This window comes from Schistocerca nitens, chromosome 2 (genome assembly GCF_023898315.1).
Source record: "Schistocerca nitens isolate TAMUIC-IGC-003100 chromosome 2, iqSchNite1.1, whole genome shotgun sequence".
Lineage (NCBI taxonomy): Eukaryota > Metazoa > Arthropoda > Insecta > Orthoptera > Acrididae > Schistocerca > Schistocerca nitens.
The window spans coordinates 100676291-100820469 of record NC_064615.1 but is presented as its reverse complement, the minus strand read 5'-3'; the positions used below and the strand labels follow the sequence as shown (position 1 = coordinate 100820469).

The following is a 144179-nucleotide window of genomic DNA, read 5'->3' as shown; positions in this document are numbered from 1 at the left end:
TCTACGAGAGGTCAGGATTGAAACAAATCTTCAGTTTAGGAAAGAAATTAAACAGCACAATTCTAGCACATTGGATCACCAATCACAGCTATCAATTATAAATTTTCACCAATCACCAGAAATTTTATCTCCACCAAGTTGTATCTCAGTCCTAGGTAATTGCATTTATGAATTAAAGTCACCCAACCCAGTTGACATAATCTGCCTCTCTGAACACCGTGTGACCACTGGTATAGGAACTAGGCCTAAGCACAATGAGAAACTCAGACAGGAGAGTACTGCAAATGTTAGAATAAGGAAAGGTTCTCATAAAAGTATAATTAAAAATAATGTAAGTATATTTCATCAAAATATTGGGAGTTTAAAGAATAAAGTAGATGAGCTTCTGGTTTGTTTAGAAGATTTAGAAGCTGAGAATGAAATAGATGTACTATGCCTGTCTGAGCATCACATTGTTACTGATATGGATAAGGTAAATGTAAGTGGATATAAGCTCTCTGCACATGTAATGAGAGAAAATATGGAGAAAGGAGGAGTTGCCATATATGTCAAAAGTTATCATTGTGCAAAAAGTATAGAAACAAAAAAGTTTTGTGTAGAGAAACATATAGAAGCATGTGCCTGTGAGCTTAAATTAAATAAAGGCACATTTATAATTGTAACTGTATATAGGTCCCCATCAGGAAATTTTCATCTATTTCTGAAAAATTTGGACTCCTTGTTGTGCTATCTGTCAGACAGGGGGAAGCAAATTATTATTTGTGGGGACTTCAATGTAGATTCTCTGAAAGAGGGTAATAGGAAAAATGACCTTGAAGTATTACTCGGTTCTTTCAATTTGACACCCGTTATTGATTTTCCTACTCGGGTGGTAAAGGATAGCAGCTCACTGATAGATAACTTCTTTATAGACCAAGATAAGTTTAACCAGATAAATGCTCAGCCTGTTGAGAATGGTCTTTCTGATCATGGTGCACAGCTAGTTACAATATATGACATAGCTCCATTCAGCAATACTAAACAGTCCTCCAAAGTAGTACGTTCAGTCAACGATTTAACAATTGCAAATTTCAGGGAAAGCCTACAGCAGTTAGACTGGGATGAGGTGTACCGTGAACCTGATGCCAATTTAAAATATAATTTATTTCATGACATTTTTGTAAATGCATTTGAAAACTGCTTCCCCAAGAAAATAGTTAAATATACTCGTAAGAAACCTTGTAACAAACCATGGCTTACTAAGGGTATAAAAATATCTTGTAACCGGAAAAGGGAAATGTATCTGACAGCAAGAAAGAGTAGTGACCTAGAAACTATCAAAAATTATAAAAACTACTGTGTTATATTAAGAAAAGTTATTAAAAAATCCAGGAGTATGTGTATCATGTCTGAAATCAGCAACTCTGATAATAAAATTAAAACAATTTGGAATATTATTAAAAGAGAAACAGGTCAACCAAGAGCTGAGGAAGACAGTATTACCATCAAATTGAATGAAAACTTTACGAACAAAAAGTCAGAAGTTGAAAATATTTTTAATAATCATTTTCTAAATGTTGTGGATATAGTAGGATCCAGGTGTTCATTAGAAGATGCTAGGCTGTTAATGGAAGAGGCCATACCTATGCAATTTGATACAATTGAAATCTCACCCACTTCTCCCTCTGAAATTAGGAAAATAATAAACTTGCTTAAAAGCAAAAACTCACATGGAATTGATGGCATTTCCAGCAAAATACTAAAAGCTTGTTCTCAACAGATAAGTAAGATTCTCAGCCACCTGTGTAATAGCTCTCTGGAACAGGGCATTTTCCCTGATAGACTGAAATATGCTATTGTTATACCTTTGCATAAAAAGGGGGATAGATCTGATGTCAACAATTACCGTTCAATCTCCCTTCTAACAGCTTTATCCAAAATTTTTGAGAAAGTAATGTATTCAAGAGTAGCTTCACATATCTGTAAAAATGAAGTACTAACAAAATGTCAGTTTGGTTTCCAGAAAGGTTTTTCAACAGAAAATGCCATATATGCTTTCACCAGTCAAATTTTGAATGCTCTGAATAACCGAACACCACCCATTGGGATTTTTTGTGATCTCTCAAAGGCTTTTGACTGTGTAAATCATGAAATTCTGCTAGACAAGCTCAAGTATTGTGGCATGAGTGGGACAGTGCACAAATGGTTTAATTCGTACCTAACTGGAAGAGTGCAGAAAGTAGAAATAAGTAGTTCTCGTAACATGCGAAGATCAGCACATTCCTCAAACTGGGGAACTATCAAGAATGGGGTTCCACAAGGGTCAGTCTTGGGTCCTTTGTTGTTCTTATTATATATTAATGACTTGCCATTCTATATTCATGAAGAGGCAAAGTTAGTTCTCTTTGCTGATGATACAAGTATAGTAATCACACCTGACAAACAAGAATTAACCGATGAAATTGTCAATACTGTCTTTCAGAAAATTACTAAGTGGTTCCTTGTAAACGGACTCTCACTGAATTTTGATAAGACACAGTACATACAGTTCCATACAGTGAATGGTATGACGCCATTAATAAATATAGACCTTAATCAGAAGCATGTAGCTAAGGTAGAACATTGCAAATTTTTAGGTGTGTCCATTGATGAGAGATTAAATTGGAAGAAACACATTGATGATCTGCTGAAACGTTTGAGTTCAGCTACTTATGCAATAAGGGTCATTGCAAATTTTGGTGATAAACATCTTAGTAAATTAGCTTATTACGCCTATTTTCACTCATTGCTTTCATATGGCATCATATTTTGGGGTAATTCATCACTGAGGAATAAAGTATTTATTGCACATCCTGCAGACATTTATTTAAGGATATAGGGATATTCACAGTAGCTTCTCAGTATATATACTCTCTTATGAAATTTGTTATTAACAACCAAACCCAATTCAAAAGTAATAGCAGTGTGCATAACTACAATACTAGGAGAAAGGATGATCTTCACTATTCAAGATTAAATCTAACTTTGGCACAGAAAGGGGTTAATTATACTGGCACTAAAGTCTTTGGTCACTTACCAAATAGTATCAAAAGTCTGACAGATAACCAACAAGTATTTAAGAAGAAATTAAAAGAATTTCTGAATGACAACTCCTTCTACTCCATAGAGGAATTTTTAGATATAAATTAAGAAAAAAAACAAAAAAATATAAAAAAATTAAAAAAATAAAAATAAAAAATAAAGAAAACACAAAAACACAATAAAATAAAGTTGTTATATTAACTTAAGTATGTTGTTAAATTAACCTAATTATGTCATGTATTGGAAAATTCGACTCGTTCCACATCATTACGAAATATCGTATTCATGATCCATGGAACTAGTATTAATCTAATCTAATCTAAAAACGCAGCTATGTTGGTCTTATTAACACTCTTAGGATCATTTTAGAGCAAAGCAAAGAATTCCAAGCAACCATGTACCCGGCATTCGTTGATTTTCAAAAGGCCTTCGATTCCGTGAAACATAAAGTGCTCTGGCAGATGTTGCGGAAGTATGGCGTACCACAGAAGATGTTAAACATCATAAAAGATCTATATGATGGCTACGAATGCTGCGTACTCCACAAGGGAAATATGACAGAGCCCATAAAAGTAACAACTGGAGTCCGGCGGGGTTGCATTTTGTCACCAACACTTTTTCTACTTATTCTAGACTCTGTTATGAGAAGAGTCACAGCAGGCAGGAGACGAGGAATCCAGTGGGGGATCCACGAACGTCTGGAGGATTTGGATTTTGCAGACGACATAGTTTTATTAGCTCCAAGGCTGACTGATACGCAAGCTAAATTAAACTTGCTGAAAGAAGCAGAGACTGCTGGCCTCAAGATAAATACAGGCCAAACAAAGGAAATGAGAGTAAATTCAGGGAACATGGAGGTGCCCCTGTTAATAGGTGAGCAGCGAGTGGAGACCGTCAGCTCATTCCTGTATCTGGGTAGTATAGTGGCGGAAGATGGTGGAGCTGGAGATGACGTGAAAAACCGCACTAAAAAGGCAAATGCTGCCTTCATACAATTGTATCCAATATGAAAAAATACAAATATCACACACAAAACAAAAATCCGTATTTTTAATACAAATGTGAAGGCTGTCCTTCTGTACGCCAGTGAAAGCTGAAAATGGATAAAAAGATAACAAACCAGTTACAAAGCTTCATAAATAGATGTCTTCGACGCATCATGAATATCTGGTGGCCAGAAAAAATATGTAATGAGGAGCTCTGGCGAATAACAAACCAGATACCCATAGAAGACCAGATACGAGAGAGAAAGTAGGGCTGGTTGGGGCACACCTTGAGAAAACCAGATGGAGCCATCGAGAAAAAAGCTTTGGAATGGAATCCCCAGGGAACAAGGAAGAGAGGAAGACCAAGGGGCACATGGAAGAGGACAGTGGAAGGGGAAGCAAAAAGAGTTGGTAAGACCTGGGCAGAATTGAGGCAAATGGCTAAAGACAGAGACGGATGGCGAGTTCTCCTGGATGCCCTATGCCCCCATAGGGGCCAAAGGAATTAAGTCAATGCCCAGAAAGGCTAGTCAACTTTTTAACATCTCTTTTCCGCCATTCTCAAGTATTTAAGAGATTGTCTAATATGATTATTAAATTGTTTTTATGTGCGATGTGGATAAATATTCCATATTCTGTATAAGTTTTCGTGACTTCCTTACAATTGTGCGAAATGCTCATAGCTAGTCTGATTGAGCTGAGAAGGTTAGGGATCAGTTTCTTCCCGTAACCTGTCTCTCACGGCGATGATTTCGTTTTGTACATTAATATATTAAAAATTATCAAAAACCTGCGGATATTCCTCATAAAGTGCTACATACATTTGTGTAAAGGTTGGAGCATATGTAATTCAAAGTGAAGTTTTTTATTTATTCATGTTTGAAGAAGTTTGAATTTCTTTAAAAACTTTTCTTTATGTTCAAATTAATTATTTCTGGTAATTTTGTCAGTAACTCAATGTTATGTTGTATTCCTTTAACATCAGCGTAACTGCAATGAACAAACTGTTTTTGTTTAAATCATTTCATGTATAACACGTGTGCATGGTTAGTACATGTACGTAGTATGTATTTGGAACGTGTAACATTGTTCGTTAAATAAATGTTTTAAAAAAATCCCGCCACAGCTTAAATTTTTATTAATAATCAGCATTGGCGGCCGAAGACTTTCGGCATCAGAACTCACCCTCATTCTGCCAATGGCCTTGTCAAAGAGGATAGAGCAGCTGAGAGAAGTTCAGGGCATTCTCTCGCCCTTGGGGTCTGAAACTGCCCCTAAATGCGGAAAACTCAGCACTGATCAACGACTTGAAGATGCAGAAGGCGATGGAAGTCACTAACGCAAAGACACGTAACGTGTATCCGCAGGACATGCGGCCTGTAATTGAAAGGTGTCATGATGATCTCTCCATTGGCAAAAGATTCCAGAATAGTCCCCCATTTGGATCTCTGGGTGTAGACCACCGAGGGGGAGGAGACTTTGAGAAAAAGATTAATAATCAACGAAAGAATAACGTTCTGCGAGTCGGGACGTGGAATGTCAGAAGCTTGAACTTGCTATGGAAGCTAGAAAATCTGAAAATGGAAATGCACGTTCTCATTCTAGATATAGTAGGGGCCAGTAAAGTGAATTGGAAAGAAGACAAGGATTTCTGGTCAGATAAGTATAGGGTAATATCAACAGGAGTAAGAAATAGTATAAAATGACCGGAAGGTAGGGCAGAGAGTGTGTTACTTTGAACAGGTCAGTGATACGGTTGTTCTTATCAGAATCGACAGCAAACCAACACCTACAACGGTAGTTCAGGTATACATACCGACGTCGCAAGCTGAAGAAGAAGAGATAGAGAAAACGTATGAGGATTTTGAAAGAGTAATACTGTATCTAATGGGAGATGAAGAGACAGAGAAAGTGTATGAGGATATCGAAAGGGTAGTATTGTATGTAAAAAAAGCACTCCGTCTTCAGGCCACTAGTGGCCTCCCGGGACCATCCGACCGCCGTGTCATCCTCCGAGGAGGATGCGGATAGGAGGTGCGTGGGGTCAGTACACCTCTCTCCCAGTCGTTGGGATGGTATTTTTGACCGAAGCCGCTACTGTGCGGTCGAGTAGCTCGTCAATTGGCATCACGAGGCTGAGTGCATCCCGAAAAACGGCAACAGAGCATGGCGGCTGGATGGTCGCCCATCCAAGTGCCGGCCACGCCCAACAGCGCTTAACTTCGGTGATCTCACGGGAACTAGTGTATCCACTGCGGCAATGCCGCTGCCTCACGGTATGTAAAGAGAGATGAAAATGGGGACTGGAAAGCAGTTCTAGGGGAGGGAGTAGAAGAAAAGGTTACTGAAGAATATGGTCTTGGCACAAGGAAGGAGATACAGAAAGATTGAGTTCTGTAAGAAATTTCAGCGAGTAGTAGCGAATATTCTGTTCAAGAATGGGAAGAGGTATACTTAGAAAAGGCCGGGTGATATGGGAAGATTTCGGTTATTTTACATCATGCTTAGACAGAGATTCCGAAATCAGAAACTGGAGTGTAATGCATACCCAGGAGCAGATATGGACTCACATCACAATACAGCAATGATGAAGAGCAGGCTGAAGTTTGAGAGATTAGGCAGGAAACATCAATATGGAAAGAAGTGGGATACGGAAATACTAAGGAATGACAATACACGTGAAGTTCTCTAAGGCTATAGATACAGTAATAAGGAATGACTCAGTAGGAAGTACAGTTGAAGAGGAAACGGGTCATCATAGAAGTTGGGAAGAGAAACATAGGTACAAAGAAGGTAACTGCGAAGAAACCATGGGTAACAGAAGAAATACTTCAATTGATCGATGAAAGGAGGAAGAAGAAAAAGTTCTGGGAAACTCAGGAATACAGAAATACAAGTCTCTGAAGAATGAAGTAACAAGGAAGTGCAGGGTAGCTAAGACGAAATGGCTCCATGAAAAATGTGAAGAAATCGAAAAAGAAATGATTGTTGGAAGGACAAACTCAGAATACAGGAAAGTCAAAACAACCTTTGGTGACATTAAAATCAGGGGTGGTAACATTAAGAGGGTAACGGGAATTCCACTGATAAATGCAAGGAGAAAGCGGATAGGAGCAAAGAATACATTGAAAGCAACTATGAAAGGGAAGATTTTTCTGATGTGATAGAAGAGGAAACAGAAGTCAATTTAGAAGAGATAGGGAATCCAGCATAAGTATCAGAATTCAAGAGATTTGGAGAACTTAAAGATCAAATAAGGCAGAAGGAATAGATACCACTCCATCAAATTTTCTAAAATCATTGGGGGAAGTGGCAACAAAACGACTGTTCACGTTAGTATGTAGAACCTATGAGTCTGGAGACATTCGGATGAATATCAACAACGCAATTCCGAAGGCCGTAAAAGGTGACAAGTGCGAGAATTATCGCACAATCAGCTTAACAGCTCATGCATCCAAGTTGCTTACAAGAATAATATGCAGAAGAATGGAAAAGAAAATTGAGAGTGTTAGATAACGATCAATTTGTCTTTAGCAAAAGATGAAGGCATCAGAGAGGCAAATCTGACGTTCTGGCTGATAATGGAAGCAAGACTAAAGAAAAACCAAGATACGTTCATAGGATTTGTCGATCTGGAAAAAGCGTTCGGCAATGTAGAATGGTCAAGATGTTCGACATTCTGACAAATATAGGGGTACGCCACAGAAATAGACGGGTAATATGCAATATCTACAATAGCCAAGAGGGAATAAGAGTGGACGACTAAGAACGAAGTGCTCGGATTAAGAAGGGTTTGGACAGCAATGTAATCTTTCGCCCCTGCTGTTCAATCTGTACTTCGACGAAATAATGATGGAAATAAAAGAAAGATTCAGGAGTGGAATTAAAATTCAATGTGAAAGGATATCAATGATATGATTCGCTGTTGACATTGCTATCCTGTGTGAAAGTGAAGAAGAATTATATGATCTGCTGAACGGAATGAACAATCTAATGAGTACAGAACAGGGATTGAGAGCAAATCGAAGAAAGGTGAAAGTAATGAGAAGTAGCAGAGATGAGAACAGCGAGAAATTTAACATCAGGACTGATGGTCAAGAATTAGATGAAGTTAAGGAATTCTGCTACCTAGGCAGTAAAGTAACCAGTGACGGACGGAACAAGGACATCAAAAGCAGACTAGCACTGGCAAAAAATGCATTACTGGCCAAGAGAAGTCTACTAGTATCAAACATAGGCCTTAATTTGAAGAAGAAATTTCTGAGAATATACGTCTGGAGTACAGCGTTTTGTGGTAGTGAAACATGGACTATGGGAAAACCGGAACAGAAGAGAATCGAAGCATTTGAGACATGCTGCTACAGACGAATGTTGAAAATTAGGTGGACTGATAAGGTAAGGAATGAGGAGGTTCTGCGCAGAGTAGGAGAAAAAAGGAATATGTGGAAAACACTAATAAGGGGAAGTGACAGGATGATAGGACATCGGATAAGACATGGGGGAATGACTTCCATGGTACTAGAGGGAGCTGTAGAAGGCAAAAACTATAGAGAGAAGACAGAGACTGAAATATATCCAGCAAATAATTGAGGACGTAGGATGCAAGTATCTCTCTGAGATGAAGAGGTCGTCACGAGAGTGGGCCGCATCGAATCGTGTTCCCAGTGCACGAACTAATTATTCTCTTATGTCTTAGTCTGGAGATATCGGCGACTCGGCAACCAGATCATTCGCTCTATTTGCACAGAATGTTCTTCAAACCAATCGCGAGCAATTGTGGCACTGTCACGTGGCGCATTGTCACGCATAAGAATTGGGAACATGAATTCCATGAATGGCTGCAAATGGTCTTCAAGTAGCCAGACATAACAATTTCCCTTCAGAGAACACAACCCATTCCATGAAACCTTACCATCAACTGAAAGCCGGCCGGAGTGGCCGTGCGGTTCTGGGCGCTACAGTCTGGAACCGAGCGACCGCTACGGTCGCAGGTTCGAATCCTGCCTCGGACATGGATGTGTGTGATGTCCTTAGGTTAGTTAGGTTTAATTAGTTCTAAGTTCTAGGCGACTAATGACCTCAGAAGTTGAGTCGCATAGTGCTCAGAGCCATTTGAACCATCAACTGAAATAGGGACTCCTTTGACCAGTCCACAGTTTTCCAGTCGTCTGGGGTCTTAACCAATATGTTCACAGCCCCTGGAGAGGCGCTGCAGGCGAAGTCGTACTTTTACCAAGGCCACTCGCTTCGGTCTTCTGCTGTTGTAATCCATTACTGTCAAATTGATTTCTGCGGTTGATTCACGCGGTGTTGCTTGTCTGTTAGCACTGACAAATCTATGCAAACGCCACTATTCTCGGTCTTTAAGTTAAGGCAGTAGGCCCATATGTTTCCCGCGTTGAGAGGTAACGCCTGAAATTTGGTATTCTCGCTACACTGTTGACGCTGTGGACTTTTCTTAACGATGTTCGGAATGGAATATCCCATGTCTCTATCTCCAAGGACCATTCCGCGTTCAGATTCTGTTAATTTTCGTCGTGTGGCCGTAATCAAGTCGGACACCCATTTCACTTGAATCAAATCACTGAGTACAAATGACAGCTCTACCAATACGCAGCCGGCCGTTTGTATATGTGCACATTGCTATATCATGACTTTTGTCACCTCAGTGTATTTTACTCCTGTCACCTTCAGAATGTTAAAGAGTGAAATCCAGTCGGAATTGTCAAAAGATTTCGCTTTACCTACTGACTAGATTAACGTATGTTTGCATTTCTTAAGCCCATCTTCTAAGATACGTCGTAGAGTCGATATTATCTAGCATGTTCCTACTGTTTTCCAGAACCCGAAACAAGTCTTCTACGCGTTTTTTCATCCTTCTTAATGGGTAGTTCGCTGGGAAAGGCATCGACCTGGACGCAAAGAAAGGAAACTACTTTAAGGAGACTCCCCGTACTTTCCTGATAATAAACGATATCGCTCCAAAACGATTTGTCACCCCCCTCATTTCCGTCTCCAGCGGCAGTGTAACGGAATCTGGGATGCCAGATGGGGAGCTGTTAAATGGCAACGGACAGGAAATCCTTTTCATTCAATGTGACAAACGGCTCCAACGTCCAATGAACAAGACGGATATTTCATTCTGGGGTATTTAGGGGATTACGACTGGAGGACGACTGTTCAGAATAAAAAATGTGGGTGTACTAGGACATTTATAATCGTAAAGAACGAACCCGAAATTTATTGCTTTGAACTACGACGAACAGAGAAATATGGTAAAACGTAGACATTAATTGCTCAGTAATCGTTGAACTTTCGAATAAATTATAACGTAATATATGAATGCATGGTTTCACAGCAACATGTACTGATCGACCGACTTCATCAATCGAACTGAATGCCTGCGTCTTGGAGAAGGAGATATTATGGTCAGCTTTGATGCGATGTGATCATTCACACGCGTTCCCATGCAAGATTCCATATATCTGCTCTCCTTGTTATTTGACGCCACTATTGCCTATTTATTTAAGCACTCTCTGACGTCAACGTAATTTGTCTGTGATGGAGAATATTTTAATCAGATGGACGGCGTCGCGGTGGGGAGCCCATTAGCCTCAGTTATGTTTATGGAACACTTTGCAGACATCACTCTGGACACAGCTGCTGCAAAGTCTAGTTGCTCTTATCTTTACATCGACAACGCGTTAGTTGTCTGGTCTCATGGATGTGAAAAACTGAGAATTCTTGGACCTCATCAACATTACCATTAACAAAATCTTCACACTGGAGGTACAGACCAATGGTGCCTAGCCTTCTCTTGACATACTTGTCTGTCGTAAAGCAAATCTGTTTCTCAGTCACAGTGTTTACTAGAAAGCAACCCGAACAGACCACTATCTGCACACTAACTGCTATTCCCATTTTTTGTTCACCTTCAGTCATAAAAGCCAATTCAATAATTTTTTACAATATACTTTGTAAATAAGTTTTTTGGCTATTCCTGAAAAATCATTAATTTTTTTTGGAGGGTAATTATTTAATTCTTTTTTTATATTAATATAATTATTGAGTTGAGCTAAAATATTTGTATATTCAGATTATGTAACAATATTTGACAAAACTTTCTCCATATCTTTCTTAGATTAATTATTTTGAAACAAAGTCAACACATTTACATACCGCTGTTTAGGTTCTAAAAGTCTTGATTTCAAATATCTTTCACTAGCTCCATCCAAATCATTAAATGGATTGTTGATATTAACTATTCTTTTACTTTTAAAATAAATATAATATTTATCTACTTAGAAATGGTATTTAATTCTTTCTGAAATTGTTTATTAACAATTTTTGAGTCTACTGATGATTGACTATTTTTGCGTTTTGAAATCAATACTTTATTAATTTTTGTTCTAATGAATGAAAATCACTTATTTTTCCTAAATTGTTATTGAGATTATTTCCAAAAATGTACATTTAGTAAATTTAAAATATCATTAAACTTACAATTCATGCATAATAAACAAACCTACAAAAATGACCACAAATTACAAGGCATGTTTTTTAAGCAAGTACCATTTTGAAATTAAAAAAATGTGCTAAGATATCTCAATAATTATATTTTTACATCAAAGTCTGTACCTTAATCTAATTTTCTACATAATTTCCGTCAATATTGAGGCACTTGCCGTAACGTTGTACCAGTTTTTGAATACCTTCGTCATAGAAGTCTGCCTACTGACTTGTTAACCACTGCATCACCACTGTTTTGACTTCATCATCGTATGGAAGACGCTGACCGCCCAGGTGTTTCTTCAAATGCTGGAACAGATGGTAGTCATTGGGCGCATGATCTGGGCTGTACGTAGGATGATCTAGAGTTTCCCATCGAAAAGAGGTGATGAGATCTCTGGTCTGATTCGCCACATGTGTATGGGCACCATCTTGCAGCAAAACGACGCCCTTGCTCAACTTCCATGGACTGTTGCTTTGCTTCTATTGTGATGTAGGCCACCCATGTTTCATTACCCATAACAATCTGGCTTAAGAAAACATCACCGTCGTTGTGGTACCGCTCAATGAAATTCAATGAACTGTCTAAACGATTGGTTTTGTGCACACCCGTCAACATTTTCGGTACGCAACGAGCGCACATTTTCGGTAATTCAAGTGCTTGGTCACAATGCCATACAAAACACTACGAGAAACATTAGGAAAGTCATCCTGCAAGGAGTAAATCGTAAATCGTCTGTTTTCTCGCACGTTATTGTCCACTTCCTGCTCCAAACTTTCATTAACGTCGGAAGGACGTCCACTCTGTTGCTCATCATACGCATTTGTGCAGCCATCTTTAAATGCTCTCACCCACTTTCTTACCATTCTATCACCCATAATGTTTTCTCTGTAAACTGCACAGATCTCGTGATGAATATCGATCGCTTCTAGGCCTTTAAAACTAAGAAATCTTATAACAACCTGTAATTCACAGTCGGCGGGATTCACGGTTAACAGAGGCATTTTAAACATTCAGTACACAACCTAAAGAAGGAAGAATTAGACTGTAATGGCGTCAGTGCGTAGATTAAGGTACAGGCTTTCATGTAAAAATAAAATTATTGAGATATCTTAGCACGTCTTTTTTAAATTTCAAAACGGTACTTACTTAAAAAACACCCCTCATACTTCATCAAAGTTTCTTTCGATATTGTAGTATAAATTAGTTTTTACCATATATATAAGTAATTGTTTCAGAATATTTCCTTCATATGAATCAAAAACAGATCTTATATTTTAATTTTTAAAATAACAAATCCACTGAGTCCCAACATGATCAGAAGTATCTAAATTTATTATTCCACATTCGAAACTTTTTGATTCATTAAGTAATTCATCAGTCATAAAAACACCACATAATGGATTAATTTTTCATTATTTAACTAATTCTTCCATGTCATAATTAGACAAAAGGATTATCAAATTTTTTAACTGTTACTTTGAAATTTGTTACTGTTTTTCCTTTCTTTTCCATTTTTAAATCATATCTTTTTTGTACTTTTAATTATTTATCACGTTTTTCTTATTTGTAAAGGCATTTAAATTGTGCAGTTCAACCAGCAAGTGAACCAATTGTTGCTAAATGAGGTAATGCACCTAATAATAATGGTAAGCTTACAGATTCATGTTTCTGTTTTGCTCGTTAAATATTCAAGAATCTTATTCATAACAGGAATAGTTAATGAAACAAATAAATTTGAAGCAGTTTTTTCTCTTTGTTGATTTTTTGAACATGGGTCAATAATTTTTAATTACTCATTATTGAGTTTAAATTCTGATTTTGGTTTAGTTTGTCTCTTAGTAATAAAGCATAATCACTCAAAAGTTCTTCATTTATATAGATAAAAAATAATTAAAAAATTTATAAAACTAATTCAATTTTTACCAACATTTAAACCCATTCCTAATTTTTGTTTTTCATATGTATTTCCTCTAACTGCAGTTGCAGCCATTTTTTCACATAATGAAGAATCATTTGGATGCATTCTCTCTTTTCCATCTAACTGGAGCTTAATACCTAGCTTCTAAATCTTTATTATTTCCATAGGCATTATCATGTTTTTTACATGCTTCATCTAGAGGTCTGATTCCTTTATCTCTACATCCTAGTCTTTCTTCAAGTTTAGTGAACGGTCTGCAGTAATTAAATCCAGGAAGATTCATCTCTGGCACTGGGAACGTATTTAAAGCCTAATTTACTACTCCTTTACAATGTTTTTCGTTTTTACACAATGTTTTTGGTCAATTATTCAAAAATCTAATCAAATATGGAATTCCTTTGGGATTATTAATAATAAAATCACTAAATTCATTTGCTAACACTTGAGTTATTCCAACTCTTTCATTATGATAATTACTGTTTACAGCTAAGTCTTCACAATGAATTACTATCAATCTATCAATTAAATCTCTTAGCTCATTCATCAAAATATATTCAACTGGTTTTTCTGAATATGTTTCTACTAAACCTTTACACAAATGTTTCAAATAAGTCACCAAGATTTTTTTCCAAAAAGCTGGGAAAATATTCATTAACAATCGTTTTAATCAAATTATATGTGAGGGTAATCCCAAAAGTAAGGTCTCCTTCTTTTTTATAAGCACATAGAACTGTTCATTTCTACATTGGTTTACATCAGTTTACAACTTGAACAAATAGCTATTTTTCGACATAATCACCATTTCTGTCCTTAAATTTTTGTAGACACTGTGGCAGTTTTTGTATGGCATGTCACACCAGCTCGCCGCCATGCTGTTCAGAAAGTTATGAACCTCTTCTTTCACCTCGTCGTCGGAGCTGAATAGCATTCCTGCCAAATGTTCTTTTAACCAGTCCAGAAATGCCTTACTTTATTTCGTTGTTTTCCAGATTAATCGAAAAAATATTCTATTATTTGATTCTTTTTTATTTGACTATATTAAATTACAATATATCTATGTCAAAATGGAAGAATTGAAGCTTTTCAACATTAAGTATGGAATCTTGAACCACCACATAACTTCTTAAAACCTGATGATTGTTTTAGAGATTTTAAAAGAATAACACAATTAAATAATGATGCAAATGTAAGTCCATTCAATTTTATTCAAAGTTATTCTACTTATGTAATTAATATGTCCAGAAGAATGAATTTTGTAACTACTCAAAAACCAACAATGAAATTATGTGCGTTCTTTACAGAAAATATCCCAAATGATACAATTGCATGTTTTATGTATAGTAAAAAGAATTTAAATTATGATTCGTAACATAGAATATTTATTGAAAATTTTTAAGTAAACAAATGAATGAAAAATTGGAAAAATTAAAGAACTTTTAACTTTTCATTTTCTTTTGAATTATTTTCTGAAAACTAGAGAAAAAATGAAATTTTTCTTTTTCAATAATTAAAACTTTTCTATATAATTAAAAATGAACATGAAAGGTAGCACTGAAAATCTATTAACTGAATATAGTAATTATATAGTAATGGTTGTTCAGAAGTGTTCAATAAAATAATCATAGCTTAAAAATAGTAAATCTCATATAATTTCAAAAGCTGAAATATAACAACTGAATTTGACAAAAAAGTATTATTAACTTTATACAATAAACATAAAATTACTCTTCCAGATCAATATGCTAAAATCTTTACAAATGATGATGAATAAGATAAAATTGTAAATCTACATTTTGCTTATCATAGTAAAAAAAATAGAGACTGTCCTGTTGATGTTATTGTATTTCGATAAATTTTGAAAATTTTGTATTTTTCGTTTAATTAAATTAAAATTACCTTCACCATAATTTTCTAAGTCCTTAAATAGTTCAGCTTTGTTGGTCATTTTGTTTTCATGAAGACCCCATGTCCTTATACCTGCTGGCCACCATGTTAGGCCCAACTTTCCCTCGTCCTCAGCTGCTGGCGCTTTGAGTTGGCGAAAGTGGGCAGCAGCAGATGTATTGCAAAATACACCAATGAAAAACAAATCGCAACAGCAAAAAATAATGCGTGTAGAGTAATGAAACATCAGGAATACCTTTTTCTAGGTAACATATTTCAGTGATTAACATTTCAAGATCACAGCTTAATTTAAAGGTGACATAAGCCATTGAAAATGTAAAATTCTGGCACATTAATAACCAGTGTAACAGATAGAATGTTCAACAAGCACGCAGACGTGAATGCATTGTATAGTACAGGCGACGGACTACAGTTTGCGGGATGGAGTTACATGCTTGTTTGCTCGTAGCACTTGGTCGGGGAATACAGGGACAGTTAACGCTGTCTGTGGATGACCCTGGACTTGTCGTATGATTATGTCCCGTACGTTCATTCGTTATTGAGTGGGCCAAGGCAACATGTCAACACTTTGTAGAGCACGTTGGGTTACAACAGCTGTATGTGGGCGAGCGTTATCCTATTGGAAAGCACCCCTTGAAATGCTGTTAATGAATGGCAGCAAACAAGTCGAAACACCAGACTGACGTACAAGTTTCCAGTCAGGGTGCGTGGGATAACCACGAGGGTACTCCTGTAGCCATACATAATCGCACTCCAGATGGTAACTCCAGGGTGTCTAGCAGACAGGTTGGTTGAAGGTCTGGCCTCCTCCTAACCAACACTCGGCCGTCACTGGCACCAAGGCAGAAAAAGCTGTCATCAGAAAACACTACAGACCTCTGCCCTTCCCTTCTATGAGCTGTCGCCTGACACCAATGAAGTCACACATGGCGGTAGTTTCGGGTCAATGGAATACGCGCTAGAAGCAACCGATTTGTAACAGTTCGTTGTCACTATGGTCCCAACTGCAGCTCTGGTTGCTGTTGCAGATGGATTACGAACCGCTAGTCAGACCCCAAACACAATGGTCTTCACTCTCGGTAGTACCACGTAGCCGCCTGAAACCCGGGCTTCATCCTCGTGAACACTGCTGCCAGAAATCATGTACCGTGGCCACTCTCCTGCCAAGTATTCAGCGTCTCGTACCCCACTACATGACGTCGTTCAGACTCAGTAAGGTGTTGATAGTGGCGCCCTTGTCGCCTTAAAGGCGTTCTTGACTAACCAAGTGCACCAAGTGCAATCTCAAAGGTAACGAACGCTCACAGCGTGCGTTTATAGCAAACCTGATTTGCATCCTCAACGTGCCACTACTAGCGTCACTCTTATGCGACTGGCGCGAAATTTGGATAGAAATACACGTACAAATTTTAGTTGACGTCGCACAATTCGTTCTTCGTGTTGATTTGTTTAGTCCGTCAATTATACGCCCAAAAAAATTCGTGCAGAGGCCTACCCATGTTGATGACTTCATTCATCTACATCTACATCTACATTTATACTCAGCAAGCCACCCAACGGTGTGTGGCGGAGGGTACTTTACATGCCACTGTCATTACCTCCCTTTCCTGTTCCAGTCGCGTATGGTTCGCGGGAAGAACGACTGTCTGAAAGCCTCCGTGCGCGCTCTAATCTCTCTAATTTTACATTCGTGATCTCCTCGGGAGGTATAAGTAGGGGGAAGCAATATATTCGATACCTCATCCAGAAACGCACCCTCTCGAAACCTGGCGAGCAAGCTACACTGCGATGCAGAGCGCCCCTCTTGCAGAGTCTGCCACTTGAGTGTATTAAACATCTCAGTAACGCTATCACGGTTACCAAATAACCCTGTGACGAAACGCGCCGCTCTTCTTTGGATCTTCTCTATCTCCTCCGTCAACCCGATCTGGTACGGATCCCACACTGATGAGCAATACTCAAGTATAAGTCGAACGAGTGTTTTGTAAGCCACCTCCTTTGTTGATGGACTACTCTCCCAATGAATCTCAACCTGGTAACCGCCTTACCAACAATTAATTTTATATGATCATTCCACTTCAAATCGTTCTGCACGCATACTCCCAGATATTTTACAAAAGTAACTGCTACCAGTTTTTGTTCCGCTATCATATAATCATACAATAAAGGATCCTTCTTTCTATGTATTCGCAATACATTACATTTGTCTATGTTAAGGGCCAGTTGCCACTCCCTGCACCAAGTGCCTATCCGCTGCAGATCTTCCTGCATTTCGCTACAATTTTCTAACGCTGCAACTTCTCTGTATACTACAGCATCATCCGCGAAAAGCCGCATGGAACTTCCGACACTATCTACTAGGTCATTTATATACACTCCTGGAAATTGAAATAAGAACACCGTGAATTCATTGTCCCAGGAAGGGGAAACTTTATTGACACATTCCTGGGGTCAGATACATCACATGATCACACTGACAGAACCACAGGCACATAGACACAGGCAACAGAGCATGCACAATGTCGGCACTAGTACAGTGTATATCCACCTTTCGCAGCAATGCAGGCTGCTATTATCCCATGGAGACGATCGTAGAGATGCTGGATGTAGTCCTGTGGAACGGCTTGCCATGCCATTTCCACCTGGCGCCTCAGTTGGACCAGCGTTCGTACTGGACGTGCAGACCGCGTGAGACGACGCTTCATCCAGTCCCAAACATGCTCAATGGGGGACAGATCCGGCGATCTTGCTGGCCAGGGTAGTTGACTTACACCTTCTAGAGCACGTTGGGTGGCACGGGATACATGCGGACGTGCATTGTCCTGTTGGAACAGCAAGTTCCCTTGCCGGTCTAGGAATGGTAGAACGATGAGTTCGATGACGGTTTGGATGTACCGTGCACTATTCAGTGTCCCCTCGACGATCACCAGTGGTGTACGGCCAGTGTAGGAGACCGCTCCCCACACCATGATGCCGGGTGTTGGCCCTGTGTGCCTCGGTCGTATGCAGTCCTGATTGTGGCGCTCACCTGCACGGCGCCAAACACGCATACGACCATCATTGGCACCAAGGCAGAAGCGACTCTCATCGCTGAAGACGACACGTCTCCATTCGTCCCTCCATTCACGCCTGTCGCGACACCACTGGAGGCGGGCTGCACGATGTTGGGGCGTGAGCGGAAGACGGCCTAACGGTGTGCGGGACCGTAGCCCAGCTTCATGGAGACGGTTGCGAATGGTCCTCGCCGATACCCCAGGAGCAACAGTGTCCCTAATTTGCTGGGAAGTGGCGGTGCGGTCCCCTACAGCACTGCATAGGATCCTACGGTCTTGGCGTGCATCCGTGCGTCGCTGCGGTCCGGTCCCAGGTCGACGGGCACGTGCACCTTCCGCCGACCACTGGCGACAACATCGATGACTGTGGAGACCTCACGCCCCACGTGTTGAGCAATTCGGCGGTACGTCCACCCGGCCTCCCGCATGCCCACTATACGCCCTCGCTCAAAGTCCGTCAACTGCACATATGGTTCACGTCCACGCTGTCGCGGCATGCTACCAGTGTTAAAGACTGCGATGGAGCTCCGTATGCCACGGCAAACTGGCTGACACTGACGGCGGCGGTGCACAAATGCTGCGCAGCTAGCGCCATTCGACGGCGAACACCGCGGTTCCTGGTGTGTCCGCTGTGCCGTGCGTGTGATCATTGCTTGTACAGCCCTCTCGCAGTGTCCGGAGCAAGTATGGTGGGTCTGACACACCGGTGTCAATGTGTTCTTTTTTCCATTTCCAGGAGTGTATATTGTGAAAAGCAATGGTCCCATAACATTCCCCTGTGGCACGCCATAGATTACTTTAACGTCTGTAGACGTCTCTCCATTGATAACAACATGCTGTGTTCTGTTTGCTAAAAACTCTTCAATCCAGCCACACAGCTGGTCTGATATTCCGTAGGCTCTTACTTTGTTTATCAGGCGACAGTGCGGAACTGTATCGAACGCCTTCCGGAAGTCAAGAAAAATAGCATCTACGTGGGAGCCGGTATCTAATATTTTCTGGGGCTCGTGAACAAATAAAGCGAGTTGGGTCTCACACGATCGCTGTTTACGGAATCCATGTTGATTCCTACAGAGTAGAGTCCGGGTTTCCAAAAACGACATGATACTCGAGCAAAAAACATCTAAAATTCTACAACAGATCGACGTCTATAATTTTGCGCATCTGCTCGACGACCCTTCTTGAAGACTGGGACTACCTGTGCTCTTTTCCAATCGTTTGGAACCCTCCGTTCCTCCAGAGACTTGCGGTACACGGCTGTTAGAAGGGGGGCGAGCTCTTTCACGTACTCTGTGTAGAGTCGAATTGGTATCCCGTCAGGTCCAGTGGACTTTCCTCTGTTGAGTGATTCCAGTTGCTTTTCTATTCCTTGGACACTTATTTCGATGTCAGCCATTTTTTCGTTTGTGCGAGGATTTAGAGAAGAAACTGCAGTGCGGTCTTCCTCTGTGAAACAGCTTTGGAAAAAGGTATTTAGTATTTCAGCTTTACGCGTGTCATCCTCTGTTTCAATGCCATCATCATCCCGGAGTGTCTGGATATGCTGTTTCGAGCCATTTACTGATTTAACGTAAGACCAGAACTTCCTAGGATTTTCTGTCAAGTCGGTACATAGAATTTTACTTTCTAATTCACTGAACGCTTCACGCATAGCCCTCCTTACGCTAACTTTGACATCGTTTAGCTTCTGTTTGTCTGAGAGGTTTTGGCTGCGTTTAAACTTGGAGTGAAGCTCTCTTTGCTTTCGCACTAGTTTCCTAACTTTGTTGTTGAACAGCGGTGGGTTTTTCCCGTCCCTCACAGTTTTACTCGGCACGTACCTGCCTAAAACGCATTTTACGATTGCCTTGAACTTTTTCCACAAACACTCATCATTGTCAATGTCACTGCAATCTTACCTCATTCAAACAACAATGTTACAAACATCATCGTAGGAAAATGATAATAACATCAGGATAATGGTATAATGGGACAAATTACTCACGCTGGCGGTAACCATTAGTGTACACGTGAAGAAATCTGTGTTTTGGCATTATTCTTTGTATTATTCAACAAATTATTTATAACCATTTTTGTATTTGCTCAACTATATTAGAGAAATGATTATTCTGTAGTTGACATGAAGCTCTACCCAGCTCTGAGTCATTAGCATATACTGCATGTCTGTAACATTTGCTATTGATTCTATAATCAATTTTTAATACAAATATTAATAATGTTGCACTTAATGATTTTATATCTTTCTTTTCTTTCTTTCTTTTGCTTGTGCCGTTTGTCCCACAGATATGCAGAGTCGGCATGGTTAATCGGATGTGGCAATGTTAGTTGAAGGGGTGGCAAGATGCCCTTCCTGCCGCCACCCCGTACCCCCCGGGAAGGAATTAGTGTACCACAACTGTCTGCGACTAGTGTAATCCATGGAATAGTGCAAAAGTGTTCAGATGTCTGCGAGCCATGTAACTGAGGCGGGAGGTGGGGACCAGCCCATTATTCATCTAGGGGAATGTGGAAAACTGCCTAAAAACCACATCCAGGCTGGCCGGCACACCGGCCCTCGTCGTTTATCCGACAGGCGAATTCGATCCGGGGCCGGCGTGCCTACCTGAGTCCAGGAAGCCTCGCGTTAGCGTGTTCAGCTAACCTGGCGGGTCACTTAATGATTTTATATAGAAGGTAATAATTTTAGTACGCTCATCTGACAATCGTGAGTGTTAAGTTTTAGTAATGTGTCTGGAAGTAGTTTTACTGCTTTCAGTGAACGGCTTAACATCCATATGTTCACAATGGCACCCCTTCCCCTACCACTTTGGGATTTTCCAAATTGCTAGGCAGATTTGGTCAGCTAAGTGGCTCCCTATGTCCGTTCAGAGCTCACTGTATTAAAAAGGCTACACTGCTCAACGCTCTCTCAGATGTATTAACATGGTGTATTGATAATTTTCACTTATGGACCGTCTGACAGCAACTGAATAAAACACAATATTAGTGCCATACGCGTTTAGCCTTTATTTTCTGCAAGGCGTCATCAGTGGCCTGGAATATGTACATATGTTAGCAATTTTATTTACATTTTTGTCACTGTGCCTATAGGTTATAAACAGTTCTGGTGGTTGGTATTTCCTATTAGGTAGTAATGTTTTGAACTGTACTTACAGGTTGCGTAGACAGTTTCTTACATATTACGCTCCTGTTCCATTTTTGGTGTTGTTCTTCTTCCTATGAGCGCCAATTTGCTGTTTTTTCCCGCATTCCACAGCACTATGCACTGAGCGCTTGTTTTAATGCAATGTTTTGGTTTCTGTTGCCGACTGTCAGATGTTTTTGCCAAAGATCGAATATTACTGCCAAACTTATGAGTGTAACTATTGAAGTATCTGTGGTCTGTTCGTGTATGCATTTGTGTGTGTGTGTGTGTGTGTGTGTGTGAGTGAGTGTGTGAGTGTTTTTTGGTGTCGTATTAATTTAATTTAATTTTATTTTATTGTATTTATTTATTTATTTTTGTTTTTGTCCTGTGTATGTGTGTGTGTGTGTGTGTGTGTTTTGGTGTAATATATATTTTTTTGTGCTGTGTGTGTGTCTGTCTGTATTTTGGTGTTATGTATTTTTTTTTTTTGGGGGGGGGGGCTGTGCATGTGTGTGTGTGTGTGTGTGTGTGTGTGTGTGTATATATATATTACACCAAAACACACACACACACACACACATCCACAGGACAAAAACAAAAATAAATAAATAAATACAATAAAATTAAATTAAATTAATACGACACCAAAAAACACTCACACACTCACTCACTCACACACACACACACACACACACACACACACACACACACACACACACACACAAATGCATACACGAACAGACCACAGATACTTCAATAGTTACACTCATAAGTTTGGCAGTAATATTCGATCTTTGGCAAAAACATTTGACAGTCGGCAACAGAAACCAAAACATTGCATTAAAACAAGCGCTCAGTGCATAGTGCTGTGGAATGCGGGAAAAAACAGCAAATTGGCGCTCATAGGAAGAAGAACAACACCAAAAATGCAACAGGAGCGTAATATGTAAGAAACTGTCTACGCAACCTGTAAGTACAGTTCAAAACATTACTACTTAATAGGAAATACCAACCACCAGAACTGTTTATAACCTATAGGCACAGTGACAAAAATGTAAATAAAATTGCTAACATATGTACATATTCCAGGCCACTGATGATGCCTTGCAGAAAATAAAGGCTAAACGCGTATGGCACTAATATTGTGTTTTATTCAGTTGCTGTCAGACGGTCCATAAGTGAAAATTATCAATACACCGTAGTATTACGCGCAACTGAGGAGGACAGGACCACAAAAGTTGAAGATGTATTAACATGGCTACACTGCTCAACGCTCTCTCAAAGAATAAAATTGTGGCTACAGACTTTCGAAACATGCAGAGTGCTGATGGTTTATTTCGTCACCCACGCCGAGACTGACAGCAGTCGGCCCCTTGCTACATGGATTTCAAGAAGGATTCAGAGTACAAGACCGGGATATCTTTTGAAAGGTAGGCGCTTTCGTACGACAACCCTGGACGGCATACGGCTGTGTTTCGCGTGAGTTCGTCAGATGCTTCCGACGAAGTGTACTGGAGCTCGCCCTTCACAGTCCAGGTCAGGCACCAAGCTATTTCCGTCTCTCCAGAACGTTTTTTTTTTTTGCGGGTTTGGACGAATTAGTATACCCATGGAACAAATTCTTCGACAAACGTGGCGACTATGTGGAATAGCAACTTTGAATACAGCGTCTTCAGAAATATTGGTATTAGAAGTTGTCCTGAGAAACAAATCGAGGATAGCAACCTGTATCCAGAAACGTCATCCAACGACGCTACACAGCGTCAAAGTTATAGACGCTAGCGCCTACCGCTACGCCACACCTTCGACAGAAAACATGACTTTATACGCCGTCGGATCATAGGCGGAACGTCTCGCAAGTTTGCTTTATATGCAGGGATCCCGAGTAGTTGTCAGTATCACCAGTGGAGAAATGGGTCTAACCGCTGCTTAGGGAGGCCTTGTCTCCTATGAGTGCGATGATCTGTTGCTTCAGTGGATGACGGTTTCGGTAACCGGTTTGTATATGCAGTTAATTCTCATCCTGGAACCCTCTAAAATCTCCAGTGCTATTCGGTCTACTTTTCTGATCCACTCCCATATGTGCATAGAGCAAAATAAGTATTGAAACTCATACAGTAACTTACATTATTATATATTATCATTTTTTTTACTCTGCATCATTCGTCTGGTGCCAATACACAGCATGCTTTCGTCTCACTCTGTTAGCAAAAGCTGTGCGCTAGAAAGCACGTATGATAAATACTGAGGCTACAGTAAAACATGAATTGTAATCGAAACTAATGCAAGTATGTTAATAACGTTTCAATTTGTATGTAAATAAGCCTGTTGTGTACATCGAATATTGATGGTGCGGATTAAGAAACAGTTTTCAGTTGTTGAAATGCAGCGAACCGGCATACTGTACGACTGAATATTTCCAATAGTGACATGCACGCTGTTGAACGGCTCTGTATCATCGATGAAGAATGTAGCCTGCATATTTAATAAGTGGATAAATATTCAAAACTCCAGAACAGTAAAGAATGAAGAAGTAAAAACATGGGTATGATACAGAATAATCAGTAAACTAGAGTAGGACAGACGTAAATATGTATTAAAATTATAGAGTTGTTTTTGTCATTTAAAAAATGGTTCAAATGGCTCTGAGCACTATGGAACTCAACTGCTGAGGTCATAAGTCCCCTAGAACTTAGAACTACTTAAACCTAACTAACCTAAGGACAACACACACATCCATGCCCGAGGCAGGATTCGAACCTGCGACCGTAGCGGTCGCGCGGTTCCAGACTGTAGCGCCAGAACCGCTCGGCCACCAGCGGCCGGATTTTGTCATTAGCATGACGTTTCTCGGTTTCCATGTTGTAGCTATACAACACACCAATCCTGGCCCTGCCCTTTCGCAGAACATTTCGTAAGACAATTTGAAGCCGCAAATGAGAACTTAGTGATAGGTAGGTAAAAATGTTGCTATGAAATTAGAACCTATGTACTTGCAATCTTCGGCATAACTGTTCTGGTAATTCACTGAGAAAATAACTGTATTAGTATTAATGGAAAGAGATGGTGCTCATTGTAACAGCAACATATCATCGCCTCTCTCTCTTTCTCTGTGTGTGTGTGTGTGTATGTGTGTGTGTGTGTGTGTGTGTGTGTGTGAGTAACTTGGGAACAATGCTACTCCAAACTATTGTCTCTTAGACTGAAGCTGTTGTTACAAAAGTAGTTAGAAAAGTTAAGCAGTCTATGGAAGTTTCATGGATATTTACGCTGTGCAATTTACACAGATTACGTTATGATAAAGACAAGCTTATACATAAGTATATGCAGGGATTCAGAAAACGACTGCATAGACATACAGCAGAATGGCTCGCACCATTGGACAGAGCAGCACTCTAAGCTTAGATCCGTAATACACTGAGGTGCAAATAGTCATGGGATACCTCCTTATATCGTGTCGGACCTCCTTTTGGCCGGAGTAGTGCCGCAACTCGAAGTAGCATGGACTCAACAAGTGACTGGAAATCCCCTGTACAAATATTGAGCCATGGTGCCTCTACAGCCGTCCACAGTTGCGAATGTGTTGCCGCTGCACGATCTGACCTCTCGATTTCGTCCCATAAATGTTCGATGGGATTCAAGTCTGGCGAAGTGGATGGACTAATCCAGAACATTCTTCAAACTAATCTCATGGCCCATTGCAATCCATGAAAATTCCACCATTGTTTGGGATAATGAGGTCTATGACTGCCTACAAATGGGCAATGATCGATTCAGTTGTATCAGAGGACGTAGCCCATTCCATGTAAACAAAGCCCACGCCATTGTGGAGCCACACCAGCTTGCACAGTGCCTTGTTGACAGTCTATGTCTTCGTAGGGTCTGCGCCACACTCGATCCCTACCATCAATTTTTACCAACTGAAATACACTCCTGGAAAGTGAAATAAGATCACCGTGAATTCATTGTCCCAGGAAGGGGAAACTTTATTGACACATTCCTGGGGTCAGATACATCACATGATCACACTGACAGAACCACAGGCACATAGACACAGGCAACAGAGCATGCACAATGTCGGCACTAGTACAGTGTATATCCACCTTTCGCAGCAATGCAGGCTGCTATTCTCCCATGGAGACGATCGTAGAGATGCTGGATGTAGTCCTGTGGAACGGCTTGCCATGCCATTTCCACCTGGCGCCTCAGTTGGACCAGCGTTCGTGCTGGACGTGCAGACCGCGTGAGACGACGCTTCATCCAGTCCCAAACATGCTCAATGGGGGACAGATCCGGAGATCTTGCTGGCCAGGGTAGTTGACTTACACCTTCTAGAGCACGTTGGGTGGCACGGGAAACATGCGGACGTGCATTGTCCTGTTGGAACAGCAAGTTCCCTTGCCGGTCTAGGAATGGTAGAACGATGGGTTCGATGACGGTTTGGATGTACCGTGCACTATTCAGTGTCCCCTCGACGATCACCAGTGGTGTACGGCCAGTGTAGGAGATCGCTCCCCACACCATGATGCCGGGTGTTGGCCTGTGTGCCTCGGTCGTATGCAGTCCTGATTGTGGCGCTCACCTGCACGGCGCCAAACACGCGTACGACCATCATTGGCACCAAGCCAGAAGCGACTCTCATCGCTGAAGACGACACGTCTCCATTCGTCCCTCCATTCACGCCTGTCGCGACACCACTGGAGGCGGGCTGCACGATGTTGGGGCGTGAGCGGAAGACGGCCTAACGGTGTGCGGGACCGTAGCCCAGCTTCGTGGAGACGGTTGCGAATGGTCCTCGCCGATACCCCAGGAGCAACAGTGTCCCTAATTTGCTGGGAAGTGGCGGTGCGGTCCCCTACGGCACTGCGTAGGATCCTACGGTCTTGGCGTGCATCCGTGCGTCGCTGCGGTCCGGTCCCAGGTCGACGGGCACGTGCACCTTCCGCCGACCACTGGCGACAACATCGATGTACTGTGGAGACCTCACGCCCCACGTGTTGAGCAATTCGGCGGTACGTCCACCCGGCCTCCCGCATGCCCACTATACGCCCTCGCTCAAAGTCCGTCAACTGCACATACGGTTCACGTCCACGCTGTCGCGGCATGCTACCAGTGTTAAAGACTGCGATGGAGCTCCGTATGCCACGGCAAACTGGCTGACACTGACGGCGGCGGTGCACAAATGCTGCGCAGCTAGCGCCATTCGACGGCCAACACCGCGGTTCCTGGTGTGTCCGCTGTGCCGTGCGTGTGATCATTGCTTGTACAGCCCTCTCGCAGTGTCCGGAGCAAGTATGGTGGGTCTGACACACCGGTGTCAATGTGTTCTTTTTTCCATTTCCAGGAGTGTAGTTCAAATGGCTCTGAGCGCTATGGGACTTAACTTCTCAGGTCATCAGTCCCCTAGAACTTCGGACTACTTAAACCTAACTAACCTAAGGAAATCACACACATCCATGTGCGAGGCAGGATTCGAACCTGCGATCGTAGTGGTCTCGCGGTTCCAGACTGCAGCGCCTAGAACCCCTCTGCCACCCCGGCCGGCTTACCAACTGAAATCGGGAATCATGTGACCAGGCCACGGTTTCGCAGTCGTCTAGCTACCAACCGATATAGCCATGAGCCCAGGAGTGACCCTGCATACGAAGTAGTGGTCTTAGCAAAGGCACTGGCGCAGTCGTTTGCTGCCATAGCCCATCAACGCCAAATTTCATCGCACTGTCCTAACGGTTATGTTCGTCATACGTCCCACATTAATTTCTGCGGTTATTTCACGCAAGTTTACTCGTCTGTTAGCACTGGAAACTCTACGCAAACGCCGCTCACTGAACTGTTCGTGGTGAGAGGCAATGCTTGATTTATGGTATTCTCTCAGTGGACAGATTACCAAAGCAATCTGCTGTTGCATTTTACCGTGCAGTTCGTGCCAACTACCTCAGTGAATGCGCGTGTCTGTGGAAGTTTGCCGCATCGCAGACGGTGCCCATATCGAGCGCTTGGAAAGTGATTTGAAACCTTCGAGAGTTTCTCTGTCCACTGATACGTGTCTATTTTCTGTATGTCTTGCAGTTTTCATGTAATCATCTTCTGAAAGCCCGGAGCCACTTCAACCCGAGTACATAGCATTTCAGCGATGTAAAACAATAAGGTTTAATTACATCACCTCTGCCTCTTTTGGTTGGGGAGCAGTCCAGTTTTTAAAGTTGTATTGTCAATGTCGATGTTCCGTATTGGAAATATTGTAGCTACACAATTTTTCACAAACATTTAATTATTTCAATATGTACTCTGTGAACCAACGTGATATAAAGAAATTACAATGAAATGAATACCCCTAGCTGCATACAGGTGTTGATATAAGTCAACAGGGACAGTGGAAAATGTGTGACCGGGCCGGGACTCGAACCCAGGATCTCCTGTTTACATGGCAGATGCTCTATCCACCTGAGACATAGAGGACACAGAGGATAGTGCGGCTGCAGGTACTTATCTCTGGCACACTTCCCGTGAGACCCCCTGCTCATTATACTCATTACTCGCGGCTTTTTGCCGATTCCCGTAAGAGTTCGGGGACTGTCTGTGCATCCGCACAGAAGAAGATAGGCAAATGGCCGGTGAGCCTTAACTATATATGTATTGAAGATGGTATCTGTTCCTTCGGACATGTCCGAAAGAACAGAAAAACGTCTTCACACATATATATAGTTAAGGCTCACCGGCCATTTGCCATCTTCTTCTATGCGGATAAACAAACAGTGGCTACCGAGCGAGGTGGCGCAGTGGTTAGCACACTGGACTCGCATTCGGGAGGACGACGGTTCAATCCCGCCTCAAGCCGTCCTGATTTAGGTTATCCGTGATTTCCCTAAATCGTTTCAGGCAAATGCCGGGATGGTTCCTTTGAAAGGGCACGGCCGACTTCCTTCCCAATCCTTCCCTAACCCGAGCTTGCGCTCCGTCTCAAATGACCTCGTTGTCGACGGGACGTTAAACACTAACAACCATCACCACCACCACAAACAGTGGCCAAACTCTTACGGGAATCGGCAAAAAGCCGCGTGTAATGAGTATAATGGGCAGGGGCACTATGAATTTAGTGCGGGACAATAAGTTGAGAATGTGGGTCTCACGGGAGGCGTGCAAGAGATAAGTCCCTGCAGTCGCAGTATCCTCTCTGTTCTCGGTGGCTCAGATGGATAGAGCGTCTGCCATGTAAGCAGGAGAACCTGGGTTCGTGTACCGGTCCGGTCACACACTTTCAACTGTCCCCGTTGACTTATATCAACGCCTGTATGCAGCTAGGCGTATTCATTTTATTTTAATTTCATTCTAACGAGCTGCATAGTCACCATCGTCATATTCTCTATTCGAATCATGCTCCATTAGAAACAGCACTTAGCTGTGTAAGAGAGATTGGGGTACGTTTACACAGAGCACTCTTATCGGGAAACATTCTTGCTAGAGTGCTACCGACAATGGAAGATTAGTACTGCCGTCTACTGCTCTCACAAACTTCAAGGCACTACTTGTGTGAACATCTTAGTGCGAAGAAAATTGTTGCGCTTTTGTGCAAGGTGCGTCAATTTCGCTACCCAAATACCGACGTTATTCCTAGGGAGCACAGCTTTTAGATTTTAGAACAGCTAAATATACGTATAGAGATTATTCTGCTTTACAGGGTACATTTGTCTGATTTGAAAGCTTGAAAGTTACTACTGTAGTTTCAAAACTAGTTCAAACGTGACAATGGGGTACGTTTACGCACTATTTTGCATTGCCATCTTCACTGGTATCTCAGTCAAGAAGATAGCACTTCGAAACGCAATAATAATAATAATAATAATAAAAAGCTAAGGCACAGGACAATAAAAGGTTGAAATTACTGACGAATCTATTTGAACTCAATAAATCTCAAACAGAAAGAATTATTTCTATGAGAGCAAGGGCTGATAAGGGCAAGAAACTGCTGAAAGCAACAACAAGGAAAAAAGTGGAAACGTCATCTTCTGGTGTCATCATTAGTGTTCTGTCCAAAGGAGGTTTTCATATGGTAAAACGCCACTCTGTCCTGTCTTGTGCCATCCCTTCAGGGTCACCTAATTTTCGTTTCCCATTACGTCGCCTATTATATTGTATCTCCTCCTTGCTCACAATCTCCTCTCACAAAATAGTCCCTCCAAACTGCCCGTTAACAAGCACATCCAACTCAGAGAATGTCCCATCGAGTTCTTTTTCCTTTCTCTTGCAACGTACCCATGCTGATAAAGAGGATGAAAATTGACGTTGTATTTACTGCTTGAAACGATACAATCAATCAAAAAGGGTTGAAGAATGGGTCCAGTGCCTTACGTGTAAAAGGTGGGCTCACGACGATGTGCCAGAGGAAACAAATTTTTTGTATGCATAAAGTGCAACTCGTACAGTGATGCTGAATAAACTTTAATCAAAATTGAAAGTTCTATATGGCGATATTATGTTATCAAACGGAATTTGGCAAAAACATTGTTACTGGCTGCAAAATTTCCCTATTTTGCCATGTTAATTGGTAAAATTAGCCCTAGAATTTTTTTTTACTTCCAACAAAACATATTTGAAAATTTTAGTAGTGGGTTTAGCGTACTCATTGTTGTTTTCTGTGATATGCGTAAAGGTGACCCCACAGGTGCGTAAACTTGCCGAAACGTTGGGCGCCTTTACGCTCTCGACTTGAGCCTATGTAAAATTATTTTGCACTCTCAAATCCAATATTGATTTAAAAATGTATATAGCAAGTTGTATTTTATTAATCATGTTATGAGACTAAAAAATTTTGAACACTATAAATCTGACCAAAAAAAATTTACAAATTTCGAAAAGAAATCCGAATAAATGTGCCCCAGTCTCCCCTTCTTTTGTATTGCTGTAACAGTACCAATGTTTTACAGCTACGCAGCAGTCGAGAGATTTTAGAGATCGTTGTCAATCTCATGTAAAATTCTCATTCATCCTAATCTAATATAAATTCAGTAAGCCTTTGAAAGATACATAAATGTTCTCTACGCCCCCTGCTGTCGGATGAGAGCACCAGGCGTGCTTGTGAGGGATAGGTTAGCAGGCAGCACGCCTGCACGGGGCAGCAACGCTACAATATTGAGAAACTATTTACCCTTTTGATGGCCTAACACACATGGGTTCCTGTTGTTGTGGTTGTTGTAGATGATATCTTCAGTTAGAAGACTGGTTTGATGCAACTCTCTATGCTGCTCTATCCTGTGCAAACCGCTTCATCTCCGAATAACTAATGAAGTTACATCCTTCTGAATCTGGTTACTATATTCTTCTCTTGGTCTCCCTCTACAATACTAAATCAGCGAGCCCTTGATGTCTCAGAGCGTGTCTTCTCAACCAATCCCTTCTTCTAGTCAGGTTGTGCCACGAAGTTCTTTTCTTTTCTCCCCAGTTCTTTTCAGTACCTCTTCATTGGTTACGTGATCTACCCACCTAATCCTCAGCGTTCGTCTGTACCATCACATTTTAAAAGCTTCTGTTCTCTTCTTATCGATTAAAATCCGGCTCCGAAATCTCTGTCTTACCATTCAATCTGAAACCTTCCAGTTTCTTCAGGTCTTTTTTTCATGATTCGTAAACCAAATTCTGGCGATGATTAAATTATATTCTCTGCAAAATTCTACCGGGTGGCTTTCTCTTCCATTCGTTTGTACCAATTCATATTCACCTACTATTTTTCCTTCTCTTTCTTTTCCTAATATCGAATTGCAGTCACCCACCACAATTAAATATTTGTTCCCTTAAACAAATGAATAATTCCTTTTACCTCCTTATACATTTCTTCAATTTCTTCATCGTCTGCGAAACTAGTTGACACATAAGGTTGTACTACAGTGGTGTGTGTTGGCTTTGCGTCTGTCTTGGCTACGATAATGCGTTCACTATGCTGTTCATAGTAGCTTATCCACATACGAATATTCTTACTCAATATTAAACCTACATCTGCATTACCCCTACTTGATTTTGTATTTATGACCCTGCATTTACCTGACCAGAAGTGTTATGTTCCTCATGCCACTGAACTGAACTAATTCCCACTGTACCTGACTTCTATTCTACCTGCGCGATTAATGGATCTAACATTCCACACTCTGGTCTGTAGAATGCCAGTTATGTTTTTCCTGATGATGACATCCTCCTGAGTAGTGCCTGCCCAGAGATCCGAATGGGAGACTATATTACCTCCGGAATATTTTACCTAAGAAGATGCCATCATCATTTAACCACACAGTAGAGCTCTTGCGACAAATTGTGGCTGTAGTTTCTCCTTGGTTTCATCCTTTCGAAGCAGCAGCACTGCAACGATTGTTTGGTTAATGTTAAAAGTTCAGATCAGCTAGTCATCAAGATTATCACGTCTGCTACTACTGAGAAGGCTGCTGTCCCTCTTCAGGAGCTACACCTTTGGCCTCTTAGCCGATACCCCTCCACTGTGGTGGCACCAGTAGTGTGGCTGTCTGTATCTCTGAAGCATGCAGGGCACTCCACCAACGGCAAGATCCATTGTTCATGGAGGGGTTCCTAGTATGACTTTATTTCGAAAGGTAACATCTACAACTCCTTGACGTTTCTTTTATCGTTTCTTTTATGCTCATAATTACAAGGGTAATGGCTGAAGTCAAAAATTAGCTACCTGTAGTAAATGAAACCAATTTACTCGCGCCCTGCAAAAAATTTCTTAGCTGTCCAATATTCCACCTCAGTGCATCAGCCACCTACTCGTATAGCCTGTCTCAATTCAACCACTAATCCACTCTAGTTTAACCCATCCACATCTACATTCTACTCTCCCAGTATCAGTGACATGGTAACAGCGAACATATTCCTCTGATTAAAAACTAGGCTAGTCACCCATGCAACCAACTCATCATAGTACAAATATCCTTCACTCACCATCCCATACAATACAGGTTTCAATCCTCACTTCTACTCAGTACCCTGCCCACTCAATCCTAATTCCACTCTTCTTATACATACAAACCTCTCCATCAACCGCAGGCAGAATAGAGTACTTAAAACTGAACAATGAACTAAGGTGGTTAACTGATCCGAGTTGAGAGGACTGAATGAAGAAGCAATATTAGAAATTAGGAGAACTGGAAAAGAAAGGAACAATGAAATCTTTAACAAAAAGAGACATAATCAAAATAAGGAAACAACGAATGTTAAAAATGGGAAGAAGACATTATGTATAGAGGAGAAGAAGAAAGTTTGGTGCATTGTGTGGAAGATTTATTTAGTACTCTTATGGATAAGACCAGACTGGTTACCGAAGGTGAAGCGGAACAGAATGAAGAATACCGAAAACCTCAGGTACTGAAATGGGAGTTGGAGAAAGTAGTTATGGATTTCTTGGAAAAGAAAGCACTGGGCAGTGACATCACCTGGAACAGTGAACGTCACAGCTCCAACCTCAATAGCCAGGTTGACTGAGGTACTAAACAGAATTTATGACACAGAAATTTTACCTCAAGAGGTACCTAAGACCATGCTGGTACTCCTACCTGAAAAGTACAACGCAGAGGAATGAAAAGACTATTCGATAAGTAGTTTCATGATTCACGTTACAACGGCTGTAGCGATAGTCATACTGAGGAAAACTGAAAAGAAAAATGACGAGAATAATGGGGTGTATCAGTCTGGGTTCAGAAAGAATTATTGGTGGAAGACTGATAGAAATGAACAAAGAGTAGTATATTTGTTTCATCGACTAGGAGAACGCATTTGATAACTGTAGTGTACTGATGCGAATTTTGAAAGATCTTGGGACGGACTGGAAAGACAGAAGGTTAATAAAAAGATGCATAGAAAGGGAAAAGTGACTGTAAGGAAATGAGGTGAAAGAGTTGAGCACATGGAAGGGTGTAAGGCAAGGATGATCACAGTCACAAGGTTGTTCTACATGGAGAAGAATTTGTAGGTACGGTCATAGAGGATGCAAGAAGCATTATAATTGGAGAAAGCACAAAAGGATCTCCAGCAGATGCTGAAGATTAATGCAAGAAGGGGCTAGGAGTGTGAACTGATGATAAGTACAGGAAAGAGAAAGTGATGAGTATAAGCAAGAAGGAAGGGCCAATTTACATATTATTAGGTAGGAAGAAATACAGCGCAAGTAAACCTTTCTGTAACTGGGAAGTTTAGTGAAATGGAATGGAAGCTATACAGAAAAAGGAAGGAGGAGGATATCTATAGGAAAGAGAAAATTTGAAAAGGAGAAGCAGTTGCTAACTGGAAGAGATTTATTGGCGCTCAGGAATATATTTGCTACATGAATTTCTTCCTTGAGTGTAATGTTATACAATATTGGCTTATAGACAGTTAAAAGGAAAGAAGAAAGATGCAGTGGTTCACAGGCATTTCATCGGATAACGTTGTGAAAACTGCACAGTATTTCAACGTGTCAACTGCTCGTCATCTTCAGGTAAGCACATGAAAATGATGGGCAGCTGTCTCACCAAAACATTGTGCAACTTACCTATTATCCACAGGAGCAGCTATTAAATCAATAACATTTGAGAAGCACAAGAAGAAAGATATTTAGATAATTCTGAAATGTTGGTGTGGAAAAGGATGCTAAGATGAAACGGACTGATAGACTTAACAATGAAGAAGAGGTAAAGAAAACTGGGGTAGAAAGATTAATATAGGAAGTGATCAGGAAGAGCAACGAAACTTGACTGGGATATCCATTATGTACGAATGGTCTGTAAGAAAGAGTTATAGATGGAAAAGTGGAAGGATATAGAGGAAGAGTTAGGAAGATAATGGCAATGACTGATGACATTAGAAGATCACAAATATATAGATGATGGGAGATACTAGAACAGGACACATTGGTGAGCCTCCAGTTGAATCGCCCATGAGACAAATACACTAGAGATGAAAGAGAGCAGAACTATCATGTGGCCACACAACTTGTAATCCTACCTTGATCTTTAATTTTTTTCTGTTCCTCAAATGGTGGGCGAATGTGTGGTCAAATTTTAGAACACATGGCTTCACAATCCACGATGGCGGAATCTGCGACATCAGAATGCTATTAATTTTAAGGATCAGTAAAATACTGTGCTGTCAACTACTGTTACGTTTTGTTGGCTTGGATAACTCCGCCATGACGTCATGGATTCCACCATCTTGGATTGTGATGTCATATTGTCAAGGTCAGTGACCTGCATGTGACAATGATGGCGCCATAGTAAAGGGGCGTGGCCTCTGGCATAATGGATAGGATACTGAATAGTGTACGTGCTTCTGTGAATCAGGCTAAGTGATAGTTGGACCAATGTTTATTTACTAGTATTATTAAGTATCAGCTTTCTGACTAAATGCTTTTGATTGTTGGAACAAGTCCCAATTTGCTGAAACATGTCGCAACTTGCTTAGTCAGTGACATATGGGGCTATTCGTGGCAGTAATCTGTAAATGGTGACACTGAGGCAATTTTGCAGTACAATTGTGCTGTACGGTGATAAGTTGTTACAATTTTACTACAACAGTGGGTAGTTTGTTACATCATTGTGTAACAGTAGTGATGTATAGGTCAATTAGTCACAATTTTGCTGCAACATGTTGATGTGACTTGTACGAACTAATTGCAACAAGTTTGAAGTACTCAGGACTATTCGGAACTTCCTGAGTGACTTAAGGGAGACTATGCTAAGATGTATACATATGCGTATCTAGGGATAATGTAAATCGACTGTCATTGCCACAACCTGTAAGCTGACCATCACTGCCCCAACCAGTAGTATATGGGGTAATTGACCATCACTGTTCCACTCAGTAGCATTTAGGGGTAACAGTGGTCACTCTGTAAACTGACCATCATTGCCCCAAATTGTATATTGCCTCTTGTTGCTCCGACCTCTAAACTGACCAGCACTTGGGTTCGCTTGATGGCTACTGAGACTGTGCTGAGGATGAGTGGTGGGGGTTAGACGACTGCAGCGCCATAGAAACTGGAACAACTATTTTGGACAGTGTTCATATCCTCAGGTTAGCCGTATTGCATTCTGACGCCACTGAAGACCTTATTGATAGCCATCTTGGGAAATAAACTTAGAATGGTCGAGCTCGTACCTGAAGAATTATGTCATAGAAGTGGATTTATCCTGCTCAATGGTCTGTTGTATTGGATTGTCAGACGTGAAAAACATGCCAGAAATTCATAGCAGAGACTTTATTCTTGATGGGTAGTACGTTTCAATGCCACAGGTGACTAGTGGATGGAAATCTGTAGATGTCCTACGTACAACGTAAAACCCTTACGATTTATGTGAGGAATCAGTTAAAAATGCAGTGCCATCCCAGACATTAAATCACACTCTGTTTATAGCAAGCAACATTCGAGTTTAATGTTTCGACTACGTTGATATCAAATTTCCATCACGCCAAGGTGTGTCTTCAATGAAAATCGACGTTAGTTAAATCTGTGGTGCAGCTGGCTGAGAATGCTATAATTAGTTGCGAACGTATTGGAATCTGAATTTGTCATGGTGTCTACTGTTCGGATCTATTTAATCAACTACTACTACAACTACTATTGCTACTGAAAATGTTGGTATGGTACTACATGAACTGAGCCAAAGCGACCCACACATCTGTGTGAACTATTATAACATATTTTTCCTGTACAAGCACTCTTAAGATTCATTATAAAAGAGAGAAGTTTGTTGTGTTTAGTGTTAAAGACTTCAATGTTGCTTCTGCTAAGCCTCAAATCTTAGACAGACGACTATGAATATTCTGGAAGCCTGCATACAACACACTGCTAAAAAATTTATTATTGGTAATTGACACCTTTTGCTGTTACACCTGCTTATAAAGCAATATGAGAACGAATATGTCTCTGACAAATAATTATTTATTTATTTATTTATTTACACTTCTAGTTCAGTAGGACCAAACTGAGGAGCACATCTCCAAGGCCATGGAGCGTATCAGTACATGAAATTACAACATAAAGTAATGACAGATAAAATAAATTGTTTATGAACACACAAAAAGTGAAGCAAAAAGTTTAAGCAAACCCAATCAACAATAGAAAATAGGTATGAGCTTAATTTTTCAAGGAACTCTTCGACAGAATAGGAGTGACCCAAGAGGGAATGCAGCAGTTTGGATTTGAAAGCGTGTGGATTACTGCTAAGAAAGCCTTCTAGTGTGATGAGTTTGTATGACTTATACTCTGCAATATGGATCACTATGGAGAGACTGCCTATGGTGAACCTATCTTACCTGATCTTCGATTATGTTGTCGGGTATTTGCTGGCACAGAAATTTAGCGTTCCTAACTTCTGGTCGCTGGTAAATGCAGGGAGAGCTGTGGTTTAGCATTTGGCAGCCGTCTGTAAGACGGGATCGGCGGCCCTCCATCAGAATGGTGAATGCTCATCTTTTGCTTTTCTCAACATGCAGAGAGAGAGAGAGAGAGAGAGAGAACACTAGTCTGGCCCCCTTTGTAATTCCACTTGCACATGGAACAATGGGAGAACGAAAATGTGCCTCTGTCCAGAAACTTGAAGTATTCGGTTGTGATGAACCTGTGCGATTTGTATGGAGGTACTCAATCTGTGGTGGATATACCATAAACTATTCTTCAGTTACGTTGTCATGCATGTGTCGGAATATTAATTAGCATTCCTGACTTGCGGTTGGTGTTAGGAACATGGTGTGCTGTAGTCTGGGACTGACATTGGCGACTGTTTTTCGTGTTGAAATTCTCTGTGGTCCAGTCTCTGGCATTGGTGACTTTTTCGTGTTGAAATGCCAGGATTAGAAGAGAAGGGATTATTACTCTCGCGCGACGTCGCTATCCTGTCACATACGTTAACCATAGCTGACGATTACTTTATATGGGATGATGCGAACATACCGCAGTTTCCGAACCATAATTGGACATGAATTTCGTAAACAATTGCTGCTATACACCTGCAGGAGCCTATAAATAGTATTTTCAAAGTGATTTGGTGTCGTATTTTGGGCACAAGATAGTAATTTCACCCGCTACAGGACTGATGTGGACATACCATAATTTCTGAACCGTAATCTGACATGAAGTTAATAAAAGTTGGTGTTATACACCTCCGAAAAACCTGTTAATGGTTAGTTTCAGACAAAATCAATGTTTTTTGGCGTCCAAGGTTGTAACTTCACCCTCTGTAGGAATGTTGTGAACATACCATAATTTGTGAACCGTAATCGAACGGAATATCAACAACATGTATTGGATACTTTTATACGTATCAAGAGCTTGTCCAGGCAATTTAAAACACAGTTGTGACACTGTATTGTTTGCAAAAAGAGGTGCAGCAACACAGCAAAATTCACTGTTGTCGGTACAATACTCATTTTAAACTCCTAAGACTATATCTGGAAATGAGGTTAACATTCAGATGGAAACTTCATTGATTTCAGTACTTTATTCGTTGATTTCGCCATAAATCTGACGTGAAAATTCAATGACTTGCTTTATGTAGGTCACCTTCTGCCATTTAGAAATCCTTTGGAGACGTCTGATAGGTGTGCACTGTAAAACACAAATAGTGAGAGGGAGTCTGTCGTTAAAAAATTCGTTATAGCAACTACAAGACCACAGCGAGTATGTGGAAAACTGATTGTTTTGTAGTATATTCGCCGATTTCAATGTGGTACATTATGTTCCAAGATGTTAAAACATGAGAAAAATACAACAGGTTTATGTGGGAATTATGAATGAACTGATTAATTTCTAGCAAACAGCATGTTGTTCTTAATGGTGGGGGGTTCACTCTGTTCGTTCACAGCCCTGGGTAGCGCGATATTTCATCTATATCGATATCAAATATTCCATCACATCAAGGCATATCTAAAGCGAAAATCAGTGAGTTTAAAGTACATGTGAAATTATCGTGTTGCTTCAAGCTATAGACTTTCACACTGCTTCTGCTAAGCTATGATCCTTAGAAAAGCGATTATGGATAAATTTAAAGCCTTTATGCAGCGGCAACTCGTGAGTGGAGTCGGTGCGTGCGATTCCAATTGTGACAGCTCCCCCCCTCCCCCCCGGAAGGATGAAGTGGAGCAAGCGGTGCTTGCGTGCGTGAATCACATGCAACGCCATGCCGCTGCTAGAGCTTTCACATGTCATTCCCTGTAGCCCTTGCCCGCACTTTTGAGGAACAGCGTGAATATTCCTTCCACCAGATGGCTGTAGCTATCTTTGATGTGAAGCTGGGTAATGCTATGTTCATCTGCCGTCAGTTGGCTGCAGTCTGTTGTGAACGTAAATCAGGTTTTCTTCATATGGCGTGTGCAAGTAAGGTATTGACCAATATTCTTGTATAAAAGATCATACTTTCTCATAATATGCATTTTTCACGTATTTATGGATACGATTAGACTTGTGAATACGTGTAAGCACCTTTAATTCTCAAATGTTCCTGCTACTCACCCAGTACATATAAGTTTACGTGTTTGACAGGTCCAGGATGTAGGTTATCTTACTGACGTAAACAGTCAGCGTCCATTCCACATGCAATTTACTCCTGAGGTGAATCTTACAAGCATATCAACTTAAAATATTTTTGTTGGCTTCAAAGCGACGGTACTTACATGTGTCCACAGCGGAGTTAGGTTACTGAATCTGTGTTATGCGTGTGGTATTCCTCTCTGCCTAGACCTGTCACTGACAGGTAATGGGGTGACTACTGGCTGTCAGACTCATGTCTTAGGCGACAAAGTGATCCCGGAAGTTGACTGTGCTGCCCAACCCACTGGGGGGTGGTGGTGGGGGAGGGGTGGCAGTGGTGCGTGGTGCGTGGTGGTGGACCCCTCAACCGCTCAACAGTGGAAAGGGAGTTCTTCATGAAAAGGTATTCGTTTAAATAAAGACGCAAGTGTTTTTAATAGACAGCATACAGCATGGACTATAACTTAGGGAAATAAGGCAGGGTGGCATGTGCGGGAAGTCTGTCCCTCCCGGTGTTAGTTAAAATAAAGACACAAGTCAAGTCACTCAAACTTTGAGATAGGAGAAGCAGTGAGCACACACTTCTCAGTAAATAGTAGCTCTAAGGACGGGGACGGAGGAGGGGGTCATATCAAGTAGATCAGCAGACAGGCCTGGAACTGAACAAACGTTTTTTATGTCAGGCATCGTAGTGTCAGTATTCCAGAACTTGGATCCTGACGTCATAGAACCTGCGGATCGGTCTGAGCTGGATTTTGACATCATAGAGCTCCACCAGTGTGTCCCAGGCGCAATGTTCGATCGCCATCTTGTATTCTAGGTCAGCTGTCTTGGATTCTGATGTCATAGACTGATGCTCATATTTCAAGTCTCAAATTGTGACGTCATAGAGCCAATCCCGGTATTCCAAATCAGCCAGCATGACAATGCATCACCTTGGATTTACCGTCAATGTGTACTTAGGATAAGAGCCCTACTTCCAAAGGAATTTCCTGCCAAAATTTGAATTTCCCGGCATTTTACACACAGGAAAATTTACTTTCGTCAGAGGGGGCGGGATGGGGGTAAAATCCCGTGATTCATTGATCACGTCATCGATGACAACTTGGTGGCGTCATTGGGTAGCCTTGAGAAGCGGAACACAGGTTACCCTCTAAGAAAAGACACAGGATCAGAAAGTGCTTGGACTCTCCTAGAACACGGTAACCTACGTAATTCTCTGGCCATGCAAACTCTAGGGACCACGTGAACAATTACAACAAAAAACTGGCGAATGCCAGGCAGGCTTCCGCCACTGTCGTTCAATCACAGAGCAAATTTTCAGTATGAGAACAATACCTAAAGACACGGCCACCAGGAATTCTCTACACATTTGATTTTAAGAGGGGCTACGATTCTGTTGACTGACGATCCTTGTTCATCGTCACAGAAGTACAAGGACTCGTCGCGAAAACACTGCGACTCATCAACCACTAGATGACAACATCGAAAGTTAAGTTCACGTGAGAAATCTTCAATCTCTTCGTGATCCAAATTATCCCCGATGGTGTTCAACCCAGTCCTGGACAAAGAGTAATGAGGGAATAGGGAAAGAACTGAAAATCCGAGGACATGAGAAACCGACACGACCAGGACGATCCTAGGACCAGATAGAAATCTCAAACCTAGATTTTACAGATGACCTGGACACACTCTCAGATAACGAAGGAACGGAAGCGAAATAAATAGAAGAACACTTAGTAAAGTTGGCCTGCAGAAGTCTGATATTCTTCTGCGGAAAGTAAATATACAACCGTTAGTCACGAAAATACGGCAAGATAAACAGAGTTACACATTTCAAATGGTGATATCCTCGAACCTATAGGAGCAGAGAACATTTCACAGAAGACTTAACTCTAGAAAAATGAAGAAAGCGTATTAGAAGACACATGACATATATAATCAGATATGCACGTCCGTTTACACAAATATGCGACTGCCGGCCGATGTGGCAGAGTGGTTCTAGACGCTTCAGCCCGGAATCGCCCTGCTGCTACGGTTACATGTTCGAATCGTGCCTCGGGCATGGATGTGTATGATGTCCTCAGCTTAGTTAGCTTCAAGCAGTTCCACGTCTAAGGGACTGATGACCTCAGATGTTAAGTCCCATAGTGCTTAGAGCCATTTGAACCAAATATGAGACTGTAGAACTCAGTGATCAAGACACATACTGTATTCAAGCGAGTCACCAACACGCCATACGAAAAGTGAGATAGAAAGCGTAATGAAGGAAGAACGCAAAATCAGGAGAAAAATTCTCGTCCCAAAGCCTTGAGAAGCGGAACACAGGTTACCCTCTAAGAAAAGACACAGGATCAGAAAGTGCTTTCTTATGTTTAAGTGTGTCTACGTTATCGTGTGCCTAGTTGTGTTCCAGTTCCGACTGGTTTCTTATTATAGACTGCTTGATTTGGTGAAACTTGCAGCTTTAGTGTCACGTCGTTTCATTGTGGCAAGTGAGCATATTACAAGACGACATTCTTAGGACTTGTCTCTGACAAATTTGTGGAATTTATTTGGTGGTTGGAACGATGAGGGAGACTTCTTTAAAATTTTGTCCAATTATCTTTGCTGCCTCCTGTATCAGTAAGCGTGGAAAAATTAACGCTGAGGAGGTTCTATCACCGGGACTGGTTGCGTTCTGCTATCTCCACAAGCCTTGGTTTGGAACTGCGCTTCCCTCACGTTCTGGCCTGAGGTCTTCCCATTGTAGTAATGCACCAGTTACCAGAGAGTTAATTACAACTGTCCGAAGTTATTTCACTTCATCATACGTCTTTCTCGGTACGTAATGCAGCGCCTTCGAAGTTAATGGGAACTCTAGAAATGGTGCCCCGAAGCAGAAGCAGCAGTAGCTTCAGCAGTAGCAGTTACAATTGGGGCCCTGCCGGTGAGCTATCGCCCCCGTAGTTTTTGATTAAGGGCGAGTAACGGGAGGAGGAACTAATTCGCGCGACCTGGGGCGACAGTGCTTATCGCGGCTGTCGTGACTTATTTCTGGCCGAGAATTCACTGAGGCGCCCTCCACCCGCCGGCGGCTGCCACGCCTCGGGCGGCGGAGACGCGGCCGGGCTGCGATGCGGCGCACGTAGCCAATCTGCGCCGGCGCGGCGTGACGTCGGCGCCCCGCGGGACTCCCCCGGCCCGGAGCGGCGCTGCGCTTCTGCTTCTGCTTCTGCCGCTGACGGCGCGGCGCGGAACGCCGTCCCCCTCCGACCCTCCCCCTGCCACTTCACCCACACTTTCCGAGGGCCGTAATATCGCCCGCCAATGTTCTCAGAGTCAGCTTTCACCACTGTCGAGTCATCGGCTTCCGCCCACTGGCAGGGTTCGCGTGAAAATCGTATTCAAATGATGTCTTAACAGAAAGTCAGAGACCGCAGCGCTTGCCGGAGACAGGCTGGGAGCCTACACCAGGGTTCTCCAAATTACTAGACCATGAGCACCACATATCAAGTTTGAAACTCAGTTGGGTCCAGATAACACTTCCCTGAAATTAAAGTACAAATGTCTAATCAGTTTATTCCTGTTTACCAAAAACAAACATTCAGTGAAAACCTCACTTACACTATTACGCTTGAGTATACTTACGGGGAGAACACGGCAAGTGCCATAACCCGTTTTCCCAAAAACTTCGCTCAATGAAAGCGGGCTCAAAACAAACGAGCACGTATCTCGGATTATCAGTAGGTACTCGATCTTTCCTGAGAAATCTACAATCTTAGTTTTTGAGGTACTTTATGTGCATTTCAGTGACGAAGTACCAGGTGCTCAAAAAGTCAGTATAAATTTGAAAACTGAATAAATCACAGAATAATGTAGATAGAGAGGTACAAATTGACACACACGCTTGGAATGACCTAGGGTTTTATTAGAACCAAAAAAATACAAAAGTTCAAGAAATGTCAGACAAATGGCGCTTCATCTGATCAGAGTAGCAATAATGAGTATAACAAAAAAATGCTTCAAATGGCTCTGAGCACTATGCGACTTAACTTCTGAGGTCATGAGTCGCCTAGAACTTAGAACTACTTAAACCTAACTAACCAAAGGACATCACACACATCCATGCCCGAGGCAGGATTCGAACCTGCGACCGTAGTGGTCGCTCGGTTCCAGACTGCAGCGCCTAGAACCGCACGGCCACTCCGGCCGGCCAATGAGTATAACAAAGTAAGACAAAGCAAAGATGATGTTCTTTACAGGAAATGCTCAACATGTCCACCATCATTCCTCAACAATAGCTGTAGTCGAGGAATAATGTTGTGAACAGCACTGTAAAGCATGTCTGCAGTTATGGTGAGGCATTGCCGTCGGATGTTGTCTTTCAGCATCCCTAGAGGTGTCGGTCGATCACGATACACTTGCGACTTCAGGTAACCCCAAAGCCAGTAATCGCACGGACTGAGGTCTGGGGACCTGGGAGGCCAAGCATGACGAAAGTGGCGGCTGAGCACACGATCATCACCAAATGACGCGCGCAAGAGATCTTTCACGCGTCTAGCAATATGGGGTGGAGCGCCATCCTGCATAAACATCGTACGTTCCAGCAGGTGTTAATCAGCCAGGCTGTGGATGATGCGATTCTGTAACATATCGGCGTACATCTCACCCGTCACTGCAGCAGTTACAAAACCAGAATCACACATTTCGGAGAAAAAAGGCCCGATAATGGTAGATGTGGTAATCCAACCCATACCGTGACTTTCTCGTCGTGCAATGGAGTTTCCACGACAGTTCTAGGATTTTCGGTAGCCCAAATTCTGCAGCTGTGGGCGTTGACAGACCCTCGGAGCGTGAAATGAGCTTCGTCGGTCGACAACACGTTTCTCAAGCAATCGTCATCTTCCGCCATCTTTTGAAACGCCCACACCGCAAATGCCCTCCGCTTCACTAAATCGCCAGGTAACAGTTCACGATGCCGATGGATTTTTTACGGATAGCATCGGAGGTTACGCTTAAGTGCCAACCAACCAGTAGTGTATGGAATGCCGGTGCGACGTGCGACTGCACGAGCGCTGATTTCCACGTGCATAGACGAACCCACTACAGTCTCCATTTCGTCCTGAACTGTCTTAGCAGCATTACTCCTTGTGCTCGGTCGACCACTACGGGGCCTATCGTCGAAACAACCCGTGGCTTCGAACTTCGAAATCATCATCGCCACATCTGCATTTGTCAACGGATCTTTACCCGTTCGAATCCCCTTCCTATGGCGATAGGATCGTAACGCTGAACTAGCACATTCCCCATTCTGATAATACAGTTTCACTAAAAGCGCCTTTTCAGGTAACGTCAACATGCTGCGACTGCTGGCGCATCTGATTCTCTCTCTCATTACAGCTACTTTTATAATGATTGTCATGCGCAGTCACTGCCGTTTTGCTGTCCAGCGCCATCTGTCGGACACTTTGTGAACTTTGTTTTTTTTTTTTTTTGGTTCTAATAAAACCCCATTTCATTCGAAGCATGTGTGTCAATTTTTACCTCTCTATCTACATTATTCCGTGGTTTATTAAGTTTTCAGATTTATACTGACTTTTTGATCACCCTGTATATCATCAGAAGTGGTGGAGGCAGTGGTTAGCATTTTGGCTTCACACGTTTACGCCCCGTGTTCGAAACTATCACTGTTTTTATTTTTGTTTCTCATTTGTCTGCGCATGTCCATAGAGGATTACTACACGAATGTTCTCCTGTGTATCTTGAAATAAAATTGTGCGTACTGGTCTACTAGTTGTGTGTCTGAAGAGTGAATTTAGGAAAAAACAACAGAAGATGAATGAGAAAATTATTTTAAACGGTTTTCGATGAAAAACCTATTGTATATCTCGGTTCATAATCAATTGTAAGCGCCTGTTTCGTTCAAAGTGATCGGCTTCGGATTTTTTCTCACGAAATTATTGTCGACGCTTGAAATCTTCTTTATTGTTAACGACGTTTCTTTGGTGAGTGAGATTCGCACGAAGAAATGTGACTTTCGCATACCTGCCTTCGCGTCCGGAATAACTGTGTTTCGAATGTTTCTACGGTGTGTATCATCCTAGTGAATGCACCAAATGTCCCCGACGAATAAATGTAAGAATTAAGAATAAAGTATGAGAATTGGTATCAGATTGAAATATAAAAATATAAAAAGATTGTAACCCCTTTTCGAAACCCGATTATTGTTTTTGTTTCACTTGTTCGCTTATCTAGCCCTGTCTGTTGATGGTTACTACACGAATGTTTCTCATCAAGTTAGGGAAAACAAGGACGTTATTTAAACTGTAAAATTGCAATTGGGTCTCGCAGTAAGTGCCATATATAAATATATAGCGAATATTCTGGGAAACTGGGTTGTGGAACTTGCCACGATCTCCTCCTTAGTAAGATGTATAAAATTTTTCTTCTGAATCGAAACTTATACTGTTGTATGAGTAAAATATCTCGTTAACGTTCATCCTCCAAGTTACTTCTGCATTTAAATTCTGAAAATTTCAGCAAAAAATATTTATTCATATCTGTAGGAAGTGCCAAACACAGATAACAAACGTAATGAAACTGAAACTTCGTCTCAGATTAAAACTGTGTGCCGGACCGAGACTCTAACTCGGTACCTTTGTCTTTCGCGGGCAAGTGCTCTACCATCTTTTATTTTTTTTAAGCTACCCAAGCACGACTCACGCCCCGTCCTCAGAGGCCAGTACCTCGTCTCCTACTTTCCTAACTTTATAGAAGCTCTCCTGCGAAAGAAATATAAAGTTGGAAAGTAGGAGACGAGGTACTGGCAGAAATAAGGCTGTGAGGATGGGGCGTGAGTCGTGCTTGGGTGGCTCAGATGGTAGAGCACTTGCCCGTGAAAGGCAAAGGTCCCGAGTTCGAGTTTCGGTCCGGCACACAGTTTTAATCTGCCAAGAAGTTTGATATCAGCGCACACTCCGCTGCAGAGTGAAAATCTCATTCTAATGCAAACTCTTTGACTTTGTGGTAGGTTTTATTAATTTTTTAAGAAACTTTGTAAGACTGAATAACGCTTCTTGTTTAAACTTGTCCTTCAAGGTGCCACCACCTTGCAGTGAAACTTCAATATCTTCCACGTCACAAGAAGGAAAAGGTCGCGGAAATGTGGACCGCCTTACAATGTGCATCAAAATATGAGAAACTGGAAGAGAACTTCAAATCGCCAAGAAATTCCTCTGCAAACGAAAGTGGAAAATTTGACCATGTGTATCCATAAATGACTGGAAATTATCAAAGTATGAGCACGTTTTCTGTGTGACGGTGTCTTCAAAAAGTACTAGTTTCTGTCACAAACCTCATCCGTGCGGCTTACTCTTATCAAGTTCTTTCGCTGCACCTCCAAACTTCTTGGATAATTCGATTGTCCTCTCGGAACTTTCCCGTCAGAGTGTTTCTGGTGCAGCGAGCGCGAGGTTATTTGCGCTCGGGTGCGTTGCCGTGGTGTTCTCTTCGAGAGCAGCGCCGTGGATTGTGTGGTGACCCTCCGCGAGGTGCAGCGAGTGTCAGCTGCGACGGTAGGCGCCGGGGCAGTCGGCTGTAGCGTGTCTAAGGACGCTGTGTAGTAGCGTGGTGCCGCTTGCCATTGCTAGAGGTACGTGTGTCTTGAACTTGCTCCATTAGCATCCTGAAGAGAAGATCAGGGGACTCTATGCTATACGTACGAGGCGTGTTTTTTAAGTAACTACCCTTTTGAAATTAAAAAAAGCCGTGCTAAGATATCTCAATATTATTTTTACATAAAAGCCTGCACCTTAATCTACGCACTGACGTCATTACAGTCTGATTCCTCCTTGTTACGTTGTGTACTGAGTGTTTAAGTGGCCTCCGATAATTGTGAGTCCCGCCGACTGTGATGTACGGGCTGTTAAAAGATTTATTAGTGCTAAAGTCCTAAAAGCGATCGATATTCATGGTGAGATCTGTTCAATTTACGGAGAAAACGTTATGAGTGATGGAATGGTAAGAAAGCGGGTGAGAGCATTTAAAGATAGCCACACAAATATGCATGACGAACAACGGAGTGGGCGTCCTTCGGTCGTTAATGAAAATTTGGTGCAGGAAGTCGACAATAAGGTGAGAGAAAACAGACGCTTTACGATTTCCTCCTTGCGCGATGACTTTGCTAATGTTTCTCGTAGTGTTTTGTATGGCACTGTGACCGAGCACTTGAATTACCGAAAATTGTGTGCACGTTGGGTACCGAAAATGTTGACAGATGTTCACAAAATCAAACGTTTAGACAGTGCATTGACTTTCCTTGAGCGATACCACAACGACTGAGATGATTTATTAAGCCAAGTTGTTACGAGCGATGAAACATGGGTGGCCTACGTCAAACCAGAATCAAAGAAACAGTCCATGGAAGTTGAGAAAGGGCATCGTTTTGCTGCAAGACAATTCCCGTCCATATGTGGCGAATCAGACCAAAGATCTCATCACATCTTTTCGATGGGAAACTCTAGATCATCCTCCGTACAGCCCCGATCTTGCGCCCAGTAACTACCATCTGTTCCTGCACTTTAAGAAACACCTGGGCGGTCAGTGTCTTCAAGACGATGACGAAGTCCAAACAGTGCTGACGAAGTGGTTAAGAAGTCAGGCGGCATACTTCTATGAGGAGGGTACTCAAAAACTGGTACAACGTTATGACAAGTGGCTAAATATTGACGGAAATTATGTAGAAAAGTAGATTAAGATACAGGCTTTCATGTAAAAATAAAATTATTGAGATATCTTAGCACGTCTTTTTTTAATTTAAAAACGGTACTTACTTGAAAAACACGCCTCGTATTTTGGAATTTCGTGGAGCTGACTCTTGTGGAGTCTGCAATGAATTGGCGATATTGTGCAGACTGTGGGAACCTTGTCAGTTTCTCTTACTCTAGCATACTGTCTGCAACGTGTTAATTCTAGCTGACCTGGATACTTAAACTACACTCCTGGAAATTGAAATAAGAACACCGTGAATTCATTGTCCCAGGAAGGGGAAACTTTATTGACACATTCCTGGGGTCAGATACATCACATGATCACACTGACAGAACCACAGGCACATAGACACAGGCAACAGAGCATGCACAATGTCGGCACTAGTACAGTGTATATCCACCTTTCGCAGCAATGCAGGCTGCTATTCTCCCATGGAGACGATCGTAGAGATGCTGGATGTAGTCCTGTGGAACGGCTTGCCATGCCATTTCCACCTGGCGCCTCAGTTGGACCAGCGTTCGTGCTGGACGTGCAGACCGCGTGAGACGACGCTTCATCCAGTCCCAAACATGTTCAATGGGGGACAGATCCGGAGATCTTGCTGGCCAGGGTAGTTGACTTACACCTTCTAGAGCACGTTGGGTGGCACGGGATACATACGGACGTGCATTGTCCTGTTGGAACAGCAAGTTCCCTTGCCGGTCTAGGAATGGTAGAACGATGGGTTCGATGACGGTTTGGATGTACCGTGCACTATTCAGTGTCCCCTCGACGATCACCAGTGGTGTACGGCCAGTGTAGGAGATCGCTCCCCACACTATGATGCCGGGTGTTGGCCCTGTGTGCCTTGGTCGTATGCAGTCCTGATTGTGGCGCTCACCTGCACGGCGCCAAACACGCATACGACCATCATTGGCACCAAGGCAGAAGCGACTCTCATCGCTGAAGACGACACGTCTCCATTCGTCCCTCCATTCACGCCTGTCGCGACACCACTGGAGGCGGGCTGCACGATGTTGGGGCGTGAGCGGAAGACGGCCTAACGGTGTGCGGGACCGTAGCCCAGCTTCATGGAGACGGTTGCGAATGGTCCTCGCCGATACCCCAGGAGCAACAGTGTCCCTAATTTGCTGGGAAGTGGCGGTGCGGTCCCCTACGGCACTGCGTAGGATCCTACGGTCTTGGCGTGCATCCGTGCGTCGCTGCGGTCCGGTCCCAGGTCGACGGCACGTGCACCTTCCGCCGACCACTGGCGACAACATCGATGTACTGTGGAGACCTCACGCCCCACGTGTTGAGCAATTCGGCGGTACGTCCACCCGGCCTCCCGCATGCCCACTATACGCCCTCGCTCAAAGTCCGTCAACTGCACATACGGTTCACGTCCACGCTGTCGCGGCATGCTACCAGTGTTAAAGACTGCGATGGAGCTCCGTATGCCACGGCAAACTGGCTGACACTGACGGCGGCGGTGCACAAATGCTGCGCAGCTAGCGCCATTCGACGGCCAACACCGCGGTTCCTGGTGTGTCCGCTGTGCCGTGCGTGTGATCATTGCTTGTACAGCCCTCTCGCAGTGTCCGGAGCAATTTTGGTGGGTCTGACACACCGGTGTCAATGTGTTCTTTTTTCCATTTCCAGGAGTGTACGTGTCGGTAGTATCGTTCTGCTGAATCCTGCAGAAGGCGGTGAGAATTTTTGCACTACTTTCATTGTTCCCACAACATTGGTTGTGTTTTGTCAACTTTCTAATCAATAGCTACTGGACGTAACTAATTTATAAGTGTCTCTCCTTGTTTTACTTATGTTGGTTGCATATGATAAAAATCTATGGAACAGGTAGGTCTCTCCGTATGTTGTTATTTGTTAACGTTTTGTAAAGGCAACCTTGATGACTGATGTTTTCTTAAAAACCCAGGAAGCAGCCATTAGCTAGTGTGGCTTGTACCTGTGTGTTATTACAAGACGTATTCGAATAGTAAGGCCCGATTATGCGCGAAATGGAAACCAGTACGAAAATTCGATGGACCTTTACACAGATGTGTTGGGCAGTGTCTTTAGTGTGCCAGTCGATCAATTCACGACGTTTTTTTCAGTTCCGAGCGAAAAGTGATCACTTATAGATGTCTAAAACAAAACAGTGTCTCCCGCCAAGTATGTGGGTCTAGTGAGAGATCTCGCCTGAAGCTATGCAGCCCACATAACATTCAAGACAATTTTCAGCCGCATTCTGTAGGGCAGTGAAGACTCCCCTGCAGCGTTTTCGATGGGAAGCGTTTGATCACCCACAACACAGTCCTTAATTGGCTCCTTCCGTTGTTTTATCTCTGTTCACATGAACCGCTGGCTACAAAGACAACATTTTTGGCACAAACAACGAATGACGGACCAGCGTAGAGAATTGGTGGAAAGCACAGGCGGCTGCTTTCTGTGAAGAGGATACTAGAAAGTTTGTACAACGCCAGGACAAATGTCTAAGTCAGAGCGGCGACTATTTAGAGAGGTAGCTGGAAGGTGTGGATAACTGTTGCGAATAAAAAATTTTAGCTTTTCACAGTGGTTTTCATTTCGAGACCGATCGGACCTTACTTTCAGGACAGTCCTCATGTTAGGAGCGGGGTTTTGAAGTTACCTGATTTTTAATTAGTCTTGTTGTAAGCTAATTAGAGTTTTATTTGTCGTGCTGTAAGTTAGTCAAAGATAATTATTACTTCTACATCTACATCCATACTCCGTAAGCCACCTGACGGTGTGTGGCGGAGGGTACCTTGAGTACCTCTACAGGTTCTCCTTTCTATTCCAGGCTCGTATTGTTCGTGGAAAGAAAGATTGTCGGTATGCCTCTGTGTGGGCTGTAATCTCTCTGATTTTGTCCTCATGGTCTCTTCGTGAGATATACGTACGAGGGAGCAATATACTGCTTGACTCCTCGGTGAAGGTATGTTCTCGAAACTTCAACAAAAGCCCCTACCGAGCTACTGAGCGTCTCTCCTCCAGAGCCTTCCAATGGAGTTTATCTACCATCTCAGTAACGCTTTCGCGATCACTAAATAATCCTGTAACGAAGCGGGCTGCTCTCCGTTGGATCTTCTGTATCTCTTCTATGAACCCTATGTGGTACGGATCCCACACCGGTGAGCAGTATTCAAGCAGATGGCGAACAAGTGTACTGTAACCTACTTCCTTTGTTTTCGGACTGAATTTCCTTAGGATTCTTCCAATGTACCTCAGTCTGGCATCTGCTTTACCGACGATTAATGTTATATGGTCATTCCATTTTAGATCACTCCTAATGCCTACTCACAGATAATTTATGGAATTAACTGCTTCCAATTGCTGACCTGCTATATTGTAGCTAAATGATAAAGGATCTTCCTTTCTATGTATTCGCAGCATGCGTCAATTCGTTGCAGATCCTCCTGCATTTCGGTACATTTTTCCATTGTTACAGCCTCTCGATATACTACAGCATCATCCTCAAAAAGCCTCAGTGAACTTCCGATGTTATCCACAAGGTCAATTATATATATCGTGAATAGCAACGGTCCTACGACACTCCCCTGCCGCGCACCTGAAATCACTCTTACTTCGGAAGACTTCTCTCCATTGAGAATGACATGCTGCGTTCTGTTATCTAGGAACTCTTCAATCCAATTACACAATTGGTCTGATAGTCTATATGCTCTTACTTGGTTCATTAAACGACTGTGGGGAACTGTATCAAACGCCTTGCGGAAGTCAAGAAACACGGCATCGACCTGGCAACCCGTGTCTATGGCCCCCTGAGTCCCGTGGACGAATAGCGCGAGCTGGGTTTCACACGATCGTGTTTTTCGAAACTCATGCTGATCCCTACAGAGTAGATTTCTCGTCTGCAGAAAAGTCATTATACTCGAACATAATACGTGTTTCATAATTCTACACCTGATCGACGATAGAGATATAGGTCTATAGTTCTGCACATCTATTAGTTCCAGAAAATTTCTATTTAATTCTAAGCTGTCACTATTGTTTTCTTACAACTACCGCTCCTTCTAATGAGATGCATCAACTCCTATTGGTAGATACTGTTTGAAAGGGCTGTGTTCCTGAGATTTACGTTATTTGGTATTTGTATATTTAATCTTTGAAGTTTAAAGTGTTCCCTATTTGAATTTATGTAATTGTTGTTGTTGCTTTTAAAATTTGTTCACTGAACTTTGCAGTAACGCCTTTTACAAGTTTTAATAATTTATACGGCAACTGCGAGTTTCTTCACCTGGAACTGTATTACGTCGAAATCCGCGTAAGTGCAGCGAAGTTTTCTAACTCGGGCTTTAACTTGTATAGTTGTTGCCCAATGAAATTGATGTCAGGTCTGAAACCTTTTCCTGAGGTATAGTTAGTGTGTAAAGCTTGTGGTTTGCTTGGTTTCACATGTATCAGCATCACAATGTTAAACTGTTATTGTTTGTAGCATGATGTAATAAATTTTAATATGAAGCACAGAGCACGTGTTATCCACCCTGTGGAAGATAAAACAAGGTTTCCGGATTCTAATATTGACGTTGGGATTCCTGTGTAACAAATTATTTTAAGCAAAATGTGTGATGCAATTTCGGCCCAGCACCTTACAACTTCCTCACCGCTTCTACTACTACAAAAGCTTTGGTAGTGTGAGTAAAGGTGACAAATAATATAGGCCTTTTCTTGAAGTTTTTTATTCAATTTATTCATCGTCATTGAACGGCTTGCCTGTTTGGCAGTTTCACTGGCAATTCGTAAAATTACTTTCGTAATGACTTCACTCTCCTGAAAACGTCTCCTAAAAATGTTTTGCAGAAAACAAAGTCCATGTTTTAATTTTTCGAATTTCTGTTCACGTTACCTTGAATTTATGGAAATGTGCATCATGCTTTTTCTCATAGTCACGACGAATACTGTATTCCTTAAGAACAGCAGTAAATTCGTAACAGATAACACAAATTGGTTTGTTATCTTTCTCTGCAAGAAATATTACACGGCCCACTTGTACTGAAGATACGACACTCATTATCCACTTTTCTCTTTTTTTAGGTTCAATGGACATGATACACACGTATTCGAAATGAAAACGAAATAACAACATGGCAAATACAGCCAGGAAGTCAGTTTCCTGCAGGCAGAGCGTTCCTGTTAAAACTCTGTTACTTATGAACTATTCAAGGCAACGTTCCGAGCTAGCAAGAACAACCGCGCGCTTCTGTAAAAACTTTCGCACAAGCGAGGCTTAAATGAGTTCGCCGGTCGGATGCGGCCCGCTGGCCATATTTCGGAGACCCCTGACCTACACTACCGAAGGGACCAACATACGTCTCTGAGCTCGCACTGTCACTATGGAGCCTATAGAGGGTGTTAGGGGAATAAGTGCAATTATCGTGATCATTGGTACCTTAAAATGTAACCACTTCAATGAGTTAGTTGTTTTTTCTCTACATCTAACAGTCTTCTCGTAAATACATCACGTAATTTACTACGTTTTCTGCGCCGTCGTAACTGCACCACTAACACTATCAGTAACTTTGCATTTAATCTTCTGTCTCCTAACTGCTGTAGTGCGGGCCACCACGAATTCCTCTCTTTGCTAACATTTTCATCTCAAAGTAGCAAATTTCAACCTATGTCCTCAATTATTTGCTGGATGTTTTCCGCTCTCTATCGTCTTCTACAGTTTTTACCCTCCACAGCTTGATTTAGTACCAAGGAAGTTGTTCCTCGATGTCTTAACAGATGTCCTATCATCCTGTGCCTTCTTCTTGTCAGTGTTTTACACACCTTCCTTTCCTCATCGATTCCGTGATGAACCTCCTCATTTTTTCTTCTTCAGTCCACCCCATTTTGAACATTTTTCTATAGCGCCACGTCTCAAATACTTCGATTCTCTTCTGTCCCGGTTTTTACACAGTCTATATTTCATTACCATACGACGCTGTGCTCCGAGCGTAGATTGTCACAAACTTCTTCCTGTGTTTTAGACTCCTTTGGCCAGTGCCGGTCTGCTTTTCACGTCCTCCTTGCTCCGTCCATCATGGTTTATTTTGCTGCCTCGGCAGCAGAATTTCTTAACTTCGTGTACCTCGCTACCCACGACTCTGATGTTAAGTTTCTCGCTGTTTCGCTGTTCTCATTTCTGATACTACCAATTTAGACCACATTACCTTCCGTTAGGGAAGTGGAATGCGCTTCACGACTGTGACATAACTTTCAAAATGGTAAAGAGCAGCAGTCCGTGGTAGTTTCGTTCGAGCTTTATTAGAGAAACCAGTCGCTGTGGCCGAGCGGTTCTAGGCGCTTCAGTCCGGAACCGCGCGACTGCTACGGTCGCAGGTTCGAATCCTGCCTCGGGCATGGATGTGTGTGGTGTCCTTAGTTAGGTTTAAGTAGTTCTATGTTCTAGGGGACTGATTACCTCAGATGTTAAGTCCCATAGTGCTCAGAGCCATTTGAACATTTTATTAGAGAAACATGGATCAGCTCTAATGAAGCTAGAACTGGACCGACGGCTGATTGTTGCTCTTTACCATTTTGAAGCTTTTCATTATTTTTGTCTTTCTCCGATATGCTCTCAGTCCACATACTGTACTAAATAGACTGTTCATCCCTTTCAACAAATGCTCTGGATATTCCTCAGTTTAACTGAGAATAGCAATGTCATCAGGGAATTTCATCATTGGTACCCTTTCGTCTTTAATTTTATTCACTCTCTTGACCCCCCAGTTTATACTTCCATCATTGATTATTCTATCCATAGATTGAACAGTAGGGGCGAAAGACGGAATCCCTGTCTTACACCCTTTACTATGTAAGGGATACACTTACAGAGACATCCAAAACCTGTATGACTGCAGCACTAATTACACAAAAAAAGATTGGAACACTTGGATAAGTATGACAGAAGTAATGTATGTCTTTGTCTAAAAATACCGTGTAACTCATGGCCAATCCTTAGTTGTATTTTTTACAGTATGATTTCGTTTGCTAACAGTCGCCCAAAGCTCTGAGAAGGCACTTACATCGGTTAGTGGCTGTCGCCTGTCTGAAAACTCGTAACTTGAAGTAAGTACGTTAACATTGACACTTTGTGTATTTGACCATTTGTCATTTATTTTGCAGATATTTAGAAATGTTGTAGTTGGTCCAGCTTTCGGTAGGATTGGTATTTAATATCTATGTGATGTCAATGTTTCTTCTACTACTACGGCTGTTTCCCCTTCTGTTGCAAGTACTGCTGCTGCTTATGACATCGCCGCTACTGTTGTCTTCAGGGGGAGGGGGGGGGGGAGACCTTAACGACTGAACCTCTCAGATTTCCTTCATATAGGATCTGAAGGACAGTGCCTGGACTTCAGTTTCCTAAGGCATCACGACGAAATTTTCAAACAAATTCGAAAATGTTTTTGGTTGGTTGGTTGGTTGTGTGGGGTTTAAGGGACCAAACAGCAAGGTCATCAGTCCCTTGTTGCAAATGTGGTGCATTCCGCTAGTGTGACATCTCAGGAAAGTCAGAACAATAAAAGGGAAAAAGCTAAAAACGTAAAAGGGCAGTCATGTTGTCAATGGTAAAAACAAAATGAGGGAAGTCAGCAAGAGAACGAACCCAACAGTATGCTGAAGCAGCATAGGCAAGTGTGGGGGAGTGTGTACTTAGCACGCAGAGCCAAAAGAAGGGGGCATTCAAACAAAATGTGGGCCACTGACTGGAAGGCTCCACAACCACAAAGTAGGGGTGGCTCATCCCGCAAAAGAAAACCATGGGTCAGCCTGGTATGGCCAATGCGGAGACGACACAGTGTGGTCGAGTCCTTTCGGGAGAGGCGAAAGGAAGAACGCCATGGGCCTGGTGTCACCTTAATCGCACGAAGTTTATTATACAGGGGAGTAGCCTCCCAAGAGTTGGCCCATGACTATGTGAAGTGGATTTGATGTGAAGCCGTAAATCCGCTGCAGGAGGGGTTACAGAAAACGGGGGGTAAGTGACTGCTCCCCCAGCCAAACGATGAGCGAGCTCATTACCCGGGATACCCACATGGCCAGGGACCCAAAGGAAGTCAATGGAACAAGCAGCACGGTGAATATCAGCGAGATGGTCATGGATGGCCGAGACCAAGGGATGGCGCGAAAAACAGCGGTCAGTAGCAAGAAGGCCACTCATTGAGTCCGTACATAACAAAACGCGGTTTTGTTGGGACTGTTTAATAAAGGTAAGGGCCTGGGAAATTGCCATCAATTCCGCAGTAAACATCCCACATGCAGGTGGCAGCAGATGATTTTCCGTTCCAACAGAGGACGTGAAGGCATACCCCATAGAGCCATCAATGTAAAAAAAAAAACAACAAAATCCCGAAACTCCCATAAAAGTTGGCGGGAAAAGGAACGGAACACCATCGGGGGGATGGAATCTTTCGGACCTCGGTGGAGATCCATCTGAATTCGAGGCCGAGGAACTAACCAAGGGGGGGGGGGGTGGGGGTGCAGGGGAGGGAGCGAGGAAGACAGGACAAAGAAGGAAGCTGAAAATCACGGCAAAGAGACGCAAGGCGGAGCCCAACCTGTAAATCCGCCCAAGGGCGGGAATCGGGTGGGCGACGTCCATGGTCTGGGAACGGGATAGAATAGGAAGGATGAGTGGGAGAGGAAGGGATAGCGAGTACATAAGACACCAGAAGCTGGGACCGCCGAACAGAAAGAGGGGGGGGGGGGGGAGGATCCCAGCTTCAACCAGGAGACTATCAACAGGGCTAGTAGGGAAGGCACCAGTGGCCAAACGGATACCACGATGGTGGACTGGATCCAACACGGGCAGTGTGGAAGGAGCAGCTGAACCATAAACTTGACAACTAGCCCAAGTGAGACAGAACTAGAGCATGATAAAGACGGAGAAGGAGGGAACGGTCCGCACTCCAAGAGGAGTGGGCAAGGAAGCGAAGGACATTGAGTTTATGGAAACATCCTACCTTCATATGTCTGATATGGGGCAGCCAAGTGAGCTTGTTGTCGAAAAGAAGACCCAGGAAACAAAACTGTGAGACCACAGGCAATCGTTCTGCATCGAGATAGAGCTCTGGAACAGGGTGGATCGTAGTACGGCAACAGAAGTGGACCACCCGCGATTTTAGAGGAGAGAATTGAAACCCGTGGGAGAGGGTCCATGCAGAGGCACGCCATATAGCTCCCTGGAGGTGCCGCTCTGCAGATGCCATCGAAGAGGAACTAACCCAAACGCAGAAATCATCCACATGCAGGGCAGGGGCGACCAAAGGACTGACAGAGGCCACAAGTCCATCGATAGCAATGAGGAAAAGAAGGACACTCAAGACAGAAACCTGTGGGATACCCGTCTCCTGGGCCCATGGAGAACTAAAAACAGTACCAACTCGAACTCTGAATGACCGATGGAACTGGAACTGGATGATAAAAATCGGGAGTGGGCCCCGAAGACCCCACTGATGAAGGTTAAGTAAGATGTGATGGCGCCAGGACATGTCATAGGCCTTGCGAAGGTCAAAAAACACTGCAACCAAATGGCGGCGCTGTGAAAATGCCTGCCGAACTGCGGATTCCAAGCGAATTAAAAGACTGATTGGAGACCGTCCCTCTCGGAAGCCACACTGGTAAAGGGACAATAGATCCCGAGATTTGAGGACCCAATTGAGCCGACGGGCTGCCACCTGTTCAAGTAACTTACAAACAACATTGGTCAGACTAATTGGCCCATAGCTGTCAACAGGCTTAAGGACAGGAACCACGATGCCATCCCTCCACTGAGAAGGGAAGTCACCCTGGAGCCAGATACGGTTAAACACCCGAAGAAGATGTTGCCGTTGTGGAGCACTGAGATGTTGAAGCAGTTGGTTATGAATGGAATCTGGGCCATGGGCAATATCATGAGAAGAAGATAGAGCAGAAAGAAATTCCCATTCAGTGAAAGGTTCGTTGTAAGATTCTGACTCACAAGGGGTAACACATAAGGTGGAAGCTTCAGCTCGCTGTTTCTGGTGAAGGGAAGCAGCTGGATAGGAGGCTGATGCTGATGCCACTGCAAAATGGGTCGCAAGATGTTCTGCAAGAACTAATGGGTCCGTACAAAGGCCATCTGGGAAGTGAAGGCCTGGGAGGGTGGACTGCCGATGGCAACCTTGGAGAGAGCGAAGTGTAGCCCATACCCATGACAGAGGGTAAGTAGAACCGAGGGAAGAAACAAATCGTTCCCAACATATCCGCTTGCTCTGTTTGATTAAATATCGGGCTTTAGCGCGGAGGCGTTTAAAGGTAGTAAGGCTGGCTACGGATGGGTGCCTCTTAAAATGTTGCAAAGCTCGACGGCGATCACGGATGGCAATGGCCGTACTCCGCCACGGGACTTGCCGGCGACGAAATGGTCCAGATGAGCGCGGGACAGCAAGGCTAGCAGCGCGAACAATTGCGTCAGACACGTCACCTAAGACGCCATTAATACAACCTGCCAAAGAGGGAGAAAACACGACCTGTGCAGTGTATAGAGGCCAATCGGCGCGTTGGAAAGACCAATGAGGTAACCCGTCCATCGGGGAGCGGGACGGGAGAGAGAGAATCAACGGGAAATGGTCACTATCACAAAGGTCGTCGTGTGGCGACCAGTGTAATGAAGGGAGGAGAGAGGGAGAAGAAAGAGAAAGATCAATGGCAGAAAAGGTACCATGACCGGCACTGAAATGAGTAGGGGTGCCATCATTAAGAAGGCACAAGTCGTGGTCTCCAATAAACTGGTCTTTGAGAAGACCTCGTCTAGATGGAAAGGCACTGCCCCACAAGAGATGATGAGCATTAAAATCCCCAAGGAGGAGGGAGGGAGGAGGAAGTTGCTGAAGAAGGGCAGTTAAGGCAGCAGGTGTAAGAGTCCTGTCAGGAGGGAGATAAAGATTGCAAACCGTGACCTCAGAGTCCAGGTGGACCCTAACAGCAACCGCTTCGAATGTAGTTTGAAGAGGAATCCACGTGCTAGCAATGTCTGTATGGACCAACGTACAAACGCCACCAGAAGCCCGCAGGGGTCCGACCCGATTTCGACAGAAAACACGGAACCCACGGAGGGTCTGTGAGTGAGCATCAGTAAAATGAGATTCCTGTAGAACCACACAAGCTGCAGAATAAGACGAAAGAAGGGATTTCAATTCCGGAAGGCGACGATAGTATCCATTACAATTCCATTGGAGAACCACAGAACGATGATTTAAATGGTGGCTGAACACGCTAAGGCCAGTCATACCGCCGGGTCCCCACCCGTCATGGACAAGGAGGGGGCGACATCCATGAACGACAGGTCAGAATCCGGCTGTGAAGCCGGGGATGGGACCTCTGGTGACACCAGAGGCTCTTTGTCCCAGGACTTATGTTTCTTCTTCTTCTCAGGCTGAGATCGAGGAGGGCTGTGTGGCATAAAGGAACCAGCTGCAGCAAGATCGGGAACAGAAAGAGACTGGGCGACCTGGTGGCCGACAGACCGCGGCTCCCGCGGTCGTCGCGTGGCAGCAGACCTTTGGCCTGGAAGGTGCTGGGAAGGGGCATCCCGGGAGAGGCGCCCTTGACCGGCAGACGCCGAAGGAGTGGGACACTTCTCCGGCTAGGGAGGGGGAGCAGCGCCCAGAGGAGAATGTGTGGGAGCCGCAGGGGAGGGGGGAGGAGAGGGGTCCGGGATGGGGGTAGGGAAAGGGGAGGAAGGGGTGAAGATTCAAACAAAGCGTAACTAGATGTCATGAACACAGAGTGAAGATGTGTATACTTCTTACGGGCATCTGTGTAGGTTAAACGATCGAGGGACTTATACTCCTGTAACTTCTTTTGCTTCTTATATACTGGGCAATCTGGTGAACGTGGAGAATGACTGCCATGACAATTTACACACACAGGAGGGCTGGTTGAAATGGCTCTGAGCACTATGGGACTTAACATCTGTGGTCATCAGTCCCCTAGAACTTAAACCTAACTAACCTAAGGACATCACACACATCCATGCCCGAGGCAGGATTCGAACCTGCGACCGTAGCAGTCACGCGGTTCCGGACTGCGCGCCTAGAACCGCTAGACCACCGCGGCTGGCCACACAGGATGGGGGACACAGGGACTCCCCTCATGGAGTGGACGTCCACAGTCACCACAGAGAGGGGCCTGTGAACAGCGGGAAGACATGTGTCCAAAACGCAAGCACTTAAAACACCTCATAGGAGGTGGGATGTAAGGCTTCACATCACATCGATAGACCATAATCTTAACTTTCTCAGGGAGGGTATCCCCTTCAAAGGCCAGGATAAAGGCACCAGTATCAATGCAATTGTCCTTAGGACCCTTCTGAACACGCCAAACAAAGTGAACACCCCACCGTCCGAGATTGTCCCGAAGTTCCTCATCAGTTTGGAGGATGAGGTCCCTGTGAAAAATCACACCTTGAACCATATTTAGAGACTGGTGGGGCGTAATGGACACAGGAACTATGCCAAGGTGGGTACAGGCACGAAGGGCCGCAGATTGGGCTGCTGAAGCAGTTTTGATCAGCAACGAACCCGACCGCATCTTGCTCAGGGTGTCCACTACACCAAACTTGTCTTCAATGTGTTCCACAAAGAATAAAGGTTTGCTATTGGTGAAAGTATCCCCATCAGTCCTGGTGCAAACTAGATAATGGGGGAAAGGTTTCGCCCCTAGCCAACGGGCCTGACCTTCTTCCCAGGGGGTAGCCATGGAAGGGAAGGCTGAAGGGGCAAGAGAAGCAGCACTCGAAGAATCAGTTCCACGCAGAGAGACGGCCGCAGAAGAACGGCCAGAGTTCTGGACCCGTATGCGTTTCGTTTGCATAGCGTCCGCCCTGATAACACCCACTCCGATCAGGGGTTCTCCTCACGGGCGCCACCCAGCCACAGCAAGGGCCGTCTAGCACGGCAGCCATTGCCGGGAGTTCCGATGCTCCAGGATGACGAGCAACCACTCCAAGGCATGCATGAGGAGGTCACAGCTCAGGTATCAGAAGTGTGATCCCTGTGTGTTCAGGGGGCTCAACCAAAAGGGTACATAGCGGCCGCACCACACGGGCTGGCTACCGTGCTGGCTATGCACCCTAGCATCAGACAATGACGTGAAAAAAAAAGGTGGAATGTACTAGGAGGGCACACGTCGGAGACACTAGGTAAGGTGCTGTTCCCCAAATGGCTCACACTACAGAGGAGAAATTTAGGAATGGAGGTCAAACCCCAGGGGGGGACCGGGGAATGCCAAAAGGAGGAGGTGATTATGCAACAGAGCCAAATTGTAAAACCAACAGAACCAGGAGGATAGCGGGGGCCAACATAAGCAAGGACACCAAGAGAGGGAGAGGAGAGGGCGAGGGGAAAGGAGCAATGAGGGGAAAGGAGGGGAAGGGGAAGGAAATGCAGCCCTGGAGAGAAAGAAGGCTGCAATAGCTCGGGGCCCCGTGCTTGCCACGCACGTGTCCACAAAAGAGTTGTGGACCCCCTGGGGGGATGTTTTTCTTTGAATAAGAGAAGATTTCCGAATGCTGTTAAAGACAAAAGCTTAGTAATTTACTAACACAACAGTCGTTAGCTGGGAGCTTTCCGCGTGGAAGTATGATAATCATAATGATGGTGGTTCTAATCTCGTTAAAATTGTTTTCTTTATTTTTATTGAAATTCCATACTTATTAAGAAACAGATATGTTGACTAACAAAAACTGGGTCATATTTTTCTTAATGAAGCAACTTCTTGTTATTTCTAAATACTGATCATATGAACATAGATTTAAATTTGATATGACATGTGGAACGCCTGATTGTTAAATGAAATAAATGTTATAGACATCGCCGGTCGGGGTGGCCGAGCGGTTCTAGGTGCTACAGTCTGGAACCGCGCGACCGCTACGGTCGCAGATTCGAATCCTGCCTCGGGCATGGGTGTGTGTGATGTCCTTAGGTTAGTTAGGTTTAAGTAGTTCTAAGTTCTAGGGGACTGATGACCTCAGAAGTTAAGTTCCATAGTGCTCAGGGCCATTTGAACGATTTTTGTTGTAGATATCAATAATACCGTTCAGTCACCAGAAATAAAAAACGGATTTTATATTTGACATTCTTATGTACTAGCACCAAACTGTAATTTATTGTGAATACTGGCATTTCCACGTACTTATTAATTAAACATAACAAAATCTTACTTTCACTAAAAATTATCATCCAATTTAATCACTATTTTTATTTGTTAATGAATATGGAATGTAGAGAGTAGTTAAACTGAAAATTTGCTCCTTAGAAGTTTGAACCAGCATCTTTCCAATTACCTGACTTTTATGCTGTGTGCTCAGCTACCAACGATTATAGTCGTCTACTACAAATACTTTCTACTTAACTGCGCTCTAAAATGAGTTCCCAAAGGCTGATTGTTCTGTCTTTGGGAACTGCATTGCATTTCTTTACGAAACTGATGTCCATACCCTGGCCTTCAGATGCTATAAATATTGCATCAGAAACAGCCTGAAGATGACGCACTAGAGCATTGCAACTGGTAGCTTCAAAATACAATAAAATCGTAAGGATGGCTGTAAGTGTTTTTATTTATTTGTCACAATAGCAAACGGCCGTCGTCCCAGAGACCTCCTGCTAAAAGATTGTACATACGAAAGCTACAAATATGACGTCGAACAAGGCCTCTCCGTCACATCCCTTTGCCAGACTGCCACTACTTTAATTTTCGCTGCTACGGAAGCTGCGTTAACGACTTGTTTCATACATCCCTCGCACACATCAAAGTAATCGACCTGAGCGACACCTACGTCAACCCTCCACAGCATGTGATCACGACACATCATGTCCTAGGACACCTAACAGGTGTCAAAATACTATCTATAGATGGTGCCAAAAATGCAAATGGCACCTGATATGCATTCATAGATCAGACAGTACAAGCCTGGGAACGTTGAAATTACCTCTCTGAAAGTGTATTATGACGCCAAAGCTATAAGCCATTTTAGACACACTGCATTGAGGATAAAATTTTTATTTTAACCGACTCCCGAGCAGCAGTCGTGATCTTGAAAGCCTATTTTTCACAGACGTGCAACAACCCATTTTATGTGATCACGCAGCAAGTCAATAGGCTATAAAATCAGCAAGAAGAAGTCACATTAAGTTTGGTCGAACACCACGCATACGCGGCAACGAACAGACCGACCAACTGGCTAAACAAGGCGATACACTCAACAAGGACGTATACCAACATAAAGGACACTGACACTCAGGTCCTAGATGAAGGAATGAAGGACTGGCAAACTTATTGAACATCCATTGCTACTTAGCAATCCTTACAACCAATGTATTGAACATCGAATCTGTTTACTAACGTGATACAAAATCCAAGTATAAACGTCCCCTTTCTATCGAACAATGCGAACGTTGAAAGAAACTATAACTTCCCCTTTTATAATGATTGATTGTTAATGAATGATGCTCAGGCTCCTGCTAGCTCGCGGTAGAATGTTTGTGAGGAAAGTCACAAAAAAGAATTGTCTGGCTGCACTGTATTTACGCCGAGTGCGTGTTATTTGTACCGGCTTGCTCCCTAGCTACACCTAGATGAATATAAACTGAGATTATTGTCCTAATCATGCTCACAGTCTACATACATCCAGAGTTTATCTACGGAAGTTTACAATTCGTGTGAGCTAAATAGTCTGATTTAGTACGGTAACTTTCTAGAGCGCCAAAGAATATCTATGAATGCTGCGCTCTGTTGATGATCTATGTTGCCGCGCAGATAAATGTTTCATGAGCACGTAATATTAATTGGGTTTAAAGAAATGTCAAACACTGTAAATGCACTTTATGTTGGTTTATTTTAGTCTGTGCACATCCTATCATTGTTTTAAAGAAGTAACCTTTCTTTCAGATAGGTGGAATTAATTACGTAAATTCAGCCAAACAGTTTACAGCAAGATCCAGATTACGCTATTTACTTTAACGCAGTTTATGTATATTCCTCTCTGTTCATCACTTCCTATCATTTCAACTATTAATTGTCTATCCCATTGGGTCTAAGTTCAGTCTTTCGTTGATGATAATCAAATTAAGTCAATATATTCAGTTATTTTCCTAGCTTGAATTACTTCAAAGATATTTCCAAAGTTGCTGATTTACCTCTTTCAGTTTTTAATCATTTCTAGCAGATCGCAAATCTTCAAAATGTAACAAACCATCTCGTATCGCCTACCAGTACTACGTACGAGCGCACAAGTTCAGTTACGACACGACAAGGCAAGCGCCAGGAGCACATTAACAATGTACAACTTTAGCTTCTGTATTTCGCAGTATCCTCAAAGTGTACTGACAAAGAGTATTTTTTGAGGCCACTTGTTATACTCCGTGATCTACCAGTCTACTACTTAGCGATCTACTATTATTTTATCTTGAAACTAATGGATTCTATTTCTTTTTGTATTACTTCCTTTTCAGTCTACTTGCTACTAGTCATCCAATGTTAGTACACAGGGACTTTGTTTTTCTTTTTATGAAATTTAGATCTTAGGCCTGTGGCATGAATTGGGGTGTGAGGACTAGATTTATATTTTTCATTTCTGGTTGAAGGGATATGCGACAATCATCGGTAAAGAGAATGTGATGCCAATCCTGAGCGGTCCATTCGGCATGTTGTTGGGCCCCCTGCATGGTGTCGTGGTTGCAAAGATGGACCTCGCCTTCGTCGTCGGGAGTGAAGTTGCGGATCATGCTGCCTATTGTGCACAGTTGGAGTCGTAACATGACATTCTGTGGCTGCACGAAAAGCATTATTAAAAATGATGGTGTTGTTGCCAGTGTTCTTCCGAGACATAATCCGTAGTTAACGGTCATCCACTGCAATAGTGGGCGGGCTGAGCGAGGCATGTCATCGACAGTTCTTATCTCTATGTATCTCCTCCATGTCTGAACAGCATCGCTTTGGCTCACTCCGAGACGCCTGGACACTTCCCTTGTTGAGAGCCCCTCCAGGCCCAAGGTAACAATGCGGATGCGATCGAACCGTGGTATTGACCATCTAGGCATGGTTGAACTACCGACCGCACGAGCTGTGTACCTCCTTCCTCGTGGAATGACTGGAACTGATCGGCTGTCGGACCCCCTCTGTCTAATAGGCGCTGCTCATGCATGGTTGTTTACGTCTTTTGGCGAGTTTAGTGGCATCTCTGAACAGTCAAAGGGACTGTGTCTATGATACAATGTCCACAGGCCATGTCTATCTTCAGGAGTTCTGTGAACCGGGGTGATGCAAAACTTTTTTGTTGTTGTGTGTAAATTAGTAACTCGTCCGAGTTCACGGAAGAGACCCTACATAATCAATGAAGAGCTGCTGGTGGAATCCAACAGTCCGCTCTTACGACGTGAACTATGGTTAACCAACAGGCATTCATGGCACTGCCCAACCATCCTCCTTACGTCTGTGCAGAGCGAGGGCCAAATCACATGCTTTTTGATGTTGTGTATAGTTTCATAAAAGCCTAAAATGCCCATCCAACAAAGACTGGTGGTAATATCTAAAAACTGCAAGAATAATATTAAGGGGAAATAGATCTTTCACTGACTATTGCCCTTGGTCTTGAAACACAAAATGACCTCCTAAAGCTGGTGCCTGGCCACTTCCTGTCTCGAATGAAGACGTTGTTTGATCTGGGAGGGCTCCAAGTCGGCATCTTCTTGGTGAACAAGGTCACCAATAACTCAGGCATCTCAGTTAGGATAGCAGAGATAGTAGTTTCCTGATCGGACATGCATGGAGTTGAATTTTCCTCATCTCCAGCACCAAACATACAGCTTAGCAAGTCCGCGACCACATTTTCGGTGCCCCTTATATACTTTACAGCAGATTAGAACGCCGAAATGAGTACTCCGCACCGCCCACCTCTCAAAAATCTTCCTTTTGCAGGGGGCGCACTAGAGCGCACGAGATCTCGTAATTGTTTCTAAGATAAGCTGACGGTGCTCATACTAGGAGACCGAGAGCCTCGAGCTTGTAGGTCGAATATTTGGCCTCTGTTGTTGTAGCAGCGCGTTACGCATACGCGTTGAGTGACGCACCACTTCAAATTTTGGCAGCAATACGGCTGCTATTCCAGAATTTGACGTAACATTTTGTAAAATGAAAAGCAGATCAAAATTTGAGACAGCAAACACCGAGGTGCTACTAAGCGTTCCCTTCAGTGCGTCAAAAACATCTTGGTAGCTTTCGGTCCATCTGATTTCCTATCGTTTTCCACGTAATAAATTCAAGGGGGCTGCCAATTCCGCAAATTCGGTTATGAACTTACGGAAGAAATTTACATACCTAAAAACTTGGCTATCCCAAATTTAGTTCTAGGATGGTGAAAATTATGGATAGCCCTAGGTCGCAAATGATCTATACGAACCCCACTAAATGGCGCAGAAAGATCTTTGATGGCACCCAATTAAACTTTCGAAGTTTCAGAGTTAGCTCCGCCTCCCCCAACCTTGCCCAAACCTGACGGAAGTGATTCAGGTGTGAGGAAGGTCATGTAGAAGGTGTACAACTTTGCTTCCGACGTTTTTTCCTCAATATTTGAGAGTTCAATGAAACAAATTGTTTACACATGTATCATTCAAAATATTTTTCATCGCTGGCCACCACTTTCTCCCATCTTTCGGGCAGTGTACGAATCTCGAGTCGAAAAAATCGTTCATCTTTTGAAGCGATCCACGAATCGATCCAATTTGAGACTTCTTCATGAGATCGGAAGAGTTGGTCAGCCAGGCCAAGTGCCATTAATCTAAACAGATGACAGTCAGAGGGAGCAATGTCTGGAGAATGCAGCGGGTGGGGTAGGACTTCCCATTTTAACGTTTCCAAGTACGTTTTGACCTCTTTTGCAACGTGGGGTCGAACGTTGTCGTGCTGTAAAATCACTTTATCCTGCCTCTCGCTGTATTGTGGCCGTTTGTCTTTTAATGCTCTGCTGAAACGCATTAATTGCGTTCGATAACGAGCACCTGTAATTGTTTCACTGGGTTTTAACACCTCGCAGTACACAACGGCGAGCTGGTCCCTCCAAACGCAGAGCATGGTCTTGGAGCCGTGAATATTCTGCTTGGCCGTCGACATGGAAGCATGGCCGGCCTATCCCCACGAATTTTTGCATTTAGAGTTATCGTAATGAACCCATTCTTCGTCCCTGGTCACAATGCGATGCAGTAATCCCTTCCGTTTTTGCCTCTGAAGCAACTGTTCACAGACACACAAACGCCGTTCAGCGTCTCTTGGTTTCAGCTCACACGGAACCCAAGTTCCTTCTTTCTGAATCACGCCCATAGCCTTGAGACATTTTGAAATGGCTTGCTGTGTGTGCCAATTCCTCTTGAGTTTGACGCGAGTATTCCCTTAGAAATGTCCCCAATTCTGCATCTTCGAAAACATTCTCTCTTCCACCACTATGCCGGTCTCCGACGTTAAAATCACCGTTCTTGAAGTGTTGAAACCACTCACGACACGTTCTTTCACTAATAGCGTCCTTACAACACGTACTTGAGAGCATTCGATGAGACTCAGCCACTGTTTTCTTCATACTGAAACAAAAGAGTAACTCCTCCCGCAAATGACAAGAACTGGGCTCGTAAACTGACATTTTCAATCAAGAACAACTTTATGATGCAGACACAAATCGACTAATGTTTGAATGAGGTTACGTAGACCGAGCTCTAAGCTGACGTCTGCGATTTGTTTCTTTCGACCTCTGCTTACCGTTTACGCCACTTATCGGCAAACGGTGGAAGCAAAGTTGTACACCTTGTAGTAAAGGACGACGTCATCAAAGTAATTTTAAACAAACTGGAACTTGATATCACCTAAATCAAATCCAGCAAGCGGGACAGAGCCGCTGCTCCAGTGGACAGCCCGAAAGGGAGGCGGTGAAGTTCATACGAGTTCCAGTCCGTAACAAATGCCGTGACCTGTTTTGATTCTCTGCCAGACGAATATGACAAAATGTTTGATTGAGATCCAGGACGGTAAAGAATCTAGTCCAGCCAAATCATGTGAAACAATGGTGCAGATCGGGCAAGGGCAAAATTCAAGAACCACCTTGCTATTTAAAGGACGATAATCAGTCATGGGTTTTTAACAAGAAAAATAGGTGAAGCATAGGGTGAAATACATGGTCAGTTGACCACCACGGCCAATCTCTGTTTCCTGACGCAACGGCTTCATTTTTGGAGTTGCCATATGGTAGCGAAAGTGCGTAACAGGAACTTGATCTGTCAACTGGCCTCCTACACCGAAAGGTGGTCAGGGTCAAACTCCCCGTACCCAACCCCGCCGAATGAACCCATGCCTTATTGAGCACGGCGACAGAAGCAAAACTGACAGAGGGCGCGAACTTAAATTAAAAGCATCCTTGATCATAATCCAAGACAGGTCCGGTGTTACTAACAAAATCTCAGCCCAACAGTAAATCAGCACTCAGGTGTTTGATGACCTAATCTTGAACAGGCCACGAAAAATTGCCAACCCCAAAATAAACACGCAACGAGCCAAAAACGGCCAGCTACTGTCTGCTAACAGTACGACACCCGATAACCACGGATCGTAACTTAGTACACTTACAAATGATATAATTTTTGAGATACCATTAATAACAAGGACACCGAACTTACAGATTCTACAAGACTGCACACTTTCTCGTGATTAATACTTGTGCAAGCATAAGGAAGGGATACAAACGATCCGCACTCAGGTGATTAGAGGCGTGAGACATAAAGGAGTCGCCTTGGTGTCTGTCAGATCTCTGGCGTCAGCTGTTCCGCGGCGATTTAAGTTTTGGTGACACGGGCGGACAAAATGCCCCGGCTCTCCACAGTGAAAACATCGTCCCTTACGACGACTGACCTCATTAAAAATCAAATGGCTCTGAGCACTATGGGACTCAACTGCTGTGGTCATTAGTCCCCTAGAACTTAGAACTACTTAAACCTAACTAACCTAAGGACATCACAAACATCCATGCCCGAGGCAGGATTCGAACCTGCGACCGTAGCAGTCGCACGGTTCCGGACTGCGCGCCTAGAACCACGAGACCACCGCGGCCGGCTGACCTCATTAGCAACAATAGTCCTGTCACCCGAAAGGCGCCCGACTCCTCAGGCATCTGCTTGAGAAATCCAGATGATGTCAGAAAACAGACGTTCTAAGCCTTGAAATGTGGTAGGTCTTTCTGGAAACAACACGTGAGAGCGATTCTCTTGGTTGATGCCCAGCACAATACACTACCTCCGCCTCTAGAAGTCGCCCATCGAACGCAAGGTTGGCAGTACACGCTTTCCACATATAATTAGTATGGCATTTATCAACCTGCAGTACACGAAACCAATACTGGTTAATTAGCTCGATCCTGACCTGCACAGAGAGACTGTATTTAAGGATCACGGAGCCTAACTCACTCAGATGCGGGACTCTACTCACTCTTTCAGTTAAAGAATTCTCACACTATGAGTAAATGATCTGAAAAGCCAAATCCAAAGCAACTCTAAAAATGATGACTTGTTTCTCCAGGTTCACAGAGAACCACAAAAATTTCACCAACTTATTAACGATATCTGTGGCAACATAATTTAAGCATTTAATCACGCTAACAAATGGATTCAGAAATTTGGCGAACAGGCTGGCCTCTGGAAATATATTTTCTTCTACAGGTCTGTGATTTTCTCCCGGACGTCCTTAGGTCACGCTACAGTACTATCGTTCCCCCCATGCCCCCCCCCCCCCCCATTCCCCCTTTTCCGTGATCCCATTCTAAGACGTCTAACTTTCTCTGCACAGCCATTATCCCAAGCAGTCTTGGACGGATCATCAGAAATTACACATCCCAAGTCCTGCAGTTGGAGAAATGTGGCCTGCAGGCGATAAGTTTGCACGTTAGACGAAAGAGTACCGGCCAGGAAGTTGACATGCATGTCTAAATCTACTATTAAAACGGCGCAACGTTTTCGCTTTGACCTCATACCCGTAATTCATACATCAACAACTTTTTTAAAGTCCCCACTCTGACCACGGTAGAGCTTCCACGTTGCGAAGGGCACCTGAAACAAATATCAAATATAAAAAAGTTGCAAGGAATATGAATGTTGACGCAAACTTCAAAATACAAGAAAAAATGATTTTCAATAAAAGGAAAATAGGCTAGACTGTAACGAAGCTATAGCTACCATTTTGAAATTGTCAGTCAGGACATACATCAAGAGAAATGACATTAAGCTGGGTCAAAGGCCACAATGGGATCCGTGGCAACGAACAGACAGACCAACTGGCTAAAGAAGGCGATGCAGTCAACACGGACGTATACTAACATAAAGGGCACTAACAGTCAGGGCCTAGAGCAAGGGCTAGGAAACTTATTTAGCAGTCCTTACAACCAATTTATTGAACATCAAAATTATTTACTAACATGTTACTCGTACCAAGTATAAATGTCTCTTCTTAAGAACCAACAAACATTTAGGAGTACAATTTTACTCGAGCCTCACTTCAATCTTTAAAAATTTTTCAAGATTTCCTGTCACAAGAACGAAGTATATCAAATACCAACAAATTACAGTTGGTTAGGCCAACGATGGATCGTGGCACAAGAACTCAGACCTCTGGCACCAGTTCCTGGCCCCTACGAGACAAGCAAACTAGTGATGTAACTGCAGCACACTTGGCAAAGCTCCGCAACGACACCACAATAAACATTTGGCCTGCCTCTGGGACACCACATTGAGGGCAAATAAAAATGCAGACATGACAAAGTTCAGAATTGCTTAAAACATTAAACACAGAAAGTATTAAAACTACCTTAGTAGCTGTAAGAGCAGGCCACAGAAAATAATTCCAACAAGCTGCAAGAACACAACCACAATCCTTTGACCCACCCAAATGATGTCACGCTGGACGCAAATACAAATGCTGGGACAGCAAAATTCAAAAATTATTAAAGCATTAAATACAGAAAATATTAAAACCACTTTAAAAAACGGAAAATAGTCTTCAGGAAATAACCTACAAAAGCCACCATCGCTATATGAACGCGTTTAGGCTAACCAGATAGTCTAGATAAATTTTAGGCACTTCATTACATTACATTGCATTACATTTATCGTTTTTCATGGATACCTTGGAGAGGAGTCTCTGCGATGTGCAAAGAGTCAAAGTTGCTTTTTTTTTAAAAAATACTTAGATACATGGATATTGGATATTGTACAACTCTAATGCATACAAAGTTATAAGGTATAATCCTTGTGAAGATATTCATCGATGGAGTAGAAGGAGTTGGCCAACAGAAGTTCTTTAATTCACTCTGAAACTCACATCAGTTATCTTTAGAAAACAGCTGCTGGGACTGCTCAACCAGAAACTAGCAGATGTTAAAACCTCCGGAGCACTGAACACAATCTACTACTGCCCTTTCTGTGAAGTGGCTGTGGCACTGAAAACACATGTTATGCTAAGTACAAACAGGGTGGCGGCAACAACGCAGAGCAGACCTTTCTTCTTAATCCAACATAATTCTAAGACAAAATTACGCTTATAGCAGAACCTAGCTCGTAGGGCTTAAAATCAAAACACAAGCCTCAGTCATTAAATTTTAAAACAGGGTGCTAACAGTTTTCTTAACAGGAACGAACTAACTGGTAAAGCAGTTGCTGTATGGGAGATAGTTGGCAGCTGGTTTAACAAAGACAAAATCTGTGTGGTCATATGACTACCAGCTTCAAACAACACAGGGAGGCAGGCAGTAAGCTGCTCCAACACAACCTGCCGACGGCATAGACTTGTTTTTCGAGAATTCTCACATACTGTGCTCACCGTGAAGTAACTGGCGGTAACATCGGAGTTCTGTTCTCGAGCATGGAAACCAAGGAAGACAAAGGCCTCATGCAACCCAGAAGAGCACCACAATAAGCTAGCATGCCGTGACAACAGCCACAACGCTCCATCCGCAATGCTGGCTCTCAGCACTATTAAGAAAACGCCTACACCGGAAGTACTGGCCACGCCTTCCAAAGAAACAAGTACGATGTCTCTCACACGTCTACTCACACCGACTACTCAGCTTCAACTTCCTGTCCCCGCACCGCAACCTGTCTCTCCCGCCCAGAGTCCACCAACCAAAGATCCTCTCATGAGCGAAGGCAGTGTACAACTCACTGAGCGCGACGTATCGACCACGCCGCACGGCTCATTTTTACTGTGCGATACCTAATGAATAGGAACTGTCATTTTTACATACACAGTTTTCTACTAGGCACAGACGGTAGTATGTACAACTGTTTTCGAAATTAGGTACGTCTGGATGTTCACTCTTCTGTGAAATATCATGCACACACAGTGCTGTTGTTGAGAAAGTCTAGTTGATGCTCGCTGATAGCTGATAATGTGGGTGCTAGACATATCTTGCAGTACTTCAGATGGATTAACACTGCTGCTCTTAATTTTGTATTGATGCATGTTGCTCTTTGCATTGCATGCTGCTCAACCTACTTCAGTGCCAGAAGCACCTGGCTCATACTGTGCTTTCACTATCATCTTCTTACTCAAGTTCTGCAACATTACACTTCAAGTCCCTCATCTGAATGCTAGTTTTCTCCTCTGGCGAAAACTGGGAGTTATTTTTATGTATATATGCATTAGGCACAACAGGATGATGGTCAGAAACTGAAAATAATATCCCTGGTAAGTGATGGCAAGAGATTTCATAAATATTGTATGTAACGATCTTTCATGTATTGATTCGCTGTACTAGCTGTGAGTGATTCCAATATATCTGAAAAGTAATTCACATTAAATTATTAAGTCAATTATTTTCTGTTAATTAATGCTTTCTTAGCTAATTAAACTGTAGAATTATGTGCGACTATAAACATTATAGCTGATTATTAGGGCTAGTAGAACTCCTTGGGTAACAGAAGAAATATTGAATTTAATTGATGAAAGGAGAAAATACAAAAATGCAGTAAATGAAGCAGGCAAAGAGGAATACAAACGTCTCAAAAATGATATCGACAGGAAGTACAAAATGGCTAAGCAGGGATGGCTGGAGGACAAATGTAAGGTTGTAGAGGCTTATCTCACTAGGGGTAAGATAGATACTGCCTACAGGAAAATTAAAGAGACCTTTGGAGAAAACAGAACCACTTGTATGAATATCAAGAGCTCAGATGGGAACCCAGTTCTAAGCAAAGAAGGGAAAGCAGAAAGGTGGCAGGAATATATAGAGGGTCTATACAAGGGCGATGTACTTGAGGACAATATTATGGAAATGGAAGAGGATGTAGATGAAGATGAAATGGGAGATACGATACTGCGTGAAGAGTTTGACAGAGCACTGACAGACCTGAGTCGAAACAAGGTCCCAGGAGTAGACAACATTCCATTAGAACTACTGACGGCCTTGGGAGAGCCAGTCCTGACGAAACTCTACCATCTGGTGAGCAAGATGTTTGAGACAGGCAAAATACCCTCAGACTTCAAGAAGAATATAATAATTACAATCCCAAAGAAAGCAGGTGTTGACAGATGTGAAAATTACCGAACAATCAGTTTAATAAGCCACAGCTGCAAAAAACTAACGCGAATTCATTACAGACGAATGGAAAAACTAGTAGAAGCCGACCTCGGGGATGATCAGTTTGGATTCCGTAGAATTATTGGAACACGTGAGGCAATACTGACCCTACGACTTATCTTGGAAGCTAGATTAAGGAAAGGCAAACCTACGTTTCTAGCATTTGTAGACTTAGAGAAAGCGTTTGACAAGGTTGACTGGAATACACTCTTTCAAATTCTGAAGGTGGCAGGGGTAAAATACAGGGAGCGAGAGGCTATTTAGACTTTGTACAGAAACCACACAGCTGTTATAAGAGTCGAGGGACATGAAGGGGAAGCAGTGGTTGGGAAGGGAGTGAGACAGGGTTGTAGCCTATCCCCGATGTTATTCATACTTATATTGAGCAAGCAGTGAAGGAAACAATAGAAAAATTCGGAGTAGGTACTAAAATCCATGGAGAAGTAATAAAAACTTTTAGGTTCGCCGATGACATTATAATTCTGTCAGAGACAGCAAAGGACTTGGAAGAGCAGTTGAACGGAATGGATAGTGTTTTGAAAGGAGGATATAAGATGAACATCAACAGAAGCAAAACGACGATAATGGAATGTAGTCGAATTAAGTTGGGTGATGCTGAGGGAATTAGATTAAGAAATGAGACACTTAAAGTAGTAAAGGAGTTTAGCTATTTGGGGAACAAAATAACTGATGATGGTCGAAGTAGAGAGGATATAAAATGTAGACTGGCAATGACAAGGAAAGCGTTTCTGAAGAAGAGAAATTAGTTAACATCGAATATAGATTTAACTGTCAGGAAGTCATTTCTGAAAGTATTTGTATGTAGTGTGGCCATGTATGGAAGTGAAACATGGACGATAACTAGTCTGGACAAGAAGAGAATCGAAGCTTTCGAAATGTGGTGCTACAGAAGAATGCTGAAGATTAAATGGGTAGATCACATAACTAATGAGGAGGTATTAAATAGGATTGGGGAGAAGAGAAGTTTGTGGCACAACTTGACTAGAAGAAGGGATCGGTTGGTAGGACATGTTCTGAGGCGTCAAGGGTTCACCAATTTAGTATTGGAGGGCAGCGTGGAAGGTAAAAATCGTAGAGAGAGACCAAGAGATGAATACACTAAGCAGATTCAAAAGGATATAAGTTACAGTAGGTGCTGGGAAATGAAGAAGCTTGCACAGGATAGAGTAGCATGGAGAGTTGCATCAAACCAGTCTCAGGACTGAAGACCACAACAACAACAACATAAACATTATTACCAGCAGAAAGTTTTCATATTTCGACATGAAATTTTCATCATGAAATTTACTCCATATTTATTACTAACCTTTCTCAGTGATGGGCGAGCCAATACTTCTTTTGTTACTTCAGTACATGATTCTTTCAGACTTGTGCCTCTCGTTATCTTACTTTCTGTAATTTCTCATGTTGACATTACATAGACTCTAGTCAGTTTTTGGTCTTTAGCACTCCTTCAGATTGAAGATGACCATCACTCCAAATTCCATCATAATCAGATTTATTTTTTAATGTGAATGCTTGCAACACTGAATAAGGAAAAGAGTTTCTTAGTTACAGCAAGTAATCAGTAAGTGAAAGATGTAACATCGTTAGTAATAACATGAATTAGATTTACATTTTTTTTTTCTAATTCAACGAGGCACATACAGAGAACAATAGAAGCAGGTGCAGTGAAAATATCACCAGTAGCAACTGCATCAGTAACTAGTCGTGTTAGTAGTCGTCTCGTATTTATAGGTATATAATCCATCTGAGTCAGTAACTACTGGTGTCTACACACGCACATTGACGCAGTTTTATATTTCACTGAATCGAAAGTCATGGCAAGCTGAAGCTTGGAAACCACATAGTCACTTCAGACATATCTTGGCACAAGTGCCATAATTTTTTTTCATCTCCCTCATCATTTTCACCATTACCAACACTATCACCACTACCACATCTTCCATATCATACTCATTTTCTCCTTCTCCACCACCACCACCACCACATCCTCCTCCTCCTCCTCCTCCTCCTCCTCCTCCTCCTCCTCCTGCACTTCCAGCTTCTGCTTTTGTAAACACATTTATTTTTTTGACTTAGTTCTGGTCTGTCTTGTCCTTTGGGAATTGGTGCTCTGATCTCGGTCAAGAAACGAGTTTAAGTACACTTTCCAGTAAAAAGTCAGCTTCAGCTTGCTTGTTTCCCCACCAGGACCAGTCTGCTCCAGATATTTCGTTGAGACTTCAGCACTAGACATTAAAGACTAATCTTTCATCTAATGGAACTGAGATACATGTTGACAAACACATGATGTCATCAAAAGCACTGAACTGTAGTGATGTCATATGAGGTAAATGACCTTGAGTGCATGAAACAATCACTATTATGCATAATTTAAGTAATTAATGCTGGAAATCGGCGAAATTGTACTTCAATACAGTGTATCAGCTTCCTCAAAAAATGTATCAACTTTTCCCACAATGAATGTATTATAAGCTTACGAATATCACAGTTTGTAAGTTTTCAAACAATAAACAGCTTTCGTCATCTACCTTGCAAGATGGATAGCCCCTGGAGCATGAATTTGTGAGAGAGTTCTCAGTTAATTCTGAAAACTAAATAACTGTCTCTGTGCTGCTGCTGTTCTCTCTATCTGGATGGGTATGAGGACTCAGAGACACAGGCCTGCACTTCTAAAACTTATCTTTTTTTCTAAAAGTGATTTCGTGTATATCATGTCTGCAAGAGACCTTATTTCAGCCAAAAGACATGCATAGTGTCGGTATTTAATACTGTTGCATCAAAGACTAATGCAATAACACAAGACTGAAAACTCCGTTCAGCGAGAATTTTACTTCTATAGTAAGTTCAGCGTCCAAAAATGCATAAGGTGAGAACACCAAATTATTCATTGTTGTTTCTCTAAATAGTATTTGTAGCTCTCATAAATGTTAACAAAGAAAAAATGGATGTGTAATGCAGGTAATGCTGTTTGAATTGTGAGGTGTAAATTCAGAACATATTCTTTCAATTTCGAAATGACATGACATGGATGTGCATTCACAGTAAGGTTCTCTGAAGAAAATATTCACAGCACTCTACATACACACAGAAGACTGCTCGAGGCGATCACGCAGCGTTTTTTGAATGACAGACGCACAGCTCAGCTTTTGTTGGATACGCATGCATCTGACGGCCATCGTGCTGCAGCAGCAACGTAGCCTGCCATGTTCAAAAGTACATGAATTTTGCGACACGTTCAGAAGTGTCCAAACGATCTGAATTTTGAGTAAATTGGCGCTATGTTGAATAGTTTTCCGAACGATTTCTTGGATTCTTCATTTGTGTGGGCATAGTGTCCATAGTTGCTTTATAATTCAGGAGGGTATTTTTGATCCGTAGCTGCAACTACAAAAATGCGCGATTTTTCACCAGACGCGTTTCGCTTTATTGAGGTAAAGCATCATCAGTGGTCTGTAATTAAGTTTTTTTACATTTTGATTCGCTTTTTAGATCGAAAAACAGTTCGTTAAAAATAGGTTGGTTTGTACTTACGTCTGCTAGCACATTGTTTTTCTGTGTTAGACACTGATAATTTTCGTCTACTTCTGCAGCACTATGCATTTCTCACAACACACTTTTATGCACACCACTGTATTTTTGTTTTCGTACTTCAAGTATGTGTTGGTGTTCGTGTTTTGTAGTGTTGTCAACATAACCTTTCCACTACTTTGTCTTTGACCTACAAATATTCTTTTTTAAATTAGATTATTGTATGTGTGTGATTCTATTTAAGTAAGTTTCTGTGTTCTGTATGTTTATATGTGTCAGAGTAGAGAAGAATAGCGATGGAGATTTCTTTTTTTTTTTTTTTTTTTTGGTGGGGGGGGAGAGAAACCATGATGAGTTGACAGTGTGATGGAGTGTGGATTAGAGGAGGTGAGGAGCGAGAGGTGAAATGAAACTGAGTCGGAGAGTGTGGGTGAGGGGAAGGGTTGTGGGAGAGTGGGGGGGGGGGTGAAGGATGGAAAAGGATCTTTTTTCCATGTGATTTCATCCATTGTTCTATATAGAGTCTGGTTTCCAATATTTATCTGATCATTGAACAACTGTTTATTTTGTATTAGTGCTTTTTGTATGTGGAAATTTTCTGGGAAAGGAAGGAGGTGTCTATCTTTACTGATATTCATATCGTTTTCAATATTGGTTGGTCTATGGTGTTCTTTTTTTAGATGATTCGCAAATATTGGATGACTTGTACTGTGCTTGAATGCTCCGATGTGTTCTTTATATCTTGTCAAAAGTCCTGCCAGTCATTCCAATGAATATCTTCTCAATCTCTGCAATTGAGCTGATAGATACCACATTGTTGGTATCTGCCTAGTTTTGATTTTAGTTTTGGGATGTGCTTTTGTATGGAATTGTTTGTTTTGTAAGCAATGTTTATGTGTCGTTTTTTGAATATGTTTCCTATTTTATGAGCGAATTTACTGTGGTAGATCATTTTATGTCATTTTTTGTTGTAGTGCAAGTTGTACAAGTTAGTGTGTTTTGGTTAGTTTTCTTTCTTATTTGTCCCTTTATTTTTTGTTTAGTTTGTCTACTATTGTTTCTTTGTGTCCATTTTTTATTACTGTGTTTTATATATTTCTTTTATATATTTGTTGACAATGCTGATGTCTCTATAGACCATTTTAGAAAGTTCTGGGTAGCTCATACTTTTTTCTGACTCGGTTTGGCATTATATGACATCCACATGCCGATTCTTTTGGGAACGATGCGTCAAGACTAAGTTCGCTGACTGTGCATTTTGGAAGCCTGAACTGTCTGAAGAAACACACATGCGTTTTTGCTGAGACAGCAATATATGATATGCTTGGGGATTGAAAACGAATTGATTCAATAAGTACATTTGCTTGTGAGAACAAGTGGGCGATTGCTCCCTCAGCAGATAAATGTGTATAAAGAATAGACCATTACTAGCAGAAAGCAAGTCAAGGGTGTTTGCTGCTGTCTTCTTTATGTATGTCATCGAGAGATTTTGTGACAGAAATACATAACCACTTTCAGTATGAAGGATGTCACTAGATGTGTTCTGAATTTTTATATACCTTTTTTATTCCACAGTATTCTGGAATTCCTTTTCTTATTCTTGTAGATAAAAAGTAATCTGCAGGGAGACGTATATTGAACGACACCAGATTATCGGCGTTGCTGTCCTGTGTGACGAAAATGAATAAAATTATAATATTTTCTGCTATATCTGACGAACAACCAGTGAGACCATTAATTGTTAAATGGAAATGAATGTATATCACAAGTTGTGAAGTCAGGAGCGTCTATTAAAGCATTATGTTCTGCCATTCAATTGCTGTTGAAAGAGGACATCGACTGCAAAACGCTGGTTGTGTGCCAAGATGGCTTCAACAATCTGGAAGAAATTATCACTGAGAATATCACAATACTATAGCTGGAAGACTTCTGATTCAACACTGCACACGAAAAAGTGGAATCTGATGCAGGTTCTAATGCTACATATTTCTTTTTCGAGTGGATTAAATCAAAATATATATGTAAATGTCTTTGTACAGTTCATAAGAAATGTGGAGAAAAATGTCACAATTTGAATGTAATTGAATACTACTTGTTTCCAAAACAATTATTAGCATATTTACACCATATTTCCATGATATTTCACAGGCTGCCTTTAGTTTTCAGACTGATGATTTTATCTATCAATATCAACATAGCTACAAGCAATACAACATGAATGTGAGAAATAAGATTGATGCTCCACCTCATATTAAACTGAACTGCATACATTATAAAAGAGAATGAGTTTGTTTATTTTTATCCAGTAAAGTCAACTACAAGTCATATCATTTTTACATTGTCCTGACGCCATGCTAAAATTTTAATTTGACTAGCACAATATAGTTGTTGTCTATTCGTAAGATGACATTCTGTGTGTATGTGCGTGTGTGGAAAGTGACTGGTTGAAAAAATTTTCACAATTTTAAATTTACCAACGAATACCGCATTTAAAATTTCATAAACTTCCCACAAATTTCCAGATTTTCCACCTTCATCTCCTGATGGAGTCATAATGATGACATCATCAGAAAAGGAGTTATGGATTATGACATCACTGTATGGTCAATGGCCTAGATCAGTGTCAAAGGGTTGGGTCATGTGACACTGTAAATGTAATCAAAGTATGCCAGAATGCCTATAGCCGTACTACTGCTGTTATTAAGACATGTTAGGAATTTGTGGGTGTAAGTGGAAAATAAATTATGTACAATCTACGGCAAACGAATCATTCCTCTCATGTCTTCCTTCATACATACAAACAATAGGGCGGTAAAATTATCTGAATCGCTATGAACAGAGATAATCACTCATCCAACACAGCTGATTTACAAGAATAACGGTGAGTTTAAGGCCGTCAGCTTATGGAGTAGGAAATATTACCTTTAATTATTGACTTTTCCTCATACCATTTTCGAGTCAATGATGCCGTTGTGAATTTTTTTTGACGTATCTTATAAAACAATCGTTAATTTTGCCAACTTGGGCTGTGCAGTTCTATAGAAGGAGATTGTAAATACCAAGATTTCGATGTAATTATTGCGGCTCTGTCTGGTGTAGGCAGGAGATCGTAAATACCAAGATTTATAATGTGATTATTGCGGCTGGATCTGGTGTAGGCAGTGTGGCGTAGTGGTTACCATCACTGGTTGGTGGACTGTGGGTCACTGGATGAAATCAGACCTCCACAAATTAATGTTGTTTTATTTTTATCGGAATGTTATTTTAATATCTTTTGTTTGTAATATTTGTATATTATGGAATATTCTAAATTTATATAAATGCCAGCGTTCTGGAATATTCAATGTTTGTACAAATAGCGGTAGTCTTGTGCAGGATTTCAGTTCTGTTATGGCTGAACAACGGTGTCAGTAATAAACGTACTTTCAGTTCTAAGTGCCGTGTGTCATTAATGACTCTGCCATCGGATTTGGACTTGAAAGGGGTTTCGACGTGACAATATTATCTGGAGTATGAGGACCCCTACGTTACTGTCAGTAATCTCTATGTTACACGGCAATAGATATCTAATCTTTCTAGCAACAAACTATCATGTGCTTGTAGAGTCTTGTCGTCCGTGCCGTTAGCCATGCTGGAGTGAGGCAAAACGTTTCAATCACTACGTTTGGATTAATAATTACTTACCTAACAAGCTGCGACAAAATCACGGATTAAAACAGTAAAAAATACATTTCTTTTATTTCCGTCAATGATCACAAAACTTTTGGCTCTTAGACTAACGGTTTCGGTCATCAGCGACCACCTTCAGATATGAAAAACACAACCAATCAGGATGATGCTTTTCATTCGTATAATGGACAAATTTTACAATCTTCCTTGCAATCGGTAAGGAAAGAGTAAGAGAGGCTTGGATAATTTTCCGACGATCTTTGGATCTCCATTCAAAATTCAGCATAGTTATCAGAGACTGTCCTCTAGGAGAGATATACTAGACGCAACGCTAAAACAGTATGAAACTTTCTGGCAGATTAAAACTGTGTGCCCGATCGAGACTCGAACTCGGGACCTTTACCTTTCGCGGGCAAGTGCTCTACCATCTGAGCTACCGAAGCACGACTCACGCCTGGTCCTCACAGCTTTACTTCTGCCAGTATCTCGTCTCCTACCTTCCAAACTTTACAGAAGCTCTCCTGCGAACCTTGCAGAACTAGCACTCCTGGAAGAAACGATAGTGCGGAGACATGGCTTAGCCACAGCCTGCAGAGTGAAAATCTCATTCTGGAAACATCCCCCAGGCTGTGGCTAAGCCATGTCTCCACAGTATCCTTTCTTTCAGGAGTGCTAGTTCTGCAAGGTTCGCAGGAGAGCTTCTGTAAAGTTTGGAAGGTAGGAGACGAGATACTGGCAGAAGTAAAGCTGTGAGGACCGGGCGTGAGTCGTGCTTCGGTAGCTCAGATGGCAGCCGGCACGGTAGCTCAGCGTGTTTGGTCAGAGGGTTAACTGCCCTCTGTAATAAAAAAACTGAATTCACTGATCAACAAGGAACTAAAACGGGTGTCTTACGTTACCTATTCTTGTGTTTCCCATTTTATTCTTATCTCATGAAGACTAAGTGTATTTCTTATATACTTTTCGAATCCTTCTTAAATATATGCCTGCATTCATTTTTGATCGTATGTTTGTAGAACTCACTGTAGCTAGATTTTTATTTTAATATTCTGCATCGTTGTGCAGAGTAAATTTTAAAAAGTCTCAATTATCAACTCTGTCAGGTGTATTCGCGAAGTTTCGTACCATAGAGAATCAATAGCTTAATGAATAACTAAATGACACATAAACCTACAAAGATTGGGACTGATAAGATCTAAATCCACTGCCACTGACGTTTTCAACGATGAAGACGAAAGAAAGAGAATGCGTACTACGATAATTGACCTTGTTTTGAGATCGTAAGTAAAACAAACTGTACTCAAGTCGAGAGACGCAAGGTAACGTATGATCTCTCGTAAGGTAAAAATATAACACGAGCTCGTATAATCATTTTATGTGCATGAGCTCTACAAATGTCGATTATCACCAGCAAGATTCTGCAGAAATGTCACTAAAATGTGAAAACCGTTTTCGCGATGTTTGTTAGGAGCGATGATGACAACAAGAATTTTTTTATAATCCTAGCGCTATCTTGCAGGTACCGAATTTGCATCACGTGTTGTAACCAGGTTCTCATGGAAACGGAAACCGTCACGGTATGCGCTTCTGGCGTAGTCTCTACAGTTTGTATCTGCATTCATGAAGCGTTTATGTTATTCCGCACATTCGATTTCAGTTCAGATTCTAAACGGGCGTTTTTGAACAGATGTATTCAGCGCGCGGTGTGCGGGAACGTCTGCTATTGTGCAGATATTAATTTCGAGAGTGCGACAATGGGAAACTATTCCAGCGATTTGGAGGAATGCTTATATACTGCTAAATTGCGTTCGGTTGTGGTTGCTCGTTTCGAGACCGAATATTCTGTAGAAGTAATATTAGCCGAACGCAAAGGTCAGAGCTTAAAGTACCTCCTACAATTTAGGTCGTTATAAAAAGAGTAATAATTGAACGGAAAAGAACAGCAGAGGCGTCAGATACTCGCTTTGCTGAAGAAACCGTAGTGACATGTGACTGAAGCGGAAAATGAGGAGAAAACTGAAATCAGATTGGAAAGTCAGGGATTTAAACCAGTCTTTTCCTTTAAGGGAGTCGTGATTTTAGCAGTGCACTGTTTCAATTGTTTTAGAATATTACTTTCAACGCTACTTTGGCTTTTAAGTTTATTTTTGTTATCAGTCTTCTGACTGCTCTGATGTGGCCTGCCATGAATTCCTCTCCTGTGCCAACATTTTCATCTCAGAAAACACTTGCAACCGACGTATGCTGGACGTATTCCTATTTTAGTCTTCCTCTGCAGTTTTCACCCTCTGCAGCTCCCTACAGCGCCATGGAAGTTATTCCCCGATGTCTTAGTATATGTCCTTTCATCCTTTCTTCTTGTCAATGTTTCCCATATATTCCTTTCCTCACCTATTCTTCGGAGAACCTTCTCATTTCTTGCCTTATCAACTCCCCTCATGTTCAACATTCGTCTGTATCATCACATCTGAAATGCTTCGATTCTCTTCTTTTCCTGTTTTCCCACAGTCCATGTTTCACTACCATACAATGCTGTGCACCAAATGCATATTCTCAGAAATTTCTTCCTCGAACTAAGGCCAGTGTTTAATACCAGTATACTTTTCTTGGCCAGGAAGGCTTATTTTGATGTGCTAGTCTGCTTTTTATGTCCTCCTTGCTCCATCCATCATGTATTATTTTGCATCCTAGGTAGCAGGTTTCCTTAACTTCATCTGCTTCTGGATCCCCAATTCTGATGTTACGTTTCTCGCTGTTTTCATTTCTGGTACTTCAAGTTAGTTTCTCCTTCTTCGACTTATTCTCAATACATATTGTATACTCATTAGACTGCTCATTCTATTCAACACCCCAGTGATTCTTTCTCAATTTCACTGAGGATAGCAATATCATCATCTAGTATTATCATTATATTCATCTTGAATTTTAATTTCACTCTTGAACCCTTCTTTTATTCCCACCATTGCTTCTTCGACGTATACATTGAACAGTAGGGCAAAAGATTACTTCCTGTCTCATCCTACACTCTTTTTAATCCGAGCACTTCGATCTTGGTCTTCCACTCACCTTTTTTCCTCTTGGCTCTTGGAAATATTGTGTATTAACCGATTTTCCCTATAGTTTACCCCGATTTTTCTCAGAATTTCGAACGTCTTGCACCACTCGATACTGTCGAATGCTTTTCTCAGCTCGACCGATCCTATGAACGTGTCTTGATTTTTCTTTAGTTTTGCTTCCATTACCGAACGCAACGCCAGGATGCCTCTGTGGCGACTTTATATTTTCTGAAACCAAACTGATCATCATCTAACAGATCCTCAATTTTCTTTTCCTTTCTTCTGTGTATTATTCTCGTCAGCAACTTGGATGCATGAGCTATAAAGCAGACTGACCGATAATTCTCGCACTTGTGAGGATCATGTTGTTCCGAAAATCTGATGGTATATCGCCAGTCTCATACATTCTACACACCAACGTGAATAGCCGTTTTGTACTACTTCCCCCAATGATTTTAGACATATTAATATGATATTATCTATCCCTTTTGACTTATCTTAAGTCATCCAAAGCTCTTTTAAATTCTTACTAATATTGGATCCCCTATCTCTTCCCCACCTTCTCCTGTTCCTTTTTCTGTCTTCTCTCCTCATAGACGCCTTCAATGTGCTCTTTCCATCTATACGCGCTCTCTTCTGCACTTCATAGTGGAATTCCCATTGTACTTTTAATGTTACTGCTTGCTGCTAACTTCTCCAGGGGTTCTTTTGAGTAAGACTTTGTAAACATCAAACATTTTTTATTGATTGTACAGGGTGTTTCAAAAAGGTTCATCTGACTTCACATGACTATATCCAATATATGACTGAAGACAGAAACTTGAAACGGGTTTTTATGCAGTCTAACTATTAGTTTACCTTGGTGCCATTTTAAGTCGGCAGTTCATGTGTTCGTCAGCCACTCTGCTGATCGGTTCGGTAGCCGAGCGGAGCAGCCTCGTTATCAAAGAGACCCCCCGCGTTATTCTGTAAGCATTTCGGAAGCGATACCAATGAAAGACAAGCGGCCACAGATTCGCGCATGCGCTACAAAATAAACTTCAGTTGTATGTAAACGCAGGGTTTCGTACTATGCAACCAAAATAAAGAGGAAATTATTTAAATAGCATTATTTTTTAACACAGCATGCAAGTTACACTAGTGGTACAATCTTATACCACCGATGCCAAAGAAGAAGAAGAAAATATCGGTTCTATTAGTTTATCAAAAGAAAGGATCGGAAACTTGTTTCGCAGATAATTGATGCACTAAGCTAAAGTTGATTTTCTGACACGTAGTCTTATCTCTAATATAAAGACGCCATGTTCAGTGAGGGTGGGTGCTTCAAACGACATCTTTGGTTATAAACACCAGTGTGACCCATACTTCAGTACTGCTCGAAAGTTTGGGATCCCCATCGTGTCGGATTACAGAAAGACATCGAAGTAATTCAGGGGCGTGCTGTTAGATTTGTTACTGGTAGGTTCGGTCAACACACAAGTATTACGGAAATCTTTCCTGAACACATCTCAGCCTCTGGAGAGGAAGTGACGTTATTTACGCAAAACACTATTTAGAAAATTTAGAGAACCGGCATTTGAAGCTGACTGCGGAACGATTATATTGCCGGCAACGTACATTTCATGTAGACAGTGCGAAGACAAAATAGAGAAATCGGAACCTTTCGGAGACATGCAGACAGTCGTTTCTCTACGTGTGACCGGGACACGAAAGGAAATGACTAGTAGCGGTAGAAAGTACCCTCCGTCGTGCACCATACGGTGATTTTGGGGAATATGTACGTAGATGCAGACTTAGTATTCTGTAACCTTTTCTGATACGTAAGGATTTGCTACCCCGACGTGGCTGCAGTCTCAGTACGAATGAACTCAATACCGTGGATACAGCAAGATTATTTGTAGGGGGAGGGGATTCTGATAAATTAAAGTAGACCATCATACAGTATCCATGATGAAGTACACAGATGTTCACTGTGAACGATCTTAGTTCAGGTATGAACGCACCTAGAACATGTCCAGTCAGAGGTAGCAGCTAGCGAACCAGGTGCTGTGTCGCGTCCACTGCAGCAACTCACTAGACGATTGAAGGAAAGAAGTTAATATTTCTATGACGCACACTAGTTCTTTATACGGTTTCGTAGATATCCAAGCAATCTGAGACCATGAGTGGAGACAGAGTCGCCTTTCGCACTAAAGAAACCAGCGGGACAGGTCAGGCTCTGCCCCCGACGCCGTTTGTCGCCCTGGAGGCAGGGCGGCGGTCTGGAACTCTAATAAAAGGGAGCCGCGCGCGGAGGACGGGGTAGCTGGAGAGTGGGGGGGGGGGGGGGGGGGGGCAAATGGTGGCCGCGGGCATATGGGGCCGTCACACGGCGCTGAAGCAGGGTACTGCGTCCGGCAACCGGCTGTGGCTGCTTCTCCGGGATGCCCGAATCTTTTCGCAGGACTTTGAGTCTAAACTAAATCTTCTCCAGTTTTGTTCGTTAGTATTTATGTTACGGCACTCCTTCCATGAGAAAAATTCTGAATAACCAAAGCAATGATAACGTTCTACGAGTCGGAGCGTGGAATTTCATAAGACTGATCGTGGTGGGGAAGCTAGAAAATCTGAAAAGTGAAATGCTAAGGCTGAGGCTAGATATAGTAGAGTTCAGTGAAGTGAAATGGAAAGAAGACAAGGATTTCTGGTCAAATGAGTACAGGGTATGATATAACGGGACTAGCACCCGTTATGAACAGGATGGTAGGGCAGAGACTCTGGTGCTGTGAATAGTTCAGTTATAGGTTTGTTCTCATCAGAATCGACAGCAATCCTACACCGGCAACGTTAGTTGAGGTATACATGCCGACGTCGCAAGTCGAAGATGAAGACATACAGGGAGTAACTGCAGGTATTAAATAGGTAATTCAGTACGTAAAGGGAGATGAGAATCTAATAGCCATGGGGTCTGAAATGCGGTTGTAGCGGAAGGAGTAGACGAATGGATTACGGGAGACACGAAATGAGAGAGGAGAAAGACTTATTGTGTCTGTAATAAATTTAAGTTAGTAATAACATATAGTACGTGTAGCGAATACTCTGCTCAAGAATCACAGGAGGAGTAGGTGTACTTGGAAACGGCAGGGAGCTAATGGAAGATTTCAGTTAGATTACATCATGGTCAGACAGAGATTCCGAAATCAGATACTGGAGCGTTTAGACTTACACAGGAGCAGATACAGACTCAGGTCACAATGTAGTAGTGATGAAGAGTAGACTGAAGTTTAAGAGATTAGTCAGGAAGAATCAATACGCAAAGAAGTGGAATACGGAAATAGTAAGGAATGAAAAGACATGCTTGAAGTTTTCTAAGGCTATAGGTACTAGAATAAGGAATAGCTCTATAGGCAGTACACTCGAAGAGGAATGGATATCTCTAAGAAGAACTATCACAGAATTTGGATAGAGAAACGTAGATACAAAGAAGGCAACTACGAAGAAACCATGGGTAGCAGAATAAATACTGCAGTTGATCGGTGAAAGAAGGAAGTAGAAAAATATTCAGCGAAATTCAGGAATGCGGATTACAAGTTGCTTAGGAATAAAATAAATAGGAAATGCAACGAAGCTAAGGAGAAGTGGCTGCGTGAAAACTGTGAAGAAATCGAAAAACCAAATGGCTGTCGGAATAGCTGACTCAGCATATAGAAAAGTTAAAAAGCCTTAACGTGAAATTAAAAGCATAGGTGCTAACATTAAGAGCGCAGTGGGAGTCCCACTGCTAATTGCGGAGGAGACAACAGATAGATGGAAAGAGAACACTGAGGCCTCTGTGAGGGGGAAGATTTGTCTGATGTGATAGAAGAAGAAAAAGGAGTACATATGGAACAGATAGGAGATCCAGTATTAGAACCAGAATTTAAAAGAGCTTTAGCAGACTTAAGATCAACTAAGGCGGAAGGGATGGACAAAATTCTATCATAATTGCTAAAATCATTGGGGAAAGTGGTTGGGGAAAGTGGCAGCAACACGACCGTTCACTTTGGTGTGTAGAATGTATGAGTCTGGCGATATACCATCTTACTTTCGGAAAAATATCGTCCACATTACTCCTTTTCCATAAGGAAAATACTCTGAGAGGCCGATTCACCAGGCTATGGAGTTCGACCGTCCTCGGAGGTGCATGAAGAGGGGCATATATTGTGACCATTATTCCATATGCTGGGGGCATATCGTTTACGACCGGAAGAATTGTGAAGGAGTTTTGACTATAATAGTGTGTTCCCTCTACCTTCCAAGATTAGGGCTCTACTCGGCTCTGTAGAAGATGATTTGGGGCTTACAAGGCCTGGCATATATAAAATTCCGTGTCAGCGTGGGAAGGCTTAAATCGGTTGTTCGATTCGCACAGTTCAGAACAGATGATTGGATCAGCGCCATCATACTAGGCTACAACAGCCGAAAACATCGGCAGTAGCAGAACATTGCTTTAACGAGGGACACGGGATGAAATCTGATGAAACTGTGATAGCTTCCAATACTGTTTTTGGAACAGTGTTAATAAATAGGCAGTTAAAATTAGGTTGGCAGATAATTTGATTAATAGAGACAACGGGTTTCGTGCACCACACCGCATCAAAACAAAACTTGCTTCGGTGTGGCCATACCGAGTGTTCGAAAATAGTCTCTGAGTGCGATATATCGTTGCCACCGGTGTTGTATTAAGGGCGGCGCCACCCACCTAGTCTTGGAGGGCAGCAGTTGCGGTGGGCGGCGCATGCGCCATGTACACTACGGAGGCCTATACAGGGTTAGTCACCTAACATTACTGCTGGATATATTTCGTAAACCACATCAAATACTGACGAATCGATTCCACAGACCGAACGTGATATTCATGGTGAGATCTGTTCAATTTACGGAGAAAACGTTATGAGTGATGGAATGGTAAGAAAGCGGGTGAGAGCATTTAAAGATAGCCGCACAAATGTGCATGATGAACAACGGAGTCGGCGTCCTTCGGTTGTTAATGAAAATTTGGTGCAGGAAGTCGACAATAAGGTGAGAGAAAACAGACGCTTTACGATTTCCTCCTTGCGCGATGACTTTCCTAATGTTTCTCGTAGTGTTTTGTATGGCACTGTGGCCGAGCACTTGAATTACCGAAAATTGTGCTCACATTGGGTAACGAAAATGTTGACAGATGTTCACAAAACCAAACGTTTAGACAGTGCATTGACTTTCCTTGAGCGGTACCACAAAGACTGAGATGATTTTTTAAGCCAAGTTGTTACGAGCGATGAAACATGGGTGGCCTACGTCAAACCAGAATCAAAGCAACAGTCCATGGAAGTTGAGCAAGGGCATCGTTTTGCTGCAAGACAATGCCCGTCCATATGTGGCGAATCAGACCAAAGATCTCATCACATCTTTTCGATGGGAAACTCTAGATCATTCTCCGTACAGCCCCGATCTTGCGCCCAGTAACTACCATCTGTTCCAGCACTTTAAGAAACAGCTGGGCGGTCAGTGTCTTCAAGACGATGACGAAGTCCAAACAGTGCTGACGAAGTGGTTAACAAGTCAGGCGGCATACTTCTATGAGGCGGGTACTCAAAAACTGGTACAACGTTATGACAAGTGGCTAAATATTGACGGAAATTATGTAGAAAAGTAGATTAAGGTACAGGCTTTGATGTAAAAATAAAATTATTGAGATATCTTAGCACGTCTTTTTTTAATTTAAAAACGGTACTTACTTAAAAAACACGTCTCGTATTTTGGAATTTCGTGGAGCTGACTCTTGTGGAGTCTGCAATGAATTGGCGATATTGTGCAGACAGTGGGAACCTTGTCAGTTTCTCTTACTCTAGTATCCTGTCTGCACCGTGTTAATTCTAGCTGATCTGGATACTTAAACTACGTGTCGGTAGTATCGTTCTGCTGAATCCTGCAGAAGGCGGTGAGAATTTTTGCACTACTTACATTGTTCCCACAACATTGGTTGTGTTTTGTCAACTTTCTAATCAATAGCTACTGGACGTAACTAATTTATAAGTGTCTCTCCTTGTTTTACTTATGTTGGTTGCATATGATAAAAATCTATGGAACAGGTATATCTCTCCGTATGTTGTTCTTTGTTAACGTTTTGTAAAGGCAACCTTGATGACTGATGTTTTGTTAAAAAGCCAGGAAGCAGCCATTAGCTAGTGTGGCTTGTACCTGTGTGTTATTACAAGACGTATTCGAAAAGTAAGGCCCGATTAAGCGCGAAATGGAAACCAGTACGAAAATTCGATGGACCTTTACACAGATGTGTTGGGCAGTGTCTTTAGTGTGCCAGTCGATCAATTCACGACGTTTTTTTCAGTTCCGAGCGAAAAGTGATCACGTAGAGGTGCCTAAAACATCAGTGTCTCCCGCCAAGTATGTGGGTCTAGTGAGAGATCTCGCCTGAAGCTATGCAGCCCACATAACATTCAAGACAATTTTCAGCCGCATTCTGTAGGGCAGTGAAGACTCCCCTGCAGCGTTTTCGATGGGAAGCGTTTGATCACCCACAACACGGTCCTTAATTGGCTCCTTCCGTTGTTTTATCTCTGTTCACATGAACCGCTGGCTACAAAGACAACATTTTTGGCACAAACAACGAATGACGGACCAGCGTAGAGAATTGGTGGAAAGCACAGGCGGCTGCTTTCTGTGAAGAGGATAATAGAAAGTTTGTACAACGCCAGGACAAATGTCTAAGTCGGAGCGGCGACTATTTAGAGAGGTAGCTGGAAGGTGTGGATAACTGATGCGAATAAAAAATTTTAGCTTTTCACAGTGATTTTCATTTCGAGACCGATCGGACCTTACTTTCCGGACAGCATTCATGTTAGGAGCCGGGTTCTGAAGATACCTGGTTTTTAATTAGTCTTGTTGTAAGCTAGTTAGAGTTTTATTTGTCATGCTGTAAGGTAGTCAGAGATAATTATTACTTCTACATCTACATCTACATCTACATCTACATCCATACTCCGCAAGCCACCTGACGGTGTGTGGCGGAGGGTACCTTGAGTACCTCTACCGGTTCTCCTTTCTATTACAGCCTCGTATTGTTCGTGTAAAGAAAGATTGTCGGTATGCCTCTGTGTGGGCTGTAATCTCTCTGATTTTTTCCTCATGGTCTCTTCGTGAGATATACGTAGGAGGGAGCAATATACTGCTTGACTCCTCGGTGAAGGTATGTTCTCGAAACTTCAACAAAAGCCCCTACCGAGCTACTGAGCGTCTCTCCTCCAGAGCCTTCCAATGGAGATTATCTACCATCTCAGTAACGCTTTCGCGATTACTAAATAATCCTGTAACGAAGCGGGCTGCTCTCCGTTGGATCTTCTGTATCTCTTCTATGAACCCTATGTGGTACGGATCCCACACCGGTGAGCAGTATTCAAGCAGATGGCGAACAAGTGTACTGTAACCTACTTCCTTTGTTTTCGGACTGAATTTCCTTAGGATTCTTCCAATGTACCTCAGTCTGGCATCTGCTTTACCGACGATTGATGTTATATGGTCATTCCATTTTAGATCACTCCTAATGCCTACTCACAGATAATTTATGGAATTAACTGCTTCCAATTGCTGACCTGCTATATTGTAGCTAAATGATAAAGGATCTTCCTTTCTATGTATTCGCAGCATGCGTCAATTCGTTGCAGATCCTCCTGCATTTCGGTACATTTTTCCATTGTTACAGCCTCTCGATATACTACAGCATCATCCTCAAAAAGCCTCAGTGAACTTCCGATGTTATCCACAAGGTCAATTATATATATCGTGAATAGCAACGGTCCTACGACACTCCCCTGCCGCGCACCTGAAATCACTCTTACTTCGGAAGACTTCTCTCCATTGAGAATGACATGCTGCGTTCTGTTATCTAGGAACTCTTCAATCCAATTACACAATTGGTCTGATAGTCTATATGCTCTTACTTGGTTCATTAAACGACTGTGGGGAACTGTATCAAACGCCTTGCGGAAGTCAAGAAACACGGCATCTACCTGGCAACCCGTGTCTATGGCCCCCTGAGTCCCGTGGACGAATAGCGCGAGCTGGGTTTCAAACGATCATCTTTTTCGAAACCCATGCTGATTCCTACAGAGTAGATTTCTCGTCTGCAGAAAAGTCATTATACTCGAACATAATACGTGTTTCATAATTCTACAGCTGATCGACGTTAGAGATATAGGTCTATAGTTCTGCACATCTATTAGTTCCAGAAAATTTCTATTTAATTCTAAGCTGTCACTATTATTTTCTTACAACTACCGCTGCTTCTAATGAGATGCATCAACTCCTATTGGTAGATACTGTTTGAAAGGGCTGTGTTCCTGAGATTTACGTTATTTGGTATTTGTATATTTAATCTTTGAAGTTTAAAGTGTTCCCTATTTGAATTTATGTAATTGTTGTTGTTGCTTTCAAAATTTGTTTACTGAACTTTGCAGTAACGCCTTTTACAAGTTTTAATAATTTATACGGCAATTGCGAGTTTCTTCACCTGGAACTGTATTACGTTGAAATCCGCGTAAGTGCAGCGAAGTTTTCTAACTCGGCCTTTAACTTGTATAGTTGTAGCCCAATGAAATTGATGTCAGATCTGAAACCTTTTCCTGAGGTATAGTTAGTGTGTAAAGCTTGTGGTTTGCTTGTTTTCACATGTATCAGCATCACAATGTTAAACTGTTATTGTTTGTAGCATGTTGTCATAAATTTTAATATGAAGCACAGAGCACGTGTTATCCACCCTGTGGAAGATAAAACAAGGTTTCCGGATTCTAATATTGACGTTGGGATTCCTGTGTAACAAATTATTTTAAGCAAAATGTGTGATGCAATTTCGGCCCAGCACCTTACAACTTCCTCACCGCTTCTACTACTACAAAAGCTTTGGTAGTGTGAGTGAAGGTGACAAATAGTATAGGCCTTTTCTTGAAATTTTTCATTCAATTTATCATCGTCATTGAACGGCTTGCCTGTTTGGCAGTTTCACTGGCAATTCGTAAAATTACTTTCGTAATGACTTCACTCTCCTGAAAACGTCTCCTAAAAATGTTTTGCAGAAAACAAAGTCCATGTTTTAATTTTTCGAATTTCTGTTCACGTTACCTTGAATTTATGGAAATGTACATAATGCTTTTTCGCATAGTCACGACGAATACTGTATTCCTTAAGAACAGCAGTAAATTCGTAACAGATAACACAAATTGGTTTGTTATCTTTCTCTGCAAGAAATATTACACGGCCCACTTGTACTGAAGATTCGACACTCATTATCCACTTTTCTCTTTTTTTAGGTTCAATGGACATGATACACACGTATTCGAAATGAAAACGAAATAACAACATGGCAAATACAGCCAGGAAGTCACAGTTTCCTGCAGGCAGAGCGTTCCTGTTAAAACTCTGTTACTTATGAACTATTCAAGGCAACGTTCCGAGCTAGCAAGAACAACCGCGCGCTTCTGTAAAAACTTTTGCACAAGCGAGGCTTAAACGAGTTCGCCGGTCGGATGCAGCCCGCTGGCCATATTTCGGAGACCCCTGACCTACACTACCGAAGGGACCAACATACGTCTCTGAGCTCGCACTGTCATTATGGAGCCTATAGAGGGTGTTAGGGGAATAAGTGCAAATATCGTGATCATTGGTACCTTAAGGGGCTCCGGAACGCCCTATACTTGCAATGTTAAAATAACGTTTATAAATTACATCTTTCCTCACAAAGTATTTGAGGTAGGAAGTTGAACTTTTTACAGATTATTTATTGGAATATGGGCTACAACTTAACACAGGGAATTTACAAAATTTTAGTTCAGTTATTACAGATGATTTTTTTTCAATTGTAATGAAAATTCACAACATTTTTTTGCAATTTTTTATTTATATATTCAAAAATATACAGTTTTTTGGAAAAAGGCTGTGTTAAATTATGCAGAAGGTACTGTGTAACATTTACTGAAAGTTTGAAACAAATATGATTGGAAGATCCTTAGAAAACACGTAATTAGTATGAGAAAATAAAAGTTTTGGGAATCGAGCGACAAAGATTGGATTAACTTTTTAGTGCATTCCAGGTCCATAGGATGGATTATCTTCATCCTCTGCAAACTGCTCCTCCAGCTTCCTCTTGTTCCTCCTCCTGTTTACTCTTGCTTGTATTTCTAGACTCTTTACAGCCCTGTCTGCAGCCCGAAGGCGTTCCTTGTCTAAAGCAAGCATCGCTCGTACCATGTTAGAACCTATCTTCATTCCCATATTTCTAAATACCTTGCACCTTACAATGTTGCCATCACTGAAAGTCGCAACAGCATCATACACACCAAATTGAAGTGTTTCTATTCCAACAAATACAGTCTTGGGTATTCTCGACCATATAACACTATTTACACTTTCATTGGGGTTTTGAGTTTTTCCGTGAATACACTTTTTCAAGAGTTCAGGTGCTGCTAAGTCTCTGAAAATAGGTTTTATCACCTCCATTATTGCATGAGGCAGACTATGCTTATGAGTGTACACTTCACCAGTTAGCAATCCTTTGTTATATTTACACCAACTGTCTTCTTCTTTGGGACACAAGCTATGTTGGGGATTTTCATCGTCTTTATTGTTTACAGTAATAACACATACCTTTGGCTTTCCAACATTTCTCCTTTTCTTAAAAGCCTTCAGAGGATTTCTAATAACTTTACTTTTACTCATTATTATACTTCAACAAAACAGAGACTCAAGAAACAGAATTAATTACGAATATTTTCGAGATAACGACAGAGTAAATAAACATGAAACAATCGACAATCACACCAGCGATATATATTGAACCATCACAGGTTAGCCACAACACATACTTTATCTGACATCACTAAAATGTACCTGATGAACACGGACGTTAATAATAACACCATTTGACAGCAGTTTAACAGCGCCACAGTGGGTCACGCCCATGTAGAACACATTTCAAAAAAAATTTAAAAATAGTTGTAGTCTTCGGAATTGAATAAATTATATATCTATTAAAAGGTAATAGTCTGCAGATTCAGAAAACGCTAAAAAGTAAAAATTGAACTTCTCATGATTTTGAGCCTTTCCGGAGCCCCTTAATATGTAACCACTTCAATGTGTTAGCTGTTTTTTCTCTACGTCTAACAGTCTTCTCGTAAATACATCACGTAATTTACTACGTTTTCTGCGCCGTCGTAACTGAACCACTAACACTAATACTATCAGTAACTTTTCATTTAATCTTCTGTCTCCTGACTGCTGTAGTGCGGGCCACCACGAATTCCTCTCTTTGCTAACATTTTCATCTCAAAGTAGCAAATTTCAACCTATGTCCTCAATTATTTGCTGGATGTTTTCCGCTCTCTATCGTCTTCTACAGTTTTTACCCTCCACAGCTTGATTTAGTACCAGGGAAGTTGTTCCTCGATGTCTTAACAGATGTCCTATCATCCTGTGCCTTCTTCTGGTCAGTGTTTTACATACCTTCCTTTCCTCATCGATTCCGTGATGAACCTCCTCATTTCTTCTTCTTCAGTCCACCCCATTTTGAACATTTTTCTATAGCGCCACGTCTCAAATACTTCGATTCTCTTCTGTCCCGGTTTTTACACAGTCTATATTTCATTACCATACAACGCTGTGCTCCGAGCGTAGATTGTCACAAACGTCTTCCTGTGTTGTAGACTCCTTTGGCCAGTGCCGGTCTGCTTTTCACGTCCTCCTTGCTCCGTCCATCATGGTTTATTTTGCTGCCTCGGCAGCAGAATTTCTTAACTTCGTGTACCTCGGTACCCACGACTCTGATGTTAAGTTTCTCGCTGTTTCGCTGTTCTCATTTCTGATACTACCAATTTAGACCACATTACCTTCCGTTAGGGAAGTGGAATGCGCTTCACGACTGTGACATAACTTTCAAAATGGTAAAGAGCAGCAGTCCGTGGTAGTTTCGTTCGAGTTTTATTAGAGAAACCAGTCACTGTGGCCGAGCGGTTCTAGGCGCTTCAGTCCGGAACCGCGCGACTGCTACGGTCGCAGGTTCGAATCCTGCCTCGGGCATGGATGTGTGTGGTGTCCTTAGGTTAGTTAGGTTTAAGTAGTTCTATGTTCTAGGGGACTGATGACCTCAGATGTTAAGTCCCATAGTGCTCAGAGCCATTTGAACATTTTATTAGAGAAACATGGATCAGCTCTAATAAAGCTAGAACTGGACCGACGGCTGATTGTTGCTCTTTACCATTTTGAAGCTTTTCATTATTTTTGTCTTTCTCCGATATGCTCTCAGTCCACATACTGTACTAAATAGACTGTTCATCCCTTTCAACAAATGCTCTGGATATTCCTCAATTTAAATGAGAATAGCAATGTCATCAGGGAATTTCATCATTGGTACCCTTTCGTCTTTAATTTTATTCACTCTCTTGACCCTCCAGTTTATACTTCCATCATTGATTATTCTATCCATCGATTGAACAGTAGGGGCGAAAGACGGAATCCCTGTCTTACACCCTTTACTATGTAAGAGATACACTTACAGAGACATCCAAAACCTGTATGACTACACCACTAATTACACAAAAAAAGATTGGAACACTTGGATAAGTATGACAGAAGTAATGTATGTCTTTGTCTAAAAATACCGTGTAACTCATGGCCAATCCTTAGTTGTATTTTTTACAGTATGATTTCGTTTGCTAACAGTCGCCCAAAGCTCTGAGTAGGCACTTACATCGGTTAGTGGCTGTCGCCTGTCTGAAAACTCGTTCCTGATAAAGATGTAGTGCTGACTGCATGAAACGAATCGATAGAGGCAGCTGAACCACCATGTACAGTGGCTGTGTATACCTAAACTTCTATACAGCGCGTTTCCGTAAGAGTGAGCAAGAACTTAACAGGACATACAGGATGCTCCACTGAACAATTTGAGGTAGGGAACCTGCGATAGGAGAAGTCAGCTTAAGGAGGTAATAGGAATAAAATCACAACAATGTGTAATTTTTTTTTACATTAGTTGGTTATAGTTAACTGAAAATACCATCATTGAAACATTGAACATACTAATTGTACTGTATCTTACAAAATGTGCTGAAACTGACGGCAATTAATCTCAGTGCAAGCACGACATTGTTGAACAAGTTTCTGACGCACCCTGCCAAATTTCCCTGGTGTGTTTTGAATCACATCACAGGCAGCTACAGTTGTGGCAACTAATTCCACATTCGTTTCCACTGGGGTCTCATACACAAGTGGCTTTAGATATCCCCATACGAAATAATCAAGGGGATTCAAGTCAGGTGATCTCCAGGCCATGGAACTGGGCCTCCCCTTCCAATCCAGTGACCAGGAAATACTGCACAGAAATGGTTGCGGAGATCCACACTGAAGTGAGGCGGTGCACCGTCGTGTTGTAGCCACATACTCTCACTAACAGCTGAGGGTACGTTCTCCAACAACTCAAAACTCTTTGCACGAACTTAAAATTAAAGGTGCTCAGTCAGACGGCCAAGTAGAAGATATGGCCCAACGAGATTGCCCACCTTGTTTCCTTGCAGTATATAAGGAATGCACATGTGAGTAAACAGCACAGTATGTGTAAACTTGTATGCACGTTCGTTTTACATAAGCTGGAAAACAGGAATGCTAGACAAAGCAGTAGACAGGTTTACTTCTCTATCTCCTTAAGCTGATTTCTCCGAACCCAGGTTCCTTACCTGAAATTGCTCAGTGGAGCATCCTCTGCGATCTGTTAAATTTTTGCACACTCTTACGTTAACGACCACTAGATTCAAACTGATTGGTCAACAAGAGGGGGAAATATGTGTAAAATTGGAAGTTAGAAGAAAATATGTCTAGTAACTGAGACCTTCTCAAATTGATGGTGCAACATAAAACAATTTACAGGAACAGCTAAGAATCCTGAAGTCCAGATGGCGTGGCTGTACGATGTAAATAATGTATCAGACGAGGGAGGGAGAGGTGGACCACCTTGATTTGTCCTCGACTGTTAAAATTCGCTGCCAATTTGAGGAAGACTTAACGGGTTATCCTGTACAGGGTGAGTCCCTAACTATTGACACCAAGAATAACTCGGAAAGTATGACAGGAGCTGAGAAGTTTGTGGGACAAAAGGTGCTTGGGACAACGGGACCATAATATGGTTGAAATGACTCTGAGCACTATGGGACTTAACATCTGTGGTCATGAGTCCCCTAGAACTTAGAGCTACTTAAACGTAACTAACTTAAGGACATCACACACGTCCATGCCCGAGGCAGGATTCGAACCTGCGACCGTAGCGGTCGCGCGGTTCCAGACTGAAGCGCCTAGAACCGCTCGACGACATCGGCCGGCGACCATGTTATGACGTTGGTTTTTGTTGCTAGGTGAGGTCCCGTCAGAGATACGAACGTCAACTTTGTTTTTTTTTTTTTTTAATTGGATGCTATAGTTTGGTACTTATTTTCTGATAGCGGCTATCGAGACGAATCCAATGATGTGTAACAGTAAGGTCTTTGAAGGTCAACGAAGGTCACAAAGTTGGCATGAACGTCCACTTACAGTGGGTGTTCGAAGTGATGACGATTGGTATCAATGCAGTGCTGAAATCTTCTTATCATGGATTGAGTGGTATTTCTTATCACTTCGGCACTTATCGAAGCATATGCTCTGACAATTCTCTCTCGTATATCGTGCAAATATTTTAGATTTTCAGTATCAGTCTAAAGTAACTGATAAGAAAAGAGAACCTATCATCAATCTGACGACTGGCTTCAACATCAGAAGGCTTTACTAGGCATGGTACGCCGTTGGCTTTCTGTGCTAACACAGCCAATTAATGGGGACTTCCAGTTCAACGTTGACGTGGAACCATGGTTCTGCTCAGCAGTTTCCACGTCAACAAACGTTTCCAAAGGTAAAATAACTCATACGTAACAGGTGAAAGTTTTGGAATTTTATAACTGACTCTTTGCAGATCGTTGATTTTATCGTGATAAGGACGTAATTCGAGATTGTTGATTCTTGAAGATGTCTTATATTGATATTAATAATATAAAATGATGTACTTTGCATACACTAATGAAGCATGCATACCATTTAGGTACGCAACTAGCTTACCTCAGAAACATTGGGTGGCTGCCTATCAATTGTTTGAGATACAGTAATTTGAGTGTACTTCCTATCAAATGTAGTTCTTGGGTGCCGGTACATTCTCTAACTCACCTAATCAGTTATAATATTATACTAAAAATGACAATTTTATAATCTTGGATAAATTTCTGAGGACATCGATGTGAGTTTGTAATTTGGCCGGCCAATTTGTTGTAGATATTATTCACCTGAGCTTAGGTATGAGCTGTTTTTTGCGAAAGCTGTGTTCGATGCTCAAATAGGAAAATATTCTTTATGAAGTCGGCGTGGTTTTGAAGTAAGTACGTTAACATTGACACTTTGTGTATTTGACCATTTGTCATTTATTTTGCAGATATTCAGAAATATTGTAGTGCGTCCAGCTTTCGGTAAGATTGGTATTTAATATCTCTGTGATGTCAATGTTTCTTCTACTACTACGGCTGTTTCCCCTTCTGTTGCAAGTACTGCTGCTGCTTATGACATCGCCGCTACTGTTGTCTTCAGGGGGGAGGGGCGGGGGGGGGGGACCTTAACGACTGAACCTCTCAGATTTCCTTCATATAGGATCTGAAGGACAGTGCCTGGACTTCAGTTTCCTAAGGCATCACGACGAAATTTTCAAACAAATTCGAAAATGTTTTTCTTTGGTTGGTTGGTTGTGCGGGGTTTAAGGGACCAAACAGCAAGGTCATCAGTCCCTTGTTGCAAATGTGGTCCATTCCGCTAGTGTGACATCTCAGGAAAGTCAGAACAATAAAAGGGAAAAGTCTAAAAACGTAAAAGGGCAGTCATGTTGTCAATGGTAAAAACAAAATGAGGGAAGTCAGCAAGAGAACGAACCCTAAAGTATGCTGAAGCAGGATAGGCAAGACCACCTGTGACTTAAAAGGTGCAACCGCTAGAATGTACACTCGGTCAGGGAGGTTAGTCGGGAATCTCCAAACACGGCTTACAGTGGGAGACACCCAAACACTCACCGCCCTGCCCCAACACCAGTGAGAGATTAAAAACCTTAAGACTGAGAATAAAAACCACTTTCCCGGAGGAAACCGAGAACCAGAGAGACCATCCGGGAATCGTCAGCCAACATCAAAGGTAAAGTGTGGGGGAGTCTGTACTTAGCACGCAGAGCCAAAAGAAGGGGGCATTCAAACAAAATGTGGGCTACTGACTGGAAGGCTCCACAACCACAAAGTGGGGGTGGCTCATCCCGCAAAATAAAACCATGGGTCAGCCTGGTATGGCCAATGCGGAGACGACACAGTGTGGTCGAGTCCTTTCTCGAGAGGCGAAAGGAAGAACGCCATGGGCCTGGTGTCACCTTAATCGCACGAAGCTTATTAGACAGGGGAGTAGCCTCCCAAGAGTTGGCCCATGACTGTGCGAAGTGGGATTTGATGTGAAGCCGTAAATCCGCTGCAGGAGGGCTTACAGAAAACGGGGTGTAAGTGTTCCCCCAGCCAAACGATGAGCGAGCTCATTACCCGGGATACCCACATGGCCAGGGACCCAAAGGAATGGAACAAGCAGCACGGTGAATATCAGCGAGATGGTCATGGATGGCCGAGACCAAGGGATGGCGCGAAAAACAGCGGTCAATAGCAAGAAGGCCACTCATTGAGCCCGTACATCACAAAACGCGGTTGTGTTGGTACTGTTTAATAAAGGTAAGGACCTGGGAAATTGCCATCAACTCCCCAGTAAACGCCCCACATGTAGGTGGCAGCAGATAATTTTCCGTTCCATCAGTGTAAAAAACAACAGCATCCCGAAACTCCCATAAAATTCGGTGGAAAAAGGAACGGAACACCATCGGGGGGATTGAATCTTTCGGACCTCGACGGATATCCATGAAGCTGAAAATCACGGCAAAGAGACGCAAGGCGGAGCCCAACCGGTAAACCCGCGCGAGGGCGGGAATCGGGTGGGCGACGTCCATGGTCTGGGAACAGGATAGAATATGAAGGATGAGTGGGAGAGGAAGGCATAGCGAGTGCATAAGACACCAGAAGCTGAGACCGCCGAACAGAAAGGGGGGGGGGGTGATCCCAGCTTCAACCAGGAGACTATCAACAGCGCTAGTAGTGAAGGCACCGGTGGCCAAACGGATACCACGATGGTGGACTGGATCCAGCACGTGCAGTGTGGAAGGAGCAGCTGAACCATAAACTTGACAACCATAGTCCAAGCGAGACAGAAATAGAGCACGATAAAGACGGAGAAGGAGGGAACGGTCCGCACCCCAAGAGGAGTGGGCAAGGAAGCGAAGGACATTGAGTTTACGGAAGCATCTACCTTCAGATGTATGATATGGGGCAGCCAAGTGAACTTGTTGTCGAAAAGAAGACCCAGGAAACGAAACTGTGGGACCACAGGCAATCGTTGTGCATCGAGATAGAGCTCTGGATCAGGGTGGATCGTAGTACGGCGACAGAAGTGGACCACCCGCGATTTTAGAGGAGAGAATTGAAACCCATGGGAGAGAGTCCATGCAGAGGCACGCCGTATAGCTCCCTGGAGCTGCTGCTCTGCAGATTCCATCGAAGAGGAACTAACCCAAACGCAGAAATCATCCAGATACAGGGCAGGGGCGACCAAAGGACCGACAGAGGCCACAAGTCCATCGATAGCAATGAGGAAAAGAAGGACACTCAAGACAAAACCCTGTGGGATACCCGTCTCCTGGGTCCATGGAGAACTAAATACAGTACCAACTCGAACTCTGAATGACCGATGGAACTGGAACTGGATGATAAAAATCGGTATTGGGCCCCGAAGACCCCACTGATGAAGGGTAAGTAAGATGTGATGGCGCCAGGCCGTGTCATAGGCCTTGCGAAGGTCAAGAAACACTGCAACCAAATGGCGGCACTGGGAAAATGCCTGCCGAACTGCGGATTCCAAGCGAATTAAATGATTGATTGGAGACCGTCCCTCTCGGAAGCCACACTAGTAAAGGGACAATAGATCCCGAGATTCGAGGACCCAATTGAGCCGACGGGCTGCCACCTGTTCAAGTAACTTACAAACAACATTGGTCAAACTAATTGGCCGATAGCTGTCAACAGATAGGGGGTTCGTAGCAGGCTTAAGGACAGGAACCACGATGCTATCCCTCCACTGAGAAGGGAAGTCACCCTGGAGCCAGATACGGTTAAACACCCGAAGAAGATGTTGCCGTTGTGGAGCACTGAGATGTTGAAGCAGTTGCTTATGAATGGAATCTGGGCCATGGGCAGTATCATGAGAAGAAGATAGAGCAGAAAGAAATTCCCATTCAGTGAAAGGTTCGTTGTAAGATTCTGACTCACAAGGGGTAAGCTTCAGCTCGCTGTTTCTGGTGAAGGGAAGCAGCTGGATAGGAGGCTGATGCTGATGCTGATGCCACTGCAAAATGGGTCGCAAGATGTTATGTAAGAACTAATGGGTCCGTACAAAGGCCATCTGGGAGATGAAGGCCTGGGAGGGTGGACTGCCGATGGCGACCTTGGAGAGAGCGAAGTGTAGCCCATACCTGTGGCAGAGGGACAGTAGAACCGAGGGAAGAAACAAATCGTTCCCAACATATCCGCTTGCTCTGTTTGATTAAATATCGGGCTTTAGCGCGGAGGCGTTTAAAGGTGGTAAGGCTGGCTACGGATGGGTGCCTCTTAAAATGTTTCAAAGCTCGACGGCGATCACGGATGGCAATGGCCGCACTCCACCACGGGACTTGCCGGCGACGAAATGGTCCAGATGAGCGCGGGACAGCAAGGCTAGCAGAGCGAACAATCGCGTCAGACAAGTCACGTAAGACGTCATCAATACAACCCGAAAAAGAGGGAGAAAACACGACCTGTGCAGTGTATTGAGGCCAATCTGCGCGTTGGAAAGACCAATGAGGTAACCCGTCCATCAGGGAGAGGGACAGGAGAGAGAGAATCAACGGGAAATGGTCACTATCACAAAGGTCGTCGTGTGGCGATCAGTGTAATGAAGGGAGGAGAGAGGTAGAAGAAAGAGAAAGATCAATGGCAGAAAAGGTACCATGACCGGCACTGAAATGAGTAGGGGAGCCATCATTGGCTGGCTCTGAGCACTATGGGACTTAACATCTATGGTCATCAGTCCCCTAGAACTTAGAACTACTTAAACCTAAGGACATCACACAACACCCAGCCATCACGAGGCAGAGAAAATCCCTGACCCCGCCGGGAATCGAACCCGGGAACCAGGGCGCGGGAAGCGAGAACGCTACCGCACGACTACGAGATGCGGGCTAAGAGCCATTATTAAGAAGGCACAAGTCGTGGTCTCCAATAAACTGGGCTATGAGAAGACCTCGTCTAGATGGAAAGGCACTGCCCCACAAGGGATGATGAGCATTAAAATCCCCAAGGAGGAGGAAGGGAGGAGGAAGTTGCTGAAGAAGGGCAGTTAAGGCAGCAGGTGTAAGAGTCCTGTCAGGAGGGAGATAAAGATTGCAAACCGTGACCTCAGAGTCCAGGTGGACCCTAACAGCAACCGCTTCCAATGTAGTTTGAAGAGGAATCCACGTGCTAGCAATGTCTGTACGGACCAACGTACAAACGCCACCAGAATCCCGCAGGGGTCCGACTCGATTTCGACGGAAAACACGGAACCCATGGAGGGTCGGTGAGTGAGCATCAGTAAAATGAGATTCCTGTAGAACCACACAAGCTGCAGAGTAAGACGAAAGAAGGGATTTCAATTCTGGAAGGTGACGATAGTATCAATTACAATTCCATTGGAGAACCACAGAACGATGATTTAAATGGGGGCTGAACACGCTAAGGCCAGTCATACCGCCGGGTCCTCACCCGTCACGGACAAGGAGGGGGCGACATCCATGAACGACAGGTCAGAATCCGGCTGTGAAGCCGGGGATGGGACCTCTGGTGACACCAGAGGCTCTTCGTCCCAGGACTTATGTTTCTTCTTCTTCTCAGGCTGACATCGAGGTGGGCTGTGTGGCACAAAGGAACCAGCTGCAGCAAGATCGGGAACAGAAAGAGACCGGGCGACCTGGGGGCCGACAGACCGCGGCTCTCGCGGTCGTCGCGTGGCAGCAGACCTTTCGCCTAGAAGGTGCTGGGAAGGGGCATCCCGGGAGAGGCGCCCTTGACCGGCAGACGCCGAAGGAGTGGGACACTTCTCCGGCTAGGGAGGGGGAGCAGCGCCCAGAGGAGAAGGTGTGGGAGCCGCAGAGGAGGGGGGGAGGAGAGGGGTCCAAGATGGGGGCAGGGAAGGGGGAGGAAGGGGTGAAGATGCAACCAAAGCGTAACTAGATATCATGGACACAGGGTGAAGATGTGTATACTTCTTACGGGCCTCTGTGTAGGTTAAACGATCGAGGGACTTATACTCCTGTATCTTCTTTTCCTTCTTATATACTGGGCAATCTGGTGAACGTGGAGAATGACTGCCATGACAATTTACACACACAGGAGGGGGGACACAGGGACTCCCCTCATGGAGTGGACGTCCACAGTCACCACAGAGAGGGGCCTGTGAACAGTGGGAAGACATGTGTCCAAAACGCAAGCACTTAAAACACCTCATAGGAGGTGGGATGTACGGCTTCACATCACATCGATAGACCATAATCTTAACTTTCTCAGGGAGGGTATCCCCTTCAAAGGCCAGGATAAAGGCACCAGTATCAATGCGATTGTCCTTAGGACCGTTCTGAACACGCCGAACAAAGTGAACATCCCGCCATCCGAGATTGTCCCGAAGTTCCTCATCAGTTTGAAGGAAGAGGTCCGTGTGAAAACTCACACCTTGAACCATATTTAAAGACTGGTGGGGCGTAATGGACACAGGAACTGTGCCAAGATGGGTACAGGCACGAAGGGCCGCAGATTGGGGAACTGAAGCAGTTTTGATCAGCAACGAACCTGACCACATCTTGCTCAGGGAGTCCACTTCACCAAACTTGTCTTCAATGTGTTCCACAAAGAATAAAGATTTGGTATTGGTGAAAGCAACCCCATCAGTCCTGGTGCAAACTAGATAACGGGGGAAATGTTTCGCCCCTAGCCGACGGGCCTGACCCTCTTCCTAGAGTGTAGCCTTGGAAGGGAAGGCTGAAGGGGCAAGAGAAGCAGCACTCGAAGAATCAGTTCCACGCAGAGAGACGGCCGCAGAAGAACGGCCAGAGTTCTGGACCCATATGCGTTTCATTTGCATGGCGTCCGCCCTGATACCACCCACTCCAATCAGGGGCTCTCCTCACGGGCGCCACCCAGCCTCAGCAAGGACCGTCTGGCACGGCAGCCATTGCCGGGAGTTCCGATGCTCCAGGATGACGAGCAACCACTCCAAAGCATGCATGAGGAGGTCACAGCTCAGGTATCAGAAGTGTGATCCCTGTGTGTTCAGGGGGCTCAACCAAAAGGGTACAAAGCGGCCCCACCACACACACTGGCTACCGTGCTGGCTATGCACCCTAGCATCAGACAATGACGTGAAAAAAAAAGGTGGAATGTACTAGGAGGGCACACGTCGGAGACTCTAGGTAAGGTGCTCTTCCCCAAATGGCTCACACTACAGAGGAGAAATTTAGGAATGGAGGTCAAACCCCAGAGGGGATCGGGGAATGCCAAAAGGAGGAGGTGATTATGCAACAAAGCCAAATTGTAAAACCAACAGAACCAGGAGGATAGCGGGGACCAACATACGCAAGGACACCAAGAGAGGGGGAGGAGAGGGGGAGGGGAAAGGAGCAAGGAGGGGAAAGGAGGGGAAGGGGAAGGAAATGCAGTCCTGGAGAGAAAGAAGGCTGTAATAGCTCGGGGCCCCGTGCTCGCCACGCCCGTATCCACAAAAGAGTTGTGGACCCCTGGGGGGAAGTTTTTCTTTGAATAAGAGAAGATTTCCTAATGCTGTTAAATACAAAAGCTTAGTAATTTACTAACACAACTGTCGTTAGCTGGGAGCTTTCCGTGTGGAAGTATGATAATCATAATGATGGTGGTTCTAATCTCGTTAGAATTGTTTTCTTTATTTTCATTGAAATTCCATACTTATTAAGAAACAGAAATGTTGGCTAACAAAAACTGGATCATATTTTTCTTAATGAAGCAACTTCTTGTTATTTCTAATTACTGGTCATATGAACATAGATTGAAATTTGATATGACATGTGGAACGCCTGATTGTTAAATGAAATAAGTGTTATAGACATCGCAGGTCGGGGTGGCCGAGCGGTTCTAGGTGCTACAGTCCGGAACCGCGCGACCGCTACGGTCGCAGATTCGAATCCTGCCTCGGGCATGGGTGTGTGTGATGTCCTTAGGTTAGTTAGTAGTTCTAAGTTCTAGGGGACTGATGACCTCAGAAGTTAAGTCCCATAGTGCTCAGGGCCATTTGAACGATTTTTGTTGTAGATATCAATAATACCGCTCAGTCACCAGAAATAAAAAACGGATTTTATATTTGACATTCTTATGCATTAGCACCAAACTGTAATTTATTGTGAATACTGGCATTTCCACGTACTTATTATTTAAACATAACAAAATCTTACTTTCACTAAAAATTGTCATCCAATTTAATCACTATTTTTATTTATTAATGAATATGGAATGTAGAGAGTAGTTAAACTGAAAATTTGCTCCTTAGAAGTTTGAACCAGCATCTTTCCAATTGCCTGACTTTTATGCTGTGTGCACAGCTACCGACGATTATAGTCGTCTACTACAAATACTTTCTACTTAACTGCACTCTAAAATGAGTTCCCAAAGGCTGATTGTTCTGTCTTTGGGAACTGCATTGCATTTCTTTACGAAACTGATGTCCAGACCCTGACCTTCAGATGCTATAAATATTGCATCAAAAACAGCCTGAAGATGACGCACTAAAGCATTGCAACTGGTAGCTTCAAAATAAAATAAAATCGTAAGGATGGCTGTAGGTGTTTTTATTTATTTGTCACAATAGCAAACATCGAATCTGTTTACTTACGTGATACAAGATCCAAGTATAAACGTCCCCTTTCTATCGAACAATGCGAACGTTGAAAGAAACTGTAACTTCCCCTTTTATAATGATTGATTGTTAATGAATGATGCTCAGGCTCCTGCTAGCTCGCGGTAGAATGTTTGTGAGGAAAGTCACAAAAAAGAAATGTCTCGCTGCACTGTATTTACGCCGAGTGCGTGTTATTTGTACCGGCTTGCTCCCTAGCTACACCTAAATGAATATAAACTGAGATTATTGTCCTAATCATGCTCACAGTCTACATACATCCAGAGTTTATCTACGAAAGTTTACAACTCGTGTGAGCTAAATAGTCTGAATTAGTACGGTAACTTTCTAGAGCGCCAAAGAATATCTATGAATGCTGCGCTCTGTTGATGATCTATGTTGCCGCGCAGATAAATGTTTCATGAGCACGTAATATTAATTGGGTTTAAAGAAATGTCAAACACTGTAAATGCACTTTATGTTGGTTTATTTTAGTCTGTGCACATCCTATCATTGTTTTAAAGAAGGAACCTTTCTTTCAGATAGGTGGAATTAATTACGTAAATTCAGCCAAACAGTTTACAGCAAGATCCAGATTACGCTATTTACTTTAACGCAGTTTATGTATATTCCTCTCTGTTCATCACTTCCTATCATTTCAACTATTAATTGTCTATCCCATTGGGTCTAAGTTCAGTCTTTCGTTGATGATAATCAAATTAAGTCAATATATTCAGTTATTTTCCTAGCTTGAATTACTTCAAAGATATTTCCAAAGTTGTTGATTTACCTCTTTCAGTTCTTAATCATTTCTAGCAGATCGCAAATCTTCAAAATGTAACAAACCATCTCGTATCGCCTACCAGTACTACGTACGAACGCACAAGTTCAGTTACGACACGACAAGGCAAGCGCCAGAAGCACATTAACAATGTACAACTTTAGCTTCTGTATTTCGCAGTGTCCTCAAAGTGTACTGACAAAGAGTATTTTTTGAGGCCACTCCGTGATCTACCAGTCTACTACTTTGCGATCTACTATTATTTTATCTTGAAACTAATGGATTCTATTTCTTTTTTATTCTTTATCAAAACATTAAGTTACTTTGCTACCAAGATTCTTTTCTATTTCTTTTTATATTACTTCCTTTTCAGTCTACTTGCTACTAGTCATCCAATGTTAGTACACAGGGACTTTGTTTTTCTTTTTATGAAATTTAGATCTTAGGCCTGTGGCATGAATTGGGGTGTGAGGACTAGATTTATATTTTTCATTTCTGGTTGAAGGGATATGCGACAATCATCGGTGAAGAGAATGGGATGCCAATGCTGAGCGGTCCATTCGGCATGTTGTTGGGCCCCCTGCATGGTGTCGTGGTTGCAAAGATGGACCTCGCCTTCGTCGTCGGGAGTGAAGTTGCGGATCATGCTGCCTATTGTGCACAGTTTGAGTCGTAACATGACATTCTGCGGCTGCACGAAAAGCATTATTAAAAATGATGGTGTTGTTGCCAGTGTTCTTCCGAGACATAATCCGTAGTTAACGGTCATCCACTGCAATAGTGGGCGGGCTGAGCGAGGCATGTCATCGACAGTTCTTATCTCTATGTATCTCCTCCATGTCTGAACAGCATCGCTTTGGCTCACTCCGAGACGCCTGGACACTTCCCTTGTTGAGAGCCCCTCCAGGCCCAAGGTAACAATGCGGATGCGATCGAACCGTGGTATTGACCATCTAGGCATGGTTGAACTACCGACCGCACGAGCTGTGTACCTCCTTCCTCGTGGAATGACTGGAACTGATCGGCTGTCGGACCCCCTCTGTCTAATAGGCGCTGCTCATGCATGGTTGTTTACGTCTTTTGGCGAGTTTAGTGGCATCTCTGAACAGTCAAAGGGACTGTGTCTATGATACAATGTCCACAGGCCATGTCTATCTTCAGGAGTTCTGTGAACCGGGGTGATGCAAAACTTTTTTGTTGTTGTGTGTAAATTAGTAACTCGTCCGAGTTCACGGAAGAGACCCTACATAATCAATGAAGAGCTGCTGGTGGAATCCAACAGTCCGCTCTTACGACGTGAACTATGGTTAACCAACAGGCATTCATGGCACTGCCCAATCATCCTCCTTACGTCTGTGCAGAGCGAGGGCCAAATCACATGCTTTTTGATGTTGTGTATAGTTTCATAAAAGCCTAAAATGCCCATCCAACAAAGACTGGTGGTAATATCTAAAAACTGCAAGAATAATATTAAGGGGAAATAGATCTTTCACTGACTATTGCCCTTGGTCTTGAACCACAAAATGACCTCCTAAAGCTGGTGCCTGGCCACTTCCTGTCCCGAGTGAAGACGTTGTTTGATCTGGGAGGGCTCCAAGTCGGCTTGGTGAACAAGGTCACCAATAACTCAGGCATCTCAGTTAGGATAGCAGAGATAGTAGTTTCCTGATCGGACATGCATGGAGTTGAATTTTCCTCATCTCCAGCATCAAACATACAGCTTAGCAAGTCCGCGACCACATTTTCGGTGCCCCTTATATACTTTACAGCAGATTAGAACGCCGAAATGAGTACTCCGCACCGCCCACCTCTCAAAAATCTTCCTTTTACAGGGGGCGCACTAGAGCGCACGAGATCTCGTAATTGTTTCTAAGATAAGCTGACGGTGCTCAAACTAGGAGACCGAGAGCCTCGAGCTTGTAGGTCGAATATTTGGCCTCTGTTGTTGTACCAGCGCGTTACGCACACGCGTTGATTGACGCACCACTTCAAATTTTGGCAGCAATACGGCTGCTATTCCAGAATTTGACGTAACATTTTGTAAAATGAAAAGCAGATCAAAATTTGAGACAGCAAACACCGAGGTGCTACTAAGCGTTCCCTTCAGTGCGTCAAAAACATCTTGGTAGCTTTCGGTCCATCTGATTTCCTATCGTTTTCCACGTAATAAATTCAAGGGGGCTGCCAATTCCGCAAATTCGGTTATGAACTTATGGAAGAAATTTACATACCTAAAAACTTGGCTATCCCAAATTTAGTTCTAGGATGGTGAAAATTATGGATAGCCCTAGGTCGCAAATGATCTATACGAACCCCGCTAAATGGCGCAGAAAGATCTTTGATGGCACCCAATTAAACTTTCGAAGATTTCAGAGTTAGCTCCGCCTCCCCAAACCTTGCCCAATACCTGACGGAAGTGATTCAGGTGTGAGGAAGGTCATGTAAAAGGTGTACAACTTTGCTTCCGACATTTTTCCTCAATATTTGAGAGTTCAATGAAACAAATTGTTTACACATGTATCATTCAAAATATTTTTCATCGCTGGCCACTACTTTCTCCCATCTTTCGGGCAGTGTACGAATCTCGAGTCGAAAAAATCGTTCATCTTTTGAAGCGATCCACGAATCGATCCAATTTGAGACTTCTTCCTGAGATCGGAAGAGTTGGTCAGCCAGGCCAAGTGCCATTAATCTAAACAGATGACAGCCAGAGGGAGGAATATCTGGAGAATGCAGCGGGTGGGGTAGGACTTCCCATTTTAACGTTTCCAAGTACGTTTTGACCTCTTTTGCAACGTGGGGCCGAACGTTGTCGTGCTGCAAAATCACTTTATCGTGCCTCTCGCTGTATTGTGGCCGTTTGTCTTTTAATGCTCTGCTCAACCGCATTAATTGCGTTCGATAACGAGCACCTGTAATTGTTTCACTGGGTTTCAACACCTCGCAGTACACGACGCCGAGCTGGTTCCTCCAACTGCAGAGCATGGTCTTGGAGCCGTGAATATTCTGCTTGGCCGTCGACATGGAAGCATGGCCGGCCTATCCCCACGAATTTTTGCATTTAGAGTTATCGTAATGAACCCATTCTTCGTCCCTGGTCACAATGCGATGCAGTAATCCCTTCCGTTTTTGCCTCTGAAGCAACTGTTCACAGACACACAAACGCCGTTCAGCGTCTCTTGGTTTCAGCTCACACGGGACCCAAGTTCCTTGTTTCTGAATCACGCCCATGGCCTTGAGACGTTTTGAAATGGCTTGCTGTGTGTGCCAATTCTTCTTGAGTTTGACGCGAGTATTCCCTTAGAAATGTCCCCAATTCTGCATCTTCGAAAACATTCTCTCTTCCACCACTATGCCGGTCTACGACGTTAAAATCACCGTGCTTGAAGTGTTGAAACCACTCACGACACGTTCTTTCACTAATAGCGTCCTTACGACACGTACTTGAGAGCATTCGATGAGACTCAGCCGCTGTTTTCTTCATACCGAAACAAAAGAGTAACTCCTCCCGCAAATGACAAGAATTAAGCTCGTAAACTGACATTTTCAATCAAGAACAACTTTATGATGCAGACACAAATCGACTAATGTTTGAATGAGGTTACGTAGACCGAGCTCTAAGCTGACGTCTGCGATCTGTTTCTTTCGATCGCTGCTTACCGTTTACGCCACCTATCGGCAAACGGCGGAAGCAAAGTTGTACACCTTGTAGTAAAGGACGACGTCATCAAAGTAATTTTAAACAAACTGGAACTTGATATCACCTAAATCAAATCCAGCAAGCGGGACAGAGCCGCTGCTCCAGTGGACAGCTCGAAAGGGAGGCGGTGAAGTTCATACGAGTTCCAGTCCGTAACAAATGCCGTGACCTGTTTTGATTCTCCCGCCAGACGAATATGACAAAAGGTTTGATTGAGATCCAGGACGGTAAAGAATCTAGTCCCGCCAAATCATGTGAAACAATGGTGCAGATCGGGCAAGGGCAAAATTCAAGAACCACCTTGCTATTTAAAGGACGATAATCAGTCATGGGTTTTTAACAAGAAAAATAGGTGAAGCATAAGGTGAAATACATGGTCAGTTGACCACCACGGCCAAAATCTCTGTTTCCTGACGCAACGGTTTCATTTTTGGAGTTTCCAGATGGTAGCGAAAGTGCGTAACAGGAACTTGATCTGTCAACTGGCCTCCTACACTGAAAGGTGGTCAAGGTCAAACTCCCCGTACCCAACCCCGCCGAATGAACCCATGCCTTATTGAGCACGGCGACAGAAGCAAAACTGACAGAGGGCGCGAACTTAAATTAAAAGCATCCTTGATCATAATCCAAGACAGGTCCGGTGTTACTAACAAAATCTCAGCCCAACAGTAAATCAGCACTCAGGCGTTTGATGACCAAGTCTTGAATAAGCCACGAAAAATCGCCAACCCCAAAATAAACACGCAACGAGCCAAGAACGGCCAGCTACTGTCTGCTAACAGTACGACACCCGATAACCACGGATGGTAACTTAGTACACTACAAATGATATAATTTTTGAGGTACCATTAATAACAAGGACACCGAACTTACAGATTCTACAAGCCTGCACACTTTCTCGTGATTGTCCGCCCCCGGTAGCTGAGTGGTCAGCGCGACAGATTGTCAATCCAAAGGGCCAGGGTTCGATTCCCGGCTGGGTCGGAAATTTTCTCCGCTCAGGGACTGGGTGCTGTGTTGCCCTAATCATCATTATTTCATCCCCATCGACGCGCAAGTCGCCGAAGTGGCGTCAAATCGAAAGACTTGCACCAGGCGAACGGACTACCCGACGGGAGGCCCTCGTCACACGACATTCCATTCCATTCTCGTGATTAATACTTGTGGAAGCATAAGGAAGGGATACAAACGATCCGCACTCAGGTGATTAGAGGTGTGAGACATAAAGGAGTCGCCTTGGTGTTTGTCAGATCTCTGGCGTCAGCTGTTCCGCGGCGATTTAAGTTTTGGTGACACGGGCGGACAAAATGCCCCGACTCTCCACAGTGAAAACATCGTCCCTTACGACGACTGACCTCATTAGCAACAATAGTCCTGTCACCCGAAAGGCGCCCTACTCCTCAGGCATCTGCTTGAGAAATCCAGATGATGTCAGAATACAGACGTTCTAAGCCTTGAAATGTGGTAGGTTTTTCTGGAAACAACACGTGAGAGCGATCCTCTTTGTTGATGCCCAGCACAATACACTACCACCGCCTCTAGAAGTTGCCCATCGAACGCAAGGTTGGCAGTACACGCTTTCCACATATAATTAGTATGGCATTTATCAACCTGCAGTACACGAAACCAATACTGGTTAATTAGCTCGGTCCTGACCTGCACAGAGAGACTGTATTTAAGGATCACGGAGCCTAACTCACTCAGATGCGGGACTCTACTCACTCTTTCAGTTAAAGAATTCTCACACTATGAGTAAATGATCTGAAAAGCCAAATCCAAAGCAACTCTAAGAATGATGACTTGTTTCTCCAGGTTCACAGAGAACCACAAAAATTTCACCAACTTATTAACGATATCTGTGGCAACATAATTTAAGCATTTAATCACGCTAACAAATGGATTCAGAAATTTGGCGAACAGGCTGCCCTCTGGAAATATATTTTCTTCTACAGGTCTGTGATTTTCTCCCGGACGTCCTTAGGTCACGCTACAGTACTATCGTTCCCCCCATGCCCCCCCCCCCCCATTCCCCCTTTTCCGTGATCCCATTCTAAGACGTCTAACGTTCTCTGCACAGCCATTATCCCAAGCAGTCTTGGACGGATCATCAGAAATCACACATCCCAAGTCCTGCAGTTGGAGAAATGTGGCCTGCAGGCGATAAGTTTGCACGTTAGACGAAAGTGTACCGGCCAGGAAGTCGACATTCTTGTCTAAATCTACTGTTAAAACGGCGCTACGTTTTCGCTTTGACCTCATACGCGTAATTCCTACATCACCAACTTTTTTAAAGTCCCCACTCTGACCACGGTAGAGCTTCCACGTTGCGAAGGGCACCTGAAACAAATATCAAATATAAAAAAGTTGCAAGGAATATGAATGTTGACGCAAACTTCAAAATACAACAAAAAATGATGTTCAATAAAAGGAAAATAGGCTAGACTGTAACGAAGCTATAGGTACCATTTTGAAATTGTCAGTCAGGATATACATCAAGAGAAATGACATTAAGCTGGGTCAAAGGTCACAATGGGATCCGTAGCAACGAACAGACAGACCAACTGGCTAAACAAGGCGATGCAGTCAACAAGGACGTATACTAACATAAAGGGCACTAAGACTCAGGGCCTAGAGCAAGGGCTAGGAAACTTATTTAGCAGTCCTTACAACCAATTTATTGAACATCAAAATTATTTACTAACATGTTACTCGCACCAAGTATAAATGTCTCTTCTTAAGAACCAACAAACATTAAGGAGTACAATTTTACTCGAGCCTCGCTTCAATCTTTAAAAATTTTTCAAGGTTTCCTGTAGCAAGAACGAAGTATATCAAATACGAACAAATTACAGTTGGTCAGGCCAACGATGGATCGTGGCTCAAGGCAGCAGGTAGCACAAGAACTCAGACCTCTGGCACCAGTTCCTGGCCCCAACGAGACAAGCAAACTAGTGATGTAACTGCAGTACACTTGGCAAAGCTCCGCAACGACACGACAATAAACATTTGGCCAGCCTCTGGGACACCACATTGAGGGCAAATAAAAATGCAGACACGGCAAAGTTCAGAATTTCTTAAAACATTAAACACAGAAAGTATTAAAACTACCTTAGTAGCTGTAAGAGCAGGCCACAGAAAATAATTCCAACAAGCTGCAAGAACACAACCACAATCCTTTGACCCACCCAAATGATGTCACACTGGACGCAAATACAAATGCTGGGACAGCAAAATTCAAAAATTATTAAAGCATTAAAGACAGAAAATATTAAAACCACTTTAAAAAACTGAAAATAGTCTTCAGGAAATAACCTACATAAGCCACCATCGCTATATGAACGCTTTTGGGCTAACCAGATAGTCTAGATAATTTTTAGGCACTTCATTACATTACATTGCATTACATGTATCGTTTTTCATGGATACCTTGGAGAGGAGTCTCTGCGATGTGCAAAGAGTCAAAGTTGCTTTTTTTTAAAATACTTAGATACATGGATATTGGATATTGTACAACTCTAATGCATACAAAGTTATAAGGTATAATCCTTGTGAAGATATTCATCGATGGAGTAGAAGGAGTTGGCCAACAGAAGTTCTTTAATTCACTCTGAAACTCACATCAGTTATCTTTAGAAAACAGCTGCTGGGACTGCTCAATCAGAAACTAGCAGATGTTAAAACCTCCGGAGCACTGAACACAATCTACTACTGCCCTTTCTGTGAGGTGGCTGTGGCACTGAAAACACATGTTATGCTAAGTACAAACAGGGTGGCGGCAACAACGCAGAGCAGACCTTTCTTCTTAATCCAACATAATTCTAAGACAAAATTACGCTTACAGCAGAACCTAGCTCGTAGGGCTTAAAATCAAAACACAAGCCTCAGTCATTAAATTTTAAAACAGGGTGCTAACAGTTTTCTTAACAGGAACTAACTGGTAAAGCAGTTGCTGTATGGGAGATAGTTGGCAGCTGGTTTAACAAAGACAAAATCTGTGTGGTCATATGACTACCAGCTTCAAACAACACAGGGAGGCAGGCAGCAAGCTGCTCCAACACAACCTGCCGACGGCATAGACTTGTTTTTCGAGAATTCTCACATACTGTGCTCACCGTGAAGTAACTGGCGGTGACATCGGAGTTCTGTTCTCGAGCATGGAAACCAAGGAAGACACAGGCCTCATGCAACCCAGAAGAGCACCACAATAAGCTAGCATGCCGTGACAACAGCCACAACGCTCCATCCGCAATGCTGGCTCTCAGCACTATTAAGAAAACGCCTACACCGGAAGTACTGGCCACGCCTTCCAAAGAAACAAGTACGATGTCTCTCACACGTCTACTCACACCGACTACTCAGCTTCAACTTCCTGTCCCCGCACCGCAACCTGTCTCTCCCGCCCAGAGTCCACCAACCAAAGATCCTCTCATGAGCGAAGGCAGTGTACAACTCACTGAGCGCGACGTATCGACCACGCCGCACGGCTCATTTTTACTGTGCGATACCTAATGAATAGGAACTGTCATTTTTACATACACAGTTTTCTACTAGGCACAGACGGTAGTATGTACAACTGTTTTCGAAATTAGCTACGTCTGGATGTTCACTCTTCTGTGAAATATCATGCACATACAGTGCTGTTGTTGAGAAAGTCTAGTTGATGCTCGCTGATAGCTGATAATGTGGGTGCTAGACATATCTTGCAGTACTTCAGATAGATTAACACTGCTGCTCTTAATTTTGTATTGATGCATGTTGCTCTTTGCATTGCATGCTGCTCAACCTACTTCAGTGCCAGAAGCACCTGGCTCATACTGTGCTTTCACTATCATCTTCTTACTCAAGTTCTGCAACATTACACTTCAAGTCCCTCATCTGAATGCTAGTTTTCTCCTCTGGCGAAACCTGGGAGTTATTTTTATGTATATATGCATTAGGCACAACAAGATGAGGGTCAGAAACTGAAAATAATATCCCTGGTAAGTGATGGCAAGAGATTTCATAATTATTGTATGTAACGTTCTTTCATGTATTGATTTGCTGTACTTGCTGTGAGTGATTCCAATATATCTGAAAAGTAATTCACATTAAATTATTAAGTCAATTATTTTCTGATAATTAATGCTTTCTTAGCTAATTAAACTGTAGAATGATGTGCGACTATAAACATTATAGCTGATTATTAGGGCTAGTAGAACTCCTTGGGTAACAGAAGAAATATTGAATTTAATTGATGAAAGGAGAAAATACAAAAATGCAGTAAATGAATCAGGCAAAAAGGAATACAAACGTCTCAAAAATGAGATTGAGGGGAAGTGCAAAATGGCTAAGCAGGAATGGCTGGAGGACAAATGTAAGGTTGTACAGGCTTATCTCACTAGGGGTAAGATAGATACTGCCTACAGGAAAATTAAAGAGACCTTTGGAGAAAACAGAACCACTTGTATGAATATCAAGAGCTCAGATGGAAACCCAGTTCTAAGCAAAGAAGGGAAAGCAGAGAGGTGGCAGGAATATATAGAGGGTCTATACAAGGGCGATGTACTTGAGGACAATATTATGGAAATGGAAGAGGATGTAGATGAAGATGAAATGGGAGATACGATACTGCGTGAAGAGTTTGACAGAGCACTGCCAGACCTGAGTCGAAACAAGGTCCCAGGAGTAGACAACATTCCATTAGAACTACTGACGGCCTTGGGAGAGCCAGTCCTGATGAAACTCTACCATCTGGTGAGCAAGATGTTTGAGACAGGCAAAATACCCTCAGACTTCAAGAAGAATATAATAATTACAATCCCAAAGAAAGCAGGTGTTGACAGATGTGAAAATTACCGAACAATCAGTTTAATAAGCCACAGCTGCAAAAAACTTACGCGAACTCTTTACAGACGAATGGAAAAACTAGTAGAAGCCGACCTCGGGGATGATCAGTTTGGATTCCGTAAAATTATTGGAACACGTGAGGCAATACTGACCCTACGACTTACCTTAGAAGTTAGATTAAGGTAAGGCAAACCTACGTTTCTAGCATTTGTAGACTCAGCGAAAGCATTTGACAATATTGACTGGAATACACTCTTTCAAATTCTGAAGGTGGCAGGGGTAAAATACAGGGAGCGAGAGGCTATTTAGAATTTGTACAGAAACCAGGCAGCTGTTATAAGAGTCGAGGGATATGAAGGGGAAGCTGTGGTTGGGAAGGGAGTGAGACGGGGTTGTAGCCTATCCCCGATGTTATTCAATCTTTATATTGAGCAAGCAGTGAAGGAAACAATAGAAAAATTCGGCGTAGGTACTAAAATCCATGGAGAAGTAATAAAAACTTTTAGGTTTGCCGATGACATTATAATTCTGTCAGAGACAGCAAAGGACTTGGAAGAGCAGTTGAACGGATTGGATAGTGTTTTGAAAGGAGGATATAAGATGAACATCAACAGAAGCAAAACGACGATAATGGAATGTAGTCGAATTAAGTTGGGTGATGCTGAGGGAATTAAATTAGGAAACGAGACACTTAAAGTAGTAAAGGAGTTTAGCTATTTGGGGAGCAAAATAACTGATGATGGTCGAAGTAGAGAGGATATAAAATGTAGACTGGCAATGACAAGGAAAGCGTTTCTGAAGAAGAGAAATTTGTTAACATCGAATATAGATTTAACTGTCAGGAAGTCATTTCTGAAAGTATTTGTATGTAGTGTGGCCATGTATGGAAGTGAAACATGGACGATAAATAGTTTGGACAAGAAGAGAATAGAAGCTTTCGAAATGTGGTGCTACAGAAGAATGCTGAAGATTAAATGGGTAGATCACATAACTAATGAGGAGGTATTAAATAGGATTGGGGAGAAGAGAAGTTTGTGGCACAACTTGACTAGAAGAAGGGATCGGTTGGTAGGACATGTTCTGAGGCGTCAAGGGTTCACCAATTTAGTATTGGAGGGCAGCGTGGAAGGTAAAAATCGTAGAGAGAGACCAAGAGATGAATACACTAAGCAGATTCAAAGGGATATAAGTTACAGTAGGTGCTGGGAGATGAAGAAGCTTGCACAGGATAGAGTAGCATGGAGAGTTGCATCAAATCAGTCTCAGGACTGAAGACCACAACAACAACAACATAAACATTATTACCAGCAGAAAGTTTTCATTTTTCGACATGAAATTTTCATCATGAAATTTACTCCATATTTATTACCAGCCTTTCTCAGTGATGGGCGAGCCAATACTTCTTTTGTTACTTCAGTACATGATTCTTTCAGACTTGTGCCTCTCGTTGTCTTACTTTCTGTAATTTCGCATGTTGACATTACATAGACTCTAGTGAGTTTTTGGTCTTTAGCACTCCTTCAGATTGAAGATGACCATCACTCCAAATTCCATCATAATCAGATATTTTTTTTAAATGTGAATGCTTGCAACGCTGAATAAGGAAAAGAGTTTCTTAGTTACAGCAAGTAATCAGTAAGTGAAAGATGTAAGATCGTTAGTAATAACATGAATTAGATTTACATTTTTTTTCTAATTCAACGAGGCACATACAGAGAACAATAGAAGCAGGTGCAGTGAAAATATCACCAGTAGCAACTGCATCAGTAACTAGTCGTGTTAGTAGTCGTCTCGTATTTATAGGTATATAATCCATCTGAGTCAGTAACTACTGGTGTCTACACACGCACATTGACGCAGTTTTATATTTCACTGAATCGAAAGTCATGGCAAGCTGAAGCTTGGAAACCACATAGTCACTTCAGACTTATCTTGGCACAAGTGCCATAATTTTTTTTCATCTCCCTCATCATCTTCACCATTACCAACACTATCACCACTACCGCATCTTCCATATCATACTCATTTTCTCCTTCTCCACCACCACCACCACCACCACCACCACCACATCCTCCTCCTCCTCCTCCTCCTCCTGCACTTCCAGCTTCTGCTTTTGTAAACACATTTAGTTTTTTGACTTAGTTCTGGTCTGTCTTCTCCTTTGGGAATTGGTGCTCTGATCTCGGTCAAGAAACGAGTTTAAGTACACTTTCCAGTAAAAAGTCAGCTTCAGCTTGGTTTTTTCCCCACCAGGACCAGTCTGCTCCAGATATTTCGTTGAGACTTCAGCACTAGACATTAAAGACTAATCTTTCATCTAATGGAACTGAGATACATGTTGACAAACACATGATGTCATCAAAAGCACTGAACTGTAGTGATGTCATATGAGGTAAATGACCTTGAGTGCATGAAACAATCACTATTATGCATAATTTAAGTAATTAATGCTGGAAATCGGCGAAATTGTACTTCAATAAAGTGTATCAGCTTCCTCAAAAAATGTATCAACTTTTCCCACACTGAATGTATTATAAGCTTACGAATATCACAGTTTGTAAGTTTTCAAACAATAAACAGCCTTCGTCATCTACCTTGCAAGATGGATAGCCCCTGGAGCATGAATTTGTGAGAGAGTTCTCAGTTAATTCTGAAAACTAAATAACTGTCTCTGTGCTGCTGCTGTTCTCTCTATCTGGATGGGTATGAGGACTCTGAGACACAGGCCTGCACTTCTAAAACTTATCTTTTTTTCTAAAAGTGATTTCGTGTATATCATGTCTGCAAGAGACCTTATTTCAGCCAAAAGACATGCATAGTGTCAGTATTTAATACTGTTGCATCAAAGACTAATGCAATAACACAAGACTGAAAACTCCATTCAGCGAGAATTTTACTTCTATAGTAAGTTCAGCGTCCAAAAATGCATAAGGTGAGAACACCAAATTATTCATTGTTGTTTCTCTAAATAGTATTTGTAGCTCTCATAAATGTTAACAAAGAAAAAATGGATGTGTAATGCAGGTAATGCTGTATGAATTGTGAGGTGTAAATGCAGAACATATTGTTTCAATTTCGAAATGACATGACATGGGTGTGCATTCACAGTAAGGTTCTCTGAAGAAAATGTTCACAGCACTCTACATACACACAGAAGACTGCTCGAGGCGATCACGCAGTGTTTTTTGAATGACAGACGCACAGCTCAGCTTTTGTTGGATACGCATGCATCTGACGGCCATCGTGCTGCAGCAGCAACGTAGCCTGCCATGTTCAAAAGTATATGAATTTTGCGACACGTTCAGAAGTGTCCAAACGATCTGAATTTTGAGTAAATTGGCGCTATGTTGAATAGTTTTCCGAACGATTTCTTGGATTCTTCATTTGTGTGGGCATAGTGTCCATAGTTGCTTTATAATTCAGGAGGGTATTTTTGATCCGTAGCTGCAACTACAAAAATGCGCGATTTTTCACCAGACGCGTTTCGCTTTATTGAGGTAAAGCATCATCAGTGGTCTGTAATTAAGTTTTTTTACATTTTGATTTGCTTTTTAGATCGAAAAACAGTTCGTTAAAAATAGGTTGGTTTGTACTTACGTCTGCTAGCACATTGTTTTTCTGTGTTAGACACTGATAATTTTCGTCTACTTCTGCAGCACTATGCATTTCTCACAACACACTTTTATGCACACCACTGTATTTTTGTTTTCGTACTTCAAGTATGTGTTGGTGTTTGTGTTTTGTAGTGTTGTCAACATAACCTTTCCACTACTTTGTCTTTGACCTACAAATATTCTTTTTTAAATTAGATTATTGTATGTGTGTGATTCTATTTAAGTAAGTTTCTGTGTTCTGTATGTTTATATGTGTCAGAGTAGAGAAGAATAGCGATGGAGATTTCTTTTTTTTGGGGGGGGGGGAGAGAAACCATGATGAGTTGACAGTGTGATGGAGTGTGGGTTAGAGGAGGTGAGGAGCGAGAGGTGAAATGAAACTGAGTCGGAGAGTGTGGGTGAGGGGATGGGTTGTGGGGGGGGGGGGGTGAAGGATGGAAAAGGATCTTTTTTCCATGTGATTTCATCCATTGTTCTATATAGAGTCTGGTTTCCAATATTTATCTGATCATTGAACAACTGTTTATTTTGTATTAGTGCTTTTTGTATGTGGAAATTTTCTGGGAAAGGAAGGAGGTGTCTATCTTTACTGATATTCATATCGTTTTCAATATTGGTTGGTCTATGGTGTTCTTTTTTTAGATGATTCGCAGATATTGGATGACTTGTACTGTACTTGAATGCTCCAATGTGTTCTTTATATCTTGTCAAATGTCCTGCCAGTCATTCCAATGAATATCTTCTCAATCTCTGCAATTGAGCTGATAGATACCACATTGTTGGTATCCGCCTAGTTTTGATTTTAGTTTTGGGATGTGCTTTTGTATGGAATTGTTTGTTTTGTAAGCAATGTTTATGTGTCGTTTTTTGAATATGTTTCCTATTTTATGAGCGAATTTACTGTGGTAGATCATTTTATGCCATTTTTTGTTGTAGTGCAAGTTGTACAAGTTAGTGTGTTTTGGTTAGTTTTCTTTCTTATTTGTCCCTTTATTTTTTGTTTAGTTTGTCTACTATTGTTTCTTTGTGTCCATTTTTTATTACTGTGTTTTATATATTTCTTTTATATATTTGTTGACAATGCTGATGTCTCTATAGACCATTTTGGAAAGTTCTGGGTAGCTCATACTTTTTTCTGACTCTGTTTGGCATTATATGACATCCACATGCCGATTCTTTTGGGAACGATGCGTCAAGACTAAGTTCGCTGACTGTGCATTTTGGAAGCCTGAACTGTCTGAAGAAACACACATGCGTTTTTGCTGAGACAGCAATATATGATATGCTTGGGGATTGAAAACGAATTGATTCAATAAGTACATTTGCTTGTGAGAACAAGTCGGCGATTGCTCCCTCAGCAGATAAATGTGTATAAAGAATAGACCATTACCAGCAGAAAGCAAGTCAAGGGTGTTTGCTGCTGTCTTCTTTATGTATGTCATCGAGAGATTTTGTGACAGAAATACATAACCACTTTCAGTATAAAGGATGTCACTAGATGTGTTCTGAATTTTTATATACCTTTTTTATTCCACAGTATTCTGGAATTCCTTTTCTTATTCTTGTAGATAAAAAGTAATCTGCAGGGAGACGTATATTGAACGACACCAGATTATCGGCGTTGCTGTCTTGTGTGACGAAAATGAATAAAATTATAATATTTTCTGCTATATCTGACGAACAACCAGTGAGACCATTAATTGTTAAATGGAAATGAATGTATATCACAAGTTGTGAAGTCAGGAGCATCTATTAAAGCATTATGTTCTGCCATTCAATTGCTGTTGAAAGAGGACATCGACTGCAAAACGCTGGTTGTGTGCCAAGATGGCTTCAACATTCTGGAAGAAATTATCACTGAGAATATCACAATACTATAGCTGGAAGACTTCTGATTCAACACTGCACACGAAAAAGTGGAATCTGCTGCAGGTTCTAATGCTACATATTTCTTTTTCGAGTGGATTAAATCAAAATATATATGTAAATGTCTTTGTACAGTTCATAAGAAATGTGGAGAAAAATGTCACAATTTGAATGTAATTGAATACTACTTGTTTCCAAAACAATTATTAGCATATTTACACCATATTTCCATGATATTTCACAGGCTGCCTTTAGTTTTCAGACTGATGATTTTATCTATCAATATCAACATAGCTACAAGCAATACAACATGAATGTGAGAAATTAGATTGATGCTCCACCTCATATTAAACTGAACTGCATACATTATAAAAGAGAATGAGTTTGTTTATTTTTATCCAGTAAAGTCAACTACAAGTCATATCATTTTTACATTGTCCTGACGCCATGCTAAAATTTTAATTTGACTAGTACAATATAGTTGTTGTCTATTCCTAAGATGACATTCTGTGTGTATGTGCGTGTGTGGAAAGTGACTGGTTGAAAAAATTTTCACAATTTTAAATTTACCAACGAATACCGCATTTAAAATTTCATAAACTTCCCACAACTTTCCAGATTTTCCACCTTCATCTCCTGATGGATTATGACATCACTGTATGGTCAATGGCCTAGATCAGTGTCAAAGGGTTGGGTCATGTGACACTGTAAATGTAATAAAAGTATGCCAGAATGCCTATAGCCGTACTACTGCTGCTATTAAGACATGTTAGGAATTTGTGGGTGTAAGTGGAAAATAAATTATGTACAATCTACGACAAACGAATCATTCCTCTCATGTCTTCCTTCATACATACAAACAATAGGGCGGTAAAATTATCTGAATCGCTATGAACAGAGCTAATCACTCATCCAACACAGCTGATTTACAAGAATAACGGTGAGTTTAAGGCCGTCAGCTTATGGAGTAGGAAATATTACCTTTAATTATTGACTTTTCCTCATACCATTTTCGAGTCAATGATGCCGTTGTGAATTTTTTTTGACGTATCTTATAAAACAATCGTTAATTTTGCCAACTTGGGCTGTGCAGTTCTATAGAAGGAGATTGTAAATACCAAGATTTCGATGTAATTATTGCGGCTCTGTCTGGTGTAGGCAGGAGATCGTAAATACCAAGATTTATAATGTGATTATTGCGGCTGGATCTGGTGTAGGCAGTGTGGCGTAGTGGTTACCATCACTGGTTGGTGGACTGTGGGTCACCGGATGAAATCAGACCACCACAAATTAATGTTGTTTTATTTTTATCGGAATGTTATTTTAATATCTTTTGTTTGTAATATTTGTATATGATGGAATATTCTAAATTTATATAAATACCAGCGTTCTGGAATATTCAATGTTTGTACAAATAGCGGTAGTCTTGTGCAGGATTTCAGTTCTGTTATGGCTGAACAACGGTGTCAGTAATAAACGTACTTTCAGTTCTAAGTGCCGTGTGTCATTAATGACTCTGCCATCGGATTTGGACTTGAAAGGGGTTTCGACGTGACAATATTATCTGGAGTATGAGGACCCCTACGTTACTGTCAGTAATCTCTATGTTACACGGCAATAGATATCTAATCTTTCTAGCAACAAACTATCATGTGCTTGTAGAGTCTTGTCGTCCGTGCCGTTAGCCATGCTGGAGTGAGGCAAAACGTTTCAATCACTACGTTTGGATTAATAATTACTTACCTAACAAGCTGCGACAAAATCACGGATTAAAACAGTAAAAAATACATTTCTTTTATTTCCGTCAATGATCACAAAACTTTTGGCCCTTAGACTAACGGTTTCGGTGATCAGCGACCACCTTCAGATATGAAAAACACAACCAATCAGGATGATGCTTTTCATTCGTATAATGGACAAATTTTACAATCTTCCTTGCAATCGGTAACGAAAGAGTAAGAGAGGCTTGGATAATTTTCCGACGATCTTTGGATCTCCATTCAAAATTCAGCATAGTTATCAGAGACTGTCCTCTAGGAGAGATATACTAGACGCAACGCTAAAACAGTATGAAACTTTCTGGTAGATTAAAACTGTGTGCCCGATCGACACTCGAACTCGGGACCTTTGCCTTTCGCGGGCAAGTGCTCTACCATCTGAGCTACCGAAGCACGACTCACGGTCGGTCCTCACAGCTTTACTTCTGCCAGTATCTCGTCTCCTACCTTCCAAACTTTACAGAAGCTCTCCTGCGAACCTTGCAGAACTAGCACTCCTGAAAGAAACGATAGTGCGGAGACATGGCTTAGCCACAGCCTGCAGAGTGAAAATCTCATTCTGGAAACATCCCCCAGGCTGTGGCTAAGCCATGTCTCCGCAGTATCCTTTCTTTCAGGAGTGCTAGTTCTGCAAGGTTCGCAGGAGAGCTTCTGTAAAGTTTGGAAGGTAGGAGACGAGGTACTGGCAGAAGTAAAGCTGTGAGGACCGGGCGTGAGTCGTGCTTCGGTAGCTCAGATGGCAGCCGGCACGGTAGCTCAGCGTGTTTGGTCAGAGGGTTAACTGCCCCCTGCAATAAAAAAACTGAGTTCACTGATCAACAAGGAACTAAAACGGGTGTCTTACGTTACCTATTCTTGTGTTTCCCATTTTATTCTTATCTCATGAAGACTAAGTGTATTTCTTATATACTTTTCGAATCCTTCTTAAATACACTCCTGGAAATGGAAAAAAGAACACATTGACACCGGTGTGTCAGACACACCATACTTGCTCCAGACACTGCGAGAGGGCTGTACAAGCAATGATCACACGCACGGCACAGCGGACACACCAGGAACCGCGGTGTTGGCCGTCGAATGGCGCTAGCTGCGCAGCATTTGTGCACCGCCGCCGTCAGTGTCAGCCAGTTTGCCGTGGCATACGGAGCTCCATCGCAGTCTTTAACACTGGTAGCATGCCGCGACAGCGTGGACGTGAACCGTATGTGCAGTTGACGGACTTTGAGCGAGGGCGTATAGTGGGCATGCGGGAGGCCGGGTGGACGTACCGCCGAATTGCTCAACACGTGGGGCGTGAGGTCTCCACAGTACATCGATGTTGTCGCCAGTGGTCGGCGGAAGGTGCACGTGCCCGTCGACCTGGGGCCGGACCGCAGCGACGCACGGATGCACGCCAAGACCGTAGGATCCTACGCAGTGCCGTAGGGGACCGCACCGCCACTTCCCAGCAAATTAGGGACACTGTTGCTCCTGGGGTATCGGCGAGGACCATTCGCAACCGTCTCCATGAAGCTGGGCTACGGTCCCGCACACCGTTAGGCCGTCTTCCGCTCACGCCCCAACATCGTGCAGCCCGCCTCCAGTGGTGTCGCGACAGGCGTGAATGGAGGGACGAATGGAGACGTGTCGTCTTCAGCGATGAGAGTCGCTTCTGCCTTGGTGCCAATGATGGTCGTATGCGTGTTTGGCGCCGTGCAGGTGAGCGCCACATTCAGGACTGCATACGACCGAGGCACACAGGGCCAACACCCGGCATCATGGTGTGGGGAGCGATCTCCTACACTGGCCGTACACCACTGGTGATCGTCGAGGGGACACTGAATAGTGCACGGTACATCCAAACCGTCATCGAACCCATCGTTCTACCATTCCTAGACCGGCAAGGGAACTTGCTGTTCCAACAGGACAATGCACGTCCGCATGTATCCCGTGCCACCCAACGTGCTCTAGAAGGTGTAAGTCAACTACCCTGGCCAGCAAGATCTCCGGATCTGTCCCCCATTGAGCATGTTTGGGACTGGATGAAGCGTCGTCTCACGCGGTCTGCACGTCCAGCACGAACGCTGGTCCAACTCAGGCGCCAGGTGGAAATGGCATGGCAAGCCGTTCCACAGGACTACATCCAGCATCTCTACGATCGTCTCAATGGGAGAATAGCAGCCTGCATTGCTGCGAAAGGTGGATATACACTGTACTAGTGCCGACATTGTGCATGCTCTGTTGCCTGTGTCTATGTGCCTGTGGTTCTGTCAGTGTGATCATGTGATGTATCTGACCCCAGGAATGTGTCAATAAAGTTTCCCCTTCCTGGGACAATGAATTCACGGTGTTCTTATTTCAATTTCCAGGAGTGTATATGCCTGCACTCATTTTTGATCGTATGTTTGTAGAACTCACTGTAGCTAGATTTTTATTTTAATATTCTGCATCGTTGTGCAGAGTAAATTTTAAAAAGTCTCAATTATCAACTCTGTCAGGTGTATTCGCGAAGTTTCGTACCATAGAGAATCAATAGCTTAATGAATAACTAAATGACACATAAACCTACAAAGATTGGGACTGATAAGATCTAAATCCACTGCCACTGACGTTTTCAACGATGAAGACGAAAGAAAGAGAATGCTTACTACGATAATTGACTTTGTTTTGAGATCGTAAGTAAAACAAACTGTACACAAGTCGAGAGACGCAAGGTAACGTATGATCTCTCGTAAGGTAAAAATATAACACGAGCTCGTATAATCATTTTATGTGCATGAGCTCTACAAATGTCGATTATCACCAGCAAGATTCTGCAGAAATGTCACTGAAATGTGAAAACCGTTTTCGTGATGTTTGTTCGGAGCGATGATGACAACAAGAATTTTTTTATAATCCTAGTGCTATCTTGCAGGTACCGAATTTGCATCACGTGTTGTACACAGGTTCTCATGGAAACGGAAACCGTCACGGTATGCGCTTCTGGCGTAGTCTCTACAGTTTGTATCTGCATTCATGAAGCGTTTATGTTATTCCGCACATTCGATTTCAGTTCAGATTCTAAACGGGCGTTTTTGAACAGATGTATTCAGCGCGCGGTGTGCGGGAACGTCTGCTATTGTGCAGATATTAATTTCGAGAGTGCGACAATGGGAAACTATTCCAGCGATTTGGAGGAATGCTTATATACTGCTAAATTGCGTTCGGTTGTGGTTGCTCGTTTCGAGACCGAATATTCTGTAGAAGTAATATTAGCCGAACGCAAAGGTCAGAGCTTAAAGTACCTCCTACAATTTAGGTCGTTATAAAAAGAGTAATAATTGAACGGAAAAGAACAGCAGAGGCGTCAGATACTCGCTTTGCTGAAGAAACCGTAGTGACATGTGACTGAAGCGGAAAATGAGGATAAAACTGAAATCAGGTTGGAAAGTCAGGGATTTAAACCAGTCTTTTCCTTTAAGGGAGTCGTGATTTTAGCAGTGCACTGTTTCAATTGTTTTAGAATATTACTTTCAACGCTCCTTTGGCTTTTAAGTTTATTTTTGTTATCAGTCTTCTGACTGCTCTGATGTGGCCTGCCATGAATTCCTCTCCTGTGCCAACATTTTCATCTCAGAAAACACTTGCAACCGACGTATGCTGGACGTATTCCTATTTTAGTCTTCCTCTGCAGTTTTTACCCTCTGCAGCTCCCTACAGCGCCATGGAAGCTATTCCCCGATGTCTTAGTATATGTCCTTTCATCATTTCTTCTTGTCAGTGTTTCCCATATATTCCTTTCCTCACCTATTCTTCGGAGAACCTTCTCATTTCTTGCCTTATCAACTCCCCTCATGTTCAACATTCGTCTGTATCATCACATCTGAAATGCTTCGATTCTCTTCTTTTCCTGTTTTCCCACAGTCCATGTTTCACTACCATACAATGCTGTGCACCAAATGCATATTCTCAGAAATTTCTTCCTCGAACTAAGGCCAGTGTTTAATACCAGTATACTTTTCTTGGCCAGGAAGGCTTATTTTGATGTGCTAGTCTGCTTTTTATGTCCTCCTTGCTCCATCCATCATGTATTATTTTGCATCCTAGGTAGCAGGTTTCCTTAACTTCATCTGTTTCTGGATCCCCAATTCTGATGTTACGTTTCTCGCTGTTTTCATTTCTGGTACTTCAAGTTAGTTTCTCCTTCTTCGACTTATTCTCAATACATATTGTATACTCATTAGACTGCTCATTCTATTCAACACCCCAGTGATTCTTTCTCAATTTCACTGAGGATAGCAATATCATCATCTAGTATTATCATTATATTCATCTTGAATTTTAATTTCACTCTTGAACCCTTCTTTTATTCCCACCATTGCTTCTTCGACGTATACATTGAACAGTAGGGCAAAAGATTACTTCCTGTCTCATCCTACACTCTTTTTAATCCGAGCACTTCGATCTTGGTCTTCCACTCACCTTTTTTCCTCTTGGCTCTTGGAAATATTGTGTATTAACCGATTTTCCCTATAGTTTACCCCGATTTTTCTCAGAATTTCGAACGTCTTGCACCACTTGATACTGTCGAATGCTTTTCTCAGCTCGACCGATCCTATGAACGTGTCTTGATTTTTCTTTAGTTTTGCTTCCATTATCGAACGCAACGTCAGGATTGCCTCTGTGGCGACTTTATATTTTCTGAAACCAAACTGATCATCATCTAACGGATCCTCAATTTTCTTTTCCTTTCTTCTGTGTATTATTCTCGCCAGCAACTTGGATGCATGAGCTATAAAGCAGACTGACCGATAATTCTCGCACTTGTGAGGATCATGTTGTTCCGAAAATCTGATGGTATATCGCCAGTCTCATACATTCTACACACCAACGTGAATAGCCGTTTTGTACTACTTCCCCCAATGATTTTAGACATATTAATGTGATATTATCTATCCCTTTTGACTTATCTTAACTCATCCAAAGCTCTTTTAAATTCTTACTAATATTGGATCCCCTATCTCTTCCCCATCTTCTCCTGTTCCTTTTTCTGTCTTCTCTCCTCATAGACGCCTTCAATGTGCTCTTTCCATCTATACGCTCTCTCTTCTGCACTTCATAGTGGAATTCCCATTGTACTTTTAATTTTACTGACCTTGATGTTAACTTCTCCAGTGGTTCTTTTGAGTAAGACTTTGTAAACATCAAACATTTTTTATTGATTGTACAGGGTGTTTCAAAAAGGTTCATCTGACTTCACATGACTATATCCAATATATGACTGAAGACAGAAACTTGAAACGGGTTTTTATGCAGTCTAACTATTAGTTTACCTTGGTGCCATTTTAAGTCGGCAGTTCATGTGTTCGTCAGCCACTCTGCTGATCGGTTCGGTAGCCGAGCGGAGCAGCCTCGTTATCAAAGAGACCCCCCGCGTTATTCTGTAAGCATTTCGGAAGCGATACCAATGAAAGACAAGCGGCCACAGATTCGCGCATGCGCTACAAAATAAACTTCAGTTGTATGTAAACGCAGGGTTTCGCACTATGCAACCAAAATAAAGAGGAAATTATTTAAATATCATTATTTTTTAACACAGCATGCAAGTTACACTAGTGGTACAATCTTATACCACCAAAGAAGAAGAAGAAAATATCGGTTCTATTAGTTTATCAAAAGAAAGGATCGGAAACTTGTTTCGCAGATAATTGATGCACTAAGCTAAAGTTGATTTTCTGACACGTAGTCTTATCTCTAATATAAAGACGCCATGTTCAGTGAGGGTGGGTGCTTCAAACGACATGTGTGGTTATAAACACCAGTGTGACCCATACTTCAGTACTGCTCGAAAGTTTGGGATCCCCATCGTGTCGGATTAGAGAAAGACATCGAAGTAATTCAGGGGCGTGCTGTTAGATTTGTTACTGGTAGGTTCGGTCAACACACAAGTATTACGGAAATCTTTCCTGAACACATCTCAGCCTCTGGAGAGGAAGTGACGTTATTTACGCAAAACTGTAATTAGAAAATTTAGAGAACCGGCATTTGAAGCTGACTGCGGAACGATTATATTGCCGGCAACGTACATTTCATGTAGACAGTGCGAAGACAAAATAGAGAAATCGGAACCTTTCGGAGATATGCAGACAGTCGTTTCTCTACGTGTGACCGGGACACGAAAGGAAATGACTAGTAGCGGTAGAAAGTACCCTCCGTCATGCACCATACGGTGATTTTGGGGAATATGTACGTAGATGCAGACTTAGAATTCTGTAACCTTTTCTGATACGTAAGGATTTGCTACCCCGACGTGGCTGCAGTCTCAGTACGAATGAACTCAATACCGTGGATACAGCAAGATTATTTGTAGGGGGAGGGGATTCTGATAAATTAAAGTAGACCATCATACAGTATCCATGATGAAGTACACAGATGTTTACTGTGCACGATCGTAGTTCAGGTACGAACGCACCTAGAACATGTCCAGTCAGAGGTAGCAGCTAGCGAACCAGGTGCTGTGTCGCATCCACTGCAGCAACTCACTAGACGATTGAAGGAAAGAAGTTAATATTTCTATGACGCACACTAGTTCTTTATACGGTTTCGTAGATATCCAAGCAATCTGAGACCATGAGTGGAGACAGAGTCGCCTTTCGCACTAAAGAAACCAGCGGGACAGGTCAGGCTCTGCCCCCGACGCCGTTTGTCGCCCTGGAGGCAGGGCGGCGGTCTGGAACTCTAATAAAAGGGAGCCGCGCGCGGAGGACGGGGTAGCTGGAGCGAGGGGGGGGGGGGGGGCAAATAGTGGCCGCGGGCATATGGGGCCGTCACACGGCGCTGAAGCAGGGTACTGCGTCCGGCAACCGGCTGTGGCTGCTTCTCCGGGATGCCCGAATCTTTTCGCAGGACTTTGAGTCTAAACTAAATCTTCTCCACTTTTGTTCGTTAGTATTTATGTTACGGCACTCCTTCCATGAGAAAAATTCTGAATAACCAAAACAATGATAACGTTCTACGAGTCGGAGCGTGGAATTTCATAAGACTGATCGTGGTGGGGAAGCTAGAAAATCTGAAAAGCGAAATGCTAAGGCTGAGGCTAGATATAGTAGAGTTCAGTGAAGTGAAATGGAAAGAAGACAAGGATTTCTGGTCAAATGAGTACAGGGTATGATATAACGGGACTAGCACCCGTTATGAACAGGATGGTAGGGCAGAGACTCTGTTGCTGTGAATAGTTCAGTTATAGGTTTGTTCTCATCAGAATCGACAGCAATCCTACACCGACAACGTTAGTTGAGGTATACATGCCGACGTCGCAAGTCGAAGATGAAGACATACAGGGAGTAACTGCAGGTATTAAATAGGTAATTCAGTACGTAAAGGGAGATGAGAATCTAATAGCCATGGGGGTCTGAAATGCGGTTGTAGCGGAAGGAGTAGACGAAAGGATTACGGGAGACACGAAATGAGAGAGGAGAAAGACTTATTGTGTTCTGTAATAAATTTAAGTTAGTAATAACAAATACTACGTGTAGCGAATACTCTGCTCAAGAATCACAGGAGGAGTAGGTGTACTTGGAAACGGCAGGGAGCTACTGGAAGATTTCAGTTAGATTACATCATGGTCAGACAGAGATTCGGAAATCAGATACTGGTGCGTTTAGACTTACACAGGAGCAGATACAGACTCAGATCACAATGTAGTAGTGATGAAGAGTAGACTGAAGTTTAAGAGATTAGTCAGGAAGAATAAATACGCAAAGAAGTGGAATACGGAAATAGTAAGGAATGAAAAGACATGCTTGAAGTTTTCTAAGGCTATAGGTACTAGAATAAGGAATAGCTCTATAGGCAGTACACTCGAAGAGGAAGGGATATCTCTAAGAAGAACTATCACAGAATTTGGATAGAGAAACATAGATACAAAGAAGGCAACTACGAAGAAACCATGGGTAGCAGAATAAATACTGCAGTTGATCGGTGAAAGAAGGAAGTACAAAAATATTCAGCGAAATTCAGGAATGCGGAATACAAGTTGCTTAGGAATAAAATAAATAGGAAATGCAACGAAGCTAAGGAGAAGTGGCTGCGTGAAAAATGTGAAGAAATCGAAAAACCAAATGGCTGTCGGAATAGCTGACTCAGCATATAGAAAAGTTAAAAAGCCTTAACGTGAAATTAAAAGCATAGGTGCTAACATTAAGAGCGCAGTGGGAGTCCCACTGCTAATTGCGGAGGAGACAACAGATAGATGGAAAGAGAACACTGAGGCCTCTGTGAGCGGGAAGACTTGTCTGATGTGATAGAAGAAGAAAAAGGAGTCCATATGGAACAGATAGGAGATCCAGTATTAGAACCAGAATTTAAAAGAGCTTTAGCAGACTTAAGATCAACTAAGGCGGAAGGGATAGACAAAATTCTATCATAATTGCTAAAATCATTGGGGAAAGTGGTTGGGGAAAGTGGCAGCAACACTACTGTTCACTTTGGTGTGTAGAATGTATGAGTCTGGCGATATACCATCTTACTTTCGGAAAAATATCGTCCACATTACTCCTTTTCCATAAGGAAAATGGATACTCTGAGAGGCCGATTCACCAGGCTATGGAGTTCGACCGTCCTCGGAGGTGCATGAAGAGGGGCATATATTGTGGCCATTATTCCATATGCTGGGGGCATATCGTTTACGACCGGAAGAATTGTGAAGGAGTTTTGACTATAATAGTGTGTTCCCTCTATCTTCCTAGATTAGGGCTCTACTCGGCTCTGTAAAAGATGATCTGGGGCTTGCAAAGCCTGGCATATATAAAATTCCGTGTCAGCGTGGGAAGGCTTAAATCGGTTGTTCGATTCGCACAGTTCAGAACAGATGATTGGATCAGCGCCATCATACTAGGCTACAACAGCCGAAAACATCGGCAGTAGCAGAACATTGCTTTAACGAGGGACACGGGATGAAATCTGATGAAACTGTGATAGTTTCCAATACTGTTTTTGGAACAGTGTTAATAAATAGGCAATTAAAATTAGGTTGGGAAATAATTTGATTAATAGAGACAACGGGTTTCGTGCACTACACCGCATCAAAACAAAACTTCCTTCGGTGTGACCATACCGAGTGTTCGAAAATAGTCTCTCAGTGCGATATATCGTTGCCACCGGTGCTGTATTAAGGGCGGCGCCACCCACCTAGTCGTGGAGGGCAGCAGTTGCGGTGGGCGGCGCATGCGCCATGTACACTACGGAGGCCTATACAGGGTGAGTCACCAAACATTACCGCTGGATATATTTCGCAAACCACATCAAATACTGACGAATCGATTCCTCAGGCCGAACGTGAGGAGAGGGGCTAGTGTAATTGGTTAATACAAACCATACAAAAATGCTCGGAAGTATGTTTTTTAACACAAACCTACGTTTTTTTAAATGGAACCCCGTTAGTTTTGTTAGCACATTTGAACATATAAACAAATACGTAATCAGTGCCGTTTGTTGCATTGTAAAATGTTAATTACATCCGGAGATATTGTAACCTAAACTTGACTCCTGAGTACCACTCCTCCGCTGTTCGATCGTGTGTATCGGAGAGCGCCGAATTACGTAGGGATCCAAAGGGAACGGTGATGGACCTTAGGTACAGAAGAGACTGGAACAGCACATTACGTCCACATGCTAACACCTTTTTATTGGCCTTTCTCACTGACGCATATGTACATTACCATGAGGGGTGAGGTACACGTACACACGTGGTTTCCGTTTTCAATTACGGAGTGGAATAGAGTGTGTCCCGACATGTCAGGCCAATAGATGTTCAATGTGGTGGCCATCATTTGCTGCACACTATTGCAATCTCTGGCGTAATGAATGTCGTACACGCCGCAGTACATCTGGTGTAATGTCGCCGCAGGCTGCCACAATACGTTGTTTCATATCCTCTGGGGTTGTAGGCACATCACGGTACACATTCTCCTTTAACGCACCCCACAGAAAGAAGTCCAGAGGTGTAAGATCAGGAGAACGGGGTGGCCAATTTATGCGTCCTCCACGTCCTACGAAACGCCCGTGTTTGTTACAACAAGCAACTGAACGTCGGAGGTTTCAAGCGTCAACTTTAGGTTACAATATCCCCGGATGTAATTAACTATTTACAATGGAACAAACGGCACTGATTACGTATTTGTTTATATGTTCAGATGTGCTAACAAAACTAACGTGGTTCCATTTAAAAAACGTAGGTTTGTGTTAAAAAACATACTGCCGTGTATTTTTGTACGGTTTGTATTAAGCAATTACACTAGCCCCTCTCCTCACGTTCGGTCTGTGGAATCGGTTCGTCAGTATTTGATGTGGTTTACGAAATATATCCAGCGGTAACGTTAGGTGACTCACCCTGTATAGGACGTAGATTTGCAGCCTTGGCATCAGTTCACAGCGGGACTCAGCAGCAGCACCGTACTCCTGAAGACAGCAAACAGTTGGATCGCCGAAATATTGAATCGAGTTGGTTTCAGGATACGGCGGCAAATCCGAAGAGACTTTAAAGGCTTATTACGTCGAGAAAGCCTACGAAGTCATACCTGACACCTCTTCATCGGTGGACAATTATCTCCAAATGATAATTAGTGTAATCAGATATTAAGAAGTTTTAGAGGCAAGTTGCGTCATTACGAACGAATTAATTTTCACCTTAACGTTCAATCGATTCGCAAATTAGGACTTCACTGGAAGGATAGGCGAGTAATTTTGAGTGTGTACGTTAAGTCAAAATGCTGACCTGGATATTAACGCTAACAAGGCAGAAGTAAGACTATGAAAGAGAGACACAGATGTCCTCAATCACCTTTCTACAATAATAAAAAAACTCTAAGAACGGGATGTCTGTCTGAACCCGCTGATCTCCAAAACTACTAGATAAATTCTCATGGAGATTTGACAGGTAGGTTGTGGCAATATACAGGCTTTATTTCATCAAAATCAGATCATGAAAAGAAAAGATATTGCGATTTAAATTTTTATTTAAAACCGCCGAGTATGTCTTTTTGGCTGTTTGGACACTCTAATCTCCAAAACTGGCGGACGTTGGGCGGACTTTGTGGTCTAGTGGTAAAGTGCGTGCCAGGGAAACCAAGAAGAGGTGCGATCGAATGTCGTCAACCCAAACGTTTTTCTGCTTCACCTTACCTTTGCCTGTCAACAATGTCGTCACAATAGGTCCCCTTTACCCAGGTGGATAACTGAACAGTTAGGGGCACGCAAGTCGCCGAAGTGGCAAAAGATATGGACCAGGCCACTGAGCCACAAGACATTGTTATTATTACTAAACGAATTTCATGGGGTTTTCATAAGTAACTTGAGCATAGCTTGGAATAACATGAAGGCTTGATTTCATCAATGTGTGGACACGAAAAAAAATCATTATTTACAGTTTTATCTAAAGTCGTCTGCTTTGCTTAGCAGTTCAGATGTTTAATCATGTTGCAGTACACCAAAGGACCAACAGTAGACGCAGTTAGTTTCCTTTTAACTCAAAGACATTTGCGTTACCGGAAGTTTATTTCAGTGACAGACTTAAGCGTCGCTACCTGATCTCTACGTATAAAAACTAACATTAAATGTACTTGGTTAGGGTATATGGATTAAATGATTTCGCTTTGCTTCTGTCTATAGATTTTATTTATACGAGGTTTGGAACTTAAATAGTGGCAACTATTTGTTCTCATCCGATACAAAAGAGTTACATGTTTGCACCTGTTACTGTCCTTCAAAGTAGTCACCAGCGTTGTGTAGAACCCGTTGCCAGCGATGTGGAAGGCGTAGTATACCGTTAGCAGACCCTGTTCTGTTGATGGTGCGAATGGAGCAGTCTACTGCCTGTAGAATCTCTGGAACAGTTCTGAAGCGAATGCCACGAAGTGGTTCCTTCATCTTCGGAATCAAATCAAAGTCACAAGTACTTAAGTCCTGGGAGTATGGTGGATGGTACAGTACTTCCCAGTCCTATCGACCGAACAGAGCAGCCACAGTTTGCGCTGTATGCGCCCGCGCATTGTCGTGCAAAATGATGGGTGGGATGCGCAGAAAGTGTCGCCGCTTCTTTCGCAAAGCTGGTAGCAGGTGATGCTCCATAAACGAACAGTAATACTGTGCACTGACGGTCTGCCGTGAGGGAACGTAATGCGTTAGGATAACACCATCACAGTTGTACACGAGAATCACCATAATTTTAGACCGCTCCATTCGCACCATCAACACAATAGGCTCTGCTAACGGTATACTACGCCTTCCACAACGCTGGCAACGGGTTCTACACGACGCTGGTGACTACTTTGAAGGACAGTAACAGGTGAAAAGATGTATATCTTTTGTGTCGGTTGTCGATAAATAGTTGCCACTATTTAAGTTCCAACCCTTGTATTATTTTTTAGGAAAAGTGAATTCATTAATTTGCTGAGTATTTACTCATTACATGCCTAGAAAGTGTTCGAGTCTCTCTGAGCACACCAGAAGGACTAGAAGACTGACGACTATATGATCTCAAGAATGGGATGAAAATCGTGAGGCGACACCTGCTGGGGCTCAGGATCATCATGCTTTTTCTTTTTTTTAAATGTGTGTGAAATCTTATGGGACTTAGCAGTTAAGGTCATCAGTCCCTAAGCTTATACACTACTTAACCTAAATAATCCTAAGGACAAACACACACACCCATGCCCGGGGGATGATTCGAATCTCCGCCGGGACCAGCCGCACAGTCCGTGACTCCAGCGTCTCAGACCGCTCGGCTAATCCCGCGCTGCCCGTCATGCTTTTACTCGTTCTTTGGAAACACCTTCCGACAGAAGCCACGGTGAATGATCCAGAGCGTCATGCATTATCTTGCTCCTCAGAACACGTCACTCACAGAGGCTTAATCTTATTTCTCTCCAATGTAAGGTCATAGAAGCCGAAATTTGATGGGAAAGGGGGCTACAAGCAAGTTTTTTACGCCAAATCCAACTTATACCTAACGGTTTACCATTTCCCTTTAGTGTGTACGACTCCCAGTGAGAATATGTTATGCCACGGTCATAAACAAAAGACAAGGCCAGACGCTGTGTGTTGCGGGTGTGTGTCTTAGTGCCAGCTCTACGTGGTTCTCCCCATGTCCCCCAACCATGCTACTTCAAACGTTGTGTACAAAGAAGTTTCATAGCTCAAAAATAAATTCCACGTATACGAAGACTTATGCACAACTATAAAGAAAAATACATGCAACTCCGGGTTTGTCAACTACTGTTTAATATGTTCTTTAAGGAGACAGTACTGCAACAAACCGAAAGAAAAGACGTCTGGAATTAAGATTAAGGGTGCCGGGTACGTATATTCACTGCGTCTGATTTGCCGATAGCATTGTAATAATAGCAGAGTCAGAAGGAACTAAATACAATCATCAAAGTCGCAAATCAAGAAATAATAAAACTACACCTAAAAATATCTAGAAGAAAAAGTCATGATTATACACAAGAAAGTAGATGATTGTAAGACTGACATAAGAATAGGTAGTGAGGAACTCTAGGAAGTCACCGAATTTCACTATCTCAATAGCACCGTGGAGGGAAAAGCAGATATCTCAATAAAAATCAGGAAAAGAACTGCACTGTGCTAGAGTGCCTTCCAAAATAACTTTTTAACAAGCATAAGGGCTTCTTCACTAAAAAAGCTGCGAGGAAACGTTTGAAAAGAGTATCCTACCATGTGTATGTGAAACGTGGAGGTAACAAAGCAAGAGAAAGCTTGCTTCGAAGCCGCGGAAAAGTGGTTCTGGAGAATTACAAGAAGTAACTGGACTGATAGAAATAGGGAGTGAGATTGTTCTACGGTAAATAGGAGAGAAGAAAGAACTACTCAAAGTTGTAGGCCAACACAAAGTAATGCTAACTGCACACATAATTACACATGGTACTACGAAATAATTTCGAAGGTAAAATGGCAAGAAATAAAATGGGGTGTATCTGACAACATATTATTATTATTATTATTATTTAAAAAGAATATCCGTAAGATGAATGTTCTTCGTACATGCAGATAAAGAGCACTGCCATTGTCGAAGTGAGGAAGTTGTGACTGCAGAGCAGAGGAAGGCTTAGGTTTTGCAAGAAGACAGAATAATGGTATTGGTGATTTACTTTGCAACGGCGGACGAGAGATACAAAACAGAGAGTAATGATACTCAATGTGGTGTCACCGCCAGACACCACACTTGCTAGGTGGTAGCCTTTAAATCGGCCGCGGTCCGGTAGTATACGTCGGACCCGCGTGTCGCCACTATTAGTGATTGCAGACCGAGCGCCGCCACACGGCAGGTCTAGAGAGACGTCCTAGCACTCGCCCCAGTTGTACAGCCGACTTTGCTAGCGATGGTTCACTGACAAATTACGCTCTCATTTGCCGAGACGATAGTTAGCATAGCTTTCAGCTACGTCATTTGCTACGACCTAGCAAGGCGCCATTATCAATTGCTATTTACCTTGTGATGCATGTACCGTCAGACCGATGTTCACCAATTATGGATTAAAGTTAAGTATTCCAGAAGCTACGAACTATTTTTGCTAGTTCATTTCCGTGTCCTGTTCCAGACCTCACGCCAGCCTGCGTGAGCTTAAACGCGTGTCCTTCGGCCTCCCGTCCTAGTGGATTGGCTGTCTTGCCAGTCCACAAAACTCTAGCATACAGATCCTGTAGATAATCTTAGCTAGTCGTAACTGCAATTAATTCAGAAACTGGTAACTTTCGCTAAGACAGTGTTTCCGTTGCAAGTGTGCTCTTTGCCCTAAGTTTGAATCGCCCTTCGTGCATGAGTACACCAAAGAGGCGTCACAGGGGCGGCCCTGACCTTTAGGAGCCACTGTCTGGCAACATAGCGTAAGCAAGCAACCTGTCCAAAACTGTGCCAGTGAGCACAATTACGTTGGCTGCGAAAACTGTAGCACAATGAACTGTCTGAAAACAGAGATTTTAAGTAATCACCATGGCCAGAACTCTGCCTCGGTTCTCCTGCTGTCAATAAGTGTTGTTGGTGGCTGGTACACTCAGTCTAGAGACTAGATGGTCCATCCTTTAGACTCTGTATCGAGACAGTTTGAGTGCCACAGGCACCATAACATCGATAAAAGATCGCCGTTTAATTAGAGGAACAGTTAACATTCCTGCTGCTCGATAATTGTAACAATCAGATCACCCAGAATTTCGATGGCACCTTGTAATTATGATCACATCCAGACTACAGACGATTCACCCCGCCACTAAGAAAGTATTCCACACTCTACTGCCATGTGCCATCATTAGATAATTAATCTCTCGTTCTCTCTCAATTACAACTGACAAAACTCTACCATGTGGTGCGCGAGATGTATGAGACAGGCGAAATACCCTCAGACTTCAAGAAGAATATAAAAATTCCAATCCCAAGGAAAGCAGGTGTTGGCAGATGTGAAAATTACCGAACTATCAGTTTAATAAGTCACGGCTGGAAAATACTAGCGCGAATTCTTTACAGATGAATGGAAAAACTGGTAGAAGCCGAACTCGGGGAAGATCAGTTTGGATTCCGTAGATATATTGGAACACGTTGGGCAATAATCACCCTACGACTTATCTTAGAAAATAGATTAAGGAAAGATAAACCTACGTTTCTAGCATTTTTAGACTTAGAGAAAGCTTTTGACAATGTTGACTGGAATACTCTCTTTCAAATTCTGAAGGTGGCAGGGGTAAAATACAGGGAGTGAAAGGCTATTCAAAACTTGTACAGAAACTAGATGGCAGTTATAAGAGTCGAAGGGCATGAAAGGGAAGCAGTGGTTGGGAAGGGAGAGAGACAGAGTTGTAGCCTCTCCCTGATGTTATTCAATCTGTATATTGAGCAAGCAGTAAAGGAAACGAAAGAAAAATTCGGAGTACGTACTAAAATCCATGGAGAAGAAATAAAAACTTTGAGGTTCGCCGATGACATTGTAATTCTGTCAGAGACAGCAAAGGACTTGGAAGAGCAGTTGAACGGAATGGACCGTGTCTTGAAAGTAGGATAGAAGATGAACATCAGCAAAAGCAAAACGAGGATAATTGAATGTAGTCGAATTAATTCGGATGATGCTGAGGGAATTACACTCCTGGAAATTGAAATAAGAACACCGTGAATTCATTGTCCCAGGAAGGGGAAACTTTATTGACACATTCCTGGGGTCAGACACATCACATGATCACACTGACAGAACCACAGGCACATAGACACAGGCAACAGAGCATGCACAATGTCGGCACTAGTACAGTGTATATCCACCTTTCGCAGCAATGCAGGCTGCTATTCTCCCATGGAGACGATCGTAGAGATGCTGGATGTAGTCCTGTGGAACGGCTTGCCATGCCATTTCCACCTGGCGCCTCAGTTGGACCAGCGTTCGTGCTGGACGTGCAGACCGCGTGAGACGACGCTTCATCCAGTCCCAAACATGCTCAATGGGGGACAGATCCGGAGATCTTGCTGGCCAGGGTAGTTGACTTACACCTTCTAGAGCACGTTGGGTGGCACGGGATACATGCGGACGTGCATTGTCCTGTTGGAACAGCAAGTTCCCTTGCCGGTCTAGGAATGGTAGAACGATGGGTTCGATGACGGTTTGGATGTACCGTGCACTATTCAGTGTCCCCTCGACGATCACCAGTGGTGTACGGCCAGTGTAGGAGATCGCTCCCCACACCATGATGCCGGGTGTTGGCCCTGTGTGCCTCGGTCGTATGCAGTCCTGATTGTGGCGCTCACCTGCACGGCGCCAAACACGCATACGACCATCATAGGCACCAAGGCAGAAGCGACTCTCATCGCTGAAGACGACACGTCTCCATTCGTCCCTCCATTCACGCCTGTCGCGACACCACTGGAGGCGGGCTGCACGATGTTGGGGCGTGAGCGGAAGACGGCCTAACGGTGTGCGGGACCGTAGCCCAGCTTCATGGAGACGGTTGCGAATGGTCCTCGCCGATACCCCAGGAGCAACAGTGTCCCTAATTTGCTGGGAAGTGGCGGTGCGGTCCCCTACGGCACTGCGTAGGGTCCTACGGTCTTGGCGTGCATCCGTGCGTCGCTGCGGTCCGGTCCCAGGTCGACGGGCACGTGCACCTTCCGCCGACCACTGGCGACAACATCGATGTACTGTGGAGACCTCACGCCCCACGTGTTGAGCAATTCGGCGGTACGTCCACCCGGCCTCCCGCATGCCCACTATACGCCCTCGCTCAAAGTCCGTCAACTGCACATACGGTTCACGTCCACGCTGTCGCGGCATGCTACCGGTGTTAAAGACTGCGATGGAGCTCCGTATGCCACGGCAAACTGGCTGACACTGACGGCGGCGGTGCACAAATGGTGCGCAGCTAGCGCCATTCGACGGCCAACACCGCGGTTCCTGGTGTGTCCGCTGTGCCGTGCGTGTGATCATTGCTTGTACAGCCCTCTCGCAGTGTCCGGAGCAAGTATGGTGGGTCTGACACACCGGTGTCAATGTGTTCTTTTTTCCATTTCCAGGAGTGTAGATTAGTAAATGAGACACTTAAAGTAGTAAAGGAGTTTTGCTACTTGGGGAGCAAAATAACTGACGATGGTCGAAGTAGAGAGGATATAAAATGTAGACTGGCAATGGCAAGGAAAGCGTTTCTGAAGAAGAGAAATTTGATAACATCGAATATAGATTTATGTGTCAGGAAGTCGTTTCTGAAAGTATTTGTATGGAGTGTAGCCATGTATGGAAGTGAAACATGGGCGATAAATAGTTTGGACAAGAAGAGAATAGAAGCTTTCGAAATGTGGTGCTACAGAAGAATGCTGAAGATTAGATGGGTAGATCACATAACTAATGAGGAGGTACCGTATAGAATTGGGGAGAATAGGAGTTTGTGGCTCAACTTGACATGATGAAGGGATCGGTTGCTAGGACATGTTCTGGGGCATCAAGGGATCACCAATTTAGTGTTGGAGGGTAGCGTGGAGAGTAAAAATCGTAGAAGGAGACCAAGAGATAAATACACTGAGCAGATTCAGAAGGATGTAGGTACTTGGAGATGAAGAAGCTTGCACAGGATAGAGTAGCATGGAGAGCTGCATCAAACCAGTCTCAGGACTGAAGACCACAACAACAACAACATTTTATTAATTTTCTAAGAGTCCCCTGTTTACTAGGCGTGTGTTGATTGACCCGTTGTTGTCACCCTGTACGTAGTAACTATCTTGTACCCATGCACTTGTTCCACATATATCAGCTTGTTTCTACCTTATGGGCTTGATTATTAATGCATTTGTGGGTCTTTTTTCGAAATATATAAAAATTTCATTGAGTCTGTGGTCGACTCTTAGCAGAATTTTCTTACCCTCTTTCGTCTTTAATCTGTCATCACGCTGTACCTACCCCATTATGATTGTGAAGGCGAGGTCGAATCACGCTTGTTATAGGAGCTGAATGCGACGTTTTAGGCACGATCAGGACAGGAAGCAGAGTAGTGGGTGCTCGTATGCAAGCCACACAGCTGGAAACGCGGTTTCACTTTTCCACAATATGCTGAAAAATCTCTGCCTTGAGACTCAAATACGTACAAATAAAATCTCTACATTGCGCAAGCAGTAAAAGGAAACAAGGAGATATTTGGAAAGGGGTTTGAGGTTCAAGGGGCAGAATTTAAAACTGGTACCTACCCAGTGATGTTGTAATTTTGTTAGAAATCGTGGAGCACTTGGTGATTAGTTTTACAGGCCAGCAAATCGGACGTTGCCGTATACAAAGTGGCCCTGTCAGCTGATAGTTATGAAACCATGCGCGTATGGTGTGTGTTGTGTATGCATGACTAGGAGTGGGAAATGTGTGAACAGTGTAGCATTAGCGTTTTGTATTATTTAAGAACTTACTTGTAAAAAGGTACTGTACATTAGTGATAAACTGGATGAGGCAACACTATTAAAGAGTGCCCTTTTATTTGGTGAGTGGAGCGGACAAAACAGCGAGGTCATTTGCTTAAAGCGATTGAGGGAGATCACGGAAAACCTACATTAGGATGGCCGGACTTGGGTCTGAACCATCATTCTCCCGAAAAATCCGCGGTCAGACCGAGATTCAATTACGTGACCACTTGCTTTCCACACACTCACCTTACCACCTAATTTTCTTAAATGTTTTTGTGTGGTTGAGCAACATAACATGCCATCACAAGTATCCAGCACCCGCGTAAGACCTCAACCAATGCCCTTTGGGCAAAATGAAAGGGTGAGCATGTTGGTTGGTTGGTTTTGGGGAAGGAGACCAGACAGCGTGGTCATCGGTCTCATCGGATTAGGGAAGGATGGGGAAGGAAGTCGGCCGTGCCCTTTCAGAGGAACCATCCCGGCATTTGCCTGGAGTGATTTAGGGAAATCACGGAAAACCTAAATCAGGATGGCCGGACGCGGGATTGAACCGTCGTCCTCCCGAATGCGAGTCCAGTGTCTTACCACTGCGCCACCTCGCTCGGTGAGCATGTTGGAAAAGGCTTCCTGAAAGTGGTGCAATTGCCACTTGCACCAGTATGCAGAATGCATATACTAGAGAAACGCCAAGTGGTCGTCTCCCCCGTCACTAGTATCCATAAAATGATTCTTCGACTTGCGCCAAAGGGTAGTTGGGTCTCGGGTTCCGCTGAATACGTCAGGTGTCGACTATACGCAGGAGGCGGCTACGCGGGTAGCAGGGGCTGTGTGGCGTGGACTCGACGGTTGTTTAGGTTAGAGTGTCTCGGGAAAACACA

General features: G+C 42.8%; 1 protein-coding gene across 1 annotated transcript; it reads right to left on the bottom strand.

Moving 5' to 3' along the window:
- Nucleotides 1–42073: 42073 nt before the first annotated feature.
- On the bottom strand, nt 42074–119285 carry LOC126234857 (POU domain, class 3, transcription factor 3-like). The gene is made up of 3 exons (XM_049943599.1): nt 119183–119285; nt 75387–75514; nt 42074–42421 (listed from the first exon to the last, which is right to left on the bottom strand). The coding sequence occupies exons 1-3, from the start codon at nt 119283–119285 to the stop codon at nt 42074–42076; spliced, it is 579 nt and encodes a 192-aa protein (XP_049799556.1).
- Between the last annotated feature and the right edge of the window lie 24894 nt (nt 119286–144179).

Excerpts from the sequence above, each read along its gene's own strand:
- LOC126234857 (XM_049943599.1), bottom strand. The coding sequence starts at position 119,285 with ATGTGTTTACAAAAGCAGAAGCTGGAAGTGCAGGAGGAGGAGGAGGAG. Across the intron at positions 75,515-119,182 it reads GGTGGAGAAGGAGAAAATGA|AAGCTGGAAGTGCAGGAGGA; the intron begins GTATGATATGGA and ends TTACAAAAGCAG. Across the intron at positions 42,422-75,386 it reads TGGTAGTGGTGATAGTGTTG|TGGGCGGAAGCCGATGACTC; the intron begins GTAATGGTGAAA and ends GAACCCTGCCAG.